Raw genomic sequence first — 124,800 nt, forward strand, 5'->3', positions numbered from 1 at the left:
TTTATCCATTGATCATCAGAAGTTTCTCAGGAAAGTAAGAAGCTGCAGAAAGAAACCAGGAGTGCGGAAGTTTATACTATCATATTGTATATATACTGTACATATTATTCTACCTCCTTCCTTAACAGATTGATCATGTCGCTTTATCCTCATCATTCTCACTTATTTACTGTATATAGCACCAGCAAGCTACTAATAGGAAAAAAATTATTTTTCATTATGGAATGCTAAAGGCACATGCAAACATGGACATAAAGCTGGACATAAAGCATGCATTAGTGTATGTAAAGCCAGCTCCTCTACATGAGATGCATTTTGGTCAGTTTGTGATGCCGCAGCCTAACACCACCGGCTGCAGCTTGGAAATAGAAGCAAATGCCTATTTCTCACCCACTGTAAATCCGCAGTCCCCAGTTTATCCTCTCTTTATATTTACAAGAGCTGTCTGCACTAAGCATGTTTGATTTCCTTTTGTTATTAGCCTGAGCCACCTCTTAGAGGACCAGTAAGTCTTTAATTTCCTCCAAGGCCGGCTGTACCGCACAGAGCAACGGAGCACATCCACTCTTAATACAATGTAAGACAAGGCAGCTGATTAACAGACCTGTCTTTGCTGGGGAACTAAGACTGTTGCAACATTGTTTAAAAAGTAACAACCAGGAGTTCATGCTCAACAGCAACTGTTTTTAAAAATAACTTGCCAACCAAAGCCCTGAACATTTTCTAATAAATCTATATTGGAAAGTTACTTAAAAGTATGTTTTTTTTTCTTAGGTACATTTTTATTTTGGGGTTGACTTGCCCTTTAATGCTTGCCTTAGATTTTACATGCAGGGCTCTAGTGTACCCTGCAGCCCCTTTTCCCTCCATTCCAGGTGCACAAAGAGCTGTGCCTTATGAAATAATGAAGGGCATTTTACATGCATTTTTGCTCTTGCTTCATAAAGGAGCCCTCGTGTTTTTTTACTCTGTTTCGCCAAGTTCAAAACAGCCCAAATTGCTCTGCTAATTTATTCTGTTGAGGACTGGGTAAATCTTGCCTAGTTGTACATTTCCCACCATGTCTCATAAAACTTGAGCAGAACTTGCAAAGAAATACTGTAGGTGGAAACTGGAGGAATGTGAAGGACTTTATCTCACCCATGTCATCATGTCATTGTTCCATGTGCCTGTAATGGACTTGGCAAGATCAGAAATTATCATTATTATCGCCTAATTACACTTTTTTTTTTTACAAATAAGCACAATTAAGTATTAATTTGCTCATCACAAGAGTGATTTAGCAATATTCTGTATGTAAGGAGAGCTGTTTTGGCCTGTGTTTAGGGGACCTACCCCTACTAGGTGACCTAGTGTGGTGTTTATACAAATGGCCTGTGCTCAAGACTGTGCATACTTTCTATACAGTTGTGGTGTTAGAGTTGCTTACTGTTGTGTAATGGCTGCATGATTCTGCTAATAAAGCACTGTTATACTCTACTCATCCTCGGCTACCAAAACATGACACCCAGCTTACAATATAAAGTCACACACTCTATGGTCAGTTTTATCAGGAGCCAATTAACCTGCCTATATGTTATTGGAGTGCAGAAAAAAACAGAGTACCCAGAAGAAACCCATGCAGACATGGAGAGAACATGTAAACTCCTTGCAGATTGAGCCCTGGCTTTACTGAACCTAGGCACCAACACAGCAATGCTATCCACTGAACCAACACATACCTCCCAACTGTCCCGTTTTTTTTAAGTTAAGTGTTATAAACACAGAACTAATAAAGCTGTTTCTGTGAGTACTGAATAAACCAACATTGCTTTTATTTTTCTGCCTTCTGATGGATTGCTCATTGAGTGCCTATTCCCAAGGTTGATTCATCTACAATTATAATTGTGTATTTATGGCCTCACGCAATATCCCCCTTTTAAGTTAGCAATGCCCAAACTTGGGGGCACCAGGGGGACTATATACGTGTATGCAAATAAAAGCAACTCACATAAAGTCACAAATAAATAGGAAATCCACCCTAAAACAGGTTTTGCCAAATTACAAAAAAAATCTAACTTTCCAGAACATCCATTACATTTTTCATTGGTTTAAAAGTGGTTTAAAGAACAGTTCAGCAGAAGTCAATTGTTTGAAGAGACCGGGAATAGGAACTGACTTCTGCTACATCTCTACAGAACCAAGGAACAGAAAGAAATAAACAAACTCTGTTTTCACCAGCAATGCCATTTGCAGGATGTGCTATGCACCATGCACCAGTTGCACCTTTGTTTGCACTTCCAGCACAGAACTTGAGCCGACCAGAAGTACATGGTCCAGTACAGGTACAGTGCCTGCAGGAGTTTCTTCTTACACCTCAAGAAAAGAGAGTGTTTATGAATACCCATATGCCAGCCATGGGCCTCCCCATATAGGGTTGGTGCAGCGTGCCCCAGTTTAGTAACGTGCCCTATATTGTAATCCATTCTGCATGTATCTGTATGACTTATATCTGTATATTGTGTTGATTCTGATGTCCAATTACTGGCCAAATGCATGCTGGCTATTAAGGTCCAACAATTACTTTAGGCAGGATATATCTCTGGGTAGAAAGGGCATTTACTTTTGGCATTTACACAGGGGACTCTATTAAATGATTTGCTAGTTGTTCTATTTACTGCATTCGTCCATGACGTCTTACCAGCTTTCCTCCAGCTGCTGCTCCATTGCAGCCATGTCTGTTGGTGGGATACTGGGATCTGTACCCGTATATACTCGAGTATAAGCCGTCCCAAGTATAAGCCGAGGTACCTAATTTTACCTCCAAAAACTGGGAAAGCTTAATGACTCGAGTATAAGCCTAGGGTGAGAAATGCAGCAGCTTCTGGTACGTTTCAATCAAAAAATTGAGGGTTTCTGCTCCTATTGGAGGTGCCAGCATCTCGTTTTTGGATGCCGGCGACCATTCTTGGACGCCGGCAAATATTCTTGGACGCCAGCGACTATTCTTAGGCACCGGCGACTATTCTTAGACGCCGGCGACCGTTTTTGGGCTTGACCCGAGTATAAGCCGAGGTAGAGTTTTTCAGCATATTTTGGGGGCTGAAAAACTCGGCTTATACTCGAGTATATACGGTAGTTCAGCGATGGTGGAAAGGCAGGTGCAGGTTGAAATTTCCTGATTGATTTGTGTTTTCCACTTCTTAGATGGGATTCTTAGCCCTTCTGTTGTGTTATCTACCCATTTAAAGGGGGTCACCTTTAAGTTAGCGTTATGTATATTATATAATGGCCAATTCTAAGCAACTTTTTAAATGGTCTTCATTTTTTTTTCTTTTTTATAGTTTATGAATTATTTGCCTTCTTCTTCTGACTCTTTCCAGCTTTCATATGGGGGTCACTGGCCCCATAATAAAAACAAATGTTCTGAATTATTGCTATCGCTACTTTTTATTGCTGCTCTTCTATTCATATTCCAGTCTATTATTCAAATCAATGGATGGTTGCTGGGGAAATTTGGATCCTATTAACCAGATTGCTGAAATTGCAAAGAGATCTGTTGCATGAAGAGCTAAATAAATCAAAAACCACAAATAATTTAATATGAAAACCAGTTATAAATTGTCTCAGTATATCACTCCCTGGGGCTCATTTATCAACTCTTGGCAAATTTGCCCATGGGCAGTTACCTATAGCAACCAATCATTGATTGGCTGTTAAAAGACAGCTGCAAGTAGAACAATGAATGCAGCAATCTAATTGGTTGCCCTGGGTTACTGCCCATGGGCAAATTTGCCCACTGTTGATAAATGACCCCCCTATCTTTAATTTAAAAGTGAACAACCCCTTTAAGGCTGTAGAACAGAAGTAGGACTTCCTTGTTGATATAGTGTATGGTTTACAGCAAGAGGGGGTTCAGTTATTTCATCTAAGAGCCAGGACCACCTGAGGGCCCTCTGGGCAAAAGATTGCTGGATTTTGCAGGTAAATAGTAGCTTCAAATAGGTTGTCTACAAGCAATATTATACATTGCGTATCCAAGGGGTCTCCAGTGTTTCCCAAGTTCACCCTCAACTAAATTATCCCTATGTTTCTTTATCCTTTCTTTTTAATCCTTCCTTTTTTCACATTCACTTCACTATCTTTCCTTTAATCCCATACTTTTACCTCCTCATCGTTTTGTTTTTGCTTGCTTAATTCCGCTCAGGGTTACTGACCCTTTAAAGCTGGCCACAAATAAAATATGTATACGGCACAGTGCTTTTCCATAAGCCACAAGGAATGCATTTGGTCTTTGTCCTTTGTGTTCTGTCTCTCTCTCTCTCTCTCTGTTTTGCTCTGTTCCATGCTGTCCCTTACCACCCTCTCTTTCCCTATAATAACCTCCTGATTGCCTAAGCACTTTGCTATATTACTGCAAGGGGGGTTATAATTTGATGGCCTCAGCAATGGTCATGTTAATCACCACTGACCCTGCACCCCCACCAGTCCCTCCTCTACTCCCTGCCCATTAATTGCACATCCAAAAATTGCTGTTTCTATTGCTGCTGTATTGCTGTCACGGTCAGCAATAAACCAGAGGGACATCACTCACGCAGTGTGCCGGCTGGTGGATACGAGTGCATTAAGGGAAAGAGTACGGGCAAGGGCGGGGCTTCTTATTGCTGAATGGAGATCTGGTCAAGGAATTACGTTTCACTGGATCTGATGGTCCAACCAAAGTTTTAAAGGGCAACTAATTAGATATTTAGTACCTTGAGCAGAGCTGCCCTACCATTTCCCAACCCTATTTTTGAATTGGGATCAAGGGCAAGTGCAGGTTTTTCACATTGAAACCTTTAACCAAAATCTCTTTTGGGTACTACAAAATATGTGCCTTTTATCTTCCATGTTTAGTCTACAAATGCCACTGCCATACAAGGCCAATGCAACAGTTCTTGAAGTGCGAGCAACTGTTACCCAACAGCTGCATTATAATAGCCCATTCCATATTTCTGTTCGGGGAGGGGGGGAGAGATTCAGACAGCCATGTTGGCCATGGGAAGTTCTCAACCCAGAAATTACTCATGGTGCCTTCTCTGATAGTGTTTTTCATAACATACATACCATCTTTGCATGCTTTACCTGCCCTAGAATGTAACTGGAATATCCAACTTCGCTGCTTGTGTGATACAGAATCATAACTGTAAACATCCTTGTTTTGAGAATTGCATTGCAGCAACAGCTGGGCAGTCAAAACATGTCCATTTTCAATAGTATGAGTGCTAAATGAGGGCCTTGCCTCTGCAAACTGAATGCACGATTAGACTCCATTAGACTCCATGGTTCTACAATGCCAGTCTCATTTTAGTATACCAAGAACCGATCTGATAGGGTGGTAGAGGGTCATGACTGCAATGTGGTGGTTGCAGTCCCCAATCCCCAATGACCACCAGTTAATCCGACATCCTCAATAAACCCAAATACTTCAATGCCTGCATGTAACATTTTGCACCTGCCCGTTCATATGAATGTTTGCTCCTTCTTTTGGTGTCCAGTCGGAAGACTTAAGCCTTCAAGTCTCTGATGCTAAAGCATTTATATAGAACTTCTCTTTAATATATTGGGTTTTATGTGCTATAGCAATGGAAGGCAGCTGATATATTAGATGCCCAAGCATGCTGGAACATGGGTAAACACCTGTGGTGGGAATATAGAAAATAGCTAAGCTGAATGCAGGTGGTGTTACCTACAGTCTCTTCATTCAATTCTCTCTCTTTCTCATGGTTTATACTTCTCCTTTGAATTTGTTCCATATCTCACAATACTTACGGCATACAGCCGCCACCCCCCTTCCAACTCCTTTCTTTCTTCCCCTACATTCCTTATCGTTCCTTTCTAAGCAGCACATTGAATGCCTGATATTATTCTCTCGGTGACTCCTCAGTTCCCTTCCCCCTCAATGTTACACGGACCCTATTTTTCTCAGAAGACACACATATTTCCTCTTTTTTATTTCTGTTTCAGCCTTCACTCCCTGCACTTCTTGTCTGACCCAGTTTCAGCCGACCATAACTGCCACGATCCTTCCTTTCTTGTTTCCACTATCATACACTGGTATGCTTTCGGCATCCTTCATTCTCAGCTCCCATGATGACCGTATGAATCTTTCCCTGAATTCCTCTAATGCCGGCAAAATTACCTTTCTGCCACTATGTGCCCCTTTCTTTAATAAAAAAATAAAAAATATTTCACATCATATTCCTAACCAGTAGTTCATTGTACTAAACTGTAGCCGCAAACAAGGTTCTTTGTTCTACATGACCACTGTAATATAACAGTAATATACCTACTTATATATAAAGATGTATAGGCATTGCATACATATTTCCATTGTGCATGCTCTGTATTAAGATGGGGGATAAAGTAATATATATCCATTTCAGAGCATGTTCCTATCACTACCTAGTGAGTGAAGGGGTATTTCCTTGAGGAAGAAGACAGCAACTAATCTTAGCATAGAACCTTATGGGAATGTCTAGTCAGTGCTGCCCAACCAGTGACTCACAAGCAACATGTTGCTCACCAACCCCTTGGATGTTGCTCCCAGTGACCTCAAAGCATGTGCTTAATTTTGAATTCCTGGTTCGGAGGCAAGTTGTGGTTGCATAAAAACAGATGTGCTGCCAAACAGAGCCTCCTGTAGGCCAGCAGGTCACATATTGGCTACCAAATGGCCAATTACTGCACTGATTTTGCACCCACAGGAATGTTTTGAATGCGGCTGATGGGTAAAAAAGGTTGGAATCCCCCCGTCTAGGTAATCCAGGTGACAGATGGAGCGGTATAAAAAGCAAAAATACAGTTTAGAATCTTCTCTTTATTCGTATACATGAAGGAGGGTGCATGTGTAGATCCAAAGCCTGGGGTAAACAGGGCTGATTAGAATCTGTGAGGGGTAGCTCTGAGAGTGAGGAGCAAGGGCCACACTCTTAGGTTGAGGTGCTGTAACCATATGGGGTAGACAGTATTAGGTAGCTGCCCAATCCCAAGAGGTGTAAGATAAGGACCCCAGCATAGACCTGCCAAGCTATGGGTATCACCGTAAATGTCTACTTTTAGTGGTTGCCAGAGGGCACTACCTTGTATTTTCATAGCCACCCACCAGCAGCCATTCACAGAACACACAAAGAGTTTGGGGCTTGGCAAATGATTGGAAAGGTCTGCAGCATGTAGCGGAGCTGGTTCTTATCAGAAGATAGCTTGGAGAGAGAAAGAGCATCCCTAAACCCCTTTTGCTAAATTAAAGACACTTTTTTATTATAATTCAAAGGGTAAATTCTGAGTTATTATATTTTCTTGTATTTCAAGGGGCAGTGTTCAACATAAGCCCAACAGATCCACTGGAGTTAGAAATGTTCTCTGCTCAGTGTTTTTAATAACTAATTGTATTTTCAGTTGAATAGTGTGCATGGAGAATTAACTCATTTTACACCGTGTCCCTCCCCATGGAATCTGTAGAGTTATGCATGGAGGAGAGAAAGGTCCTGTTCTCCATCCTAGTTAATTTCCCTCAGAATGATTAGATTTTTCTTATTTATTATGCCTGAAAGCACATGGAGCACAGAGAGGGGGAAAGGAGGAGCTCATTTAAAAAGTTAATTATCCATGGCTCAAAGAGAAAAGTTGGACTTGGAAGGAAAATGGTTCTAATAATTATCCTCCAACACTGACTCTGCAGAGACAGGGATTAGGTTAGTGGAAAAAACAGCCTCCTCAAAACAAAAGGGTTCATTTTTGAACAGATGCAACCATGTCAACCACAAAAGGGGGTGTCATGTGGGTGGGACATGGGCAATAGCTTGGAGACCTCTTACATGTTCTGCATTCACAATGTGCATGCAGACTCAGGCCTTAGGATCTGAGGCAATAAGCCAAGATGGGTTATTTAGAAAACCAGCAAGGAGGACATGTCTTGGATAAACCATGAAACCTGCTGTCTTAATAGATCCATTCTGGATCCAGACAACTCAGATGAAGAACCTTGTTGAAGCTGACTCTTACTAAAGCCAGCTCTCTAAACTCTTAACCATGTTCTTGTTGGTTAGACATTCCAAATGGATGTTCCAGCACTTAAAGTGATACTGACACTAAAAAACTACTCTTCAAAATATTAATTTGCATTAAAAGTTTCAATAGAAAAGTTTCAAGTTCTGGTGTCTGTATCTCTTTAACTTTAAATCTTGTTTAAAACAGTGATGTCCTCTTTTCCCAGAAATGTCTGTTTCAGTTAAAGGAAAACTAAAGCCTTACCAAAGAAGTAGCTAGAAATACATAATGTCTTCGGCTTCTGTTCCAGCCCAAGGCAACCACAGCCCTTTAGCAGTAAAGATCGGTATCTCCATAGATGCCCCAGTAGCTCCCCATCTTCTTTTTCTGCTGATTTACTGCACATGCTCTGTGCTACTGTCTGAGCTTAGGGACCCATTCACAATATACAGTACATAGAATAGAAATGTGACAATATAATGCTGTTTAGTAATTAATATATATAATTTCTACATGGCAGCACAGAAACCAGTGCAACTAGCATTACAATTTAATAATCAGCCTTGTAGTATCAGCTTATATTACAGGCCAACTTCATTTTCTACTTGATAATTAGTGACGACCCCTAAGCTTATCTTCTCAACAGCTGCTCAGAGCCCACTGAGCATGTGAGTGTCACAGACACTTTCCAAGAAGGTGACCCCCTGTGACAAGTTTGAAGTCCTGGATCATTTCTGCTATTGAGAAGCTGAAACTATAGGCTGGTGCAACAAGTTCAGTATATAAAACATGGCATTTTTAGCCATATTCATTTTTAGGGTTTAGTTCTCCTAAACTCCACTATCATTCCCCCTCCAAGGCCCGATTCTAAATCATGCCACTTTCACCTATGGAATATTTTTAAAATAGGACAATTTATCACAAAACATGCCACCAAAACTATTATTCTCTCTCTCATGCCAAATTTTGACTAATAAACCCATCTTTTGTACAGAATAGTATGGGGCATTCTGTAGTACACTCATGTTGAAAATCATCATGGGTCTAATGCCAATGTTGAAGCAGCCCACCGGGGCACTGGGAGAAAGAACCTGATGGGTTCTGGTTGGAATGCCATTGGCTGGTAATCTGAGGTGACAGTGGAGTAGTATGCTGCCAGCAGAGGATGGTAGTGGGCCGTTGACTGAGGTCTTCTGGTGGGCTCTGGGTATGCCAATCCAACACTGTCTCTTTTACGTTACGTGTTTAAACAAAAAGGCTAATTTACAAAACTAGACCAAATGCAACATATGGTCTGCTTGCGCAAGGCTTTCTTTTTATTCTCAGCAGTGGAAATGCTGACCCCAATTATATAAAACTTCTGCACCTTAAGAATAGCTTATGACAATATTTGGAACAGGCGCCTCTACACTCAGCATACTATAGGCATTTAGAGGACAGTCGAAGTAGTAATGCAGGACATAACAAACCCCTATCATATTTTGTACCCACAAGTTTTTAGCAGAACTCCAGTGTAATTGTTGTCGGCCAACCAGCAGAAATGTTTCTGCTGCAGAATGAACAAATAGTTGCAGTGAGTGCAGTAGTGAAATTTGGTGCTGCTTGAGCGTGTTACACAAGGGGCTGTACATACTCTTCTGTGAGCAAAAAGAAAGTGCTTGGGTGCCATGCTCCTATGCTTATTGCAAGGTAGGTGAAGTGTTGCCTTCCATTTTAGACCACGGAGCCCTGAGCTTCATTCACAAGACAAGATACTCACATTTTATTTATATTAATAGATGCTGTACACAGAAATAGCAAATATGTACAACAAGGCTGTTCTTTACTAATTTACAGGGTCTCTTTGTTTCTTCCAACATTATTTCATAAGCATCTTGTATTCTATACACGTTTCCCTGAGACAATCCCTTTAAAAGGAAAATGTTCTTTCCTACTCAATATAGCTCGGATGATCTCTCTGTCCATATAAATAATTGCATAAATCTCCAGTCTTTGTTGTGGTTCCAGTTATTTGAATTCATTGTTTTAACATGTCATGTCTGTTTTCTGTACCCTGTGTGCAACACTGAGACCCATGTTGTTGCCTTATACATAATAGATAATAACATCCAAAGAACTTAATATTCTGACCTCCTGAGGGATGCTCTGTCTTGGAGTCATTATTTCTCCCTGCGTCATTACCCGTACACTGACTCCCAGCCTGTAAGAGGGTGGACTGCGTAAGTGTGATCTCTCGGGACACCTTAAAATGGGGAAGGTTGTTATTTAATTTATTGTTATATTGTTATTTGTTCCAGTGTATTGTATTGTGTGTGTGTGTGTATATAATATATAAGGCCAAGGTACATGGAGAAACTTGCCTCAGGCAGCAGTGATGGCAAAAACCCACCCAACCCACTAATAACTTTTAAATGACAAAATTACATTTTTTAGATGGAAAAAGCACTGCCCATGCACCCCCACTTCACCCTGGTAGGAGCATAGTTTAAACTGTTTATGTAACATAGTAACATAGTAAGTTTAATGTCTAAAATAAGAATGAGGGAGAGGAAGAGCCTCTGCCATAATGACAGTAGTTAGTAGCAAAGGGTTGATTTAGGGAAATTAGGGACAGAGTATACCAAGAGCCTTGAAAAGAGCACAGCCCCATTCAAAGTTTTCCCAGAAAGAGAGACAGTGTACACATCCTGTGCCGGATTATTCTGGTGCTGTTTAATCTAGAGGTTTTAATGTGACCCCATTATAAGCCTGTAATCCTTATTTCCTGGCTATACCGGGATAGTATAGTATATATATAAATTCCAATACCATATAAAGGCACCGGGGCAGGGCTGCAGGACGACACACTTATATTATTCAAAGAAATCCAAGCGGAGTAGTTCTGAGCAGTTTAGCAGGCAAAACTGCTCCACTGTGGAATCCCTCCTCATACACTCATTACTATTTAACACACAAATGCCCAGTGAAATCCTACCTCCCTAATGTCTTACTATCATGTTTTTTGGTACACAAGGCATAAAGATTTGTGCTACAGTTTGTGGAGGTCAAAACACTTGCTACTCACTGTGGATCACTTCCCATTTACTTTCTTGTAACATCCATATATGCAAGGTCATATTTACCATACAGGTACCGGAGGGCAGCAGCTTTAGGGGGGCGACCCTCAGGTGCCTATGGGGTAAATGCAATTTGTTTTAAAAGACCCCTCCCAGATTGTGCTTGATATTTGGCTAAATCTGAGAGTAGGGAGTAGGGCTGGTACCTTCTGTGCCCCTCTGTGAATGGCACATGTCCAGTACAGAAGGCCCACCTGCCCATGCACCAATTGCAAGATGTTTAAAGGGCAAGTCAACCCCAAAATAAAAAATCGCCTAATATAAAATATAAGCAACTTTAAATTTATTAAAAATGTTCAGTGCTTCTTAAAGTTATTAGTAAAAACATTTGAGCATTTGCTTAACTCCTAGTTGTTACTTTTTAAACAAAGTCTGAATTCCCCAGCAAAGACAGATCTGTTAACCAGCTGCCTCATCTTACATTGTATCAACAGCCTGAGCCATCCTGGCAGAGAAAAGGAAGGGACAGACCAATGCTGCTTTCAGTAGCCATATATATATATATATATATATATATTTATATATTGTGGGGGTTCACTCGCTGGTAGGCTGCAAAAGAGGCAACTTCACACACCAGGATCGGTTTAAGGGCTTCCTGCCCGCGTTTATTTTCCAGCGGCTGCAGAAATTTCCCCTCGCAGGGGGAAGGTAACAGCAGTTCAACAGAAAAAATCCAACCTTCTGGTTCTTTGCTTTCTCTCCTGAAGCTGAGCAATAACAGCAGTTTGTCTCAGACACATTCAGCACTGCTGCTCAGCATCAGGTGTACTAAATAGGCCTAGGGCCTCTTGAAAACCTGGCCTACGGATTTGGGAATCCGCCCCACCCTACTCTTGCGGGTTTCCAGTAAGACCAGTCCCGGATCAACAATTACAAAAACCTTGCAGAGAGACATAGTGTTTCTCTGCTAAGAGCACTACTGGTCTCACCTCAGTAACAATATCTGAGAATCCGTGGCCCAACATACATACCATCAATCACTTTTCCCCAGAAAACTGGGGACCTTTTTGTCACCATACCACATATCCCCCCCCCTCTGCTCAAGCCCATAGGGCTGAGCACAGTATGCCACCAATGCATGTACCCTGGAGAGAGCATCTGCATTCCCTTGCATCTTTCCAGGTCTATGTTCTACTGAGAACTTGAAATTTTGAAGGGACAAGAACCATCTGGTGACCCTGGCGTTCTTTTCCCTATTTTGGGCCATCCATTTAAGTGGGGCATGGTCAGTGACAAGTTTGAACTGCCTCCCTAACAGATAGTATCTCAAGCTCTCCAGTGCCCACTTGATGGCCAGGCACTCTCTCTCTACAATGGCATACCTGCGTTCAAACGGGGTTAGCTTCCTGCTTAGGTATGCTACTGGGTGTTCTTCCCCATTCACTACTTGTGACAGAACAGCCCCTAACCCAACTTCAGAAGCATCAGTCTGTACAAGAAACTCTTTCTTGAAGTCAGGAGCTATCAGCACAGGGTATCTGCACAGGGATGCCTTCAAGTTTAGAAAGGCTTCCTCTGCCTCTGGGGTCCATGTAACTGTTCCAGCTTTACACCCTTTTGTGAGGTCAGTAAGCGGGGCTGCTAGGGTGGAAAAATTGGGGACAAACCTCCTGTAATATCCCACTATCCCAAGAAAGGCCCTCACTTGCTTCTTATATTTGGGCCGGGGCCACTCCTGAATTCCCTCAATTTTGGACACCTGTGGCTTGACTACCCGTCTTCCAATAACATACCCCAAATAGCGGGCCTCTTCTAACCCCATTGCACACTTTTTGGGATTTGCTGTCAGACCCGCCTTCCAGATAGAGTCAAGGACCGCTTGTACCCGGGGCAAATGACTTCCCAGTCTGGGCTAAAGATAACCACATCGTCCAGGTAAGCTGAAGCATATCCTCGATGTGGTTTGAGAATGCGGTCCATCATTCTCTGGAACGTTGCTGGGGCCCCATGTAAGCCAAACGGTAAGCGTTTATATTGCCACTGCCCCTCAGGAGTGGAAAACGCAGTCTTCTCTTTGGCCCCTTCAGTGAGGGGTACCTGCCAGTACCCCTTGGTAAGATCTAGGGTGGTAATGTAGCGGGCCTGCCCTAGCCTTTCTATCAATTCGTCAACCCGGGGCATTGGATATGCATCAAACTTGCTGACCTCATTTAACTTTCTGAAGTCATTGCAAAATCGGATGCTACCATCCGGTTTTGGGACAAGGACAATGGGGCTGGACCATTCACTATAGGACTCCTCAATTACATCCAGCTCCAACATCCTTCTAATCTCCTCTGTCACTGCCTGGCGTCGTGCCTCGGGTATCCTGTAAGGTTTAACATTGACTTTAACCCCAGGTCCAGTTATAATGTCATGTTTAATAATATCAGTAAGCCCAGGCTGGTCTGAGAATATTTGTCTATTCCGGATCAGAAACTCTTTCATCTCCTGCTTCTGACTGTTAGTGAGGGTCTCAGCCACTTTTACCTCAGGCACCTGTGGGATCTTTACCTCTACAACTGCAGGACAGGCGGACAGCGATTCCTTATCCTTCCAGGGCTTAATTAAGTTAACATGGTAGAGCTGCTCTTTTTTCCGCTTGTCTGGTTGGGACACCTTATAATTAACGTCCCCTACGCGTTCTATAATCTCGTAGGGGCCTTGCCATTTGGCCAGGAACTTACTTTCCACCGTAGGAACCAGGACTAACACCCTGTCCCCAGGATGGAAAGTTCGGACACGAGCCAATCTATTATATATGCGGCTTTGAGCTTGCTGGGCCTGAAGCATATGTTCTCTCACAAGGGGCATTACCTTTGCAAGACGGTCCTGCATGTCTGCAACATGCTCTACCACACTTTTGTGTGGGGTGGCTTCAGACTCCCATGTCTCCTTTGCCACATCCAACAGCCCTCGTGGGTGGCAGCCATACAACAACTCAAAGGGTGAAAACCCTGTAGAGGCCTGTGGGACTTCTCTAATGGCAAACATGAGATATGGAAGTAAACAATCCCAGCTCCTCCCATCTTTATCCACCACTTTTTTTAACATCCCCTTAAGGGTCTTGTTGAACCTTTCCACCAACCCGTCAGTTTGGGGATGATAGACAGATGTGCGTAACTGTTTTATTTGGAGAAACCTGCACAATTCCTTCATCACCCTAGACATGAAGGGAGTCCCCTGATCTGTAAGGATCTCTTTTGGAATTCCTGTGCGGGTGAACATGTGGAACAGCTCTCGAGCTATGGTCTTTGAAGAGGTGTTCCTTAAGGGGACAGCCTCTGGATACCGAGTGGCGTAGTCCATGACTACCAAAATATACTGATGCCCCCTAGCAGATTTTATTAGTGGCCCTACCAAGTCCATGGCAATACGATCAAATGGGATTTCGATTTCAGGTAAGGGAACTAATGGGCTGCGAAAATGGGGCATTGGGGCTGATTTCTGACACTCTGGGCATGATTCCCAATAGTTCTTTACATCTGGATGTACCCCCGGCCAAAAGTACCGCTGTAGCATTCGGTCTTTGGTTTTCTCATACGCTAGGTGGCCACCTAGTGGATGAGAATGGGCCAGATTGAGAACTGTTCTCCTATATGGCTGCGGGACCACTAGCTGTTCCACAATCTCTCCTTGAACCTTGTCCATATGGTAAAGCAAGTCATTTTGTACAGCAAGGTGGGGAAATACACAATCTACCCCAGGATTTTCGGGGTTCCCATTTTTAACCTTGACATTTTCCCAAGCTTTAGTGAGTGTCGGGTCCCTTAGCTGGGCAGTTCCGAAGTTATCCCGGGAGACCTCTAGCTCAGGCATGCTAGGTTCCTCAATGGTCTCCGCAGTTACCTCAGATTCACCAGCTAATACAGCTAAGGGAAACAACTCACTATCTTCCAACCCATCCTCGGTACCACTTACAATAACACCTGACATGGGTGGTTCTGTTTTCTCTCCCCCAGACACTCTATTGTCCTTAACAGTTTCTATAGAAGTATCCAGTTCAATAGGGTGGGGTGTCACCTCACCATGCTCAAAACTTTTCTCAGTCTCTGGAGCTTGCTCCTGGCACAGTTCACGAAATAAGGGAAAGTCTCTGCCCAAAATTACACCATGCAAGAGTATGGGAGACACTGCCACTTCATGGCACACAGTCCTTGCGGGGGTCACAAAAGTCACTAGGGGTGTGGGGTATTCCTTACAGTCCCCATGTACACACACCACTCCTACTTGACGCTGCGTTAAAGGACAGTCCTTTAGGAGCTGTGTGTTTACCAGTGTGACTAAGCTACCTGGGTCTAATAATGCATTCACAGTGCGCTTACCAATCTGGACGACACAAGTTGGATCCGCAACGAGACCTGGTCGAGCGAACAGAGACAACTTCCCCTCAGTTCCACACTCCATGGGTTCTGGATCAGCAGGGCAGTTGGCGGCAATATGTCCCCACTCTCTGCACCTCCAGCACTGGGGAGCTGTCTCCACGGGGTCTTCCTCTTGTCGAGTCTAGACCTGGATAACCAGGGTCCTCTGGGCTGGGCTTTTCCACTGTAGCAGACTTCTTGGATCGGTCCACTGCAGGAGTCCTCTTCGAGGTGGGCACCGCCCGCGTAGTGAAGTCCTCAGCGGCAAGGTATCGCTCCACCAGTTCCACCAACTGGTCTGCTGTATTTGGGTCGGCTTGGCTTACCCACCGGCGTAATTCAGGTGGAAGCGCTCTCCGATATCGGTCCATTGTGACCCTTTCCACAATCTGAGGCGCGGAAAGCAAGTCCGCCTGCAGCCAGCGTTTCGCAGGGTTAATGAGATCATACATCTGGGAGCGGGGTGATCCCTTAACCTTAAATTCCCAACTGTGGACACGCTGTGCCCTCACAGAGGTGGTTACTCCGAGTCTCCGCAGGATTTCAGACTTCAGCTTGTCATAGTCCCTTGCGTCCTCAGAGGACAGGTCATAAAAAGCTTTCTGGGAATCCCCCACTAGTAGTGGTGCAACAATCATTGCCCATTGCTCCCTCGACCAGGCTTGCTGCTCCGCTGTCCTCTCAAAGGTACAGAGGAAGGCCTCCACATCATCCTGCCCAGTCATTCTCCGCAGGAGGTGGCTGCCTGGGATGGAGCGTGGCACTCCGGGGACTAAGGCAGCATCCCCAGAGACCCTGGCTGTCAGTTGTTTTACCACCTCAATTTGCAGCTGCCGATCTTTCTCTGCAGCCTGCGCCAGTGCAGTGATCTGGGCCTCCAACAGACGATTTGCCTCCTGCTGGGTGGCGTTACACTGCTGCTGTAGCAACTGGCTCTCCTGGTGGGCCTTCTGTAAAGTTGCAGTGCACTGCAGCAAAGCCTTGAGGACATCCTCCATTTCACAACTTTTAAGTGCACTGTCTCTTTAAATCCCACTTATAAGCTATATACAGTCCGCACAATACCCACAGGAGACTTACTGTGGTTAGGCAACTTCCGTGTGTGGCAATCGCTGCCCGCATCCGAAACACCAATTGTGGGGGTTCACTCGCGGGTAGGCTGCAAAAGAGGCGACTTCACACACCAGGATCGGTTTAAGGGCTTCCTGCCCGCGTTTATTTTCCAGCGGCTGCAGAAATTTCCCCTCGCAGGGGGAAGGTAACCGAAAAACAGCAGTTCAACAGAAAAAATCCAACCTTCTGGTTCACAAAATAAATGCTTTGCTTTCTCTCCTGAAGCTGAGCAATAACAGCAGTTTGTCTCAGGCACATTCAGCACTGCTGCTCAGCATCAGGTGTACTAAATAGGCCTAGGGCCTCTTGAAAACCTGGCCTACGGATTTGGGAATCCGCCCCACCCTACTCTTTCGGGTTCCCAGTAAGACCAGTCCCGGATCAACAATTACAAAAACCTTGCAGAGAGACATAAGTGTTTCTCTGCTAAGAGCACTACTGGTCTCACCTCAGTAACAATATCTGAGAATCCGTGGCCCAACATACATTCCATCAATCACTTTTCCCCAGGAAACTGGGGACCTTTTTGTCACCATACCACAATATATATATATATATATATATATATATATATATATATATATATATATATATATATATATATATATATATATATATATATATATATATATACACAAACAACTTGAAAACCATAGAAACATTGTAATGAATGTATATTGCAAAGTTGCTTAGAATTATTTTTTCTTTTATTATTAAATTTATTTTTTGGATTGACATTCCCTTTAATGTACACACCCATTTATTGTACAGTTCTGAATACGTTGGAGCTTTAGAACTGTTAATCATAATAATCTAGGACAGGGAAGTATTCGCCCCTAATCTAATCTTAATTGGCCTTCAAGCTAGACCTTTAGATGCATCTGCAAAAGCAAGTAGACATCCTACCCAAATCTCACCCCAGCTGTTCTTGAGCCAGGAGGGGTACAGTAGAGTCCCATTGGGTCAGATACCCTGTGGAAAGCAGTTGGGTTTCGGTCAGGAAGTCTCTTATTCTCTGAATGTGCTTGTGGTCTACGGGTACTCACCTTTCTCACCCAGCTGATGTACCTTTCAAAGTGACATCCCATCTGGGTGCAGGTCTTCTAGTGTGAAAAGGTAGGAGGCATAATGGGGTGCAGGTTGGGTTTAATCAGCAGGTCCAGGTCGGCCATGTGTCTGCTAGACTACAGACCGACAATTTGGAAACCGCTGCCCTATAAGAATTAGGATTAGTTATTATCCTATTTTATATTTTTTTTTATATTTTTTCACAGATATAGGGAAACACTGTGTTATTATGGTCACCCTGCTGGGGAAATAGAATTCCCATACTGTTGCCAACACAAATGTGTACAGTACATGTGTGTATGCCACAAGCTGTAGTTCAGCAAGAGATATAACGCTGTAGGTTGTCAGTATGTTCTGAACTTTTTTAGTCTACAAAATCAGAGAATGGTTTTTTTTTTTAATTTTATTCTTAGAAACTGACTTATCAAACTGCTTACAAAAAAAAGGGAAAATTCCTTCTTGTCCCGACAGCTGGACTCTATAGGATAGTGACAGAGCGGAGAGAGTTTCATGCCTGCTACGATTGCCATATCTAGGCCAAAATCACTCTTTATCTCTCCAACTCTGCATGAGCCTTCCTGCCCAAGGGAAGATGGTATCTATAAGTCAAGCGAGATGTCTGTCCCTGATGAAGCCGATCCGTGCCCAGCGTGTCTGGGAAGTCCACGTCCACTCTTATACATATTTATGCATATTGTTAGTGTGTCGTAGCTGCTTGTCCCCTGTGGGAGCTCAGACCTTGTCAGAAGCGATTCAACCCATATATATTTATATAGATGTAATTGCAGCCAGAGAAATTGGCTTGATTTTATGGCTCAGATTAACTAGGCTGTTTTACATGAGGACTGTCTCCTGGGGTTATTCCTGCTGACATCTTATTTCTTAAAAGAGAAGTGTACATGTTCGTTCCATTATTTCCCTTTATCATGCAAAGGAGTGTGAGCCTATAACTTACTGTGTGCACAGAGTGTTGCCTCCCTATAAACTTGCATTTATACCTAGGGAACTGCAGGGCTGTTGGGCCGAGGCATTTATTTACTCTATGTGATGTTCCAGTATCTGAGACAAGCAATCTGGCAACTCCTTTAAAGGATAAGTAAACCTTTAAAATAAGTGAATGTAAAATTGATATGGGTGCTATTTTAATCACTTTTGTAATTGACATTCATTAGTTATTTTCTTTTAATTCCAAGATATTAAGGCAGTGGTCCCCAAACTTTTTTGCCCCAGGGACCAGTGGCACATTTTGTGCATGCCGCTTCAAATTCGGGTGCATCAGTGTCAAATTCGGTGCGCAAGTATCCGTGTCAAATTTGGTGCGTTCGTGTCAAATGCGAAATCGGCTCGGCGAGCCAGTTCAGGTATGTCCGCGGCCGGGGGTTGGGGACCCCTGTATTAAAGGACCAGTAACATCAATTTTTTTTTAATTTGTCAATATAGAAAAAAACTTTTAAGTTGCTAAGTCTTTATTAAGAAATAACTTACCGAAACTCCGCTTGCGCTCTTCTTCAGAAAAGGCGATCCGGTGATCCATCGTGTGGCGCTCGATTTCTCCTCCATGCCTTCCTTATAGGAGATAGCCAGGGAGGAGAAATCTAGCGCCGCATGATGGATCGTCGCCACATCGCCTTTTCTGGAGAGCGCAAGCGGATTTTCGGTAAGTTATTTCTTAATAAAGACTTAGAGATTTAAAAGCTTAATTTGTCTTTGTGTTTTTTTGTCGTTCTATACTAACGAATTAAAAAAAAATAATTGATGTTACTGGTCCTTTAAAGGATACATGTGTTGTTAAAGGAACAGTAACGTCAAAAAATAAAAGTGTTTTTAAGTAATGAAAATATAATGCAGTATTGCCCTGCACTGGTAAAACTGCTGTGTTTGCTTAAGAAACACTACTATTGTTTATATAAATAAGCTGCTGTGTAGCAATGGGGGCAGCCATTCAAAGGAGAAAAGGTTTAGGTTAAACAGCAGATAGCAAATAAGCTCTGTCTGTCTAATGGTGTTATCTGTTATCCATTAGTTAACCTGTGCCATATAGCCGTTTTTCAATTTCCGCCATTGCTCCACAGCAGCTTGTTTATATAAACTATAGTAGTGTTTCTGAAGCAAACAGATTAGTTTTACCAGTGCAGGGCAACAGTACATTATATTTTCATTATTTAAGCCACTTACATTTTTTGGTGTTACTGTTCCTTTAATATGAAAGAAATTTGTTACAACAGCGCCACCTGCTTGTCAATTTCCAACCAGTCTGACCACCAAGTAGTCAAGGAAGTTGTCAGGAGAAAGAAAGAGGCTGCTCTGATATTCTTCTGCTTAGGAAAGATTTGACAAAAAGGTTTCTAATTTTTTTCCTAAGCAGAAGAACATCAGAACAGTGTCCTTTTTTCTCCTGACAACTTCCTTGACTACTTGGTGGTCAGAATGGTCAGAAACTGACCATCACGTGGCTCTGGTGTAACAAAATTCGTTCATATTAACAGTACATGTATCCCGTAATATCTTGGAATTCTAAAGAAAATAAATAATGATGAATGTAAAATACAATTTTAATAGAACACAGCTACAATCAAGGTTTACTAATCCTTTAGGGGGGGGTTTTCACCTTTAAATTAAAATTTAGAATGATGTAGACATTTATATGCAGAGATACTTTGCAATTCCCTTCTTACTCTCCAGTTTGGAATTTAAACTGCCATCTGGTTGCTAGGGTCTTGCTTACCTTAAAGGAACGATAACACCAAAAAATGAAAGTTATTTAAAGGAATGACACTAGGAATTCAAGCACAGGATACACAGTAGATAACAGATAAGTTCTGAAGAATCCCATTGTATACTACAAAACTTTTATCTGTGTATTCTGTGACTTTTCTCCTTTTTCAGCTTTGAATGGCTGCCCCCATGACTACACAGCAGCTTATTTATATAAATTATAGAAGTGTTTCTGAAACAAACATTAGTCCATTATATTGTCATTATTTTTGACCACGCCAATTTTTGTGGCAACATCCCCTAATTACCATGTTCATTTTACAAAATTTGGCAAGTTTGAACATATTTCTGTGTTTTTTTCAGTTATTACAGTTTTGCTAATGAAGTTCATTTGCCCTATAAGCTGTGAGTCTAACGTCTCCCAAGGGACCTGTTATCTTATTTGGTTACTTATTTGCTTATCTCAAAACTGTTACAAAAGTATCTTATCGGCTGTTCTGGGCTCAATGGCAAAAGCCAATTAAGTTAGAAACATTGTTTCTTTTTCTGGCTGTTCAGTGCAGAGAAAATCTGGATTTTCCAGTACAAACGAGGGACTGTGGGTTGAGCTGTCAAAAGAGGGACTGTCCCTCTGAAAACAGGACAGTTGGGAGTAATGTAGTTGTACCAGTGCAGGGCAACAGGATATTATATTGTGATTATTTTAAAAAACTTTATTTTTTTGCTTTACTGCTCCTTTAACAGCCAGGCAGTGGTTGGAATGAGAGAGGACCTGAATAAAAAAATAAATAATAACATTGTAAGCTGATAGAGCAATCGTTTTTTCGTAGCCATGGTCAGTGACCCCCATTTGAAGGCTGAAAAGATGTAGAAGAGGAAGGCAAATAATTCTTAAAAATAACTAATGAAGACCAATTGCAAAGTTGCTAGGACCCTACTAGATAGATGACAAAATAATTCATGCGAGTGCCAGACCAGGCGGCATTTTCACTAGCGTGCTGACGGCTCTTTGAGAAACATTCCAAATCTACACAAGCAGCAGTGGAGGTTTCAGGCATTTCTCCAATGGAATCCATCGGGTCTGACATAATGCAGAACTATGCATTTTCACAATTATATCAGCTCCTTGTGTCTGTACCCAGGCCAATGTCTGTCAGAGTCCCTTGCCTCTTGTGTACAATACTTGCCTTTCTTAAAATCCTTTAAATATCCTTGTGAAAAGTGGAACTGCACCGATCCAGTTACAATGGTAAGTAGGACTATGGTAATATAAATATAAAGCCCTCTATAAAATGGACAAAAGATTAGGTTTTTTTTTAGTAGAATATTAGGTCATTCCACAGTGGCAGATTAATGAGTTGTGGGGCCCCTAGGCTACATCAACAGGCCCCCATTCTAGGCTACTGTAGCAGATCGAGAGCTCTCTACGCTGGGTCAGGCTTGAACAGTGTCGGACTGGGACACCAGGGGCCCACCCAAAAATCTTAGACCAGGGGCCCACCAAAAGACCTTAGATCAGGGGCCCACTCTAAGTACTATTATAATTCCTCTTCTCAAGCAACTCTATTTTGCTAGTCTCTTTTCGTTACATGCTATAATCTATTATTCCATCTATTTAGTCTCTTTGTTCTCATAGAAATAGGTAATGGCCAAGAAATATGCCAAATGTTTTGAAGCAGGAGGGCCCACTGACACCTTGGCCCACCGGCAGTTTTCCTGGTATCCCTGTGGGCCAGTCCGACACTGGGCTTGAAGTCCTCCAGTGTCATCACTGGATCTGCGTGAATTTGGGGTGCACTGATGAACTTTGCCTACTTTCTTCTCCCAGCAGGTGTGCCTACCCAGGCCCAGCAACATGAATAAAAATAAATATTAAAAGAAAAAAATGAGAAAAAAAGCTAGATCAGCCCCTGGTCACACCTAGGGGAGGCTGTGCATGAATCCACCCATGGTGTTTCATAGTTCCAGTTAAAGGGTGGGATGTTGAACTCTTTTTATTACTCCCCTAAACTTCAGGAATAAGCCACTTTCCATGAACTCATTAATAAGTGCACTGCTGGGCCCAGTGGTGAAACTAGAGTGTGCCAGACCCCCCTGCAAAAAAATCTTCAGAGGTACCCGGTGCACTCTGATCCCCATCCTCCCGCCAACTTCCCATTCTGCCTCTGCCCCACCCACATCCCACCTTTGGCCCACCCATGTCCCTCCCCAACTCCGCCCACTCCAGTCCGACTTGCTTTCCCCTTCCTCGCGGGTAAGAAAAATCAGCTGGGTAGGAGGATTTTCTTTATTAGCTATAGAGGAAGTAGACCCCACAGTTTGAGCCTCCCTGTTCCCCAGGCCCCCCTGCAACTGTGGAGTCTTCTTCCTCTATTTACAACACTGGCTGAGCCCTTATACCTCGTGGCCCCCAGCAGTCCAGGTTCGATTCCTCTCTACTTACTCCAATGGCTGTTGCTGCGCCACACTGATTGTGCTTCACTAAGGGAATGCTGTGAATGTTTCCTGCCAAGTCTCTAAACTTTTAAAGCTCATTGGTGCTTATGGCTAATTTACTCTGAAAGGTAATTCCCAACAGAGGGAACCTACGGGAACTGCTGACGATTCTAAAATAATCTGTATCACCATTTGTGCCCACCTCCTTGTTTTTTCTGTCTCGCTTTTCTCTTGTAACATTTTCTTCCTTTTTTCTAGTATTACAATAATCCAGTGCTGCTGTAATGAACAAACACATTTTAAACGAGGCATGTTGTTTGAAAAACAAAAATGTGCCAGTGCATTAAATATCTCCCAACATATGAAAAATGTAAAGAGGGACAAAATCAGCAGCGTAGCAAAATGTTTTTAACCACACCCATTTTATGGCCACACCCCCTAATTACTGTGTCCATTTTATAACATTTGGCAGGTTATGGAAAGTGTTAACAAATTTCTGAGAGTTTTAGGGCCATGTTTTATGTGTTATAACAGTTTTGCTAATGAAGCTGAAACTGCCCTTTAAAGGAGAACTAAACCCCCTACCCTCCATAGTACCAACTCCCTGCTTCTCCCCACACAGGAGTTAACACAAGTAAATACCCCTAAGACGGTAATTACCCTTTGTTGCAGAGTCAAAGCAGCGGAGCTCACGGGGGCCATCTTTACCTGCTTCGGTAATCTCAGCAAGGAAGCTCCGTATCGACGAATGCGCAGTTGGAGCATTTTAACCGGTTCTCTACAACTGTGCATGTGCTGAAAGTGACGAAAATTACAGAAAAGCTGGAAGAAGACCCGAAGATTACTGAAGCGGCTGAAGATGGCCCCCATGAGCTCCGCTGTGCTGGCTTTTCAGCAAGGGGTAATTACCGGCTTAGGGGTATTTACTTGTGTTAACTCCTGTGCTGGAGGGGGAGCAGGGAGGGGGGACTATGGAGGGTATGGGTTTTTATAAGAAAGGGGGTTTAGTTCTCCTTTAAGCTGAATCAGTTTCCCCAAGAGACTTGCTTATGTTAAATTGTTGCAATTGTTTCTTTGCGTGTCTTAAATTGTTACATATGTATGTATGTGCAGATGCACAGTGTTCTGGGCTCTCTACCAAAAAGCCTCTTATTTTAATTATTTTTCAGAAACTTTGTATCTATTTCTGCCGTCAGTGCAGAAGATCAAAGAGAAACTCGGGAGATTTCAGTAACCTGGGTTCTGTGGGCTTAGCTATCCCACAGAAAAAGGGACAGTTGCGAGGTATGGAATTACAGTATACTCTTTTAAGAATAAAAAGAAAGTAGTTTTTCTGGTTAATTTATTGGAAATTTCTGCATTAACTCTACTATTCTCACCCATCTGTTCCATCTTCTGTTGCCTTTTTTCCCCAGGCTGTGCAGGGGAGCTGGCGGCACTCAGTACACTGCACTGTAGGATAGAAACCAATCAGCAGCTAGGTTGACCTGATAGGGATCTGAAACCTGTCTTTGTTTGTGTGACTGCAGGGCTGTGATTGGCTATCCCCCTTCCTACTGTGCTTCTGGCAGAGAGCAACCCACGTTTGAAAAATGGACAGCGACTGTACCAGATCTATAGACAGCTCCAATAAAGGCGCCATTATTGAAGATAATATTATCTGTTAGCCTAAAGTAAAACCAGCACCATGTTGTTCTTTATTGCCTACAATATTAGGATGGGTTTTTTTTGCTATGCGATTTGTCTCCTTGAAAACAGCAAAACTGGTGTATGGCACTCTCTATCATTTAATATCTTGGCATAATACCATAGAATTAGGTTCACAGGGTTTATTTTTATCTGTGCTCGAGATCAAACAGGTCAAATGGCATTAGATTTCCCCAGTAAAGCCCCTCTTTACTTGCAGCTATTCAAATAAAGATTCTATAATACACTGTTCTTGCCCATGGTGATGGATCTGCTTGAATCAGACTACAGTTGTCCTATTATTTTGATCTTTTACCCATTGACATTATGTGAGAATAATTGGCTATGGCCCTTACTAACAACTACTTTATGGCAGAGAATAGAATTATTATTATTTATTATACATACCACTAATAATTGATTACTAGATCTTTTAGATATTTTAAGGGACGGCACACAATGGGGTAAAGCAACATACAGTATCTTATTTAAACCACTTTGTTTAGACCAGATGCAAATAAAAATACATGTAAGCGTCTTACACCGATATTGGTCAGGGATAGCTCTGATTTACACTCAAGGACCAGGACATCTACCTGTGGTTTATTGACAAGGGGTAAAGCTGTGGGTTCTTTGCTTTCAGACAGGTTTAAAGGTTTTTGCTTTTCATGTCCCAGTGCCCCCTGCCAGTGTGGGAACATTGTATCCTGGGAAGAGCTGTGCTTAGGGCTCAGTGCATGTCTCTCTATATCTGTTTCTCTGTGTTTTTCCATCTACAGCAGTGGTTCCAATCTATGGGGCAAAATAAGGTCCCCGTGCTGTATAGCTTGGGTCTTTCCTTTATGAAAGGAAATGTTGGCTACAGTACATACACCAGTAATTAAAAGGTCTATCTATCTATCTATCTATCTATCTATCTATCTATCTATCTATCTATCATCTATCTATCTATCTATCTATCTATCTATCTATCTATCTATCTATCTATCTATCTATCTATCTATCTATCATCTCTCTCTCTCTCTCTCTCTCTCTCTCTCTCTCTATCTATCTATCATCTCTCTCCCTCCCTCTCTCTCTCTCTCTCTCTCTCTCTCTCTCTCTCTCTCTCTATATATATATCAAAATGATCTATCTGCCTGTCTATCTGTCTGTCTGTTTATCTTTCCAGCTATCATATCCATCTATCATCTATTTCTCAGCCAGGAGCTGGTTACCAGGGTCGGCAAAAATGTCACTCCTGGTAACTGGTTAATGTGCTGAATATCCTGGCACATAAACACTGCAGGTCCTATTTTACATATAATAAAGGGCTGTTGTATAGCTACAGGAGTATGTGTAAGCGGTGAGCAGGATGTTACACACAGACATAAATGATTTATTACTCACGGAGGAACAAAAACAGTTCAATAGACAGATGAATATTGAATTGCACATTATACTCAAGAGGGGGGAGTAATCTAGTAAAGGCCCAAACAATATGTAGGAGGGTACGAGAAATAACTTTATAGTGGAGAAAATTGCTGAGCCAAGTGCATATAAAATCCCACTGCATCCCCCCCAGCTTCAAACCTGCAGAGTATTTCTCCATTAATCATTGTGCTGATAGAGACTTGCAGAGTGTCACTCCATTAACCTCCCTCTCAGCCTAAAAATACACAGAATGTCACTTTATTTGCTGATAACGCTGGAGAACACTGGTGTATTGCTAATGCTCAGGGCTCCTCTGCTAGAAACTGGGTGCTGGAACATTAATTACGGCTTCTCCATGTATTCCCAAAAGGTCTCTCCATTCATTGGTCCACACAGAAACTTTAGAGGAACAGCTCCACCTGCCCTGTATTTTTGGGGCCAAGAGCTACAGCTGTATGTAAAGGCAAAGTTAATATACTTCATTGTGCCCCTCACATTTATCTTTTTCTCTTTTTTATGATGACCTGCAGGATACAGTGTACAATTAGACAAAATATTGTTAGGAACATGTCCTATTCAGGCTCTCTAAATTAACTACTATACTAGCTATATTACAATAGCAGCTACAGTTTACTTTATAAATAATGGTCAACTAAGGGACCCCCCTACTGCAGAACATAAGGATTTGTCTGTAAGGGGTATATCTTGTCTGTGCATTAATGCCTTTGACTCCTTGAACATATGCATATGGCCAGGGGGTACTGGGAGATTGTGGGGTCCCTTCTTCTCTAGTGCCCCCTGCAGCCACGGAGACCTCACCCTATTGTTACCTCACTGCTGTGGCACACACATATAGAACACCTTTCCAATACGATTCACTGAACGTTAAGCAAATGTCATTAGCAGACTGATGAAAGGAAAAGTGACAGATCAGGTTGTGAAGCGACACGTGAAGATGACACATTGATGCAAAAGGAATTGGCAACATCACTTATGCACATCGAGATGTATTGTGGTTACGTTTAAAAAGTCACATAATGGTTCCTTAAAGGGCAGAGAAGAGAGGCAGAGAAGAAAAGAGGCAGACAAGAAGAAAAGCAGGACAGGACTGATTCAGAGGGGCACAGGCAATAAAGATGCAGCAAACCAAATGTTTAAATACAGGGATATTGCATAAATAGACACAAAATCCTAGTACAGGCCACAGGAACTGGTTATAGATATAGTGAGCTGGATCAGGTCAGAGGCATGGAGAGGTGTTACAGATTATGAACATATAACCCTATCTTGGAGTCAGCTGGAAAGACCTACTGGTAAATAAAGCAAACATATGCAGAAGTTGTCCTGTTTTACCAATATATGTTGAAATTGCTCATTAAATATGGCCTCATGCGGCCACAGGGTCTGCTTCCTCTGTAGTTACGCCCTGGGCCCTCTATGCCTGCCATAGAAATGGTTTAGGGAGCAATGTGCTAAGCCTAATTTAATACTGTGGTCCCATCAGTGATATCTAAGGAGACCTATCTCTAGCTACAGTCCTTTGTGGAGCACAAAACTGTCTTTCCTAGCATTTACTTACTATTTGTCAATTCTAGAACATAATCCTCACAAACCAAGGCCTTTATCTGAAAACTTTCACTAAAAGGGTTGTCCCTCTTGTCCAGAACTCTTTATTGGTCCATTTGACACCAGGATCTCCAGACATGTCCATCTGGGTAAGAAGATGGAGATCAAATATAAAGAACCACCCCTTTCTAATCATTTTCAAAGTGTGAAAGGAAGTGGTCACTAACTATATGGTCCAATAACATAGATATGTAAATAGGATAACTTTTATACAATTCTGTCTAGTAATTAGGGGAATTGTTCTAGTAGGGTATTTCCATCCATAGGAACTGTTAACAGGGAATGTTAAATCTATGAGCCCCTACAACTGGCATAGGTCTGAGGCATGAACATGCAGCACAAGTTACAGACAAGGAGCTGGATCAAGTCAGAGGCATGGGGAATTGGCAGAGGTTAGAGGTATAGAGAGGTGGCACAGGACACAGATAGAAAGCTGTACAGAGCTGGCACAGGGTGGTGGCACATAGCATGACATTTAATTGGATTTAACAATAAGTATCACATTCACACATTGTGAGATAGAAAGATGGTGTTCAGGCTTATTAAGAGATCAGAAATAGATAAAAATGACACATGAACTCAATATGATGACAAGTGATTAGCAGGATGTACCAGCAAAAGGTACCAGGTCACATTCATATGCAAATATGGGACACAGGTCACAATCAGACATAGCAAGATGACAGGACAAAAAACTGAGGGTAAGGAGGGTCACAAACAGACAGAAGTATGATGGGTCAAGATATAAGTGATGTGTTTTTTCCTCATAGGTTGATTGAGCTCAGTTGATGTCTCGAAAGACACAGTGTGGTGTCACAGGTCAACATCAGAATGTAACATGGATCATAATCAAACGGAGAGTATCTGGAAGTCTCACTCTCGGACCCAGAGAAGCTTCATGGGTCATAAAAAGACATATTAATTGACTCAAGGAGAGAGGAGAGACAGATCACCATATACACAAATGGTTGAAACACTGCACATCCAGACATAGAACTGACACATCAACATCAAATACAGAAAAGTTGTACCAGTCAGGGGGGAAACAAATCACAATTGGTTGTTGAAGTTCAACAAGTCACACTTGGACATGGAGAATTGTCATGGGTTGCAATCAGAAACAGTACAACAAGATCAAGGCTCCTTACAGGGAAGTGACAGGCCACATTCTGACACAACGACTTCTGTGTCCCCATAATAATGCCCATTCCCCACAGGAAGATGAGGATAAAGGAGAACACAAAATCCTATGAAAAACACTGTGATTCAGTCCATGGTGTGAATAGGCCCTTTGTGCCCGGAATAACAAGTGCTTCTGCTAATTCACCATTTCCCTGCCCCTGGCTCCAGAGGTTTGCCCTGCATTCGAGGACAGCGCAGAGCCACATGCCAGTTACATCACACTGATTATCCCATATAACCGCACTGCTGCCCACTGCAACCCACGCCAAAACATTTCTATTCCCAGCCTGTATTTGTCATTTCAATTCTCTTATCTGTTATTTTTTTTACATTCAGATAATATAATTATACAGCTCGAGTGGAGAGTAATCATACATGCATGGTGCACACTTTTTAAGCTTAATGCAATATTGCTGCTCTCATTTTTTTCAAATCTGATACATTTTATGGGGTAATTCCAAAGGCAGTCTTTGTCTTATACACACAAATTTCTATTATAATCATTTATAAATCATCAACCTATTCCACAGCGGGGTATGTAACAACTGGCACGCCATAAGTAACAAGGTCCCTGCTGTAAGAGGTTACATTCTATAAGGGAGTGGATAACTGAGACACAAGGCATTAAAGGGGTTCACATGTAAATGTCATAGACTGGCCAATTCTAAGCATTTTTTAAATTGGTCTTCATTATTTATTTTATATAGTTTTTGAAATGTTTGCCTTCTTCTTCTGACTCTTTCGAGATTTCAAATGGGGGTTGTAAGTCTACAAACGTATTATTATTATTATGTATCTTTCTATTCAGACCCTCTCCTATTCATATTCCAGTCTGTCATTCAAATCAAATGCATGGTTGCTAGGGTAATTTGGACCCAGCTTCCAGATTGCTGAACCTGCAAACTGTAGTGCTAAATAACTCAAAAAACGCAGATAAAAAAAAATTAAAACCAATTGCGAATTGCTTCAGAATATCACTCTCTACATCTTAAATCCCCAACCTTTTTCATCTTTAAGCCACATTTAAATGTAAAAAGAGTTGGGGAGCAACACAAGCAGGAACAATGTCCCAGGGGTGCCAAATAAGGGATTTGATTGAATATTTGGTAGCCCCATAATGGACTTGTAGCCTATAGGAATAATTTTTTGGCAATACACCTGTTTTTTTATGCATACTAAAGGTTAACTCAAAGGTGAACAACCCCTTTAAAGAACATAGCTGCATGGAGAACTTTATGTAGGAACAATATTGAGTACAGGGGGATAAAGACTTTATTAGGTGAACAAAGCTAGGTTGAGCAGGATGCAACGTGAGAAGACTCATGAGTAGGGATGGACACCCATAGACTTATATGCCGTCGTGCGTCAAAAACAATATAAAAAAGAGGCGCGTCAAAAAAATTTTTTGACGCCCACAGACTTCAATGGGCATCAGCGACATTTCGGGTCAAATTCACCCATCCCTACTCATGAGGATTTAAGTAGGGGAACTTGTAGAGGATAGCAGGACAGCATGTAGGCTTGGTGCAGGGGGTGAGCTTAAGGGTACATTTGAATGTGTGGTTTTGTGGAGTAATGACTGCCACAGGTAAGGAGCTGCTCTGGTGAAGGAATGGAGGAAAGGAGGAGATAGGCCTAAGAGAATTTGATTTCATAGTCTCTTATTTCCTCCTCACATACTCTCTTCTCATTCTTCCTTCTACCACTCTCTCTCTCTCCTTTCTCTCTCTTCTCTCTCACACTCCTCTTCTTACTAGCCTCCTTCCCTGCTTCATTCGATAACTCTCTCTTTTACTTTATCCCACTCTCCCACCACCTCCTTATTCTTACTCCATCTTTTCATTCATTTACTCACACGCTCACTCTCACAACCACTTATCATTCACACTCTTACATTTCCACCATCCAACACTCACTTTTGTATCTACTCTTACAATCTTTTTCCTTGCTCCTTCATTCCAATCCTCCTTATACCTACTCTATTTCCACTGACATTTACACCATATCACACATACTCTCCTATACTCTCCTTCTCTTCACTCGCTATCCCATACACTGCCACTGTCTTCTAATTACTTAGTTTCTTTCACTCCCTTCATTGTTTCTCGATCACACTCTCTTTTTCTCTGCTTTCTACTCCTCCTACAATCTTTCTCTGACAAATCATACACCTCTTACTTTCTGTAGTCATTCCCTCTCCTGCCATCAGTTTCATTCACTATCTTACCACTTTATGACTCTCATCTGAGTGCCAATTTCTTTATTTCTTTTTCTGTCAATACCCTGCACTTTTTCTGGCTATATTTGTTTCTATTATCTATTTTATCAATTCTCTTCAACTATCTCACAATTCCTCTTACACACAAACTCTCCTCCTCCTTTTCTTGTTCCCCCCTTTTGCTCACAACCCTCCCTCTCTCACAGTTGAGAAGCAGAATCTTTCGGCTCAGCATCTTGCTGTGGGATTTTTCTGCAATCAGCTCTTTCCCCTCTAAGGATGTCTGAAACAGGAGCCAGCACTAACACTGCTAGTTAGAAGTCTCGTTTGGTGGAGTTGGAGGACAACCAGGATTTCTCTGTAGGATTCCCCTGAACTGGACTAAATACCTTGGAAACATGAATGTGCTGACCCCAGTGGTACCCTGCAGCCTCTTCCTACTAGGTGAGTGCCAAAGCTTGGGATTTTATCACAGCTAATGAAAAGAAACTTACAACTTCAGTATTTACTGTATGAGAATTAGGGTCAGTTATTGGGCTCTTCAGTACAATTGGCTTTTTAAACAAACATCACTTGTACACTTAGGAAATAAATATACATGCTAATAAAATACGAGTGCAAGGCAACACCTTGCTGTGATTACTGTATGTACATCTCTCTGTAGCTGCAGTTCTATATCTATCTTTACAATGGGAAAAAAACTGCAAAAGTATCTGTCAAAAGCCATAACGAATGGCTACTACTTGACTAGAACACGGAATCCAGTTCTGCTCTGAGCTCTAGTTACTGTATAAAGAGTTTTGGTGTGTGTGCTGGAGCTTTATCCAATATGACTTAGCTGTGTGTATTTTAGTATAGAGGTCCCCTCTTTACTCTGAGTGATCTAAAAACTGGCTTTGCCCCCCCCCCCGCCTTTTTCAACTGCTTAAACCTAAGTATCCCTGCTGCTTGTCCCAGAGGATTGCTTACCAAATGCTGGCTCTATGATGTCATACTGCAATAGCATATCATTCATCATCCTCTCAGGCAGCTGTCATCATCGCCAATCTCATATATAGATATTTGTATACTGGGAAGATTTGGGACGAAAGTGAGCTATAGATTACAATTCATTTTTGAAAGCCAGGACGTCAACATTCTAATAATAATTATGGGAATAAATTAGACATTGCACCTGGAAAACAGTGTGGGAATTTGAAGAGACCTAATTAAGTGTAGCTAATGTAATGACGTGTTTCTATTTACTGAGGTCACTGAAAACATCTGAGGGGGCGCTAGTGAACACAAACTGAGCAAGATAAGCAAAAGTTTCTATGTAAAAGGAAGATTAATTGGTTTACGGAAAAATCTGAAGAGAGAGTGATACCAAGGAAACTTTGCAATGCAACGTTGGGATTTGCCGGTTCTGGGATAAATGAATGTAACAGACAATGACAGTACAGAGCCCATATAAAACAGGGAGGGATGCAGTTTTATTTACACTATACTGAAAGATAGATATCACGGATTGGAATACAAATAGCTGCATTATTGCACTGTATTCACAGATCACTGGTGTCCTTTGTATGGCTAGAGCTATCTATTTGGCGTCCATCGTGGGAAAGTATAGACACTTCAACCCAACAGATATACAGTAGACTACATGCAACCTTAACTTTTACTGCTTAAGGCTGCAGGTAATATATATCTGTTGGGTTCAATGGAGATAGAACTATCCTCCCACCATCCTTTGATAGCCAGAAGCTGTCAGGGGATTCTGATAGTTGCAGATCAAAAAACAGGATGGATCACAAATGAAAGAGTGTGATAGTTTGAGCTATCTGAGATTACGGCAATTTCTGAAATTTAGGCAATTTTAGGATATTGGAGCGCTGCCTTTTAAAAGGATTTTTATAGGATCCCCCTGCCCTCCACTAAACATACAGCATATAACCATATAGGATCTATTATTGGGACCTGTGGTTTTCCGGATAAGGAATCTTTCTGTAATTTTGGATCACCATACATAACGTCTACTAGAAATCGAAGAAAATCGGAAAGAAACCCAATAGGATTATTTTGCCACCAATATGGATTCATGCAGCTTGGTTACCATCAAACACAAACAACTGATTTATTATTAAAGGAAGAAAGGAAAAAAAGGAAATAATGTTTAAAAATTGGAATCATTGGCTTAAAATAGAGTCTATGTGAGACGGCCTTCCTGTAATTCTGAGCTTTCTGTATAACGGAGTTCTGGATAAGGGATCCTATACCTGTATTACCAAATGTAGATATGGGATCAGTTATCTTGAATTTTAGGGGCTAGGGTTTTCCATCTAAGGGGTCTCTTAAGGCTACTGAAACATTAAACACATATTGGTGTATTGCCATTAGCCACCAATATGGATTTATGCAGCTCAGTTACCTTCAAGTACAAGATACTGTTTTATTATTACAAAAAGGGTATTGCCATATTTTGGAGCTTTCCGGATAACGAGTTTCTGGATAACAGATCCCTCACCTTTCTGATATATCCAGGGTATCTTTTTCACCCCCATAGCTTATTGAATTTCACTATGTCTACAACCACAACATATAGTTAAATATAGGCAATACAATCTGTAAATGATATTGAGAAATAAATTCTACTGACAGTGTCAATTTCATATTACAACAGCCTGGGGCAATCCCATTTAAGTTCTTGTCTCCTTCTTTTTCTTCTTTTCAGAATTCTCTTCTTCTTTTCAGAATTCAGAGGAACGCTGGGAATTGAGTAAAAAATGTCATGATCCATAGAGTATATTTTACAGCTATTAAGTATTGTTGCTGGGGTTAAACCATTGTAATGTGATGAGTATTTTTGGTCATCCACGAGTGTGTATATTATTAACTCGTTCCCTTTCACTCTCGTACTTGTACTTGACCTTCCTAAGCAGCACATCCAGATGCTGCAGAATTATGTCTTTCAACACTTTCTAAGCCAAGTTCATTCATTTATATACAAAGTGACATTCAGGGATCCCTACACTCCTCAGTTTTCCATCCTGTTGTGCTTCTGTTACCTGTCTAAATTATGTATATAATTCCCAGTAACTGAGGTTTATATGGGGGGTCCCCTAAATCCCCAGGAGTGGGTAGGAGCTGATCCAGGCTCAAGGACAACTGGTGTCTTTGTAACTAAATCATAATTGTCCTTGATATTGCATATGGTTTGTATTGGAAACTAAGTGAATACTGTGTTGGGAACAGACTTATATGTTGAATTATGACATTGTGTCTTATATGTAGAGGATGCCTTAATTCATTCATGCATAGACAGTATCATACTCAAGACATTTGCTATACACTACCATGTCAAAGGCACAATCTATTTTTGAGCAATATATAACTAATTCTCAGCAAAGTGAGCAGCATGGAAGCACCCAGAATCATATATATATATATATATATATATATATATATATATATATATATATATATATATATATATATATACATACAGTAACTGTAACTAAGCATGTTCTGGTCTACACCTCTGCCATGTCAAAGGCACAATCTATTTTTGAGCAATGTATAACTAATTCTCAGCAAAGTGAGCAGCATGGAAGCACCCAGAATCATATATATATATATATATATATATATATATATATATATATATATATATATATATATATATATATATATATACAGTAACTGTAACTAAGCATGTTCTGGTCTACACCTCTGCCTTTCATACTTCATTATCTATTCGGGACAGGCATATAGTGATAGAGGTTGACTGATGCTCTTTGTAATATATTTGATATATGTGTTAAAACAGATCCGATTGATTTCTTTTTTTCTGGCAGGGCTAAAAAAATGCTTCTCCTTGAGGGGAAAAACATGTATTTATAAATATACTATCGCATTACTGTTTTTATTACATTACTCACACACCACTCAGCCATTGTCAGAATACAACAAGAAGGGTAGGTACGTGTGTTAGGGAATATTTATAATGCATTATGGCTTATGGCAAGGACGTAGAGCTGCTGGAAGACAACTTAGGGCTCAGCTAGATGGGCATTTTTGTCTGTGCCAACCTATCAAACTGTTTGTTCAGTTTGATATTGGTTTTTGGTGCTTGGAGCAGCAAGGGAGCATATTGTACAGTTATGGAAGTCATTATCCAGAAACCTGTTATTCAGAAAGCTCTGAATTTACGGAAAGACCATCTCCCATAGACTTCATTTTATCCAAATAATCCAAAATTTAAAAAATTTTCTTTTTCTCTGTAAAAAATAAAACAGTAGCTTGTACTTGATCCAAACTAAGATATAATCAATCCTTATTGGTAGCAAAACCAGCCTATTGGGTTTATTTAATGTTTACATGATTTTCTAGCAGACAAAGTATGAAGATCCAAATTACAGAAAGATCTATTATCTTGAAAGCCCCAGGTCCTGAGCAAAAATAATGCTAAGGGCAATAGGTCAGTTGTTAGTTCTGTATATGTATGGCTTTTTTTCAGTATATCAAGCAATTGTATTCCCTAGTTAAATTTTCTTGCCTTTGGGCCCCTATGATTCTGTGACCCAAGGTCAATTGCTCCATCTTTTCTATCCAAAAAAGAGATGGGGTGTTGAGATAAATTCAGAAGCTGGTTCTATCAATAGTTGGGTTCCTTCATTAAGTCTAGGCACAACAAATTGGTGGTTGCACCTACTTTGGTGCATAAGGTTTTGTGGAGCTCCACACTACGGCATGAGGGATCCTTGGGGTTAGCACCTGCTTTAAATAGCGGCAAACTTATGCCTGTGACCCATAATTGTGCCTTATTATGCTCAATTTGACAACTGGCAAATATATTTTCATTATTTATATAAGATATGCAACCAGATCGTAGCATGTGCAGTAATGCTGGGAAAGAAATATTGCATTGTTACAATCCTGATATTTTGCACTTTGCACTACTCCTGTAATAAATGAGCCCAACTGGGAAAACTTTTTTTTTTGGTGTTGGTGAGAAGTTGTCAAAAAAAAAAAAAAAAAGCCAGGGAGCCATCCTCTAGGAAAAGAAAGGGAGGGGGTCTTAAAATACAATAACACTTGTAGGGATTCACATATATACATTCCATCCCCCTGGGGGTCAGGGAAAGTCTTCATTTGGCTTGAGCTATTGAGAAGAGAAAGGCAAGCCTGTGTCTCCAAGCTCTCCAGCTCCGTCCAACGGATGACACGTTTGTTCATTACATGGTATGCAGGAGAGATGGATGAAACAGATACTCCCAAAGCATCCAGCTGGCTTTAGGATTACAATGGAAGACTTAAAGACAAGCAATGATAATTTGATTGAGGTGGTAACATTATTCTCATAAACCCATGGCCAGCGCTAAAGCCTTCATTGGCTTTTCCTGTAAATTGAATTTTCTAATTCTCTTTTATTTCTCCCCCTGATTATTTGTACAAATAAGTCAGTAAAATAGATCAATTAAAAAATGACCCACCAATATGCAGCCCCACCCCCACCAAGAAATATGTAGAGCATGGTAGAGTTCACAGGATCAGTTTTGGATTTGGGGGATTGCCTGAAACCCTACAAAGATTAAACCAACAGATACATTGGCAACTAATCAGATCTTTCCAGTCATTGTCTACCTTGTAGAAGACCATGGGCAGATTAATGCACAGGCTGCCTTAGGCTATAGCCTAGAAAATGCCCAGTATGACCAGGGGCCAATCTAGATTTTTAAAATCTTCTTTTCTTTTAATATTTAATTTTATTGCACTGCTGGATCAGGTCAGATGCACTTGCTGGGAGAAGAAGGCAGGCAAGGCTTATGTGTGAGTGCATCCAGATTTGTTCAGATCCAGTGATGTCACTGGTGTGCGCCAAACTTAAAGGGATACTGTCATGGGAAAAACATTTTTTTCCAAAATGAATCAGTTAATAGTGCTGCTCCAGCAGAATTCTGCACGGAAATCCATTTCTCAAAAGGGCAAACAGATTTTCTTATATTCAATTTTGAAATCTGACATGGGGCTAGACATATTGTCAATTTCCCAGCTGCCCCTAATCATGTGACTTGTGCTCTGATAAACTTCAATCACTCTTTACTGCTGTACTGCAAGTTGGAGTGATATCACCCCCCTCCCTTTTCCCCCCCAGCAGCCAAACAAAAGAACAATGGGAAGGTAACCAGATAACAGCTCCCTAACACAAGATAACAGCTGCTTGGTAGATCTAAGAACAACACTCAATAGTAAAAACCCATGTTCCACTGAGACACATTCAGTTACATTAAGAAGGAAAAACAGCAGCCTGCCAGAAAGCATTTCTCTCCTAAAGTGCAGGCACAAGTCACATGACATGGGGCAGCTGGGAAATTGACAAAATGTCTAGCCCCATGTCAGATTTCAAAATTGAATATAAAAAAATCTGTTTGCTCTTTTGAGAAATGAAATTCTGCTGGAGCAGCACTATTAACTTATGTGTTTTGAAAAAAATTTTTTTTCCCATGACAGTATCACTTTAACCTGGCGTAGAGAGCTTAGATGCACGTGTGCCTTGATCTGCACGAATTGGGATCCAGAGAAGCCTGGAAGGGGAGCCTGTGTAGATGTAGCCTAGCAGTCCCATATGTCATTAATCCACCACTGTAGAAGATTGATTAGAACTACAGTCAGACTGGCCCACCCAAATACCAGGAAAACTCCTGGTTGGCCAAATTGTCAGTGTCGCCTCCTGCTCAACCAACGATATCCTTTGTATGTCTATACCATGGCCATTGCCCATTTCTATATAAAAATAAAGAGGACAAATGAAGGGAGAAGTTACTAAGAGAATAAAGAAGATGAGTGAAGACAAAAGGTCACCAGACACCCCAGTCCAATACTGATCAAAACTTACAGCTAATTGGTTGCAAATGGCAACAGCACTGGAACATTGTAGCACCTAAGTGAAGGTGGCTATACATTGCTGATAAACGCTGTTTGGCCCCACAGCAGTTTATTAGGCTATATATGGGTCTCTCCTAAACCCTGATTGACTGACATCCTGCTAAAAAATCATCCTCATATCCATTGATCACATATCCTTTGGGCGAAGGCTGTCGTAGGTTCCTATGATCCGATTGTCCCAGATTGATCGGATCACTTCGATTTGGGCCAGTGCATTGGTAACCAAATAAGATAAAGATCCACAAATCTCCAAATGAGTGTATGTCAAGCTTTAGCAACTAAGCCCTTCTTGTAGACTGCATAGTCTTTTTGGCAGTGCCCTCTTTACCTTTTTGTATGTGATCTATATGTTCAGTGTGCACACTCAATAATTGCATGGCGTTGCAAACTATGTTGGCACTTGATGGCATGTGTTATTAGCAATAGTTAAAATAGAAGTGGCTGCAGCAGATGGGGACAGCCTAACTGTTTTGTTTGCAACACTAAACAGGCCAGTCTTTTGAGGGCTGTTCCCAGCCAATAAGGAATAATATGTGTGTGTTTAGATGTTGGACTTCTAACTCTTGTGATACTACAGAACTGGTGAGTCCAAAAAAAGGATCCATTTTCCTATTTCAACGATTTGTAGACAGGGTCCGTAATGTGGGTAGTCCCACACTCTAACATCAAGTTGTTATATGAAAAAGTGCAGGACTCCACATTGAATGATGGAAATTAATGAAACAATTCTTTGTCTCTGAGGGGCATAGTCGTCTGTTATTGCACAATTGCTGGGCTCACAGTTCCATGCTGGGCTCACAGTCATAGTGCTAGTTTGCATTTCAAAAACTACAAGGCAAAATAGACCCAAACGTTATTAGACCTTTTCTATATTTATTTCTGAACAGTTTTAATGATTATATTGGAGGAATTATCAAAAATCTACCTGTGCATGCACAAGCACCTATATAAATATATTAACGTAGCTGGTATGAATATAGAGTATGCAAAGGTCTCTCTCTCATTTTCTCTCCCCCCCATATCTAATTATGTAAGGAGATTTATATTTTATGCGTGTATGTATATGAAGAATATTCATGTAGGCTGGCGTGTACACTATTTTTTTGAATATAAAAACAATATCTAAATGGAACAGCCCAATTATGGATCTGGAAAATGCAATCTTTGGATTTTTCAGCTGTGAACACTATTTATTTCAACGAATAGGTTTCCCTTGAAAATCGCTGTAATCAAGTTATTATCCCTGCATTTTCAGAGCATGCTACATTCTATATGAACCCGGCACTTTGCAGATTTAATGAGTGTACAGTGAGAAAGATAAGCTCAGCCGTGTATAAACAGTGAATAATAGATACAGCTAGCACTGCCGATACAGCAGCATCAATAAAGAGAATATTAGAGGTGGATGTATAAGGAGTACTTGCAAGAACATAGGCATTTTAGGCTTATGCCAAATTGTGCTTAAAAATGGTGATAGTGAAGCACCAAATGAGACTGTGTAGCCTGTCATTTAGTGAAATAAAATCCACCTGTCTCCACCAGACCAATTTAACTTACTGACAGGTGGAAAAAGCCCTATGTGCCATTGGACATTGAATAAGGCTAAAAATGTTGTACATCATGTTTTGGGCTTCTATGTCAGTCCAATGCAACCACAGCCCTTTAGCAGTACAGATTATGCCTTTAAAGATGTCCACAATAGTTCTCCATCTTCTTTTTTACTGACGCACTGCGCATGCTTTGTGCTGCTGTCATTTACCTGAGTGTAAAGGCCCATACACAATATTCTGTAGACACATAAAATATATTCCATCAAACAAGGATGATTAAAACTCAGAGCAGAATGTAATAATCGTCCATATAGCATCAGCTTTATGACAGATGAACCTCATTTTCTGATTAGGAATTTTCCACAGTCCCTAAGCTTAGCTTCTCTACAGCGGCCCAGAGCACACTGAGCATGGGCAGTGTCACTGATACTCAAAGATGACCTAACAAGGTCCAAGATGGCGAGCTCCTGTTAATAGATTTGAAGGCCTGCATCACTACTGTTATGGTGCTGCTGAACATTTCTGCTTGTATAGTAAGTTAAAGATGCAAAGTACAGCATTCCTAGCTAAATAAATTTTAGGCTTAACTTCTCCTTTAAGTTCGGAAAAAGCTTTGGTGGAATACAGAGGAATGAGAAGGGGGCATGGGAATGGAGTTGGTGAGTAACATGATGGTGGAGTAAGCTTTAGAGTAGGATGTAGGGTGCAATATGGAGTTTGTCACTATTAACTATAAATGGGCCATTCCTGTTCTGTGTATCCTGTGCATGTAGAACGGCAGCTGCTTGCCCAGATGGCATTTGTCACTTTGAACAACATATACAATAGTGATTTATTTGATAGATGGTATATATATATATATAGATATATATATTGCTACAAGTACAGTATATTTGTAGATCCAGCCCAAGCTGCGGTGTTCAGCTCTGCTATTTATATGTATGTATAAAAGCTGTAGGACGTGTAAGCTCATTTGGGGCCAGCATCGTGGAGGTTTCTCAGCAAGGAGCCATTTAACTGGAGATTTAAATACTTACTTACTCACTTTAACGTGATTTTACAAAGGGATTCTTCTGAGAATGTCACCACCTCATGCATATGGGAACTTAGAATGAATGTAGAACTCATATTGAAAAAAAACCATATGGTTCATGACCGAAAAAAAAATATACATTGTTCCAAGACTGGGAGAGCAGAAAGGGATAGACAGACCATGATTTTGTAGTTACGTTTAGAAAACAAACCATTGAAAATTTGTAATTGGAGAGTTGTTTAGAACAACGTTTTCCTTCATCAGACACATGGGGGCAGATTTACTAAAGGGAAAAGTGGCTAATGCTAGCGACTTTTCGCCAGAAATCACATCAGCAGGGACATTGGCAATTCACAGGTGCAGACAACAGTTCTCTAGCGAAATAAACCATCGCTAGCGTTCGTTTGTACTCTAGCCAGGTGACTTTTCTCAAATTGCAAATTCACCAAAATGTAATTTTTACTGGACGTTCTTTTGCCAGAGTTGACTTCACCACCTCAGACCAGGTGAACTGCTAAAATGAAGCTAGATCTTCCTCAATCTTATGTCACTTACATCATATCCTGTCTGCCGAAAATGCATTAAAGTTGAAAAAATTCTGGCGCCTTTTCCTTTTTTAAGTGAGATTGCCTGCAAAGGTCCTAACTTCAACTTTTTGGGGTTAACATTTTTCCCCCAGACATTTGAGACCCGTGGAACATTCATTTTACAGTGGGCTCGTGTATGGCATAAGATTAACTCTTTTGTCTTTATTAAGGTTTCTTGGACATTTGTAATAAAAAGTTGCGACTTCAAGCATTTGCACCATCTCTAATAAAGACGTCCATACAACTTTAATGTACCCACCCTATATAAATTGACCTAAGCGTAAGCTCACTAGCGACTTTTTTGCAAGGCATCAGATGAAGTGCCAGAAAGAGGCATGAAACGCGTCAGGTGACCAAACATGTCATAGGGTAGGAGTACAACTGTAATGGATGCCTGTTTGTTGTTTTTAAACACCGAAATAAAGCTGGATTTTTGGTTTTATTATACACGTTTGAAATGGTTTTCTCAACTACCACCATGTCAGAGGGAAGCCTCAAGGGATGTGGATGTGCTATTCATGGGTCAGAAAGGAGCAGGGATTGCAGGAGTGGAGGTTTGGGGGCATAGGCATTTTTTAAATTGGGTCCCTTGGCTAATTGTTGGCAAAGCCCTTCACCAAACAATTAAAACCCCATGTGGAGGGGGCCCTGCTAACGTAGTAATATAGGGCCCCACTGATGGTGGCTCTGCTCATGTTTGTTAAACCCCTGTGTGTAGAATTGTGTTTAGGCAGCCACTTTAAATTGCAGTATTCTTAAATTTATATTGAAAAATAATGAATCATTTTACCCATGGGCTCCCTAAGGTCCCTGGGCTCCTGCTCAGTGTGGAGTCAAGAAAAGAGTGGAAACGCTATCCTATGTAGCACCTCAAACTTCATGTTATAGTTTTAGAGGACATTCAGCTACATGTGGCATACCCCCATAGCTGTAGGTACACCCCCATTCTTAGGAGAAATTTGCATAAAAGACGAAGACCTTTAAAGAGCACCTTCTACTTATTTAACCATCTGTAAAATTTGGTTATATTTTTAATTATGAAATAGACATGGCCCTGGAATTCAGAGGAACAAAAATATTTTCTAAATTTTCAGATTTTGCCTTCATGTTTAAAAATGTTTTACTATAAAAGCAGAATATCAGATAGTACTGGATAGGTATCCGATAGGAGAGGCATGGTAGATAAGCAGATGGTAGGGATGATGTTACAGGCAGGCAGAACAGGATCATGTCAAGCCTGGGAAGAACAATAGCATTTCATGTCAGCAGTCATTGTTTGTTTTGAAGAGATCAGCGACATGTTAAGCCTAGATCAAGATGATAGATTTGAAGGGAAGGCTGGCTTATGGGTTTTATTAGAGAAGATGGGATATCGTGGTCTGTAGATGACTTATATGCAGAGCCGTAAAAATGGCATGTAATCCCCCGAGAAATTGTCCCAACAAGCAGCCCAGAGATATTCCCACTATTAATAGGGAATGGCGAGGAGAAGACTGACTGCAAGCGGGAACAGCATTGTTATTATAGTCTCTGCCTGGCCAAGTTTTCATGTCTCGTCAAACACACTAAGGCTCAAAATCCTACAGTGTTCTAAAGACGCTAAAATCTCAGCCATAAAGCATAGTTTCCTGTGCAAACACAAATGGAATATCATTGTCTGAGCAATTTTATTTCCGTAACAATTTCAGTTTAATAACCACAACACAACTTTTTTAGGTTTTAAAGGAAAACTATACCCCCCCAACAATGTAGGTCTCTATACAAATACATTGCAAAAAACAGTTCATGTGTTTATGCAAAACAGTTCATGTGTTTCCTGCTTCATGTAAATGAACCATTTTCATAATAATATACTTTTCTAGTAGTATGTACCATTGGGTAAATAAATAGAAAGCAGCCATTTTAAAAAATAAGGGCCACCCCCTGGGATCATATGATTCACTGTGCACACAAACAAACCAACAAACCATACTTGTTACAGAGTCTTTTGCTTCCACACTTCTTCCTGTTACAGTTAGAGCTGCAGTATTTCTGGTCAGGTGATCTCTGAGGCAGCACACAGACCATCACGAAATGAGATGTAAAAGGACAATATTTACTTAAGTATATAATGCCAGTTATCTACAGGGCAGGTTTGAAAGTCCCATTGGGAGAAGACTACATCAATGTGCCACTGTCGTTGGGTCACCAGAAGCTACACTGCTTCAAAGGTCTGATTAGCTCAAGTTGTCCCTGCATCTGGCAGGCCAAATCAGATGTCAATATCACTAAACAAGCAGATTCCACTGTGTATGAGCAAGTTGACAATAGGGAAGAAACAGCGAGTGGGCAGTCCAAGTAGTTTTGTCTTGGGATGGCTCTAGAGTTGCCAGCCAGTTGGCTTTTGAATCAAACAGTCCAGTTTTTACATGGGTCATCCACTTTCAAGCTGCCCAATAGGGTTTCCTAGGTCTGAAACCTGGGCATAACTCCACCAGTATTTAGACTCTTGTTGAAAAAGGGGTGTCAGGAAAGAGCTGGAGATACTTGTCTCAGACTGTAGTAAAAAAACACTAGGGAAAATCAGAATGGTGTAATAATACAGGTCAGGTAAAAGTTTCTGCTGAGACCGATAAGTCTGTACAGATGGAAATGATAGCATTTTAACATAATTTTTTTTTTCCCTCCAGCTTGTTTTTATTATATCAGCAGTTTTAAACTGATGTACCAGGTGTGCCCCCTGTGGTTGTGTACTGGAGGTCACTAGACAGAATGGCAAAAGCTTAAGTAACTGATGCAGGAAGCGTCTACCGATGCTGCTCTGCTCAGTTCTATCTCTCCTGTCACTTATGGTTGGAAGAAGTGATTACCAGTGTCAGACAGGCCCACCGGGATACCAGGAAAACTCCCAGTGGGCCCAGGTGTCTGTGGGTCCTTTTGCTGCTAAACAGTTGGCCTATTTCATGGGCATTCCCTATTTCTTTGAGAACAGAGGCTAAATAGATGGAATAATAGATTATAGTATGCAAAGAATAGAGACTAGGAGAATAGAGGGTGAGTGAGTAGAAGAAGAATAATAGTACTGCGAGTGGGCCCCTTCTCTATGGTTCTTTGATGGGTCCATGGTTTAAGGTTTTTGGGTGGGCCCCTGGTGTCCCAGTTCCAACACTGGTGAGTACTTTGCTAAAGGATACCTACAATTAGTATATTGTTAAATGGTAAATCTGAAAATAGTTAGGAAAGAACTTTGTGGGAGAAACTGGTTGAGACCAGAGGGAAGAGAACACATTTCAAATGCACTTAAAGGAACAGTTCAGTGTGACAAAACAAACTGGGTAAATAGACAGGCTGTGCAAAATAAAAAACATTTCTAATATAGTTAGTTAGCCAAAAATGTAATGTATAAAGGCTGGAGTGACTGAATGTGTAACATAAATAGTCAGAACACTACTTCCTGCTTTTCAGCTCTGTAACTCGGAGTCAGTCAGCGACTTGAAGGGGAGCCACATGGTACATTTCTGTTCCGTGAGTTTCCAATTGATCCTCAGCATTCAGCTCAGATTCAAAAGCAACAGATATGACCTATGTGCCCCCCCTCAAGTCTCTGATTGGTTACTGCTCGGTAACCAGGGTAACCAGTCAGTGTAAACCAAGAGAGATAAAAAGCAGGAAGTAGTTTTCTGGCTATTATGTTAGACATCCAGTCACTCCAGCCTTTATACATTACATATTTGTCTAACTAACTATATTAGAAACATTTTTTATTTTGCACAGGCTATCTATTTACCCAGTTTTTATTTTTACACTGAACAATTCCTTTAAATGTGTATGGAGGGCTGAAGATGAATTTACCCCAGCCTTCTTCTGATGACATTGAAAAGATGATTTAGAAAGCTTCATGCCCTTATTAGCTGTCCAGTAACACTAAAATAGATAAAATCTGACTTTTGGTTGTTATAGAAACATTATTGCAGGCTAAAGAGGGAAATGGCAAATGTAGCTCAATTTAATTAAACGTAAGGCTATGTAATTAGTCTGCAGTGACATGCACGCTTCTTATTCATTAATTGGATAAGAGATGGAAAATCATGCAGGTATCATTGTGAATAGCAGGAGACAGCACTGTTAGTAATAGAGAGAGCTGATACAATCCTAGCATACACAGAATGGACAACAGATTGTATCAGTAAACAAAGTGAATAAAGAATTGAGTTTCAGGACTCAATTAAAAAAGATTAACGTAAATGGAAGTGGGTGCAGGGAGGGGTGACATTACTTAAGGTCATGGGGGGGGGATTAAACTATACAGAGACATTAGGGAAGTTGGATTTTGTGCACAAAGGAGAAGCACTTTTGATGTAACAAGATGAACATGTACAAATAAATACAAGATCAATATAACAATCTGCCTTGATAAAGCTTTTAAACGAAACGCGCGTTGGCGAGTCACTATTATCTCTGGTTTTTAACAAACTTTTTATCTATGGTTCATTACGAGTGGTTTGGGTTCATCCATTGTTGCTACGGTCAACTTTATATCTCCCAATTCTTCTTTCCATTCTAAGGGGCCAATGATTTGTGGCTTTTCAGGTCTAGCATAGCCTCAATTAAGATCAGGGCAAGTTAATTTACGAGGCCACAGTCTCGGTTACCCTGTCCTGCCTTCTCCTTTGTGGTGTCCCAGTCTTAGTAACTATTAGGCAGCTAGCTTTGGGACAGCTCCACCGTCTATTTTTTCATTATATCTTCTACTTTACTGCAAGACTGTAGCACTTTGTTTGGCCTTTTCCCAACTCCTGTATTATATTTGTATTTATATTTAAATATTTATGAATTGGCTTGGGAATTAATTGATTTGGGAAGTGATTGCTGCTGTTTATTCTGGTTACTAAAGTTATTGCTAAGGAAGGTCAGTTAGATCAGAAAGTGTGTGTACATGCACGGAGATAAGGAGGTGGACCAGACAGAGAACCAAATAAAAGGTACAAAATGAGCAATGAAGGAGTCCACTTCGCACCCCTCCTGAGACAAGGGTCAGCAGCAGGTGCAAGTCATTGAGTGGAGACAGGTGCATTGTTGGATATAAATGATGTCATGAGTTTCATGTTTCATGCAGTTGCCTACTGTTCTGTACATTCAGTGGCACTTAGCAGTGGACACTTTAACCCACTTCCTTAAGCAACTTGGTTAATTTGAAAGGGAACTGCAGAATATCGTTCCTTGAATGAGATAGAGCTGTGATTGATGAGAATCAGGTCAGTCCACTGCTTATCTCTAATAAAGACACAAACTGGGGAGGATCTTTTAAAGGAGAAGGAAAGGAAATTTACATTGCCAAAAGTTAGGCAAAATAAGTGATTATATTTACTTACCTGACACCGGTCTGGGGTTCTTCCAGTGAGCACTCCAGAGTGATCCTCTTTCTTCTTCTTCGGGTTTGCAAATTTCACAGGGCAGATAAATGTGCAGTAGAATGAAATAGCTGGGTTTTTTATTGAAGTTCAGCTTTTTACTTGCAAGAAGACCAAGGAAGCAGGAAGAGGATTGCTCCATGGTGCTCACTGGAAGAACCCTGGGCTGGTGCAGATTAATTCTGATAGGAACACTGGCCAGAGGTTTCAGGTAAGTAGATATAATCACTTGGGGGTGCCTAACTTTTGGCAGCCCCAATGTAATTTGCCTGTCCTTCTCCGTTAAAAGATCCTCCCATAGATCCCATGTTAATGTGTAGCCCATATTTACATTAGGTGCCAGTGCATAAGGGTGGGTGCCTAAACAATCAAACATGATACAGGTATAAGATATATTATCTAGAATGCTTGGGACCTGGGATTTTCTGTATTTTGGTTCACTGTACCTTAAATCTGCTAAAAATGGCATCAGTAAATTAAAGCCAATACGATTTTGGCCTCCTTGAATTAATTATACTGTATCTTAGTTGGGATCAAGTACAAAGATTATTTGCTAAAAATGTATTCTATGGGAGATGGCATTCCAATCATTTGGAGCTTTCCAGACAATGGGTCTCTGGATAAGGGATCCCTCACCTGTATCATGGTAGTACCAGGGCCTGAAGGAATCCGCCTATTGCTCAGTTTTAGCCACACTCTTATTTTAATCTTCTAATGTTAATATTTAAACACACTCCAGCACTGTAATTATAGGTCATTAAGTATCTGTGTCGTGGTATCTATGTTTCATTCTTGTTATCTTGTATTGGAGTGTGAAGTTGGTTTGGTCTAGTATTCCCCAACCAGTGATTCGTGAGCAACATGTTGTTCACCAATCCCTTGGATGTTGCTCTCAGTGGCGTCAAAGCAGGTGCTTATTTTTGAATTTCAGGCTTGGAGGCAAGTTTTAGTTGCATATAAACCTGATGTACTGCCAAACAGAGCCTCCTGTAGGCTGCCAGACCACATAGGGGCTACCGAATAGTCAATCAAAGCCTATAATTGCCACCCTCAGGAAATCTTTGCATACTTATGTTGCTCTCTAACTTTTAGAACACTTGGATGTGGCAAGGGTTAAAAAGGTTGGGGATCCCTGGTCTAGTAAGTAAGCTATGCTCTGTTAGTGCTGACATACCTATAGTATTTATATGTATGCCCTTAATTTGAATCCCAACTAGGTAAAACATAACTATATATATATATACAGTATACCCCATTGTGAATGGGACATATGGCATACCCTCCTACACAGAGAATCCATATGAAAGCAAATTGCCCATTGTTTTGCTCTGTATTCACATGTGCACGTTAAGGAGGGCTCTGTGTGCTGGATTTTTGTCCTGGTGCTACTTGCAAAGAGCAACATTCCCCGGGTGCAAGTGCTTCTTACATATGAGCACTAAGGGGCATGTTCTTGTGCCCTTAGTGCTGTAACAATTGCACTAAAATAACCCCCAATATATCATGTAAACTGGTATCCACTATGAATGTTAGGGTCCATGTACTATGCAAAATGCACAAGGAGGGCTAAGGGCCTCATCATCCTGGACCTTAAAGCTCCATGCATTTTTGATGTTATAAAGCACAGAGCTCATTGCTGTCTGGGACTCTTGCACCTTGCATATCTCAGGGCCCCCTAGTTTTTTACTTGCATTTTCTGAACGATAGGCAAGCTATGGACAGTGCAGCTCATCTGCCTACGTACTCCTTCTGTTTGCAGCTGATAGCAAGCTGGGCTGCAGACTAAGAAACACATTTTGTGCTCTATTTAAGGAGCACATCAGAACAGGGCAAGGTACGTTGTGCAAAAAGCAGGTTGCATTGTCTCCAGTTTTTGCTTTGTGCAGCATGCAAATGCATCATAAATTGTTATGCGAACACTGTTTGCAACCCCATTAGGGTAAGCTTAGCCTGCATTTGCAAAATCAGCGACCCTGCTGAAAAATGGAGTGTTTGAGATACACAGCAGACTTTATTCCTTGGAAATTCATAGAGATAAATGTTCCCGATGTGCAGAATAACTGAGTTGGTCTGTGGAAAATGGTCTGTGTCCATGTGTGTGCATGCAGCATTTCACTCGTCTAGCTGTACAACGCAGAATGTATTTCTCACTCTGCAGAAAATCATAGCAAGAGGTCTCCAAAGGATTTATTTATGCAGACAAAAGATTTCCTTATTCCCATGTGCAGAGTCTTCACTAGAAGGAACTGTGCAAACTCCTTAATGCAATCTAGTGTGTGTCAATTTGAGAAGTTATTTCTGAAGGTCACCTCTAAAGTCCCAATCATCCCCCTTCTTTATCTTGCACGTTGTCCCACATCTGTCCCCATGATGTGCCCATTCTCTCCATCAGAGCTCTGAGCCCCCACAGGATTTCATTAGGAACCAGTGCAAAAGCGCAGCAGCCAGGCTCGGCAAAAGTACTAATTTATAGAAGGTACACTCCATGGGAAAGATTCTGCTCAGAGTTCTGCTCAGCAGAAAGGAGGGCTCACTGAGCAGGGCTCTGCATGGCGTCGCAGAGCAAAGGGCAGAAACAGGCTGCCAAGATAATGGTCAGGAAAAGATTTGCGAAAAAGAAATGTAAGAAAAATCTTCAGATCATCCTTCTACTATCCATTCCACTTGCACAGCAGATCAGTGCTTGTATTAACAGAACTGCATTAACCCACATCTAACGAGAGATCAACATATCAATTCTTTACCACCAAAGAAGGGGGGTCAATAAACCATGCTCTCAGTGGTTGTTGGATTTTTTTTTTTTTGCCCCTTGGAGGTTCTGCCTTTAGTTGGATCTCCCCCTTATTTTATAACAAGGCTACAGGTCTAGGAAATGTTGGTATATCAGTTGTTAGTCAGCCATAGTCCCAACTATTTATATAACAGCAAATAAATGTTAATCCCAAATTTCACTGTAATTTACTTTCATGCTGGGCTTTCACGTGTATCTAGAAGAAGAGATAAACGTGGCAACACTTTCGTAGCTAGCAAGGTTACCCCCAACCAATAGTCTTCACCTCAATAACACTACCACGCTCCACAATGTTACCTTGCTCCTTGGAAGCCCCTTAACTGGACAATGCTATGGTACTTCCTATTTGCTGTGACCCCACTGTCCTTCCACCCCCTTTAACTATTTTATCCATTATAACAGAACTGGGCTTCAGAACTGTCCGCTCTCACCTAATATTTCAGACCACCCCCTCCAAGTACGCAGCCTTCATATTCCCATTGGGTCTGCTCACTTGGAGGGGGGCTCAAATATTAGATGAGAAAGGCCAGTTCTGAAGTCCAGTTAGTATCATGTGGGTAGTAGTACCTTCCTGTATACCCCTTAAAAAATAACAGGACAACAGCACAAATAAACTCTTTGTATACCTGCGGACTTGCTATAAGCTAAGTGGGTCTGAACCAATGGTGGATTTTAAGAGTTTCTAATGCTTATTGTCCTTAAATCTTGCTGATGATCTTCCTCCTGTCCCGATCTTTCTCCTTTTTTTGACCCCAATCATCCATCTACATACAGTAGTTTTATCCCAATTCCAGAGGAAATCACCTTATTTAAACCCCTAGATAAGGAGGGTCTGAACAAATGGTGGACCTGAACCACGAGGTTAGGTTTGACACCTGAAAGTATAAAAACCTCTGTACTATATTAACCCCCTATCATCACACTCTTCCTATTAAGACCTTTACACACATGTCCTTTCTTTATCATTATACTTTCTTTTCATTATCCCTTGTTTTTCCTCCTTTGTGACCCCAAGCTCTCCACGTTACCCAAATTCCAGAGGGCCTCCTCCTTAGATGTTCCACCACATTCCCTTTACCGATACATAGTTCCTCCATGCCAGATGATTCCATCCACCCCCTCCTCAATGCTGCAAACCCCTTCGCCCTCTTCCCAGGATAACTGATAAGGCAGTTTTACTAAGTGCTGTGCTGGGTTAACAAAAATGTAATTCAGTCCCCTCAGTGACTATAGAGCAAATGCCACTTCCATGGGGCTCAGATAAGGTCTGAAAAGGAAAAACTTAGGGAGGAGGGGATTGCTCAGAACAAACAGCAGTGTATTGGAAGAAAGAGAAGGGTCGCTACTGACGTAAATTTTTGCGCAGAGCAAAAAATATGTTTTTGGGCCCCAGCCTCAACTGAGCCCCTTGCCCTGATAAAACTTCCAATAATTTGATAATTGATGCTTATTGTCATTATGCTGATCTTCATTACCCAACATTATCTGACGTTAGCTTAGGATTCTGGGCGGTGTAGTTAAACAACAGATAGATGTCAGTGTATTGCATACTAAATATTATTTTCTCAGGATTGCCTTGGGCTCTGTCATAAAAGAAGGGGCCTTGAAGTGAGCTTGTGAACTTCTTTATCTGTAATAAGTGCGAAATGACTTAAAAGCGTCTCCAACCATCAATAGGAAGCGGTTGGTGAGATGAATTCAAGTGTCAGATTTGCCCAATTTGGATGTGAATGTGGGCAGTGTGTGAATAAATTGTTCCCTGACTGCTTTGTGCCAAGTCTGTCACCATTAGCAAGTGCAGATTAAAGAAAGGTGCCATGTTCGAGTAAAATTAGATGGAAAAATGTCAGAACTTCACACTTCCCTTTCAGTCTTCCCTCTAACAAGACACAAGGGAAGGTCACTCTATGATCCACCACAGGGATTTCAGGACAATTCCTTGCTTTTGACCCTGGAAAATATCTCTAAAACTATAACTAGAAAGCAGTTCTTAATGCTCCCAATTACTAACACAAAATGTAGCTTTGTGCAGTTACCCCAGAGTAACCTATCAAAAACTGACATTCATTGATTGATCTACACTAGATCATCTCTGTGTAAGTGCTAAACACGGGGCTTAGAAAGGAATTGTAATAATCATGCCCATTCTCCAGCAAGTCATTTACAATAAGGGCAATGAAGCGGTTGAGCTGCCAGGTACAATGAACAGTTTCAAGGACTAGATTCCTCTATAGCAATTTAGCAAGACCATAGCGTTGGTAACCTACAGTAGGTTAAATTTTAACAGTCAGCTCTTTATGTATGCGGTTCTGCTGTTAACAATGACATCAAAGCAGCCCTAGGAGGTTGAGGGACCCAGTGCAAGCTTTCTGGTGTGGCAACAGTTTGATGAAGGGCTTTAAAGTCCCCATGAACAATGTGAGGTACAGAATGGATTTGCTGGGATGAAAGTAGAAGAACCTGACTGGACTGCACAAGCTCCTGATCTCAATCCAACCAAACGGCTGTGGGAGGAATTGAAACTACATTGCGAACCAGGCCTGATTTCCAACATCTCAACCTTCTAATTATGAATGGAAAGGAATCCTACCAATAATGGCCCAAGGATTCTTAGAAGAGCAGGGGGAAAAGCTGTTTTGAAAGCAAAGAGTGCTCCAACTTCATAAAAATACCCTCAGTTCTATGATTCTTAAACTTAAACCAAGGGCATATTTTTGAATTGGTCCTGAGTACTTAATGGATAACTTTAGCCTTACAGTGTACACATAAACTTGATCTGCTTTTGCCCTATACATAATTTTAATGAACTGGGGCTTAAAGCTAGAGGGCTGGGCAGGTGAATAAATAATATGCAAAAAAGTGAGGTTGTACCTCCTTGGGTTTTCCTGGATATTATATGCCCTTTGGATGTCACATTTGGACCAGTAGGCTTGAAAACAAAAACAATTTAATTGGTTACTTTCATATGCATCTCTTTACCTTATCTGTCCAATTTTTGGGCCTTAGAGGTTTACATTATTTCTTTATCCATACAATTTAAGGTTTGTTGGGAACTGCTTATAAAATAGTTGCCAAAGACTAGTCCTGGACATGGAGCAATGACATCACTTGGGCTCTGGACTGGAGATTAAAACCATTACTGGTGTAACTGGTACAATTTTTATGTATAGTTTTTACAGCACCTCCAAATAATTGGTTCCAGTGAGATCTCTGTATAACAGGATCAAAGACCTTGACTTTCACTGCTGGTGCTTTGTCTAACTAATTGTTGTGTTCTTTCTTGATCCCAGCCTTCCTCCACTGTTCCATTGCTTTTAAAGCACTAAAAATAATCATTGTAAATACCCCGCAGTCTGTTAGGTTCTGGTCTCTTGGAATATGTTGCAAGACTTGTTTGGGATTCATCAAATCATGTTAAACTCTTTCCAGAATATTGACTAAACCCAAACATTAGTTAGTACATTTTAATTCCTATTATTAATTCTATTCTGCCTTGTTTGTAGGGGTTGTTTTTAACAGATACCATTCGACTGATTTATGCAAAATTTCAGAGATCTATTTCTTAAACACCTAAATTTCTCTCTTTTTTTCAGCTCAGGCTGCTCTTTCTTTCTCTCTGTCACCTCCTGTCACCTGGCCATCACATACGGACTGTGTCCATGCCAATGAGCTGTGTACGGCAGACCAATCCTGCAGCTCACGGTATAGAACATTACGTCAGTGTTTGGCTGGGAGAGATCGTGATGCTCTGCTGTCCAGTCAGGAATGCAAGAACGCCATGGAGGTGCTTCAGGAGAGTCCACTTTATCTGTGCCGCTGCCGCAGAGGCATGAAAAAAGAGTTACAGTGTCTTCAAGTCTACTGGGGCATCCATGCTGGTCTGACTGAAGGTAAGATCCTATGGGCTATATTTAGGGTTAGACTTGTTTGCCAAGATAAAAGATCTCTTGGTTCTTATAGGCCTCATCCTTGAACAAATCCAACTACAGCTTATAGAACGCCTATATTGTCTATCATTTTCTCATGCCTGAGCATGTTATGGAGACATTAAATGACCCAATTAAAAATAATTTGCACATGGCACATATAAAGGTAAATCGTATTTTGTCTGGAATATTATAATATGTTGGGAGAAGGTAGCGGGTCCAAAATCCAGTAGTCACTACCAGTTCATAGTGATCTAAAGGGCTGTGGATGCCAATATCTATCTTCTCTTCTAGGAGATGAGTTCTATGAAACGTCCCCATATGAGCCAGTCACTTCCCGTCTATCGGACATCTTTCGGCTGGCATCGATCAACTCAGGTAAGTAGTTATTACAGGAAGGCATGGTAAGATAAAATATAGGCAGGTAGAGAGTAACAAAGAAAGAAAGGAGACATTAAACCTATTACCTCTCCCTGTGTCCTGGCCCAGGCTCACATAGACCAGTTATATGTTGTTGAGGGCAGAAGACCAAGAATAACTAACTTGATGGATGGTGAGGATAGAGACCAGTAATAGCTCGGCACCCGAAGGAGAGAGGCATTCTAGTAATAGTCCATGTGGCTGTAACTTAGAACTGCAATGTGTAGGTTTGTATTCTGGGGTTAGAAGTAAATCACATATATAGTAGCTGGGTGTGCTGCCAGTGAGTAGCAAATGATATACTGATTTTATTATAATGCAATATGTCAGGGTGCATGCAGATGAAAATAAGCATGACATTCTGTGCTCCGCAGGTTCTGAACCTGTCTCTTCTAAACATAATGCCTGCCTGGACGCTGCCAAATTCTGTAATGTGAATGATGCATGTAAGCGGCTCCGTTCCACCTATATATCAACCTGCAACACAGGAGGAGAAGGCGAGAACTGTGCCCGACGCAAGTGTCACAGAGCCCTGAGGACTTTTATTGAGCGAATTCCAGCAGATCTCTCCTATCCCCTTCTATTTTGCCCTTGTCGAGACCAGCCCTGTGCAGAGCGACGGCGTCAGACTGCAGTGCCAGAATGCTCATTCAAGCGCCCAGAGATGCCCAACTGCATGGAAATTTGGTCAAACTGCAGGCAGGACCCTGTGTGCAGGTAACATATGCTCATTTGTATAGGTCACAGCTTCTGTGCCCTTTGCAATCACCTACCCTCACATTTATTTTCAGCTTAACAACACCCTATACACCATATTACTCCTGCCAGCTCAACCTAGGGCTTTATTATTATTATCATCATCATTATCCTTTATACATTGTCAACATACAGTATAATACAGTAATTTACACAGTACATTCAGCTTTTCACATCTGCCCCAGTGGAGTTTGAAGTCTAATTTCCCTAGGCATTCTAACAGGCACACCAAGGTCAATTTGCAGGAGCTAATTAATCTGCCTATATCTTTTTTGGACTTGTGGAAGAAAATCTAAATGCATGTGACCAAACCTGGTCAGAATTGAGCCCAGGACATGCTGGTGCTTTTCTGGGTTCAATTCTGGCCAGGTATTGTAGTGTGATTTCTTTATACAGTACAAGAAATGAGAATAGAGAGTCAGTGAAGATTAATGACAGACAGAAACAATATGGGGCATTTTACGGTTAGTTGTGTTGTAATTGCCAGCTCTGGCAACAATAGAGGGTACTTGTATATTATTAAAGAAGCAAAGAATGCACTGTTTGTATTGCCCATAGGGTTTTCTTTATTTTCAAGAATCCTTTTAGACCATTTAATTGCTTTTTCTGTACCAAACTCAAAAGGCTACTGTATAAGCTGCATTATCCATGTATCAGTATATTTCACAAAATCTTTATTGTGTACTGTACCCCATCTACAATAGCTTGTCCCTTTTAAAAATATTATTAGGCAGTCCCCATTCGATACCCTGAATTACTTTTATTCCCTTTATTCAATAAATGAACTTATCATTGGACAAAAATGTGCTGCCTTTTTCCCACTTGTGTGTTTAATTAACTCGCATCGACCCTTCTATCAGCTCACATTGCTCTACCCATTAACTCACACTGACCCTTTTATTATCTCACACTGACCTTTCAATTAATGCACATGGACCCTTCAATCAGCTCCCATGGACCCTTCTATCAGCTTGCAGTGTCCTATTAACTCACATTGACCCTGCTTCCAGAATGCTGAGATAAAACAGCAGAATGGTGTACCACTAGTACGCAGGCCATGATATTAAAGGACCAGTAACACCAGAAAGTCAAAATATACTTTATACACATATATCCCTTTATCTAGCATCTGCAGATTAAATTATTTCTTGGCAGCAAAATTCCAATTTGGTATAAAACTGGATAAAATTCTGCCAAAAAGACCAGTTTTGCACAAACTGCCCAGCATCTGACCATGTGCTTAGGTCCAAATAAGCTGATTTCATGAAACTGCCAGGGATCATGCAGATTTCAAATGGACATTTTGTTAAATCAAGCCAACCATTGATTGTATTGGGATGTGTATGTATGTATGTAAATGTATAATTGGTATTAGACAGAGGTAATTGCCATGTTTACAGACCTGGGTATATATTGTCCAGTTTGGTTTGCAGTGTGTGTAGCATACAGACCATGAATTTGCCTTGTCAATGGCCAAAAAGGTAGAGGCCTGGGAAGGGTAACCAACTCTTTGGTTTCAGTCTGCAGATGGGGAGGAGAGCAATTTGACCCTGTAAATTAAAGTCATTAGGGGCAATTTAAAGTCAGTGTGCAAAGTGCATAAAACTTCCATTTGATCTTGAATTGCTGTAGGTCTTGGTCATCCATTTCTGTACGAGACCTGCGGTTTCCCCCAATGAATACAGCACAGTAGCAATGTATTCATTTATTTTACATTTAAGAACAGTGAATCAGAATTATTCTGCCTAAATGGTATTTGATGGCAGTTTGATGGAAACAGTATATGTTTATAAACAATGTTAGGGCTCCTTAAGGCATCTCTTTCTCATAAAGCGCCAAAGTGATTTTTCACTGCCTTGAGGCGCTTCATTGGTTTCGGTCGGCCCAGGCAATTTATAAAGCTTCAAAGAGTTTCCAGATGTTGGAATGAAGTTGAAGCTGTCAAGTAACAATGGGAATGTTGTCAGAGTAGTGAAATGTCATTGGAATTCCATGACCTTAGTAGTGTTTCAACTGCTTTGACCAGAAGATTGCCAGGAATGACAGTATTGATGATTATTTCTATAGACATCAGGCTACAGGTGTAAAAGAATGATTGACGCGGTATATAATGGTTAATCAAGTTGAAAAAATCGGTGCTGTGTAACAACTACAGGGTGTGCTATATTCAAATATATATTCTTGTTTTTGTTACTGGCTCTTTAAACTGTCAGACCTGTCTGGCAGCATCTCAGACATTTTACCTGTCCAATTAAAGACATGGTTTTTCCTAATTCCGCTGTCATGTAACATTTCTGTAAGTCAGTCTCCGTAGTACTTAACCCCTGTTACTGAGCTCCCTACATGCTCACAATGACCTTGCTGTAGCCCAGTGTTTAATCCCTCGCAGGTTGCCCTTTTCTATTGTTTCCCCAAATGTATTACCTCTCCGAAGCTTTCCTCTGCACTCTGATCTATTCAGACAACACGTGTCTGTCTCTCACATCCCACTTTTCCTTTTCATCTCCCATGAGATACATAGTGCTGAATTGTGGGTATAACACTGCTGCCGGCCCTTGAATCAGCAACCTGAATAGAGGTGTTAATAGATCAGAATTAATCTCTGACACTTCTCCTCTGCTCCTCATTCTTCCTCTAGGTGCAGTCACGTGTATAGCAGGAGCTGTCTAGCACTTAGAAATAAGTGGAATAAAATAGAATCCAAGGTTATTCTCTGCTATTCTTTCTACTTCATCAGAAGTGTGTTATAATAAATTGTGTTAATTAAGCAACACTCATAGTTCTTCGCCCTTCCCGTTCTATAACATACAGATCTGAATGCAACCCCTCGAGTGTGTTATGCTCTTTCTTTATTCCCATGTCACCTATTTGTGAACAGACTGTGAGCTGTGTGGGGTGCCTTTCTCCTGAGTCTCTTAATAATTACCACTTGATCTTTGACATATTTGTATATTTTTCAATTTACTATTTTCCTATATTGCATTGTTTCCTTTGACTGAACTATGAGTGCATTGTTAGAGATGAACAGTCAGTGCTGGATATAGAAGTACAGCATACATACACAGTATATTGTAATTAAAAGGGATTCTTCTGGCTCTCGTTCAGTTATTTCACCCTTGACCTCCATTAAGATCAATTGCATACAGCGATCCCCAAACTTTAGATCTGGCACTCCTAGTTGGGCAGGGGGGGGCAGCTTGCAGATCAATAAGGGTGAAACTCGGGTAGAATGGCTGAATAAGAATCTTACAATATGATTTATAGTGAATACTTATTTTCTAGATATTATTGGGACTACTAATGCTGAATGGTTGTTACAGTAAAGTTTCCTTTTATTGTGATACCTAGTTTAGAACTAAATGGGGATCCTCTTAATTTTTGGACTGTGAAGGGGCGGGTTCAACTTAAAATGTCTGAAACCCCTCATCTATATTAACCAGCATATGTAACGCATATATTATCTTACCAAATGAGAGAGAAAAAAATTCTGTGTATGCAGATTATTACATCGTGAGCTCCCCTGATTTTGATGGATTCTGTTCTCAAGCTAGCCTATGTCACTAGTACCCTGGCCTTGACAGCAGAGCCAAATGCTTTTGACTGTAAGAGCAGTTCTTTATTTTTCTGAGCTGTGGGGCGACGTTCTCCCACCAGTACCTCCTTCTCACTCCTGAACTCACGGGTTACATGTTCTCATGAACAAGTCTATGAAAATTCTTTTGTTTGGGGTTCGGACTCTTTGTGAGTTCAGAATCAAGTAAACTTTATTGTTTATTATGATCTCCGATAACTGAATTTCCATGACTCAAATATATATATATACATGTTCATATTTGAGTATATATATATATATATATATATATATATATATATATATATATATATATATATATATATAATATTTATATAATTTATTTTTGGTGTCTTTACAGAATATAGTTGGATATTCATTCTAGCGTTCTCTTTAAATTCCTTCTGTTGTCACTAGGGATTCACCGAATCCACTATTTTGGAGAGATGTCGCCGAATACCGAACTGAATCCTAATTTGCATATGCAAATTAAGGTGGAAAGCGGAAAAACAATTTTATTCCCTTGTTTTATGACAAAAAGTCACGTGATTTTCCTCCCTGCCCCTAATTTGCATATGCAAATTAGGATTCGGATTCGGTTTGGCTGGGCAGAAGGATTCGGCCGAATCCGAATCCTGCTGGAAAAGGCCGAATCCTGGCTGAATCCCGAACCGAATCCTGGATTCCTTGCATCCCTAGTTGTCACAGTGGTCAATCATGTGCAAGAAAGGCCCTGGTGACATTAACAACACAAAAGATATATGAGCAATCTTATAATGGAAGCAAACTATCTCACACACTCAAGGTGCAATTCTAGCATATGAGATTTTTTTTGCATCATTAAACTTCAATATGTGCTCTGCTTTGGTGGCGGCGTCTCTCCTTCTCCTTAGGTACGTTAACTAAGCTGTGGTTGAAATTGCAGGTCAAGGCTATCAGATTTTATTACCAGCTGTCAAAGCTCTCCTCAGTCGCTGAGTGGGTGCGTTCGTGATAACTATGCAGCTTGCCTAGGGGCCTATGCAGGAATAATTGGTGAGTTCTCTCTTTTTCTGTTTCAACAATAATGTATGACTTAAATGTGTGCTTGGTTCTAAATGTATTACAATGACTCCATCCCTCTTCTTTTAGGATTTGACGTGGCCCTAAACTTCTTGGATTCCGACCCTCACTCCTTTTCCATCGGGCCCTGGTGTTCATGCAGTGGAAGTGGAGATCAGGAGACATGGTGTGAGAGATACCTCAAGGAGTTCACACAAAACCGCTGCTTGAGTGAGTGAGAGAACCTGTTTGCCTCCAACATAGAGAAGGCATTGTGATGAAGTTAGCACAGCAACAATGTCTGTTGGGAGTTTGTGTTAATAAAAATAGCAGAATTTTGACTTGGGTACAAGGGATGTGCAGTTAGGAAGGCTACAGGGAGGTTCTTCAATATGAGATGGCAGTCATTATTATATTGACCTGTGCCAGTATTTTGAAGATCTGAGAACATTAGACATTCAACATACAATAAATAGATTTTGTTGTTACGTGGTAAGAGGTTTGTTCTGTTTCAGTAACCCCATATACAATCTTTCTGGTGCCACTAAAGTAATTGTCAGTGGTTGATATGTGTTTGGGCAAAGTTATGCCCATGGATATGGTTGATAATAACCAGTTTCAATAAAGGGGCACACAGAGAACACCCCTAAAATAGGACTGTATAGATTTCAAGGCAGCCATGCACAGTATCTTTATCTTTAAGGCTAAATATGGTAAAGGTGGTTGTTGGTAAGTGACCTATGTTTTACATTCGCCCCTATTTATTGCAAGTAGAGCTTGTTCAACATCCATGTTGCTGTTGTTAAATTTGAATGGTGAATATTCTAAACGTCTAGGGGTCCTGAACCTTTTCTACTATGTTCATATGTGAAAAGTTTTGGGGAAGCACACAGGCATGAAAAAAAGGCCCTGACGGTTGCCAAGTAAGTGCTTTGCCTGACAATTGTGTAACCTCATGTGAACTGCCAGCTTTAGGGAACTCTTTTTGAAGTACAGTTGTATCCCCAGCCAGGATTAAAAAATGAGAACCTGCTTTAAAGCCACTAGGAGCAACATCAAAGAGGGCGGTGAGCAACATGTTGAGACACTTGTTAGAGATCAGTGGTCTAGATGCATACAGAGTGGTCTAGTCCCTACCTGTAACCACTTCTTAGTTGGTTACACACCATAAAAGTAGATAAATGTTTCTTGAGTAATTAGGGAATATGTGTGTTACTATTTCCTGAATAGCAGGCAATATAACCTGAAGACTCCAGTAAGTGAATGGCAGATACCTGAATTTGACTAACAATGAGAAAAAAAATGTAGCCTTTGAAAAACCAGGTCTCCAGACCTCCATTAAATGAAGGATGTGTAGAAAATGACTATTCTGCACTGGAGACAATGGAGCTATGCTAAATTCAATTTTCCTAACTATCTTGCACTACAGGGGAAATCTGCTCACCTTATCAGATCAGTCAGCTGATTCTACTGGGTCTACTCAATGGGAAAAAGACCAGAAACCATAATAAAATAATTTGTATTCTGTGGTGTACAAGAACAGAGCCAGTGTCAGAAAGAGATATATTGTATGACAGTTGCAAGTTCATCAGATGTTCAATAACTGTCTCTGGGCTCTCCCTCCCTCTTGGTTTTCCAAAGACTGAAATTCTGCGCCCTCAACCTGCTTTGTTAGCAAGATCATATACTGTATGTTTCCAATCCTTGCCAATATTTGCACAATCTCCACTGTATGTCTCTGTGTCAGTGTAGCATTGTAGGCATAAGTGTATGTGGTCAAGCCTGTCTACCCTGCTACAACTACTTATTAGTTTAAATAGAATGTCCGTCTCTTTTAATTATGTTAATATTAAGATTGAAAATACAGATCCATCAAGTTCAACTGTTTGTCTAAATGAAACCTGCCTAACTGCTAGGTGATCCAAAATAGGCTAAACATCTATCTGAAGCCCCTCCAACTTGCCTAATAGGGGGAGACAATTCCTTCCTGACTCCAAGATAGGCACTGGACCAGTCCCTGGATCATCTGGTACTATGAGCTATCTTCCATAACCTGTATTCCCTCCCTTGCTAGAAAGCCATACAACCCCCTTCTTAAAGCTATCTAATGTATCAGCCTATTAGACTGATTCAGGGAGAGAATGCCACAACTTAACAGCCCTCACTATAAAAAACCCTTTCCGAATATTGAGATGGAACCTCCTTTCTTCTGACTGGAATAGATGGCCTTGCATATGCTGGACGGACCTATTGATGAATAAAGCAACAAAGACTTTATTATATGGTCCCTATATATATATATATATATATATATATATATATATATATATATATATATATATATATATATATATATATATATATATATATATATATATATATATATATATATATATATTAACAGCCTAAACCAGGGCTAGAACTAGGGGTAGGCAGAAGGTGCATGTGTCTAGGGCACAACAGAATCAAATTTGTTTGACATGACCTATCCTTCATAAAGCCATGCTGATTCCTACTCATGCCAGTCACCAGAACATCATCTTGAATGACAATAGAGAATCTCATTTGCCTTTATTTTGCTTCCTTGGACATTTGTAATAATATATGGCCACTTCAAGCATTTGCACCAACATCACTAATAAAGACATATATATACGACCTATATGTACCCACCCTATTCAAATTGACCTAAGTATAAGTATACTAATGAAGTTTCGCTAGGCAGAAATGAACGCTAGGAAATGTTCTTGCTGACTAATTTTCCCTGGTGAAACTGCAGGACGTAACTTCGCATTTTGATGAATTAGCGTTTGCGCTGCAAATTGCCGTCGGACAAAGTGACGCAAAGTGTGGTGGAGCCTTCTCAGGCCCTTTATTGAATTTCCCCCCAAGTGTCCCTGCAGATACAATTATCTCTCACACCCTTCCCCGGGTATAAAACTAGTTATAAAATGAAGTGAACACTGACATCCACCTCATATCCATGGCCGTTATATATGTTTCGGATGATTGGCAATATAAATGTCATTCATCATTAAACCTCTGGGCCTTCTTTACCAACAGTTGGTACATTCATATTTTGTTCTTTTTAGCAGAAAAATTTAGTAAAAATATGTTTATCAGTAACACTTTCCCACCATCATTCTTGAATCATACACCCATCTATACACCTATGGGCATTTTAGTACTGGTGCCATCTCAGCAATACAACCTTATGGGTGGGTTACAGACACATTTATATATATATATATATACAGTATATATTGGTTTAGTACAGAGGTATTCTGCAGCCGGAAGCAGCCAGTTTCCTACTGAGTTCCCACTGGATGATTGATTGTCTGCAACTCTGAGATGATACAAATGGAAATGCAGTCCAGACCACAAGATTAGTCTGGCCATGTGGGTGCCCACCGCCGGTTATAGTCCAGGCACTCTTAGCCGTAATGGAATTAGAAACAAGGATAGACAGATCAACACAGAGAACCATGCTCATGTATGTGCCATATAAATAGTGACAAGTGGACCCTCTGCTGGGCAATTAAAACCAGATATTCAGATACCCTTAGATAAAATAAAGTTTACCCAATCTCAACTGTCAAGCTTGATACAGATATGTAATACATGTGTGTTTACCCATCCCAGACTGCAGCCTTTGCCAACATATACATGGGCTTACGTGTTTGTATCATCTGCATTCAATTAGTGAAGTTTTTACTCTTTAAACTCTAATGAAGTACTACCAAAAGTGGCCTTTATCATTGAAGATCAGAGGTAGAAGTTTTTAATGATTTTTCAGAATGATAAATGTTGGTGAGGTGCAGAGTCATTGTTTGCAGATATAACAGTGGGTGTGCAGTGATCATGGTTGAAGTATATATTCAGGGTTGTCTTTATTGTGGTAGGGCCTGATTAAAAATATTTATAGATCAGGTGCCAATGCACAACAATTCTCAGGACCAGTGGGAGTGAGGTGATGATGATGAACAGAGAGTGGGAAGGGGGCAACAAGTCAAGGGCAAGCAGAAGAAGTATATATATATCTAGCCCCCCACCCTATCATTGCACACTCTATCGTTGCCTCTTCTGTCTACCCCTAATCCCAGCCCTGTCCAGTAGTTTGGACAACAAATCCTGTCCTACTCTTGCCACATCTTGACATTTACAACTTCTGCTCTGCAGGGCCCCACACTACGCATGACCCAGGTAGCTGCCCATATTTGCACTTATTAAAGAAAGATCTTGGTGTAGGTATATTGCTCTTCTCTATACACCCCATTAAATATTTGTGAAACTCATCTCCCTGCACCTGTCTTGTCAACCAAGATAGATGGAAGTAAAGATGGCCATAGTGCAGATTAAACGACCGATCGCCATTGTAAGAAAAATGACGGGACAATCCGCACACAGTCTGAAAATCATATAAAATAATTTTTCATGCAACTTTATATTTGTGTCTTTGATTAAGATGGATGCTGGTCTGTCTGTGACACCAGAAATAATGGTATATCTGTTGTGTTAAAAAATGTGTACTTTGGAGACAGTGGATAGCGTCATGTAAGGAAAAACACATTTGTATACTGATACACTATAATGTTTTGCAGGAAATGCAATTCTGGCATTTGGGAATGGCACGGATGTAGTACATAGACAGAGTGTGACCAGCTCACCCCACACCACAATCACCCCAAAAGTGGAGGCAAGTAATGTTCTTCCAGATAATCAGAGTGACAGCAATATCATGCCCGAGGTTGACCATGGCATCTGCACATCCTTCAAGGTAAGAAGAAGGTAGCAGGATGGGTGGGTAAACTTCTAACTTCACTTATCATTAAAAATGAAAGCCCTTGGAATGAGGGGTGGGGGAGCTTGATGTAGGAGTCATAAGGATGGTAAGTGGATGACACTGGTTTTAATTTCTGCTGAGACGTGCAACGAAATTGGTTAGGACGGAAGACTTAAATTATGAGGGTAGACTGTCAAGCTTGGGGTTGTTTTCTCTGGAAAAAAGGCGCTTGCGAGGGGACATGATTACACTTTACAAGTACATTAGAGGACATTATAGACAAATGGCAGGGGCCCTTTTTACCCATAAAGAGGATCACCGTACCAGAGGCCACCCCTTTAGACTAGAAGAAAAGAACTTTCATTTGAAGCAACGTAGGGGGTTCTTCACAGTCAAGGACAGTGAGGTTGTGGAATGCACTGCCGGGTGATGTTGTGATGGCTGATTCAGTTACTGCCTTTAAGAATGGCTTGGATGATTTTTTGGACAGACATAATATCAAAGGCTATTGTGACACTAAGCTCTATAGTTAGTATAGGTATGGGTAGATAGAATTTAATTAAAAGTAGAGAGGGGTGTATGTATGGATGCTGGGTTTTCATTTGGAGGGGTTGAACTTGATGGACTTTGTCTTTTTTCAACCCAATTTAACTATGTAACTATGTAACTATGTAACTATGTAACTATGATTAATAGAATCTTTCCCACCAGAGGGTTATGGCTGTATAGTCTAAGGATGAGTTTGATGTGTGTTTTCCTTTCCTGCAGGAGGTAAAGAATAGCAGCTCTCCACAACTCATAATATGTGTCTCTGAGGTAAAGTATAAACAGGACTGTTGAACCTTCTTCTTGTAATTGGCTAGTGGTCTTCTTAGGTACCAAGTGTGTGTATAAAATCGGGTTTAGGTCAATATCAGAACAAAGGGCCTCTAGTTTGAAAATCCTCTTCTGCTTTGGAATTTCCCACTATTCAACAATTCAGTCACTAGGTTATAAAAATTCAAATAAACATACATTTTTGTTAAGTTGAGGTACAGGGAGCTGCCCCATTTTAGTTTTTATGGATTCCCATATTTTGTTTATTTGTGGCTGCTGATGGAGGGTCTATCTAACAACCAGTGTGAATATGGTCTCCTCTGAGGGCCATAACCAGCGTGGTTCCAGCAGCACCCAATTCATGATGATATTATAATATATTAGGGGTAATTTACACGCACAAGTGCAGTTGAGGCCATGCTAAATTGCCTACAGACATTGCAGGAAAACCCCCATTTACTAAATGTATGTGTACGCATCATTTTGACAACGAGTGCCATAAATGATGCCAACTGCGATGAATTTTTGACACATCTGCTGCAATGGCATCTCTCCCTTATGGTCGCAGTGCCACTGGAATTATTGGGAAAAACACTCCATTGTAGTGTTTGCATATAAAAGTGCAGTTTGCACTTGTGAGTCATAAAAGATGCCTGTTAACTGCTTTGGGGACTAAATATGATCATGATAGTTCTCGTTGGAGGCTGTGGCCGAGCCTTGCCTTTTACTTTACTTGTTAGAGGTTCATTATTGTATAATGCTTAAGTCATGAGTTGCACTGTGGGTATTTTATTTTCTTTTTGCAGTCCCAGCGCAACATGCCCAATTTGAGGACAGATGAGGAAAGCCACTCTGGGACACCGCAACTCCAAGCATCAGTTGTATTCATCAGTTTCACTCTTCTTTGCCATTTGTCTTTGTCCTAAAGCTTCCTGATGATTGGATATAATGTCCCTGTCAAAGGACTAAGCCCCCAATCTTTATTCATCAAAGGGCCTCTGTGAAATTGACGACACTCATAAGGCGAATGAGGAGCCACTTCTCTAGGAAAGAGGGGAGGGACAGAAACAAATCAGATGTAAAGTTTAATGTAGATTCACCAAATTTTGCTTGTTGGGAAATGTTTCCTAACTGACCAATGTACATATTGACAATTCAAATAATATGAATATGTGAACATCATGTATACGTACGTTGTTTGTAAATCGGACTGTAAGAGTACCAATGTAAAGAAAGGGAAAGGAGTAATTGATAGAGGAATTCTTTACACACCTTGTCTAGATGTATGTCTAATGGATAAATACTTTGCAGTTTTTATTGGTGCTGGGAAGTTATGGACCTTGTGTTGTTTTTGGCAAGACAAGTGTGTAAAGGTTCTTCAGGTTTATGGCAGGAGTGTGTAATGGGTTTTCACGTTTAAATAGAAAACATATATTTGGAGTGATGGTCCTTCTCTTTTGTAGGGGCATTGGAAAGGTGCTCTATATACATCTATGATTTGAGATAGGAGAGAGTGTGCTGGCATGATGTTCTGCTGGACAGGGCACAGTATAGTCATAAAGGACAAGCCAACTGGAAGAGAAATGTTATAGGAGAGATGAGAAAGTAAAGAAGAGAAATGACAAAAACTCTGGATGGAGATTGTTTATTAGGTGCCTCTTTCTGTGCATCTTTTGCTGTATATATCCCTAAATATTTATAATGTTTTCTGGAATTGCATTTTTCTTCATTTTATGAATTAAAATGTGTTGATCCTGTAGTCTCATTCATTCTTTACCCTCATAGGACAGTTAAGTACCTTGCTTACTACACAAAAACGAGCGGGAAGGGGCCCGGTTACAGCCTTCCCAGATCCATGGGTAAATACAGTGTTCCCTTTATTTCCTAAAACCAAGGCTCCTTCACCTTACATGCTATGCTCAACATTGAGGAAACATTTTGCCCAATGAGCCTTTACATTCTAGCCGTCGGGAAGGCAGTTCAGGGAGATTAGTCGCCCAAAGAAGAAATGATTTGCCTCTGGGCGACTAATCACCCGAAATAGCAGCGTGTGTCTCTGCCCTTGGGGGGGGGGGGTTAGAGGGATGAAAAAGGGTGGAGGAGTGTGTTTGCATGTAAAGCCTGAATTAATGCCATGCACTAAATAAATAACCATTGACGGCACTGGGGAGAGGGTGGAATCCCTATGGGTAGAGATTTCAACCAAGCAAAAGTTTACAAAGAAAAATATCATTGGTGTATGCTATAAACCACCTCATATAAGTGACGAGAATGAAGTCCAGCTACTTTTACAAATACAAGTGGCCTCACAACTAGGTCAAGTTATTACTATGGGTGACTTCAATTATCCAGACATTGACTGGGGTTGCCAAGCCAGAAGAAGCTAAAAGGTTTGTAAATATGCTGAATGACAACTTTTATTTCAGCTCGTTTAAGAACCAAATAGGAATAACTCTCTTTTGGATTTTGTAATAACTAATAATACCAAATTTATCTCTAGCATTTGTGTGGGTGAGCATTTAGGGAATAGTGATCATAACATTTTTCTCCTTTGAGATTTTATTGCAGAAGCAACTCTATAAGGGAGTAACTAAAACACTAAATTTCAGACGTGCAAACTTTGACAGTATAAGGGCATCTCTGCAACATATTAAGTGGGAAATGCTTTTCACAGGGTTAAACACAAAACAAAAATGGAACTTGATGAGAACAGAAAACAAAGAGATTCTGAACTGAGGAACCAGTTAATGAAGGTTTCCTTCTTAATAGTCCCAGTCCTAGTGATACAACTAATGTTGCATGGTTCACACATGAAGAAATTCAAAAGAGACTAGAACATGTTAAGATAAACAAAGGTCTGGGATTGTATTGTATTCATCCCAGGGTATTTAGAGAGTTTAGCACTGTGATTGCCAAACCTCTTTATTTAATCTTTTAAGATTAATTTAGGTCTGGCACGGTGCCAAGAGACTGACATATTGCTAATTGCAGCAAAAAGGGATCCTGTTCTCAGCCTCAAAACTATAGGCCAGTTAGTCTGACATCAATGATAGTAAAGCTTTTCTAACGGGATAAGGACTTCATAGCAAATCACAATACTATGAGTTTGTGCCACCATGGTTTTATGAGTAATAGATCTTGTCAGACTAATTTAATTTCTTTTTATGAGAAGGTGAGCAGGGACTTAATTTCTGGGAAGGCAGTGGATGTGATTTACTTAGAATTTGCTAAAGTATTTGATACAGTGCCACACAGAAGGTTACTTATACCCAGAAAAAAACAGCCATTTTGGAACACAAAACACTAACACATTTTTGTTGGATTGTGATTCTAAAAGTCTTGTTTTAAATATCAGCTCAACATTTTCTCAGGTAAAATACCTTAAGTTGTGGTTTTAACACCGTTACAACTGTGAGGACAAAAATACTACCTTAGAGCTGCCATAGCATTAAGGGGCCCATTCACTAAGTTCGAGTGAAGGAATAGAAGGAAAAAAAACTTCGAATTTCGAAGTGTTGTGTGGCTACTTCGACCATCGAATGTGTTACTTCGACTTCGAATCGAACGATTCAAACTAAAAATCGTTCGACTATTCGACCATTTGATAGTCGAAGTACTGTCTCCTTAAGAATAAACTTCGACCCCCTAGTTCGCCACCTAAAAGCTAACAAAGTCAATGTTAGCCTATGGGGAAGGTCCCCATAGGCTTTCCAAGTTTTTTTCTGATCGAAGTATAATCCTTCGATCGATGGATTAAAATCCTTCGAATTATTCGAAGGATTTAATCGTTTGATCGAACGAATTGCGCAAAATCCTTCGACTTTGATATTCGACGTTGAAGGATTTTAATTTGCCAGTCGAATATCGAGGGTTAATTAACCCTCGATATTCGACCCTTAATACATCTGCCCCTAAATGTAGTGCATAAACCGAAAAAAAATGTCAGGGCCACATCACTGTCCTGTCCGACAGGACATTCGACGTTGAAGGATATTAATTTGCCAGTCGAATATCGAGGGTTAATTCAACATCCGATATTCGACGTTGAAGGATTTTAATTTGCCAGTCGAATATCGAGGGTTAATTAACCCTCGATATTCGACCCTTAATACATCTGCCCCTAAATGTAGTGCATAAAACGAAAAAAAATGTCAGGGCCACATCACTGTCTTGTCCGAGGCCAAGTGACCTGTGATAGATGGCAAAATAAAGATATCTATTGACTAATACATTATCAATACTCCATTTGCTCCATGTATACTGAGTGACTCTGCAGAGCACAAATGGAGTATTGATCGGCCATTTGTATTATGTCAACGAAAAGGGACTATTGATAGGTTACAATTTGCCAGAGCAACAAATCTCTTGGTAATCAGTTCTGAGAACCTTATTTTGGCATCTGTTTTCAGCAAAGAACTGCATCTATGGAGAGCTTGTTTTCTTCTTATGTCTTAACTTCTAAAGCTCTTGCAGGTAAAGGAATGACTTTGAAGCTAAAGCATTGCAGGCTGCAACATCTGCACATTATGTGAGCTATATATGAAGGAGACAGATAAACATTCCAGTCTCTATATATAACGTGGGAAGAGATGCATTGTGTAGGAAAGGAAAATCAATATTCTTATTGGCCATCAAAATCCATCAGTTGTTGGTAGAGTTTTCATTGGAGAATGATTTACTTTTATCGCAATATTTCATAGAAAAAGCACACGCAAGCATTTGTATGTGTTCGAAAATGAAAAGCCTCTCTATGAAATCTTGGAACTCATCTATAGATGGTGGGAAATTGGGCTAATTGTAGCCCTTTTAATAAGAAGTTAAGCATTTCAGATGGTCTTTAGATGTTCTCCAGACCATGTTCCTCTGTTTTCCAGATCATGTTCTTCAGATGTTCTTCAGATCATGTTCTCCAGACCTGGCAAAATCCATTATTTTCTACAGGAGGCTTAAGATTTGGCTTTTGGCAAAATGATAGTGATAGTATAATTAAAAAAATCTAAATTTCAAAAAACTGCTAGGCAAGTAAAGCAATGTTATAGAAGTAATACAATTTCATTATTGTTTTAATGTAATACTAGTACCAATATAGTCAGTTTTCAGCATTTTTTTGCCAAACAAGCTTTATAAATGGTTAGTTCCTCAAATGAATTGTGCCTATGATTTAGTGCCCAGGCGCACAAAACGCGTCACGCATAATTGTTTTAGATGGATAAAGAAAATTAAGTTTTAACTGCATCCGACTGATGGAAGGTACTGTATGTGAAAAGCCACTTTTGATTTGATGCTATATGCTCCCACAAGCTATAGTTTTTGGGGCTTTTCACACCTGGACTACTCCTTGACTATGGTGAGCTTTTATTTGATTATGTGACTGTGTTACTTGCTTCCCTGAATATTTTATACAACAGGTCTGGGGATTTTTCACCTCTGCCAGTATTACTATTGGGTAAGAGTCTTTACTGATGTTCTACTCTTTGTACTCTCTGGCTGACCCTAGTTTTATTACTCTATTTCATTACTCTATAGCAGTATAAAGTTTAATTTTTAGAATTAAACAAGGAATTTCCCAGGGAAATAGATTGCTACCGTACCTTTATTCTGATACAGAGTAGTGATGGGCGAATTTTGCTTCGTAGAAAAATTCGCAAATTTCCCACGAAATTTGAGAAACTGCGTCCAAAATGTTTTGCAGTTGGCAAATTTTTGCAGGAGTTGTGCAAATTTATTCGCCAGCGGCAAAACGCAGAAACTTGCCGCGAATTTATTTGCTCATCACTAATACAGAGCTACTTATTGAATATAAAAAGTTCCATAGTTAGAGAATAGTCAAGAGCAAATACCCCCTATTCCCAATCCTAAAACTGTCCCAGCATATTGCTAAATACAGGAGAAGCGAGTGCCACATTTTAACGTATCTAAGTGGTTACTTGGGAAACAGCATTTATCTTGAACAGAAAAAAAAAGTAGTGAATTTGATGGCCAGAGAAATAACTGATGATATCAGAGAATGGAAAGTACATGGAAATAGCAAAATGTTACTGAGATCCCATTATTTCTTTATCACATTACTGACCTCGCTAACATTCTCAATAAGGAGGAACGTTTCAAGGATTTGTTTCTGGCATTTTGCTACCAACAAATTCTTCTGCCTCACGTTAAAAATAAAAAATCATATATTTTTGGGTCAGGAGATATTTCTTAAAATGTTCATAGAAAAAAAAGGTATTTGTCTTATGAATAAGCCAAAGTGCTTGAAAAAGTATGTTGAGTAAAAGTGGAACATTTTTATTTATTTATAGTAAAATTTTACTTTTGAGAATATTACACATATATATATATAGACTTTGGGAAGCTGATTTTTCAAAAAACTAAATATGGTTTATTGAATTAAAAAGAAATCTCAAATTTGCATCTATTTATTAAAAAAAGGAAAACTATTATATTAACATTGCAGTAAAACGTCAATAGATCTGCCCCTTAATGTTTCAGTCCCTGCCCAATACACGATGAATAATGTGAGTTATTCAGAAAGCTCCGAATTATGGGAAAGTTGTCTCCTATAGACTCCATTTTAATCAAATAATTCAAAATTTTAAAATAGATTTCCTTTTTCTCTGTATAAATAAAACCGTTCCACGATCTTTATCCCAAATAATATATAATCAATCCTTATTGGTGGGAAATTGGGTTAACTTAAATTATTTTCTAGCAATACCCCTTATTTGGAAAACTCCAGGTGTCGAGCATTCTGGATAACAGGTCTCATATCTGTACTGATGACAGAACACATGAAATTTGTAGCAAAACCCAAGCAAAGGCTTATACGTGTTCTGTGCTGTGCATCTCATAGGGAAAGAGTATCAACATGGTTCCCTTAATATAGCACATAAATATAGTGTTGTATGCAGAGTTTAGCAAGCAGTAATATATTATCCATTACATGCTGAAGTTTTAACGGTTATAGGAAGTAAAAATGCCCATACATTATGGGATGTTTTATTAAAGTACAGAGATGCCTGCAAATGCTGTGGGTTAATAACACTGTTGGTATTGCACTGATATTATTTTTTGAAAGAAATGTACTTGTTGGTCTGGGCCCCTGTGGAGAGTAATATTAGACTGTTAAGTTGCTACTCTTAGGGGTTGTTGGGTTGGAATGAAACCCAAGACCCCAAGACTGGGATATAACAGATACATTTTGCCCTAACTTAAGCAATCAGGATTCAGATGCTGGCATACATTAGGCAAAATAATACATTGGGCATTGAAAGTACTGTTCCTATCTATGCTGATGATACTAAATTGTGCAGAACTATAAGTTCCATGCAGGATGCTGCCACTTTGCAGAGAGATTTGACTAAACTGTAAAACTGGGCAGCAAACTGGAAAATAACAAGGTTATGCACTTTGGCAAAAATAATATAAATGCAAGTTATAGACTAAATAGCAGTGTGTTGGGAGTTTCCTTAAAGGGAAAGTCCACAAAAAAAATATAATGCTAAGCAACTCTCCAATATACATTCATTTCAAAATTTCAGTGCTTATTTGTAAAAACAATTGACATTGAAGCAGCATTGGCTTAACTCCCAGTTGTTACTTTTTAAACAATGTTGCAAAAGTCTTGGTTCCCCAGCAAGTCTGTTAATCAGCTGCTTTGTCTTACATTGTATCAACAGTCTTAGATATCAGGACAGAGAATAGAAAGGGACAGACAAACAATGCTTTCAATAACAATACATATACAAATAACTTAAAAACCATAGAAAATTTATAATGAATGTATATTGCAAAGTTGCTTAGAATAATGTTTTCTTGTACTAGGCAAATTATTATTTTAGGGTTGACTTGCCCTTAACTGAGAATTATCTAGTGGTTTATGTAGATAACAAGTTGTCTAATTCTGGGCAGTGTCATTCTGTGGCTACTAAAGCAAATACATTTCTGACTTGCATAAAAAATGGAATTAACTCAAAGGATGAAAACATAATTATGCCTCTATAGGTCCCTGATAAGGCCTCCAGTGTAGTATGCAGTTCAGTTTTGGGCTCCAGTCCTTAGGGTTGGGGCAGACAGGCAGAATCTGGGAGATTTAGTCGCCTGGCGACTAATTGCCTCTTCTGTGGGGCGACAATCACCCCGAACTTGCTTCCATCTGCCTTCCGCCTGCTCGAATAAAGAATCGCCTGCGCCAATGCACTCGCGGCGCTTCCTCGCGAGGCAACTTTGGGCGACTTCGGAAATTGAAGCGCTGTGAGTAACTCTGTAACTATGTAATACAGGCTCATTTATACTCAGAAAGCTTATTCCCGGGAGATGCTGCAAAAGGCACCTTGAAAGCCTGAGATTTGCAGCAGATTCATTACCTACTAGTCTTGCAATTAGCCCAGAGAAGTAACTATACCTTCTTATTAAGAAATACATTTTCCTAAAAGTACAGCTTTATTTTACAATTTATTACAGAGCCATTAGCCATATACTGATGTAGGGGTGTAACTACAGAGTAAGCAGACCCTGCAGCTGCAGAAGGGCCCAGAAGGTATAGGGGCCCCATGAGGCCATAAATTATGAGCAATTTCAACATATATTGGTAAAAAAAGGACAACCTCTGGTTTTGTTGGGCATTCATGGCCCTAGTTGGTTTTTACTATAGGCACACTAATGAGACATTGACCATACAGACCTATTATATACAGACTTATACAGATTTATGTCCGGGGTCAGTTGTAACTACAGAAGCAGTCATGAGACATTGACCATTCAGCCATACTACATACATATAATCATGACCCTGGTCAGTGGTTACTACAGATACAGCAATGAACAATAACCCAATGCAACTAATACTTCTGATGGCCAGCAGAGCTGCAGATGATCATGAAGACCTGAGATGGGGCTGTGAGGACCCCAGGCACCGTAGGAAGTCTGGGGCCTCAGTCTAAAGGGAAACTCATGTAATTCAGAAAGCTTTTAGGCAATAGCTCTGAATAGTCTACTACAGTGTTGAACTGAGATGCATGGGACCCACCAGAAAACCATATGCCCACTCCAAACTATTTTTTTCTCCTTTCCTTGTGCAATCTCTTAATTTCCCTAGTCTATTTTTCCTTCCATATATTTCATCTCTTTGATCCCATCAAGAATTAGGGAATTACCACGAAATAGTCAAATTTTTAAGCGCAGGAAGGCCCACTGACACCTGGGCCTGCCAAGAGTTTTCCTGGTGGGCCAGTAAGGCTGGCCATAGACGCAAAGATCCGATCATATGAATCCTCGGTTTGTACGAACGGCTGATCTGCTCTTTAACTATTTTATTTATACTGAAGGTTAGTGGCAGATCGGGAGATGGGGATATCCATTTGTTCGCCCGATATTGCAAGTAAATATGCACATCTATGGCCAGCTTAAGACACTGGTCTACTATTATGTTAGAAAATGAAAGCAAATATATGATTGGCTGCTACTAATACCTGCATTGGTGCACTTTAGCACTTTAGTAACATAACTTGAGGGGTTCGGGCCCTGGTGCGGGACGCGCAGCAAGGCCCCCCGCCCCCTCTGTACACCCGGAACCACCCGGGAATCAGCCCAGAACTGCCGGAATTCGTGCCGTGCGAGCTGCCGGGGAGCCCTGAGGGGGTGCGGCCCAATTGCACCCCCTGCTCACCCGGTATTTAATAAAAAAAAAAAAAGCCAATCCTTGTAATATTCTTCACTTTTTTTGTCATTTCACCCCTACACTCTTGAATGAGTTATTATCTTTGTTTTGTCAATAACTGTGTTAGTGGGAGTCTAAACATTTCCTGAAATAGTTTCCAATCTGCACAGTGTGGGTCCTCAGTGGGTCCCTAAAAGGATCTGGTGTCAGCAGTTCCTAGAAGCAACGAGGAGCAGACTAGTGGGTCAGTGCTAACAGGATTATGAAGGACCATAGGATGAATAGATATAATAATCCAGTTATAGTTCAATAAAAAAAAAAATGTCAATATGAGGACTCGTGACTCTCACCTTTCCTCTGGGTTGCTTCTGTTTGTGCCCACGTTACAATGCTTTTTGCATGTACTGACAATAAAACAATGGATCAGAGGTCACATGGCTCAGTAAATTCTGCTATTTCAGCTCAGCGCAGAGACTCTAACTAATCTATAGAAAGTGTAACATTGCCTTGTAGGTTCAAAGGGAAAGAGTGGCTAATTTACCAGCGAAGGGCAATATCAAGAGAAATGCAGTTCCCTAAGCAGTGATAGTACTAACCTACAATACACGAATGGTTTGATCGACATGCCTCCAGATGGGTGGTTCACACTTTTGGGGTCAAGATATATAGATATAGATATAGATATATAGAGAGAGAGAGAGAGAGAGAGAGAGAGAGAGAGATAGAGAGAGAGAGAGAGAGAGAGAGAGAGAGAGAGATTCTCCTCCAGTTTTAAGCTGGCCATAGATGCAAAGATCCGATCGTACGAGTCGGACTTTCCCATCTCCCGACCCGACTAACCATTCAAATCAAAGTCTTACCAGTCAGATTAGTTAAAGAACAGATCAGCAATGTTCTGCCCCTGACAGCAATCGTACGATATCTATGTCCAACCAAAGCTAGTGACTCCCACTGAAAATCGTACGATCGGCAATACACGCAGAGATATTATCGGCAGCCGACAGAAATTTTCTAATCTGTCCGATCGACCAAACGACCGATCTCCGCCGGATGAAAAATGACGGGACTCTCCACACACCGTCCGGAAATCATACGAATCCTCGATTCGTACGATCAGATCTTTGCGTCTATGGCCAGCTTTACCCTTTTTGGCCCTCAGACTGCCCGAACTGCCTCAGCGTGTCTTCCCATAGGCTATAATAAAAAGTCACCTGCGCTAAAGCATACGCGGTGCTGCGTTTTCCGTAGTCGCCCGAAGTTGCCTCACAGAGGAAACTTAGGGCGACTTCGGGAAACGCAGCGCCGCGTGTGCTTTAGCGCAGGCGACTTTTCATTATAGCATATGGGAAGACACGCTGAGGCAGTTCGGGGAGATTGTCTCCCAGAAGACGAGGCGATTAGTCGCCAGGCGACAAAATTTCCCTGAATCTCCTAGTGTGAACTAACCCTTAAGCGCATATCGGGTAGAGGGGGTAGGAGGGGGGGGCGTATCCCCCTGACAATGAGGCATAATGACTAAAATGCCAAGGGACTCTCCTCATCCCTTTGATGGCATTAAGAATCTACACATTTTGGGCGATAAAAGGGGATAAAGATTCATTGCCATTGCTTACACTGGGGGAGATGAGTATAAGATGTGATAGTGCCTACGGCTGACATGGGACAAACTGACACTAAGTAGCTTTGCAAACTCCTAGTCATGACAACACATTCTGCCCACGCCGGATCCTATTCTCTGTATCTGCTGTAATCATAACAAAGAGATGGGTAGGGGAGGGTGAGTATCCTCATCTCTAAGTGTATTGGTGCCCTCATACAAATCAAAGGCTGAGGATGATATATATATTCATAGCTAAATCAGAACTGGCAAGCTGAGTATCTATTATATAAAATGATAGAAATCAGTAGATACAAGACCCACACTATCCTCCTCTGTCCCTATGGGGGGGAAATTCACTAAGGTGCAGGCGTTAAATAAGTTTGAAACTTTGCCTATTTACTAATGGGCGCTGGCGAAAATACGCTAGCGAAGGAGATAGACTCTATCGCAACTTTGCACTCTAACGCCAGGCGAATTTTCACCAGGGCTAAAGATCGTTACTACGCAAATTCACTAAGAAGTTGATTTTACTGTCCGTTACCTCTTGCGCCAGACTTGCCTTCTCCACCTCAGACCTGGCGAAGTGCAATAGAGTAGATACGACTTCAAAAAATGCTGGCATCTTTTCCATTTTCATGGGTGATAGGCTACAAAAGGACGAAAAAAATGTTTCTGGGTACCCTGCTTCCCCCTTCTTTTCATAACATATGGCACATAAACTATACTCTGGGCATATGTCTCGGGCAATAAAACATCTCTATTTGCATTTATTAAGGCTCTCTGGGCTTGTGTAGTTTTATGTATTTGCTGTAACATATACGTCCATTCAAACTTTAAGTTCCCACCATATGCAAATTCCCCTTCGCTAGCGCAACTTCGATTTGCCTTGCAAATTTTCGCTAGCACAACTTCGCTACATTTCGCTTCACTGAGCGCAACTTCGCATTTTAGTGAATTTGCGGAGCGATGGCGAAAATCCGCCAGGCGAAGTGCGGCAAAGCCATCGCTGGCACAACTCCGCTGGTTAGTGAATTTGCCCCATAGACTCCATTTTATCCAGATAATCCACATTTTTAAAAATGATTTACTTTTTCGCTATAATAATAAAAGAGTACCTTGTACTTGATGGAAACTAAAATGTAATTAATCCTTATTGAAGCCAACCCCAGCCTATTGGGTTTATTTCATGTTTAAATGATTTCCTTGTAGACTTAAGGTATTATGGAAAGATCCGTTATCCGGAAAGCCCCAGGTCTCGAACATTATGGATAACAGGTCCCATAGCTGTAGTATATCATGTGTACTCCTATACTGTTGGCCCTTAAGGAACTATATATTTATTATATATTCAGACTCTGCCTCTGTATACTTCCATTGCCATTTTTAATTCATTGTTGAATTAATTTATTGTTGCAATATATATATGGAATTATTATATAGTGGTATTGATATGTGTATTGATGTACTTAAAATAAAATGTCAGTTGATACACACTGGGTTGTTTTATACTGTTCTTCATATTTGCAGTGGCACACGGGTGATTCTTCATTGTTTAGGTTCTTCTCCAGTGTCCTGTATTTAAGCTGTGCACTGCTCTCCCCACCTCCTTTCCTGGCCCCAGTCGCTGTTCCGACCTCCCTCCCTAGCCCCAGGGGGAGTTGGAGGGTGGTTGCGGCTGAGAAAGCCAGACGGGGCTTTGCTGTTGGGGGACCCCAGAGGCAGCATATCTGGTGGGGCCCAACGCTGTCTATGTGTTACATAGTTGCATAGTAAAGTTGGGTTGACCACTACCCATAAAGTTCATCCCCTCCAAATTAACCGCAGTGTACATATATACACACGTATCTATACACTCACATATATAACTTTTATATATATATATATATATATATATATATATATATATATATATATATATATATATATATATATATAGCAATATCTATACTAATGGTAGATTTTAATATCAGAGTAGCCTAGGATATTATGCTTGTCCACACAACATCACCTGACTTCATTACCCTTACCATGAAGAACTACCTGTGGATGTCACAATGTGGGACATCTGACTGATCAAATAATTCCATTATACAGAGTATATGAAAAAAATCAACTTTCCCAAGGTTGGTGGGACCCTAAAACTGTTTTTGTATGGGCCACTCATTTCTAGTTATACCACTGAAGATGCCTCTAAGCGTCTCATCATTTCCCACCATAACTGTCAGTTGGGAACTGTCAATCCCCTTCAAAGTGTCCTTTAAAAGTTTTACCTGTGCCAAACCTAGAATGGTTTCCCTCTTATGTAGTACAAAACCCTATACAACTCCATTTCTCCTTACATCTTCCCATCTGATCTCCAAATTCCAAACTTTCCTTTAACAATGTTCCCCTTCATATGGAGGGAGAACAGCAAATACAGGAGGAGGATGAAAGTATAGGAGGCACGTAGGCGAGAGACAAGGGGAGCAGGAACTGGAATATTCAGCATTGTCCGAGCACACACGACTAGATAGATGTGGGAAGTGATTGATCTAACCTGGCAAAGGAAGCAAATAGACATTTTATTCTTTTCTTACAGACATCTAAAAGGTTGAGTGAGGGAGAACTGATGAGACAAGACAGCATAACGTGCTGACACAGAGAAAAATGCAAAAAAAATGGTTGTAAATGAAAAGTAAGAGACAGCAAAAGGGAAAACACTCAGAGAAGAATAAAAAAAATGATGACATGCTGATGAAGGATTTTTAATACATTAACCCTTTAATGGCACACAACATTATAGCAGAACCCTGTGGTGGTCTGCGAGATTAGTACAGCATAGACCTAAGGAGCGAATGAAAGTTGAGATGCTCAATCATGAACAGTAGAGGGTGTGCACCCCCCAATAAGAGCTTGTTGGTGGAATAATGCTTGAGATGCATTAACTAAGTGAATAGTGGTGCCTTATTATTGGGTCAACGGCAGTGATTCCCTCTACTGCGCTCACTCAGAATGCCTTCAGGAAAATGGCCAGTTTAAATGGGAAAGGCATGTGCCTTGGGAGGTGAATACAAGAGTGTTTGAAAGAGTGTATTCTATTCTTCTAGTAATTCTAGTAATGATCAATCAATCAATGACAATCTACTAGTGTACGGCAACTTTAGAGAAATGTGATGATATACCTATGGCAACACATGCAAATACAGAATGGGCTCAGTTATACACTATTTTGCTTCAAATAAAAAAGTCCATTTGATATAATTGTTACAAAAATAACGCAATCCCCATTGTGTCTGAGCATCATCCTCCATACAAAGAAATAAACCTCTTCTTATGCAAATGCCTTATTTTCCATTCTCACAAAATGCAATGCCACAAAGCATCTTTCTCCCTCTTCTCACTATCTGCCAGATTAATCTACTTGCTTTGTGATTCCTTCTCTCTCTCTCTCACTAACATTGTTTATTTAAGATCTTGAATCCTCTCGTCTCTGCTATAGAGCCTTGACCCAATCTCTCTCAGTTGCATTGTCTCTCTGCTAAACCCTGGGGTTTACTAACAAAGGTGCTAAATTCTACCATGGCAGTTAAGGTGACCATATACTTTATAATAAAGATCTTTCCTGTGACCATAGGTTGTTAGTTTTCTCTACCAGCATTAAGAGCTAAATCATCTGATATACAGGTAGAAACAAAAGAATTCTCCCTCTATCTGACAATTCACAATTAACTTTTTGCTGATGTTTGGGCACTTTTTTGGGTGCCCGATAAAATTTTTCCACCTTGGCCAACCGATATCCAAGCCTTTTGTCAATATTGGTTGTGTCGTCTCCCACCATACGCACAATGTTTCGTACCATAATATCAGTGATTTTATTCTGATCTGCCTGGTATAAGTTAAAAAATTTTAATAATGAAAGATCTGATTGGTCGGTATGAGTAACTGAATTTGTGGAATTTAGAACCTTCACTATATGACCAAAAGTATAGCCAATATCTTGTTCTCAAACCAACGGGATTAATATAAAGTTGCTCCTCTCTTTGCTGCTCTACTCTTCTGGAAAGATTCCCACTAAGAGTTGAAACATTAAAGGTTGGACATTGATATTAGGGATCAGGCCTGGCTCACAAGTTCCAATTCATCACACAGGGGTTCAGTTGGTTTGAGGACAGGGCTCTGTGAAGTTCATTCAAGCTTTTCCACTTGGATCTCAGCAACCCCATTATGTAGAGATCTGACATGATTATTGGTCTATCTATCTATCTATCTATCTATCTATCTATCTATCTATCTATCTATCTATCTATCTATCTATCTATCTATCATCTATCTATCTATCTATCTATCTATCTATCTATCTATCTATCTATCTATCTATCTATCTATCCATCTACACATACATTCCAATAGAAATCTGATGACTTAACCCTTCACCTTCTAATGACCTGCAGAGCCCTTATCTGGGATACTGCAGGCTCGGCACTAATAAGTAGACCTCATTACAAAGCCGGAACTCAGACATATCAGCTGTCCTCTGTCACCACATCGCAGGCTGATCAAATTAGGTTCCTAATGAGCCACATCATAAAGGCATCTGGAGCACGATAATCAGGTTAGAGCGCAAGAGACAAGAGAAGTGAGACACCAAGGTCCTAACAAGAGCGAGAGACAGAGGCAAAGATGAAAAAGAGAGAGCATGCCTTCTATAGGATATCCTTATTCCCCCTTGTAATGGCAAACCCTTAACATCAAAGTGTTTAGAAGAAAAGGGGACTCATACTATATTATAGGCTCCTACAGTACAGTCTCTGTACTCACTGTACCCAGCAGGGCTGGCCTTAAGGTACATGGCACCATCTGCAAAATATACTTTTGGTGCCTCTCAACAAACAAACAGTCTACAACTTTTTATGAAGTACACAACTCCTCACTCTGTGCAAACACAGAAGCTGAGATTGAACCATATCCAGTATAAGTGCTTTGCATATTAAAGGTCTATTTAAAATGATTATTCAGGTATCATACTTACCTTCCTTTGTGTCATCAGAGAGGTTTTAAAACCCCAACGTTGCCCCTGGATACAGTCAAATAATGCACAGGTCCAAGGGAAGGAAATTGGACTACCATACAGCAGACCCCTGCGGTCTGGGCTCTTCAGTCCCCCCACCATCACAGGGTCTGCAGTTTAGTAGTTATACCACTGGCAAACCTGTATAGGAGAGCAAATAAATGTTCTTCCTAAATGTCCACCTAACTGGCCTTTATTCCCCCCAGCAACTGTTCCAGGTCTTCTTTGTGGGGGGGGGGCACAGCTATAACTCCTCCAAAAATATTCTCCCAATAACTTTTATTGTTCTTTATATGCCTTTTATATAATTTCCCCTAATGCTCTATTGCTCTGTGCAATCTTCCCTATAACTCCTCTTAAGTTGGCAATACATGAGCTGACAAAAGCTGTTGAGTTTGCCCTGCCAAAGGCCTGCCCTAGCAAGGCCTTTGGCAGGGCAAACTTTCTGTCTGTCGCCAACTCTCTGTCTGGCAGACGCACAAGCAATCAAAGCCAATCTGGTCTGGCATCAATTGTACATGCCCTTAGTTGGCCATCATAGCAGAAGACCTGGGTAAATAACATCTACTGGCCTGATAAGGTGGCCTCAAACCTCACAGATATATATTATGTATCAATCAGGTTCAACTGAACAGTATTGGGCAATGTTGTGCAGTTTTGAATAGTGGAAGGCATCCTGTGGAAGGGGCACTGTCCTTGTTTTTAAGACTTGAAAAATATATAAAATAGGATGAGGTTGCCATCTACAGTATATGAATATGCTATATTAGCTACCAAAAAATATAGAGAAAAACAAATATGAAAAATACAGTGTTTGAGTAGGACCCTACAGGGAATGGCATTGCGGTATTTGGAGCTTGGATTAAGGCTAAACAATCCCACACCTGTAGCTTTTTCAATCAAGTAAAAGGTTCTCTGTAATAGGCTGAGAGAGAATTGTGCGTCCATAAATCCTGATGCCAATGACAGTTATTTCTCCTGCTGTGATTGGTTGCACATGGACCCTGTCAATTACCCATGGAAGCAGATGATGAACATGAGAACAGAGAGGCTGCATTGCTTAATTTGGAAGTGATCTTGTCTAATTTCTTCCCACCAGACAATGCAGTTCAAACGCATCTGTGATAATTGATGAAGGCAAATCATCCAGCTATCTGTAAAATTGTGAAAATTTACAGTTAATGGAATTATCACCAACCTTGGCAGCCTCTTATACTGTATTATAAAAGCCGTGGCACTGCCTCCTATTATGCACCAGGTATAGAAACAATGTGATGAGGCAGGCAAGATCGGAATGGTTAGTGATGAAGGTAATAAATGGAATGGCGTTTGGCGGATGAGTCACGTTCTAAGAAACGTCTAGATTAATTATGTTTCCATCAGTGAAGGAACGTAGAACTACTATTCCCAGATTCCACTGACAGATGAAAAAGCCTCAAATCACCATGATGGGTGACCCTTACTGTCTGAAGGCAAGTTAGGATGAGATTTGCAAAAATGCCACCTTTCTCTCCTTAAGACACCTAGAACCCCAGCTTGAAGTCCAGCTAGGGTGATAAGTGGGTTGATGATGCATTTGCTATCCCAGATACCCTTGGAACTAAGGTTAACTGACTGATACACCAATGTTTATCTATATCGGTAACGTTCATTTGAGTGTTCCAGCAGTCAACAGTAGAGCGATCAAGCATCACTGCAGGAACCGTCTCATGGAATGTTCCTAAACCTTTTTCTTTTCATTGCTTCAGACATTTCACATTACTTGTAAAGACTGAAAGGTCTCAGACAGCTAAATTGGCAGCCATTGTTATATGGTGCTATTAACCTGCAAAGCCTGGTTCCCTGTTCCAAACTTGCATAAAATTGAATTGAGGCAAACACTCCAGATTTCAACTGTGGTTCAAACTCCTTCCATTAAAATATGTTATTGTTTAGTACACGTGCGTGTGCAAAGTACTTGTCTTGGAGTGCCCATTAGGATTTCCCAGGGATGCTGGAGGGGACATCAGCACATGCTTGTGCCACAAAATTTACTTTAAATCCCACTAATGCTGATATTTGTAGCCAGTTCATTGGTCCCACGCCTGCTGGTCACTCTGCCCATGTTGGGGGCTCTTTTGCTAATGTGTTCCTGTATTGACCCTTGCCTGACCAACCTGTTGCTAGAATATTGGACTATGTGCTGCATTAACCTGTGCTGTGCTGAGTCTTTGTCTTTCTTTTTGCCCTGTCTGCTGTACTGTACATTAATTATAGTGCCCGTTTGGTGCGAAATTTGTACCTATTTAAGGCCCATTCTGTTTCCCAGTGCCCGTGATAGAACTTTGTTTCGAAGTGGTTTCTGAGCCTAGTGCATCTGTTCCTGTTATTCTGTATCCTGTTTATCCGTGTTTGACCCTGCCTGTATCCTGACTATTCTGAACTCTGTATCCTGACCCTTGCCTGCCTACGACAACTCTTCCTGCTTAACCCCTTGATTGACAACCCGGTTTGACCCTTGCCTGCCTGACGATTCTGATATCCGCCTGCCTCGACTCTGCCTGTTTGACTATTCTCTTGCCTGCTCCATTTGTACCGTGACCTTCACCCCAAAAGACTCTGCTAACAGCCGTGCCCCTTTGCCAGCCAGAACACCTCGCCTTGCACCCCTCGTTAAGTCCAGGTGGCACCCAAGTACGCTGAGGGCTCCTCCCGAAGCCCAACGGTGGTCACACTACTGGTGAAGCCGAGCCAAGGCCAGGGTGCTTGGCATTTGTTCTGGTATCGGGTGCCGGTCGTGACAGTTGTACTCCAGCCTCCCTGTTTCTCAGCCAGCCTCCCTCTAGGTCTCTACTATAAATACAGTGGCCCCTGTAACTCCATTGTGGCCCCCTGGTTGTGGCACTACTGTGGTCACTGGTTATGGCAATAACATAAACCTATATTTTAGACTTGGTTTATAATACAAAATTAGTCTGACTGCATCTATTTACTTTTCATATCAATGGCCCCTTAACCTTTATCTCCCCAGTTGGATTTGATTAGTGGCTCCATGTATCTTCTCATTTGTCTCAAAGGCTGAGTTTGATAGACTTCTTTCAGGCTGACTAACTCCAGCATGTCACAATATCGATACATGGCTGGAATGGATGTGCTTGTCCTTTCTGGGAATATAAGTGGAGCCTAACTCTATAGTGCCTTATAACCCCACTTTATAATTTTGCTGGTATCTCCTTGTAGATGACCTGTATTACTTCAATCAATTGCCATTTTGTCTTTCTCTTGTGTTTTACCAGCATTTTTTGAATCATCCATCTGTGTCTCTCCCCCCTGTAATATATAACAGTGCTGGGAGGTGCACACTGCTCAGCCTTGCTTGTCTCATTAGATTTAGTTTATGAGAGGACTGCTCCCATATAATATTCCAGTCAATGCCCCAATCACAGATCAATGACTCTGTAGTACTAATGCTCGAAAGCTAACCATCAAATGAATCTCAGTAATTACCCGCATTAAATACACATCCTTTCTAGGACCACTCAAACCGCCCACCAGAGACCTATAGAGCATTAACCTTCTTTTTGCCAATTCCAGTAGTAACACAAGGGAGAAAGTGAACTTGCTATAGGGCCCCATCCCCAAAGGCAGGCTCCAGCAGATCCAGAGCAGGTGTATAGTGGGCCAAGGGGAGATCCATTCCTGAATGATAATTAATTACAATAGAAAGTATATTTGTGTAGGTAAAGAAATTGCTCTGCCCAAGGTATGAGAGATGGGGGTCCCTAAGAGAAGTGTGTTTAGAGACAATTCATCCCAGTGGTAAAGCTGGTGAATGACCTTCTTATTATCCCCTAATGCCTATGCCCTGGTTTAACCAGTCCCAAGTGCGGCATGAGAAAGTTTGGACTGTCCTCTTTACTCAGCAGTTTCATTTTCATCTGGAGCTAACGTATTATTATTATTATTAACATTTATTTATATAGCGCCAGCATATTTCACAGCACTGTAAAGTAAATGTGTTTATACAACGAAATCACATACATACATACATAGAACATATGGAGTTACATACATCACAACGAATACCGGTACAAAAGGTGAGGAAGGCCCTGTGCAAAGGAGCTTACAATCTAAAGGGAAGGGAATAAGACACAAGGTGTGGGAGTGGGCAGGATCAGAATTAAGTGAGTGAGAGATGTAGTACTATATGTGGTATTGCATTTGGTAGTTAAGCAGAGTGAGGGTGGGCTTCTCTAAAGAAGTGCATTTTAAGAGATATTTCGAAAGCAGAAAGGTTGGGAGAAAGTCGGACAGACTGTTGTGGAGAATTCCATAGGAGGTGTGCAGCCCTTGCAAAGTCTTGAATGCGAGCATGTGAGGAGGTAATGGGAGAAGAGTTGAGCAGCCGGTCAGTAGAGGAGCATAGCAAGTGGTTGGGTGAGTATTTAGAGATGAGATCAGCGATGTAGGGTAGGGCAGAGTTATGAAGTGCTTTGAATGTCAGGGTCATTAATGTGAATTTAATTCTGAAAGGTAGCGGAAGCCAGTGTAGGGATTGGCAGAGTGGCATGGCAGAGGAGGAGTGGTTGCTGAGGTGTATGAGCCTCGTGGCAGTGTTCATTATGGACTGGAGAGGTGACAGTCTCTGGTGGGGAAGGTCAATTATTAGAGAGTTACAGTAGTCTAGACGTTATTTGACGATAGAGTGAATATGAATTTTGATGGCATCTTGGGTGATAAATAATAGTATTTTGTATTTGTTCCTTAGGTGAAAGTCCAAACAGTGTAGTGTGGATTCGCACACCCTCCTTTCCAATGGATATAGATATTCCTGGTGCACGTGGGTGGAGGCTCGGCAACCTCCCAAAGCAACAGTGTAGTGCATTGCACTCCGCTTCAATAAATTATTGAAATTTTCACGCAGACCTGAGTGCCGTGAGGTTTTTCTACACCTTAGGTGAAAGTGACATGATTTAATAAGTGACTGGATATGAGGACAGGGCAGAATCTAGGATAACCCCAAGGCTCCGGGCCTGGGGAGATGGGGTGATAGTGGAATTGTTAGCTATGGTGGATACTTTCGGGATGTTAATGGTGTTAGTTGGAGGGAAGAGAAACATTTCCATTTTAGAGAGGTTTAATTTAAGGTACAGTAGCGTTGCGACATCCAAGTAGAGATAGCAGACAGGCAAGAGGAGACCGAGATATGAGTTCTGGGTTGAGATCAGGAGAGGAGAGATAGATCTGAGTGTCAATCAGCATAGAGGGGGTAGTGGAAACCATACGAGTTGATTCGTTTGCCGAGGGAAGAAGTATAGAGGGAGAATAATAAGGGGCCCAGGACACAGCCTTGAGGAACCTCAACAGAAAGAGAAAGGGGGAGAAGATGCTTCTCCATTGTAGGAGACCACTTACCCCTTGAAGTCCCTGGAGCTAATGTACCCCACATAATCTCCAGCAGGGCCTGATTTACATAGCGGACGCTCCTAGGCCCACTGCCGTTCATCGCCCCTGTCCTCTTCCCTTTATTCATGCAATTTTCCATCATCGGAACCGGAGAAATGTGGATTTGCGCACTGGAAATTTAAATATCTATTGACTCTCCTGTGCATCCCCAGTGTTTCTGAACCAATGTGGTTCAGAAACACTGCTGTGATGCTCCGTCTTTTTAAAACTACAACTCCCAAAATCCTTACCCACAAACATAACTTTGTGCCAGGTTTAAACGTCTGCCATGGATGTTTACACTAATCTGTGCAATGAAACCCTCACAGATCATCACTCTCAAGAAATCTCATGACAACGACATGTCCTCTCTGATGGACCAACGTCAGTCTCCATACACACACACACACACATACCTGCAGAGCATTTCCCTACTAGTCGCTGTCCTAAGAAAGGTTAGTTGATGTGCAGATCATCTCTTTATTCATTATCTGATACACAGCATCCTCAAAGCAGCCCCATTATCTTCTGCCCATATGTTTGATTCACATTGATATTAGAATATTGCTCCTCTACCCAACCTGTCATCTTTCCCATGACCCTCAAACATAATGATCACTGGCCCCTGTACTTTCATTGCCAAGGCATTGAACTAGGCTTAAGCCACTCGTTGCCACAACCCTGTTTTTAAAAGGTCAGTCCCGTCACCCTACTGCCATGTCATGTAGCGGAGGTGGCATTTAAAGGTCACTGGACAGCTCAGTGTATGAAAATGAAGGACAGCCTGTGACAAGGTGGGAATGTTCTGCTAAAGAATAATGTGACCTTATATGAGCTGCATGTGAAAAATGCTAAATGCTGAGTGGTATATAAATACAATGGTTTGTCACAAAATTTACACTTATATGCCCACGTTGCTCACAACATCATGCTACATTAGTTTTACTATCAGCACTGTGTCGATTTACAGAGGTCAGTGCCCTTTTTATTCAATGAGTGACACCACAAAAGTGAATGTTATTTCTATAGAAAATCTATGGGACGCTGGGGTGGGAGGTGCAAGACACTAGGGAGGCCTTTCAAGGTTGTTCACCTTGAAATTAACTTTTATTATAATGAGAGAGTGATATTCCAAGACAATTTGCAACTGGTTTTCATTTTTCATTATTTGTGGTTTTTTGTATAATTTAGCTTTTTATTTAGCCACTGGTTTGCTTGCTAGGATCCAAATAACTCAAGCAACCATGCATTGATTTGAATAAGAGACTGGAATATGAGTGGGAGATGCGTGAATAGAGAGGTAAGTAATAAAAAGCAGCAATAACAATAAATGTGGAGCCTTACAGAGCACCTTCCTTTAGATCGGGTCAGTGACCCCCATTTGAAATCTGAAAAGGGCCAGAAGAATAATTGAAAAACAATAACAAAAGACCAATTGAAAAGTTGCTTAGAATTAGCCATTCTTTAAAATACTAAAAGTTAACTTAAAGGTGCACCACACCTTTAATAATGGTTTATGGCTCCCCATGTGTGATGCCTTCTGTACCTAGCAGAATAAGCTAGTGCAAGGGGCAGCTTATAAAAAGGCACCCAAAAGCCTAGGCAGAGAAGCTTACTTCCCCAGTTACTTGGGGAATGCTACAACTGATTGGTTGCTGTGGGTAACTACATATTGTACAAACAAAGAAATAAGGGAATATCAGGGGAGGATGGTGACATTTCGGTTTCAGGAGGTTGCCTATAAATGGCTTTCCATTGTAGAACCTATAATTACATGTGAAGATACATTATTGGTCAAATGGAATGACATACCAACCTTAGGTCTGTACCAGTGTGTATATAGCCAAGCTGATCACTGTTCTTCCTGTCTGACTGTAGGCACTTGGCTTTAGTACTTGCTATTTCTTGTTCATTGTTTAGCATCCCTTAAGAGCCTTGTTACTGCATTGTGGCCTTTTTTTCAGTGCTTCCCCTCGATCAGGGCCTTGGCCGATAACTGTGCCCCCCACGGCTATTGGACAACGTCCAATATCCTCTGAGAGGCGAGTCTCATGCTGAAATGGTTATTCATTTGTAATAAAGACATGAACCCTTCACGTTCAGTCATTCATTTGCTGAGAATTTCCTTCCTGTCCACCCAGAAGGAGAAAATATTCAATAAAGCCTTTAAAAACGCAAACCGTTTGATGGAAATGTTATTTTCAGGCTCTGATGTAACAACTGGATTAACAATCTAGCAAACTAGCCATATATATATATATATATATATATATATATATATATATATATATATATATATATATATATATATATATATATATATATATATATATATATATATATACAGTATACACAAGAAATCCAATTTCCTTGCTATTATATATATACATAATATATATGTAAGTATATTTTATCAGAAGGACCGGCACTCCATATATCGTCGATCAAAACTTTTTTATTATAAATTCATATAGTAAGGTGGGCCAAAATGTTGGATATGCATTTACATTAAAAAAGTTTTATATATATGGAGTGCTGGTCCTTCTGATAAAATGTATACCACGATTTGACCCTGAACCCGCCATCAAGCAAGTCCAGTTGTAGTGTGTATACATAGTACTAATTAAATGTATGTATATATACTGTATCTATACTGGTGCACGCCAAAAATATTAACAATGCCTGGGTGCTGGTTACAAATAGATAAATATCAAAACCATCAAAAAATTAATAAATAAAAAAATGCAGGACTTTTATACAGCAAACAAAATCTCATTTATTTCAACGTTTGGGCTCACAACTGAAGCACTTCCTGGGGACGGCTTCATTGATGTGGTATAGAGCTTTACAAGGATATCCATAACCAGAAGGCAAGAAGGGTTAACAAGTGACCCTCAGGCAATCTATCACACGAATGGAAGCAATGACAGCAGCAGTGGGGTTAATGAGAGGCTCTGTGCAGAATATTAGTCAGGAACAATCAGGAAAGAAAACCTATGTTTTTTTTCCAGTGACATCACTATATGGGTTCAGTAGAGCTTGCACTCTTGTGGAAGGGTTAATGTGAAAATGCAGATTTGTGTTCTGGTATTGGAGTGAACGGGTGAAATTGTAATTAATGAAAAGACACTATGATTGAGGAGGGATTCTTAATGAAATTGTGGTAAAGATGGGGTTAATGGGGTGATGACCACTAAAATCTGCTGGGGGTGTATATTATAGACAGAGAGTTGGGGGGGCGGGGTTGAGGCTCTTACACATTGGCAGGGGAGTGCAGGAGTAGACACAGTCAATTATTTTGAAGGGGGCTGTACTCACACAGACACATGTATGGGCCAGTCGCAGGTGAAATGCAACATGTTGCGTCCCAACCTGCATCTAGCGCTTACATGTGTAAAAACTATTTTTATTGCTACTTTTTATTATTCGTCTTTCTAGTCTGTCCCTCTCCTATTCATATTCCAGTCCTTATTTGATTCACTGCATGGTTGCTAGGATAATTTGTACCCTAGCTACCGCATTGCTGAAATTGCAAACTGGAAAGCTGCTGAATAAAAAGCTAAATAACTAGAAAAAAACACAAATAATACAAAATGAAAACTAGCTACAAATGGTCTCAGAATATCACTCTCTACATCATGCAAAAAGTTCATTAAAAGATGAACAACCCTTTTAATCGTGCGGACCCTGCTAGGGCACTTGTAGGTCAGGTGATTACAGCTCGAAGTTCCTAAGAGGCCCTCAAGTTCACTGATGGGAATAACCCCATGTGCTGTCACTGATACAAAATATGGCAAACAAGGAGCAAATAATATGAAAAGGATTAATGTCAGGGGAATAACTACAGAGAAAGCAGACCCTGCAGTTGCAGGGGGCCCATGAGTGTAAGGGCCCCAGTGAGGCCCTAATTAATGAGCAATTTTAATATATCTTGCTAGGCTACTCCGGCTTATCAATATTTTGGGGCCCTAAATTGAATTTGCTGTGGGGCCCCGTAGCATCTAGTTACACCACTGGTTAATGTTACACATGTGTAGGGATTGGAGAAGAGCAGATTGCTGGCTTTGAAACTCAGAGCAATGGAAGGGTTAACTCAGCCTCCGTGTGTCAAGAATTTGGGCTAACAAGACTGTACTGACAGCACACAGGTTACTGCAATGGGGCTGCGGGTCTTGCTCTAATTCTATATCACAGAGAGCTAATGGGACCCAGACAGGCATGTGGAGGAGGGAGTGGGGTTACACAGAAGCTAATAGGCTCCGCTGACCGACAGGCACATTCATTAACTGCCATTTCTCTACTGCAAATCTAATGTGAGCAGGATCTGTACCTGAGAGATACCCCAGATGCTGCTGGTGCTCGGGCACATTGTGAAACCATAGTCAGCATCAGCACCAAACAGCAGCACCCGTAGCTCCTGCACAGGGAGGGGGCTCATTCTGCACCGCACTCACTTTCTCGACTTGTTTACTCCATGCCTTTGTGTATGTGCTGCTACTGACACTGCTGTTTGCTGCTATTGCAGGCATCACATGATTGTTAACGAGACAAACCATAGAAAAAAGCCTAACTTTTATTTGCACCTACAAACAAAGCACAATATTAATTGGGGGGGGGGGGGAGAGATTAATCCAACTGTGAAAATTCTTCCTGATTTTCCTTGTGATCACTCCTTATATTTCTTTTTGCATTGTCAAGTATTTGATAAATAGTCCAAAAATTATGAAACAGCGCTCCCTAAGAAGCTTGAGAGAAGACAGCAAGAAAAAATTAAATATATATAGTGCAGTAATTTTTTACTTTCTTTGTAACACATTTTGTGCTCCCCTTTCATTGTTTGCTCATTATTTCTCTTTAAATCCGCTTAAATTCATTGGTGAATAGTAAGATAGGATTAACTTCCCCTTGAAATCGCTCAAAATCACTTGTACACCAAAAGAGGGTTGCTTTCGTTAGCCGCTCAGGATCAAGCTAAGAAGCATCAGAAACGACAGTGGACAAACAACAGGTGAGAGATGTTTTGTTGAAAGCCATACACGTACCTGCTTATCTTAAATTGTTATAATTGCTTCTTTGCTTATCTTAAATTGTTACAAAAGTATCTAAGTGCACCTGCCACGTATTCTGGGCTTTCTGCCAAAAGCTAATTACGTTTTGGAAACTTTGAATCTCTTTCTGGCTGTTCAGTGCAGGAGATCAAAGAGAAAGTCGGGACATTTCAGTAAGAGCTGTCAAAATCGGGACTGTCCCATGAAAAACAGGACAGTTGGGAGGTATGTTATACACTAATAGTGTTGGGGATTCACAGCCCCATTGCAGAAAAAGGACAGAATGTGTTAAACTGGGATCATCACAATCACAAACTCTGCCCCCTAAGGAATTAATTGTGCTGCTTAATTTCCCCAGTCTTTAAAAGCGCATGTAAAGGCAAAAACATAAAATCCCATTTTTACTTTCTTTAATGAAAAAGAAACCAATCTCCAATATACTTTAATCAAAAAATGTCTACCGTTTTTATTAGAAACCTGACTGTATGCAGTGAAATTCTCCCTTCATTTACTGCTGTGGATAGGAATTGTCAGATGGTCCCTAACTGCTGAGCAGGGAAACAATTATACTTATGAACAGCAGGGGGAGCCCCCACCTTACTTCCCAGCCATGCAGAACTCAAGCAGCTTTGTTTATGACGATCCCTAAGCAGCCCAGACCACACTGAGTATGTGTACAGTCTTAGGGGCAAATTCACTAAGCGCCGAAGCGCCGAACGCTAGCGTTACTTCGCTAGCGTTTGGCATTTTCGTTACTGCGCAAATTCACTAACGAACGCTGGCGTAGTTTCGCTAGTGTTACTTCGCACCCTTACGCCTGGCGAAGTTTCGCTAGTGACTTAACTACGCAAATTCACTAACGCGCGCAGTGTACTGAACGCTACCTTTTACGCTAGACTTCCTTCGCCACCTCAGACCAGGCAAAGCGCAATAGAGTAGATAGTGATTGCTTCAAAAAAAGTCAAAATTTTTTCTAAGTCCCAAAAAACGCAGGCGTGTTTTCTACATTATGGGTGATAGGCTGAAAAAGATTGAAAAAATTTTTGGGGCTCCCCTCCTTCCCCCCTACATTTCCTGACTCATGGCAACTTACCTAGATAGTGGGCACATGTGTAGGGCAAAATAAAAATTTTATTTGATGTTTTGAAGCTTTTCTAGCCATTTGTAATGCTGATACGTATTCCTCCATTGAAATTTGAATTTGGCGGCGTATGCAAATTAGCCTTCGCTAGCGTAACTTCGCTTTACTTAGCGAATCAACACTAGCGCAACATCGCAACCTAACGCTACCCCTGAGCGCAACTTCGGATTTAGGTGAATTTGCGAAGCGCTGGTGAAACTACGCCTGGCGAAGTGTGGCGAAGTGCGGCGAAGTTACGCCTGGCGCAACTACGAATCTTAGTGAATTCGCCCCTTAGTCTTGCAAAGATGTTTAACAAAGTTACAAGTTGATGAACCCCTGTAGCCAACTTTGAAAGCATAAATTATTTGTTCAATTAGGCTTGTGGTGCAGTAAGTTCATGATTATATTTAGTATACCAAATACAACATTTCTAGCCTTATTCTATTTTAGACTTTACATGCCCCTTAAATGGTAAGCTTGCTCAAGTCTGATGGAAATTCAATGCAATGGAATTAAGGCATTTGCCTTTAACATGAACTCACATGTACTGAATATAAATTAATGTTTATTTCTTATACAGTTGATAGGTAGTAGATTTTATGTAAATGTATTGATTTTTATGCTAATGTATGAGTTTTGTGTAAGTGTGTGTAGAAGAAATATGCCGCTGATAACCTGTGCAAATATAGATGGATTGTGCTTTACTGCACATTGTTTCTGCAGAACTCCATCCCTTCAGTGCAGATCATAGTTCTGTGCAGATCGTGCTCTGTGCCTTTTATATATTTAAAGGAGAAAGGAAAGGCAATTTATACTTGGGGTTCCAAAAGTTAGGCACCCCCAATTGATTATATTTACTTACATGAAACCCCGGGCCAGTGTTCCTATCAGCAGAAATATGCACTGGTCCAGGGGTTATTAGAGCGAGCGCCATGGATTGACCCTCTTCCTGCTTCTTCTTTCTTCAAATTTCTCGGGGCAGACGCATGCACAGTAGAACGAAATAGCTGACTTATTCGTTAAAGTTTGTTAAAGTTTTTTGTTATACTGTGCATGCACACCCGTGAGAAGAAGAAGCAGAAAGAGGATCACTCCGTGGTGCTCGCTAGAAGAACCCCGGCCAGTGTCAGGTAGGTAAATATAATCACTTGGGGGTGCCTAACTTTTTTGCTAACTGGATTCCGTCAACTGAAAATTAATTTTGTTAGAAAAGGAAAATCTTGTGATGTTGCTTTGCTTAGAAGAAGTTAGTGACTAAAGAAGAGTCATCTGATGTTTTTTATAAGCAAAGCAACATGACTAGACCTTCTTTTTCTCACAATATAAAATGTCAGCCGTCTGCAGTCAGTTGGCTATACTATATATATACCCATTTTTCCAGATGTCAGCACAAAGAAAATTTATATTACTTTGTCCGAAAATTTAGCCCACTAATATCCTTTTAGTGTCTTAGAAGGTGGAGGAGTCCACAGAGGTTTTCATATTTGATGATTAGTGGACAAACAATTCAAACCCAGTAGTACATTAACAGCACCAGTCACCGCAAGCTCCTGACTTATTTCCCATGACAGCTAGCCGTCCTACTGGAGAGGCAGCCGCAAGCCTAATTGTATGCAAGGTCTGGTCTGGATGAAGAATTATGCGCAGGATGTTAATAAAAGTGCAATCAATATCAGGAGCCATGGAAGACGGCGGAGCTGGAATGCCCATCTGGGAAATATGGACCAGCAACATGAAAATCCAATTCCTGTAAAAGTAACAGATATACGGAGAGAGTGGGGCACAGAGGACGCAGCAAGTAGGCAGCACTTGCATATTCCTTCATTAAACAGGTACAAATTCCCTGGAGTAATAGGGGCTCTTAGGGGCCAATTTACAAAGGAAATGTAAAACAAATTTGCCACCAATTAAACATGTCCTGAACCGTATGTGGCCAATATTCTTCCCAGAAGTTGGATGCCTAGCACAAGTACTGGGAAATGATTGCTCTATAAAGTTGTAGAATTCTTCAGCTGCTCATTTGTGCTCATATTTCAAGAAAAAATCCTTGTGGAACATTTTATTCACTTTACATGTCACCAGTGCCACCTAGTGGTCCTATTTGGTAATGCCGTGGCCTGCTTATGAGAAACCCAGGTTCCTTCAAGCACAAAGTTTGCACCCTGTTACCCTTCATGTTTCTGTGTGATGCTTTGGTGCACATAGTAAGTTAGGTTGAAAAAAGACACACGTCCATCAACGTCAATCTTTTACGTCGATATATAACCTGCCTGCTATCTGCTATCTTCCATATCCCTGTATTCCCTCACTTGCTAAAAAGCTATCCAACCCCTTCTTAAAGCTATCTAATGTATCAGCCATCTAGACTGATTCATGGAGAGAATTCCACATCTTCACAGCTTTCACAGTAAAAAAAACCCGCCGAATATTTAGGCGGAACCTCTTTTCTTCTAATCGGAATGGGTGACCTTGTGTCAGCTGGAAAGACCAACTGGTAAATAAAGCATTAGAGAGATTATTATATGATCCCCTTATATATTTATACATAGTTATCATATCACCTCTTAAGCGCCTCAGATGTGAAAGTAGCCCAGCAGGTGTAATTGTGCATGTAGCCATCGCGTCTCACCGTGTCTCTCCCTGCCCTTTTTCTTCTCATCACTTCTCAGCAAATACACATATAAAAATAAAAGCAATATCTATCTCTTGCTGATTTCTGCACCGGTCTCACCATCTGTTGAAACAATATAGCAGAAGTCAGCTGATTAACAGTCCAAATTTGGAGATTTCTGCTACATCGGTTTAAGGGTGGTTCACCTTTAAGTTACATTTTAGTATGTTATAAATTGGCTAATTCTAAGTAACTTTTCAATTGGCCTTCATTTTCTTTTTTGCAATTTTTTTAATGATTTCTTCTGACTGGCCCCATCTAAGAAAACAAATGAGCTGTATTTATTGTTATTGCTACTTTTATTACTCATCTTACTAGTCAGGCCTCTCCTATTCGAATTCCAGCTGCTTATTCAAATCAATGCATGGTTACTCGGGTAATTTGGACCCTAGCAACTAGACTGCTGAAATTGCAAACTGGAGAGCTGCTGAGTAAAAAGCCAAATAACTCAAAAACTACAAATAATAAAACATTAAAACCAATTGCAAATTCTCTCAGAATACCACTCTCTAAGTCATACTAAAAGTTAACTCAAAGGTTAACAATTCCTTTAACAATCGCAGCTCATGACCTTCCCTGTGTTACTGCTTAGAATTGACCAGAGAAATGGTTGTATGAAGCTTCTCTGCTTACTAACTTAATTTTCGGTAGCCAGTCAACAAATTAACAGAAGGAAGCGCCACCAGAGGCTGCGGGTCTGTTAAATTAATTTGGCTGCCAAATAAATCAGTCAGTCCTTTGTCTTAAAGAGAGGCGCCAGTGCTGCTCAGTAGAGATCATGTCCATGCAGGGATCGCATGGAGACGACGCTGCCATAGATTAGCCCAAATCTGCAGGAATCTGATTAGAGAAAGTCATTGCACATCGCTTATTACTCAAAGCAGGAGAATGAAAACTAATTAGTGGTGGCAACTCTATGGGAGCTTGTTATGCAAATGGTTAGCTGTTCCATTCCTACCAGCTTCCCCTGCAGATCTTCTAATGAGCAGAACAGTTTCATCCTTTCAGATATTCACTGCATACAACTCCCAGCAACACTGACAAATACTGGGAGTGGCAGTCCAGTTAGATATGGAGGCTAACAGGTATCCAGAAGCTTGGGTGACTGGAGATGATTCCACATCCACTCACAGTCCAAAACAGACAGATCTTTGTGAGGGGACCTATGAAAATTGGGTATAAATGCAGATGCATTCTGCTTCCTACAGTGTCTGCTTCCTTGGGAAAATATACCATTTGCATATAGTGCATTTTTCAGGTGTGAGGGTCACTTTAGTGTGTAGATTGCATAACCAAATTAAATACTCATCAGATACTTTGTGGGAAACTAGCAAGGTTATGCACAAAGAAACCTTTTCCTAGTTAACCCTTAGCCACCAACCATCAGTTATGGCTCCTCACTAAAATACTGACTAGAGCCTATGAAATTCCAGTGGCTGATTAGTAATGAGTTATAATTAAACTCTTATTACAATGTTAATTTAATGAATTTCAAACAACCACACCATCTGCTGGTTAATTTGGCTGAAAACTAATTTTGGCAGAATAGGAAAGTCATGGCAGCAACTAATGGGTTATTCTCCCTATCATGAGAATGGACAGGCCAATCATAGAAGACCTTAAGAACCCTCTTCATCCCCCCCATACACTGTCTTAGGCCACGTACATGGAAAGGAGGACAAGCATCTGTTAAATTGGAAAAGGAAAGAACTTCTTCTTCCTTTCGGGGAGGCAAAACTACTAGATTATTCTGAGGATCTGACAGCCAAACCCCAGGAAGTAGGAGGTCGCTTGAAAGATTTTGCTGGGGTTTGGGCTGGGTCAATTCGAGACAACTGGGTGTGCACAGTGGTGAGCAGGGGATATTTGATAGAATTCGATCAAAGACCTCAGACTCTGCATTATGTTCCTTCAACCATTCCTTCTAATCCATCATTATATCCAGAAGCTACTGATTCAGAGGTCAATTCTACCTGTACCAGAAGAAGAGAGATTTCAAGGCTTCTATTCACCTCTCTTTCTTGTGTTAAAGGCCTCAGGAGAGTACAGACCGATCCTGTATTTAATAGAACTCAACAGATTCATCAGTCCTCAACATTTCAAGATGGAGTCACTCTCAACGATTATCCAGATGGTGCATTTGGGAGATTGGATGATCTCTATCGATCTTCTGGATGTTTATTTGCACATCCCGATTGCACAACAACATCACAAGTTTCTGAGCTTCGCAACTCAGCAGGGTCATTTCCAGTTTGTCTGTCTGCCCTTCGGTCTGTCCACTTCTCCCAGAGTATTTTCAAAGATTCTCTTGGCGTTAGTTGCCCTAGTAAGGGAGCAGGGCATCAGAATTTATCATTATTTTGACAACCTCCTCCTTCTAGCATCCTCCCAGGAGCAATTGCTGACCATATCAGGTCAGGTCCTACAAACCTTGCAGCAATTCAGCTGGCTGGTGCATTATCAGAAGAGCAGCTTATCACCAAGTCAGCAGCTGATCTATCTGGGAGCTCACCTCGATACCCAGAGGAATTGAGTGTCGCGTCCCGAGCTGAAGATGAACAAGATACCGCAAGCAGTAGCAGAGGCTCTTGCACAGGAATGTTTGTCAGCAAGACAGTGGCTGTGCCTGTTAGGTCTACTCACGTCTTCCTTTCAGATGGTGAGATGGAGCTGTTGGGATACGAGAGCCATTCAGTATTTCTTCCTACAGAAGTAGAATCGTTGATCCATGAACCAGAAGATTATGATTCCCGAGGGACTCCGGGAACAGGTGGAATGGTGGCTAGTGACAGAGAATCTGCAGAAAGTGTTGCCATCAAGGAGCCAGCCTGGAATTTGGTGACCAAAGATGCAAGTACAGTAGTATGGGGAGCACATCACCTACCGTTCAGTGTACAGGGGAGATGGAGCTCTATCGAGTCAAAAGGCTTGTCCGATATTCTGGAACTGAGAGCAGTGAGGAATGCTCTTCTGACCTTTCAAGATCACCTGAGGGGCAAGGGTGTAAAGATAAGAATAGACAATTCTACAGCAGTAGCTTACATAAGAAAGCAAGGAGATTTGTGGATCATCACGAGTGGGAGCTGGACCAAGAAGTGTTCTTGTGGATAACGTCGAAGTTTGGAGAGCCGTGGGTGGACATCATGGCCTCCCCTTGGAACACCAAGCTTCCCTGCTTCTATTCCTGGAGACCACATCACAAAGCTCTGGGATGGGATGCTCTCTCAATAACATGGAAATTTCCGCTGAGATACATATTTCCACCAATTCCATTGATTCATGCAGTGCTAAAGAAGATCTGTCAGAAGAGAGTCAAGGTGATTGCAGTCATTCCATATTGGCCACGGAGGCCGTGGTTTCTAATTTAGCGGTAGTGTCTCCCCTGAAACTTCCGTGTTGACTAGGTCTGTTGAGGCAGGGCTCCATTCTGCATCCAGATCCTTGGAGCTTGAATTTAATGGCTTGGAAATTGAACGGTCAAGGTTACTGAAAGAAGGAATTGCTCTACCGGTAGTTTCTATACTCTTGAAGGCCAGGAGGTCTTCTACTAATGCTACATATCATCGCATTTGGGAAAAGTTTATTCAGCTTGCTGCAAGGGAATCTGTGGATCCATTTTCCCCACCAATCAGCAGTATTTTATCTTTTCTTCTAAACTGGATTTGAGAAGGGATTGAGCTTGAGTGCACTAAAGGTGCAAATTTTTGCTCTTACAGCCCTCACATTCATTGGGCAAAACAAGAATTAATAATTCAGTTTTTCAAAGCAGTCTTAAAGTTAAGACCCCCGAACAGGAGACTGTCTGCTCCTTGGTGCCTTCCTCTAGTGCTACATGGTTTATCAAGGGCTCCGTTTGAACCCATGGAACAGGTTTCTGATTATTTTGTGACTCTCAAGACTGCTTTTCTTATAGTTCTGGAATCTGCAAGCAGAGTTTCAGATTTATAGGCTTTATCAGCTTGTCCGCCTTTCACAGTTTGTGACACAGAAAGAGCTATTCTGAGACCTCTTCCTTCAGTACTCCCAAAGGTGGCCTCTCAGTTCCATCTTAATAGGGAGATTATCTTACCAGCATCGAGGAATAGATACTCCTCATCTTCTGGATCCAGTAAGAAGCTTGAGGATATATCTGGATAGATCTGCTTCTTGGAGGAGTTCAGAGAAACTCTTTGTCATCCCAGCTGGAATAAGGAAGGGTCAGCCGGCTACAAGGGCAACTTTGGCCAGATGGTTAGTTTCAGTTATTAAGAGAGCCTATGTAGAGCAAAAGATGGAGATTCCAGTGGGTATCACAGCACATTATGTTAGGGCAGTGGCTACGTCCTGGGCAGCAGATAAGAAGGTTCCTACTGACATCATTTGCAGGACAGCCAGTTGGCGATCAACACAACCTTCCTAAAACATTACAAGTTAGAAGTTAATTTTTTAGACTCTATTCAGTTCGCTTCAGTTCAGTAAAATTTTGAATTGCAGATGGTGTTATGTGGTTCTTTGTCCCGCCCTGTTAGCTTTTTATTTCCCATTAGTTGCTGCCATGAGGGAACCCAGGAATAAGGAGAATTCCTATCATACTTACCGTAATTCTCTTTTCCTGGAGTTCCTCCGTGGCAGCTACCAACCTTTGAACAAAGACAGAGAATTACGGTAAGTATGATAGGAATTCTCCTTTATTGTTGCTCTGATTAGAACAGACCAGAGAAACACAAGATGACTCTTCTCTGCTCACTAACTTTACTTTCTAAGGAGAGCAACAACCCTACTGGCTGAAATGACCAGCAGGTGGGAATGTTGTATCATATTCATTATATTAATTTAAAATGGTTAATATCTGGGAAACAAGACAAAATGTAAATAGTGCTTAGAAGAGGGCTCAGATCAATTTTATATTCATTTTGGTTGAAAGGGATGACGTGGCAGCCTCAGCAGCACTAAGAAGAGTTAAGAAGAGTGCCATGCAGTTGGAATAGTGAAAGCAAATGCCTAGTGGGTTGCAATGGGTTATTTCAGGCAGCCCATGCCCCTGTGAGTTGGTAAGCAAGTAAGAGCAGTAGGTAAGGATCACGACACTCTATCTCACCTACATGCCTATTAGCACTGATGGGTTACCAGGGTTTGTGTTTGAGAAATAAAAATAGAAATAGTCTAAAAATAACAAACAGAGCATTCAAGACATTTATTGTTTCGTGGGGGTGAGATGGAAACTCTGACAATGAAGAAGGAGAGAGGAATGATCCAGAAGAGAGAGGCAAGAGCTGGAACAACAATAGGAATGCACTTATTATGTTGGAAAAAGACAAATATTCATCAGGTTCAACCATTAAACTGGCAGCTTTCCCACTTCCCATTGGTGCAGAAAAAGGAATGAGATCAAAAGCATCATAAAAAACATGGAATTGGAGCTGAATGGCCCTTATGCTCACAGATGCCCAGCAGAGACTGCCGTGTACAGTATCCCATGGGAATGGCCAGTTACAGGCAGGATTTAATTCAGTGGGATGAAATGTGTCTCTGAATCCAATGCCACATCTTCCCATTGATGTCTACTGAGTTTTCATATGTCAGACATAGAGATAAGTCTATCATGCAGTGGAATGTGCCGCACACATGTTATTCATTCTGCACCAATATACTGACACTGAGCATCCAGCAGGACCCTTTCAAGTCCTTCTTTACTCAGCCACCTAGTTTGTGGTCTCTACTGTAATGCCCTGAATCCATCTTTGCAGAGCCCAGTGCAGATTTAAGGTCTGAGAATGTATTATCTCTGCCCAGCCAGCAGAGGGGGCATGTGCTTAAAGCAGATAAACTGGGAGGTTCCAGTGCATTTAACACTTCATTTTGGAATGAGTCAAAACCCATTAGTTCCTTGTGTTTACCAGTAGTTAGGTTTGAGCAACAAAGTATCTGAAGCCTTTTAAATAAACATTGGTGGCCAGGGGCCTATAGAGGATTAAAATAATACATTGGTGCAAGACCAGCTGGGATTGACCTCTCCCAATTATGAGCTGTACTACCTTGCCTCCCAGGCTTCCCATGCAGCCAGTTGGAAAGTGTTTGACGCAGACAACCCAGCATCCATAATAGAGGCACTATTTCTCACTTCTGTGGAAAGCCTGCATAATGCTTTATATAGGACTCAAAAAGATATTGGCCCTTTACTACCTGTTATGGATGCCACTAAGAGAGCCTGGGACGCAATGGTGCAGCTCACTAAGGCTAACACCACACTATCTCCAGATGCACCTTTATGGGGTAACAGTAATTACTCACACTTAGCTGCATTTTTAGAAGTGGGAATTTGGACTAAGTTAGGGCTAAAGAGGTTGTCCCAAGTATACACTGATGGGAGTCTTCACACACTGGCTACATTTCGTCAGACCCTCTCTCTGCCTGATTTATCCGAATTCAGATACAACCAAATCAGCCATCTTTGCTCAACACAATTTCCAACTCCTCCTCTGCAGCTACAGTACACGGGGTTAGAAGAATTAGTTTCTCAGCCCACCAAGACGAAACTCCTCTCCAATACCTACAAACACTTAATTTCCAATAGATATGATCCCCGACCCAGAGTGAAATATAAGTGGGAGAGCAGCGGGGTTGTTGTGGACCCAGATGATTGGGAAGAAATCATAGACAATCTTTATATTCCTTTGGTGAGTGTTAGAGACAAACTTATACAATTCCGGATCATACACCAAACATACCTCACTCCGCAGAAACTGTATACTATGGGGAGGGTGGCTTCACCCGGCTGTCCAAGATGTGCTTCTATTGCCAATTTTCTGCATTTAATGTGGGAGTGTCCAGTGATATTCAGATATTGGAGGGCAATTGTGAACTTTATGGCTACGGAACTGGAACTTCCCCAAATACTTAGCCCTGCTACCTGTCTTCTGGGTCTCCTGGACTCCGTGATACCCAGAGTAAATACTAGATGTCTGATGAGGCTGCTCCTCTTTTACGCAAAAAAAGTGGTTGCCCTGCACTGGATGGGCCCAATGCCACCGACATTGAGAAGATGGATTGGACTAATCAATTCGCAATTGGAACTGTACAAACTCACGTATCTAGCCCGAGGATGCCCAAAGAAATTTGAAAGTATATGGAAACCTTGGCTCGAGTCGCCAGCCACATCAACTAACCAATGAACACCAATTTACAGCCATACTTCCCCCCCTTCCCCCTTCTTTTCCTTTTCTATCTAGCTTCTCTTCCCTCTATCTTCTTTAAGTTGTAAAATTCAATAAAAATTAATCTTTAAAAAAAAAAAATAATACATTGGTGGCCAGGGGTTTAATAACATTTTTTAAAAAAACACATTGGTGTTCAGTGGAACTTATGTTAGGTTCTTCCTTCTTCTTCCTTGTTCTCAGCAATGACAACTTCTTCCTTTTCCTTCGGGCTCCTTTTGTGGCTTCAGGTCTTCAGGACATCAGGTCTTTGGGACTCCAGGCTTTCAGGACTTCAGGTTTTCGGTATTTCAGGTTTTTGGGACTTGGGGTCTTTGGGACTTCGGGGTCTTTGAGACTTCAGATTTCCGGGTCTTCAGGAATTTGGGTCCTGGTCGCTTCAGGACATTGTGTTCAGCACACACACTGTCAAGGGGGGCCCATGTAGTTCGGAAAGAGCAGCACAGACAGACCCTCCTTTAGGCCCGGTACAACTGTACCCCCTGTGCCCCCCTCTACCTGAGTTCACTAATCTCTGGTTGGCTGGGCACAGATTTGAGGGCAGACCTGAAAACTTATAGAAGAAGGAGAGCCTTGGACTTTTATATGACATTGAGGTAAAAATTGGCCTATTGGGGATGATAAGAAGATTTACGATGTGTTTATAAAAAAATGTGTTAGTCCTGAAGTTTAGGGGAGCTTTAATATGGACACCCCATCCCATAGCAAAGAATGGGAAATGCCCTTCCCCATGGCAGAATCACTGGCGTGAGCGAGTTTAGGATAATTGAGCGTCATTATCCACTTATTTATATTTATTGGCTTCCTGTTCTCTCTCTCATCTCCATATCTATCGTGACTCCTCACTGCAATTGAGCGCTCATCTTGTCACCAAAATTAACATAATAGTTCATCTCTTTTTCTGGCTGCTTCGTTCGTCATAGCCAGGTTGTCATAAGGAGTTACCATAGCAACAGCCTATGGCACCATCGGCATTAATTCAATGCTCTGTTGTTATCCAGGAATCAGAAAAAGCCAGAAAACATCTTATACCCACAATATGGCCCACACACTGGCAGATTAAAGGGAAAGCTCACCTTAGAAATAAACTTTTTTGTTGTGCTATAGATGGACCGTCCTGAGCAGAATTTCAGCTGATCTTCAGGTTATAGTTTTTATTGTTTTTATCTTTTATTTATCTTCTTATTCTGCTTCTTTCTGGCCTGCAACTGGAAATTCTATCTGGCTGATGGGGTCAATTTTATTATTTTTTTCTTTAAAATTAATAATTTTTTTTCTTTCAAACAAATATCAATCTTCAAAACTTCCAAACCCAACAGCTCCTTTGCACCGTTGAGTTAACTTTTATTATCTTATAGAATGGCTTATTCTAAGCAACTTTTCAGTTTCAGCCTGCATTTTTCTTTTTTTTTATAGTTTTTTACTTATTTGCCTTCTTTTTCTGAATCTTTCCAGCTTTCAAATGGGGGTCACTGACCCCATCTAAAAACAAATGCTCTGTAAATCCACACATTTATTGTGATTGCTACTTTTCATTACTCATCTTTCTATTCAAGCCTCTCCTATTCATATCTCTTATTCATATCAATGTGTAAGTTGGGAACTTAGCAACCGGATGCTGATATTTCAAACTGGAGAGCTGCTGAATAAAAAAAAAAAACCTCAAAAACCACAAATAATAAAAAAATGAAAACCAATTGCAAATTGTCTCGGAATATCAGTCTCTATATCATACTAACAGTTAAATTAAAAGTGACCAGCCCCATTAAAGATATTTACTTTTTGCCCAGCCCCTGGTTTAGGTACAGGTAGCAACAGCATAAGTCGGCCGCCCTGCTCGTACAGGTGGTTCAGTCTGTCCAGGGTTGACAGAAAAAAAATATTTAAAGGGTCATTTACAATGTGCAGTGCAGGTGTAAACTTTTATGGCACCCTCCTGTGCACTTCTTTGAATTGCTTCAAGTATCTGTGCTCAAAATGAAGTACAGAGAACAGCACGTGCCACATGAATACATTGCAGTATTCAGCAGCGTTGTATTCACAAAAGGTGGGTAGACATGGGTGTAGGCCTTCCCGACCTTAGGCCTGCTGGACATCATAAAGGAAGTTTGGGAAAGGGACTAAGAACTTCACATAGTGTCAGGTAACTTCTCTAGGTGTGAGATAGACAATGTGCACTGGAAAGAGCAGAGGAGAATGTAAGTGGTAAAGACCTAGGCTAGAGTGTAAAGTTCTTTTGAGGCACCCTTGAGGCATGCACCCTCCGGCGCTTAGTCATAGGTGAGATACACCTATGACTAAGCGCCGGAGGGTGCGAAACGCGTAAGGTGGGCCTGGGGGGACTGAATGTAACCAAATTTTTAATGATAATTTAAATAAAGAAAATTTTTTACGGAAAAGCAAGCCTTTGGGACAGCTATCTTTTGGATACAAGGAATTTTGATATATGTGTCGCCTGTGAACTGGGGCGAGTACCTAGGGCTTCACCAAATCTAAATCAGAGGTGGATTCCCAATTTTGATATATAGCATGCAATGACCTCCCATGAATATTTAGTTTACAAAGTAAAGTACCCTCTTTTATTGATTGTGTTCTTCAGTAAATCCACTGTAACACTATTTTGGGCTATGATAGCTCATGTCCAGCTAAAGTAGTAGAGCATGGGTTACAAGTGACTCCAACACACAAGGCTGGGACTTTGCTAGGTGGAAGGTATGAAGGAAAGATGTAATTGAACTACAACTCACTTAGCCTACTGTGCATAAAAATAAAATAATGATGCCAGAAGGTTCTTGCAGCAAAAAAAACAGAACTGGTTTATTGTCCAAGACAATGATAAACAGGGTTAATACTCACAAATCCACAGAGGCAGTGCAGCACAGGATAGTAAATGTAGGGCAGAGACACAATGCAATACCATGTGGAGACAACCAGGGAAGTTTAAGGTACACCTCTAGGATTTCAATACCCCTTTTGTGATCCAGATCCCATGCAGAGAAGAGGGAAGACTATACCCGAATCCCTCTTCAAAACTGCAATCCCTTAATTTAGGCAAATCAGAGCCAAGGGGAGAGCTACTCTCTGCTATCAATCCTTGTTGGAGCACAGGCTGCTTGTTCTATCTGATCTCACTATCTTAATTTCCTAGAAAGTGCTATAAAATGGAATAACCTGCCACTGATAAGTGCCTCGATCTCCTACTTTAACATTAGGTAGGGTCCCTCTAGGGCAGCACAGCTTTACTGGGACCCTGTTGATCCTAGGCTCCCTGGAACACACCAAGCTGGGCCAGCAACTGAAGGCCATAGAGGAAGATCCACTCCTAACCAAACACTTGTAAGACTATAGAAAACTGAGCATCATAACATGTGAGCAGACAAAGAATGGCAACGTTTGAGCATCACGGGACCCTTTGAAGAGACTTGATAAAGGAGACTTTAAAGAGACTTGATATAGGAGACTTTGAAGAGACTTGATAAAGGGTCCTGTGAGGCCCAAAACGTTGCCACTCTTTGTCTGAACATATGGTTTGAGCCAATAAAATCACCTTGTGTGATATAGTAAATTGAGCAGCATCATTACTCTAACTAGTAGCTTTACCCCATTATTTAGTCTGGATGAGACTCAGGGGGTGAGCCCTTGTAACGGTGTGTAGGTATGATGCAATATACTGTAATCAGTAGTATTGTTAAAGAATGGGTGCCAGTGGTTCTTATAACTTAACTATAGAACTTGTTTATTGAAAAACACAATCCATATAGGAGTTCAATGAGAGATAAGCAGAAACATAGAACATCAGTGGATAGGCATACACTCACAGCACCAATGGTCAGTATAAATCCCTGTAGGATAAGAGAAGGTGCACAGCATAAACAGAAGTACTCCCAGCTTTCAGCACTTCCCTAAATGGAGCTCCAAGGATGTCTCTATAGACCCTAGTTCTAACACTTAGTCCCTACTCTGGGCAAAGTACCTGGGATCCTAATCCAATTAAACACTCCTTGGTGGAGCCTTAGCTGCTCGGCTAAATAGCCCCAACTATATAGCACTCCTAGAGTGACCTATGAAAGTGAGTAGCCTATCACTAGCTAGACCTGACATGTTTTCAAGTGCAACTGTTCCTGCCTGCTCAAGTAAGGGGACAGTCAAAATGTGCCCTGAGCACACGTGTGTTCAACTTATATGTTAAACTCTCATCTAGTGACTAAAGTGGGGAAAGCTGGGGGTCATGCTTTGATCCAGGAAGAGGAGTCTAGCTCCTGTATAAACTAAGGGGCCCTTCTGTGGCCAAACTTTAGGGGAATGCAATATACATAGGGAATACATTTATTAGTCCCCTAAACACTATATTAAAGTGTGGCAGATATAGAGAAAGAATGACCCTTGTAGTTGCACCACCCCACAATGTATGCCAGAAGTGGAAGTGTGATCGTTGACTGAGGTTAAGTCACGTATCCATAAAACCAAACCTCTACATTCCTTCCCTGAACTAATGACCCTAAGTCCCTCTTGATCTTGTTTTTATGGTATTAATTCCTGGGCATATTTAAGTTTTAAGTATGCTCACATAGTGGGAACTTCTAGCAGACATTGTGGGGTGGTGCAACTACAAGGGTCATTCTTTCTCTATATCTGTCTTTGATTATCGTGTATTTGACCTTGCACACCATTTATTTGTTTTCATTGGTGGGAGGTGCGCTCTAACCCACACGTTCTTAAGGACATACTAAAGCTATTGGTTGCTACACTGCTTTTACCTTAGAAGAGCCAGTGTTGCCCGGGGATTTTGGAGAGAGAGTTATACTCCATCTTTGAGATCCCTATCCTCCATTTATCTGCAGGGCCCAGCTGAAAAGAGAAGTTGCATGTAGCCATGTGCGATCTTAGAGAGAACGGTATGCTGGTGATGAAAGAGAATAAGTTGAAGAGGGAAATGGAGAAGAAAGCATAGTGCTCAGCCATACTGATGTAATTGCAAGGATAATCTGAGTCCCCATTTAAAAGGCAGGAAAACAAATACCTGGAAATGAGGAATGATGTACTTAATGGCATTGAGAAATAGAAATGGACCTGACAGGTATTTCAAGAGACATAAACATAGACACACATTAAAGCAATATAGAGGCAAGAGCTAAGGGTGCTTTACTGTTTATTGAATGGCATTGGCAGCACAGAACTTAGAAAATGTTGTCATGTTCTAGGGCAGGAGTGCCCATACTTTACTAATGAGAGGTGTACTTTTAATCATGATTTCCCATTATGATCTACATCCATAAAATCAATGTTAGCATTCTGGTCCATGGAAAATATTACTTATATATTGATTAATGAGAAAATGTATATTGCTATATTTAACAAAAACGATTTCTTATGTAACCTTAACATAATAAATATCTGCATGAAAAGTATGAAATAGGAGGGTGATTTAGACAAGCTGTTTGTTGACAGTGTCTTGAGATCTACTGATCATCAGCTAAAGGTCTACTGGTAGATCCCAATCTACCTTTTGGGCACCCCTGGTCTAGGGACAGAGCAAGACCTGCACAAAGACCATCCTAAGCATCGGACACATATATGTATATACAGTAATAAGCGCTGCACAAACTCATCTGACATGGCAATGCTGTCCATCCCTCTCCATGCATTTGGCCTATCTATGGGACTTGTAGGCAGATGGGGTTGTAAAATTTGGTGGGCTGTTGGTCAGCAGTTTGACAGTCCTGTTATTTACTAATTGAGGAACTATGAATTGCTTAAAGGAACAGTTCAGTGTGACAAAACAAACTGGGTAAATAGACAGGCTGTGCAAAATAAAAAACATTTCTAATATAGTTAGTTAGCCAAAAATGTAATGTATAAAGGCTGGTGACTGGATGACTGGATGTCTAACATAAATAGTCAGAACACTACTTCCTGCTTTTCAGCTCTATAACTGTGGCCCCCCTTCAGTCAGCGACTTGAAGGGGGGCCACATGGTACATTTCTGTTCAGTGAATTTGCAACTGATCCTCAGCATTCAGCTCAGATTCAAAAGCAACAGATATGACCCATGTGCCCCCCCTCAAGTCTCTGATTGGTCACTGCCTGGTAACCAGGGTAACCAGTCAGTGTAAACCAACAGAGCTGAAAAGCAGGAAGTAGTGTTCTGGCTATTATGTTAGACATCCAGTCACTCCAGCCTTTATATGTTACATATTTGGCTAACTAACTATATTAGAAACATTTTTTATTTTGCACAGGCTATCTATTTACCCAGTTTTTATTTTTACACTGAACAATTCCTTTAAGACACATATGTATGGACTGAAATGAAGGTGAACACCAAAACTTACATTTACTACTAAATTACTACTGTGTGTGCTCTGGCATATCAAATAAGATTTTGTGTACATGTTTATATTAAAGGCAAAGATAAGGTGCATAGGAAATGCACAGGGCATTGTGCAAGGGTAGGTGCAGGAACTGCAGAGGAACTAGTGGGTATCTGTTTTCACAAATGGCTCCTTGAGTGTTTATATGGGTGTGACTGGAAAGGATCTGTGACTGGTTATGTAACATTCATTATTTTCAATTATTATTTCTAATGATTCATTTACACTTCTAATTGGGAGAAGGAAGCAATAAACCATGGCAACTAGAAATAAGTGTTAGTATATGCCAATAGCAAATAGGTATTGTGTGTGACTGGTAGTCATGTGTCCATATGTAGCTGTGGGTGTGTATCAGTGACAGAGAGCTGTGTGTGTGTGTATCAGTGTCAGAGAGCTGTGTGTGTTTATCAGTGATAGACAGCTGTATGTATGTGTGTCAGTGAAAGAGAGCTGTGTGTGTGTATTAGAGACAAATAGCTGTGTGTGTATCAGTGACAGAGAGCTGTGTGTGTGTGTGTATTAGAGACAAATAGCTGTGTGTGTGTGTATCAGTGACAGAGAGCTCTGTGTGTGTCAGTGACAGAGAGCTGTATGTGTGTATAAGAGACAAATAGCTGTGTGTGATTCAGTGTCAGAGAGCTGTGTGTGTGTGTTAGAAACAAATAGCTGTGTATGTGTATCAGTGACAGAGAGCTCTGTATGTGTATCAGTGACAGAGAGCTGTGTGTGTGTATTAGAGACAAATAGCTGTGTATGTATCAGTGACAGAGAGCTGTGTGTGTGTATTGAGACAAATAGCTGTGTCTGTATCAGTGACAGAGAGCTGTGTGTGTGTATTAGAGACAAATAGCTGTGTCTGTATCAGTGACAGAGAGATGTGTGTGTGTGTATTAGAGACAAATAGCTGTGTGTGTATCAGTGACAGAGAGCTGTGTGTCTCATACTCACACCCCAGCCTTGCCATTTGGTCCAGGAAGAAACTATGTTTAAGTAATGGGTCTTTTGATAACCTTTTCTATTGAACCTTCTGTCTGTCGGGCATTGTTGTTAAATGTTGTGTGAGTTTTGCTGCACATTGTGTATGTGGGGTTACTGGGAGGCAGGAGAGTGTCATAGAAAGAGTCAAGTGCGAGGGAGAAAGCTGCTGGGCTGAGTGTGTGAAGGGGGAGAATAGAAGAAAAGTGTGTGGGTGTCAGAGCTTGATGTAAATTCTGCCTTTCCTTCAAGCCAATGAGAGGAGAGATCCAGCACCTGCTCCTGCCTGCTCAGTGTTTGCCAATTTGGCCACCAGACGTTGGTGCCAGTGCAGAAGTGAATGCTGTAAAGTGAACATCAGGCCTGTCACTGATGCCACACACATGGGAGCAGGTAAGGGCAGAGGACAAAGAATCTGCTTTAAAGGTGGGGAGTGATGCTCTGCATAGAGCAGGGAGAATTATTTGTTAAAGGGGCTTACTATCTGTGGGGGGGGGGGTAGGAAATTCTAAATGAGCTGGTAAGATTTATCAGATATATAGATTAAAAATACCAAAATAAAAATAATGTTTTGTAATGACAGGTAAGAAATGGGAGGTTGGGATGGGGGGCTTTCTGCCCAGTTTAAGTGCAATGCCAAGGCTTTGCAAAAAAGGGGTTAATAAAAGGTCTGCTCTTTGGAATGACAAGAGCTATAAATGCTGTGCTTTTTAAGCTCTGGCAAAAGGGGGTTAATAAGACAGTATTCTGTATATGCTGGTATTACAGATAAATGGGTTAATACCAAAAGCTATTGACTGGGTAGGGGTTAATCTGGGAAAATAATAAAGCAATTATTTGCAAGGCTATTGTTTCCAGAGGGGCTGGGAGACCAATCATTTACAGCATTGCTCTGCAAAAGGTGCTGCAGGTCTCTGGCTGGCAAGTTAAGAAAGAAGCTACAGGTTTATCGCAAAGGCAAGAAGGTTCTTGTCAGTGATAGGAGTCAGGCAAACAGGCTGTCCAACATGGAATAACTTTACTGAGTGCCACTTTAGAGGTAAATGGGTAAACATGATGCTCTGCTGGTTGCAGAAAGCATGATTGAATGGAAGGGTTAATGGAATGCTAGTTTTATTTGAGTTATACAGTTCATTTTAACTGAAAAGGTTTTTTTATATATATACAAGTTATGTTTTGTGTCAACCTCATATTGGTTGTGTCACACGGCGGTGGTACCTTATTTGGGGTACCTTCTAGTGATCTAGATATGTTGGATTCAAATATCCATTGGGAAAATTTTAAAGTGCAGCATTATAAATGTGATCTCTTATAGATGGTGTAATCATTCTTATAGAGATATATTGGGGTGATCATCTCTGGTGAACATGCTGGAGTGCTTTACTTTTGTCATGGAAGTGTGTTCTAGAAAGTGTTGGAATGATCTTTTACATTTATGTGGGCTTTTATAAATATGGATGGATTTTGCTCTAGACTTTGTTGGCATTCTGGTATATATGTGTAGGGGTGCTGTTCTAGAATATGCTACAACACTCTTATAAGTAGTTTGGACAATCAGCTTTGCATCTGGGTCTTACAAATGGGTTGGGAGGCTCATTTAGTATGTGATGGGGTAGTTCAGTAAATGGTTTGGAGTGGTTTCTCAGTGTACCTGCCTCCTGTACTAGTAGTGAGTACAATGTTCACCTTTAAGTATATCAAATTGTCTTATTAATGTTTTGTTCCACTGATAATTTAACAATGTAACTACATTGTTCACCTTCAAGTATCATGATATTTTCTTATTAATGTTTTGTTCCACTAATAATTTTAAACTATGACTACATTGTTCACCTTCAAGTATCTTGATATTATTTTTTATTAATGTTTTGTTCCTCTGGTAATTTAACAAGGTGGCTACAATGTTCACCTTTAAGTATCTTGAAATGTTCCTATTTATGCTTTGTTTAACTGATAATTTAACAAGGTGACTACACCGTTCACCTTTCACTATGCGAAAATGTTCTTATTAATGTTTTGTTCCACTGGTAATTTAATAAGGTGACTACAATGTTCACCGCTTAAATGTTATCATTAATGCTTTGTTTCACTGATAATTTAAAAAGATGACTACAATATTCACTTTTACGTATGCTGATATTTTCCTATTAATGTTTTGTTCCACTGATAATTTAATGAAAGGTTTCCTTATATAAGGATGCTAGACAGGTTACTTGTTTACAAAAAGCTGTACTCTTGTGGGTTTATAAATGATACCACTCTCTAGGCATGATTCAGGGTTACTTAGCTTATTACAGGAGCTTTAAAATGGAAGTACGATTTGATAAGATGATATTTGCTTCGAATTGCATTGCATATTTAGGAGCTTGCTTTTATACATGTATAGGTATGTTGTTAGAAAAAGTATATCAGTTTTTTTTAAGAAATGTATCAGGTAGTTTTAAAATCATTTTAGAATTCTGTCCTGTTTTTTTGTAACACTTTGCTTAAAATTCTTTTATAAATGTATCACTTTGTTGTTAAGAGATTGATCTTGTGTAATAAAGGTTCTAAGGTGCCATCAGAGAATGATTAGAATGCTCTTTTAAATCTTGAGATTTGCTTAAAATTCTTATATAAATGTAGTAGCTTTGCTTAGAATTCTGTTTATTCAGGAAGCAGATTTGCTTCCAGATTAAAACTATTGGGCTGACATTAGAAATTTGTCTGGAATTTCCTTATGTGGCATTCTATTACACGTAGTGCTGTTAAATATCCAAAACATGTATTGGAGTGCTTTTAGAGATTCTTATTGATTTGAACTGATTGCATTGATTTTTACATAAATATACAGTAATAGTTTATATTAAATGTGTTGGGGTGCTGTTAGTGATATGTTATTTATCTTTACATATTTATACATAGAGATGTACTTAGAGTCTCTAGATAAATGTATTGAGATGCTGTTGTTTATAATTCTCCGATAAATGTATTTGGGTGATATTAGAGATTTGAGAATGATTGTATAAATATATTGGACTGCTGTTATAGTGATAGTGAGTTTTGTAACGGTATTTACTTTAAATCTGCTATAAAATATCGGGGTGCTGGTAGATATATGCTACAGAGCATATGGATTTGGCTATTGGTGTGCTGGGGAATACATGGCTTAGAAGTCTGGTACACAGTTACCGTAATAGATGTACTGGGTGCATTAATAAGGATTACATTAGGGGGCCGATTCACCAAGGGTCGAATATCGAGGGTTAATTAACCCTCGATATTCGACTGGGAATTAAAATCCTTCAACTTCAAATATTGAAGTCGAAGGATTTAGCGCAAATAGTTCGATTAAATCCTTCGAATCGTTCGGTTTGAAGGATTTAAATCCAAAGATCGAAGGAATATCCTTCGATCAAAAAAACTTAGGAAAGCCTATGGGGACCATCCCCATAGGCTAACATTGAGTTCGGTAGCTTTTATATGGCGAACTAGGGGGTCGAAGTTTTTTCTTAAAGAGACAGTACTTTGACTATCGAATGGTCGAATAATCCTACGATTTTTAGTTTGAATCCTTCGATTCGAAGTCGAAGTCGTAGTCGAAGGTCGAAGTAGCCCATTCGATGGTCAAAGTAGCCCAAAAAACACTTGGAAATTCGAAGTTTTTTTTACTTCGAATCCTTCACTCGAAGTTAGTGAATCGGCCCCTTAAAGTCTGTAGAGTATGAGTGCTGCTCAAAGAACATGGAGTGTAATTATGCACTGAGTTCTCTATTAACTGTACTTGTACTGGTTATTCTGCCTTCTTCTAAATTGGTTATTAATTTCCCTTAAGATGTTCCAATAAGGTTTCCTATAATGGCAAGAGTAATTTTGGTGAGGTTGGTGGCATCTAGATGTACTTCTAAATATGCATCAGTCCTCTTAAAGAACTGTTGGGGCTCTGTGATATGTGGCTGGTGAAGAGTTAACACACAGTTGGGGTTCTGCTAATATGAAGGGGCATCTTAATCTGTGCCGGTGGATTAAACCATTTTAGGATGTATTTGAAAAGGTTTGAGGAGCCGTTTCCACAGCTAAATCAGCGTGCACTGATAATTAGCAGGGAGGGGGAGATGTTGATGGAAAGCACATGGGTATATTTTGTTATAACTGATGGTTAATACAGATGTACAAGGTGCTGGGGTATTCCTATAGCTCTACTGGGGTGTATTTATCAGTATATAGTGAGGCTCTCAGTGCTGTAGCTCTTGTATATAAGTTGGTGCCTTATGCAGTAAATTATTGTTTGACTGTAATATGTTCTTCTGTGGCTGATCCAACCTGACTCATGCAGCACAGAGTGTGCGTGGGAGGGACCATTACCTCTAGGACTACACAGCTAGAAAATCAGGGACACTGTCAGTTCTAGAGCTACACAGAAGAGTGTGTGGGAGCACAGTGGATGTCTATGGCAGAGAACGTGGCTCCCTCTAGGACTGGCATACCTCAGCACAGAGCAGCAGACCTGGGGGGGGGGCTTTGATACCTCAAGGACTGAAATTACAAAAGTTAACCCGTTGCCCACAGTTACACCAAACCTTTTGTGCTACACATTGAAGGAGGTGTGAGACTTTTATTACCATGGGAACTGAGTGTATTTTGAAAGGAACACTTTGTACAATAAGTAGCCATTTTTATTCTTCCAATTGTGACTGATCGCAATATAATCACTTGATGTCATTCTTGCACGATTAACCACTCAAGTGTTGCAACTGCATCATGCATTGTGTAAGGAGTGTCACAAGCACTCAAATTGTGGTTTTTGACATGGTTCCAGAATATAATGATGTATTATAGCTCTTCCTTCTTATATCACTTGACTCATTTGACAGCCATTTTTGTGACTTTATTAACACTCTGATGGGGGAGAACATTCACTAATGTCGCAAAAAATGATCACATCGAGTTTCTAGTACAAACCGTCATTTTGTACCCAACCTGCAGTCACGTCCTGCAGATAGTAATTGCAAGGGTTGTTTGCAGCATGCAGCCCTCTTGACAATCAACTGGTGACAGTATGGGATACTCCAGTTGCTAATGGACTGAAGAGAAAGAGAGAGAGTGGACCTCAAATCCTAATTCTGTATTGGGTCCCCCCAACATCTTATTCTTTCACTATCCCTTTGAGGAATACTTGATTCAATATTTACATTTTTTACTGGTTAAAAGATGGAAACAGGAATGCTAGCTACAGTTGAGCAACAATTTCAAAGTTAAGTATAGCTGAAATGTAGTCCTTCAGCACCAATGTCACAAAGCACCGATTTAATGTTGCTTCTAGTTTAAGTTGTGTTAGGAAGTTCAGTGGGTGAGTACTTGCAACATACCTGGCCATGTTGTTCTTCAACAAAATGATATGTCACCATTAAGGTGTAAGGGATTGTGTTGATAAAGCAAAACCACGTTAACTTTGTCAGTGATTACTCCTCAGATAGATCAATTTCTTCTACTTGAAAGCGTTGTAACTTGTTCCTATAGACTTTTAATTTTATCTTCTCCTTTCTTTTAGGTTCTCTCTCAGGGGGCCAGGGCCCTCGGATATGACCCCTGATCTAACTCTCTTCTTTCTGGATTCTTGTTCTTCTGACCCCTGCTTCTATCTATACTAAACCATGGGTAGTGTGGGCAGTCTTCTATCTGGGCATGGGTTCAATCACAAGCAAGGGAGAGGTTCCCAACATCGTGGGAGAAAACCACCCCACCTGAAAAAGCTGAGCCGCTGTTCAGATGGCATTCTAAGGTTTGGCTTCTCCCAGGAGTCAGGGCATGCCAAGGGTGGAGGATCCAAGATGGGGCGAAGTGAAGATTTCTTCTACATCAAAGTCAGTCAGAAATCCCATGTGGGTCCTAGGCAAGAGTACCATGGAGCAGTGACAAACACAGAGCCAGAACCTCAGTCTAGTCAAGAGTACTCAGGTCCACCAAATAAAACATGTAACCCACCCAGCATGATCCACTTTCCCAACCGTCTAGAACTGGTGAGTGTGAGGCTGGAGAAAACTAAAATGATTACTTTATTATTTTTAAAGGCAGTTTTAGCAATTGATCCCCAAAGCAGTGAATGGAGCAATGGTTACATGGGTAAATTGTAGGTAGTAAGTAGAAGAGGTATGTTTTACATGAGAGATTGAGAATGAAACCTGGATTCATATTTGAGTAGAGATTGAAAATTTATGAACTTTAGATGTGTGCGATGGACAAAATAATGGGTTGATATATGAAAGGTAATGTTAAAATGGGAACTGAAAATTTATTTGAATTATTGCAGTGGGTAAAGGTGAAATAGTCATTATATGCCAGGAATAGATGTAGAACGGCAAGAGAAAGTCAACACAGAAAATGTAACACTCACCAAAGCAGTAGATTGGTTGATAAGATACAGAATATAAGAACAGGGGTATTGTATTATCTTAGCAAATCTTTGACATTGATTAATTAAATATAATGCCCCTGACCTGGGGCTACTGTTGAGAAATAGAATTCAATGGGATGTTTTTACTTCTGCAGTAAAAAGACTTTTGATTCTCCTGTACCATATTGTAAAGGTTAGTGAGGAAAAACTAAAAATAACGTAAGAAGAATAGCTTTAAAGAGAAAAAAGAAGGCAACAGGAATGAACTTTGGGAGATTTTAGTTCATGCAAGTAAGAAAATGGTTGACTTAAAAATGATAAAACACATCAGTTGCAAACAAAAGGCATATTTTTTGTGTGTATTAACTGTCCTTCTCTTAAACAGGAGATGAATGCCCTACGTCCTACACCACTGAAACCTGGAATGCGCAGGAATTCAGCTGTCACATGCTATCCAGCTGCAGAGAGTGGACCACAGTTATCTCTCTATTATCGTTCAGATCGTTCTCGGGAAGCTGAGAGTCGGGCTGGACACTGTATGGGAGGCATGTCTGAATCAGGCAGGAACTCCATGTCCAGCCTTCCTACCCACCCCAATAAGCTAGGCACTGCATGCCAGTTGGATGCTCTTCTAATGCCAACAGGACGCTTTGGGGGCAGCGCCCACAATATCACCCAAAGCTCGAGGAGCAACATGCTCAGTCTCAGAGCTATGTCCTTGTCAGATGGTGGAAATGCCAACAAGATTCTAAGTGTGCCACCAAAATCAGGCTTAAGATCTCCTCCATCTTGTGATGATCTAGCAAGGGTTGAACCTGTTGAGAACAAAGAAGAAGGACACAGAGGAGGTGTCACTAGGTCCAGGCAGAGTTCTCAGAGGGGCCAGAGAGGTCAGCATGTCCTTCAAATTCAGGTAACACAGGAGAGGGAGGCCAAGGAAAGCAAGATGCGGAATTATGAAAAAGAGAGAAAGATGTCCATAAGTCCATCGATGGATGAGACACAATGGGAGGTGAGGAAGTAAATCTGACTCAGTAAAGAAAGCTAATGCAGAAAGAAATGAAAGGAGTGAATCTTTGCTTCAAAGTAAAAAGAAAGGCACAAAAAATTGCATGTACTGTAGATGGAACTAGGTGGACCTTCAAGTGAGCTTATCAAAAAAACAAACTGACCCTATATGAAAAGGCATCTTGTTTGATATTAATATAAAATCCTGCCACACCAGAAATCATGCCCTGTTTCTGCTGTTGGTGAGCTCACTTTCCATTGGTCTGGAGCATAGGTGCAGTGCATGAGGTGATAAAATGTGGTTGGTTTACACCACTTTCCCTGATCTAAAGAGATTAACGCAGCTTGTTCAGTCTAGTAAAATACCCTCCCCCCCCCATGACCATTAGTATTAAGGACAGCCCTGGAGCAGAACATATAAACAATCACATTCATAATCTGTGTAAAGGTGGCCATAGACACACCAATAATATCGTACAATTTTTTTTCCGTACAATATTAGTTGCGTGTATGGTGGGAGATGAGCCGGCCAATATCAGCAGAAGACTTGGATATTGGTCGACTCATCAATCAGGCTGCCCGGAGAATTTTGATTGGGCACCTTTGAAGGCATGCGAACATGCCATATTAGTGCTGAATCATCAGATACAGGTGGTATTCTATTGTTTCTACCTCTATACAGTATATGACGATTCAGCTCTACACGTATGTATCGAAATAAATAAGCTTTCCTGGAAATTGTTACATCTATGGCCATCTGAATCAGTGAGCAGGTAGATTGGGATGATAGTGTAGATTTATTGTGGGCCTAAGGCAAATGAGAAAATGAACCAAGGTTGAAAACAAACTAAACATGACTGTTAAATTGTCTATCATTCTCTGTACAGAGCAGAAAAAAATATAATACACTTATAGTGTGTGTACAGGCTGTAGGTTAATGAAAACCCAAAATGGTTTAGAAGTTAACCACTCATTTGCCTTATTTTAATCACTATATTTAATTGTAACTAAAGGGCACATCTTTGAGTTGCAATCAATAGTTTAATAATAATCAAATAAAAATGCCTAATCTGGGAAAAGACAGAAGTCTTTACTTAAATAGTCACCAGTGAATTCAACCATAGCAACCAAGAACTTTGCTTTCATTTTCTTATGTGTGCTAAGCTGGTCAAAACTATTTGCTGATTGGTTGATATTGATAACTGGACTAGTGCAGCTCAGAACCTATTTTAGTAAATCAGAGAGACCCCCGAGAGTCAAAGAGCATAAAATTCCATGTTTTTGCCCACACAGGCATTGCAGAAACCCGGGGAGATTGCATCCCTCCGTCAGCAGCTCCGGGATACTCAAGAAGAGTCATCGCTCCGTGCCAGTGAGATTCTGAGCCTAAAGGCACAGCTCCGGGAAACTAAGGGTAGGGCAGAGGCTCAAGAGCAGAGGGCCAGAGAAGCAGAGGATAGGCTTCGCATTATGGAGGAAGACAGGGAGGAGAGGGAGCAGGCCCAAAGTGAAGCCGAGTTGGACACACTGCGGACCGAGCTTGAAGCTGAGCGGCAGAACAATGAGCAGATGACGGATGTGTTCCAGCGTGAGCGCAAGACATGGCTGGAAGAGAGGGAGAAGGTCATCCATTATCAACGTCAACTCCAGCAGAGCTACCTGCACATGTTTCAGAGATGCCAAGCCCTGGAACAGAGGCTTCGAGCCCTGACTGGTGGAGAAGATCTTGATGATGGGCCTATTCTAACATTGCCAGATATGGAGCTTACATTCCAGGACATACTAGCCACAGAGATTTGACCAGAAAGAGGAAAGGGAGGGTGATTGTGAAGGCAAGTGAGTGAGTGAATGAGTGAGTGAGTACCTGTGAATAACAGTGTGGACTGATTCTGTAAGTATGAGTGAAAGTACTTACGATATACATTTTCCCAGGGCAGTAGCTTCTTTTGCTCCTACTTTCATTTTGTGGTCAAATTGGACCATACTAATTATTAATAAAAATGGCAAAATAAAATGCAAAAAAAAAGTAATGAGATTATTTCACCTGTCAAGTGTACGTAAGCAGGTGTATTTTTATGGACCGGTTTTGACATAATAGTTGAGATGGATAAAAAATAAAACCACAAAGAAGTGTGAAAGGGACCCTACGCCGACCATGCATGTAGGCAAATAAGAATGCTTGTATACGCCGTTGCTGAATGAAATAGGAGTGCCCTCATGTGTGGCAGGTGCTCAGGCTATAGTTATTACATATGAAAGCAGATCAAGCTTTCCTCCATTTTTTATAATAATGTGACTACCAGATGCCCCTCAACATGGCAGCAATACAAGCACCAGAAGGACAGCGCAGATTTGCAATTTTACCCCCAACTTTTGCAGATGAGGTTTATAAGGACAAGAGCAGGCCCGTTAGTGCTCATTAAACAAGCCTTGTTCTTGCTTTGTCTTGTAGCCCGTGACTCCTGCGGCCTATTTCTGCATTTTGCTCACTGGGTTGTGACTAGAAAACGACCCCTAAAATGTCCATAATCTGCATACCATTGGTCTAATAAATTGCCAGGAAAGAGTGAATGGGATGAGAACATTTCATATAGACTCAAAATTAATTCAAATGCTCAAACTCTAACAGATTTAATATTAAATGGACAAAATAACTGCAATTCATAGCTTGCAAATGGAGTCTGTTTTTTTTTTCAGATTAATGCAACTGCTAGTGAGTTGGGACAAAAGAACAATGCATTGGTCTATTGACAGCTTGATATTCTCATCATTAGAATAAGTGGTACCTGGAAAACGAACAACAGAACCAGCAGGGAAGTTACTGATCTGGGATAGTGTTAATGAGTGGGCATTGAGTGTATCACAAAATGTGTATTGTGTGGTTCCTGTATGTATGTGTACAGTGTGCATTCTGTGCATTGTATATTGGTATGTGAGTATACACTCAGCCAGGCTTGTGTGCATACAGAGCCCTTCCTCTTACCCCACCTTGTGACACTGTTTACTGAGCATCTGTGCAAATCACCACAATACCACAACCTGATCCATATGTTGTGGAGTTTGTGCCGCACGCAATAACCGTATGTTCTGTGCACCATTCAGGATTGGAAGCTGCTGTAAGCACCGCAGAATTATTGCAGATGTCTATCAGGGTAGGAGTCAGTGGTATAGTGCTTTGCCCGAGCCGGTTGTGCATGGGTTAACAGAACAACACTGCTGGTCTCATGGCGGGGAACATGATGCCTGAATAACACTGCTGGTGTCTGGCAGAGAGTGTTAATGGAATGGTCTCTGGCACCATATGTGTCAGCCCTATTACTGGTAGATGGAGCAAAGCCTGTACATGTTATAACTGCAGTCGTCAGGTGACCATTTTGATGCTAAGCCATTGTCTTTGGGAGGGACCCCAAAACTTCCCACTTCCAGTCGTTGCTACTTTAGACTGTAGATTATAGATGAGTGTTTTCAAAGGCGGGGTGCATTTTGCAGCCTGGAAGCTGCTAAAAGGCAAAAAAAAAAAAACAATCTGAGATTTGATGTTTATATTCATTTAAATAAAGAAATATTCTGAGTATCATTTATGTATGTTTGTGTATGTACTGGAGCACACATACCATGGCACACAATAACCTTAGAGGAAGGGTTTAATAAAGCCTATTGCTTTTGGTGAGCTGTGCCATATGGCATGGAAGAAGGCACTGAATATATTCTCTATTCAGAGACCGGAGATATATCATAAGTCTAACGCCCCAGGAAATACAAGTTCTTTTCCTCTATATTATGCTGAAGTAAATGTCTTCCTGATATCCAGCTGCGGAGGCTGCACGCTGATAACTTCCCCCCACAAAATGATGAGAACTATTTATTACTGAGTACGATCTTTCCATTCTGCAGCTTTACGCACAATAGAAGAGCTGGCAAGTCTCGGAAATGAGTACAATGTTACTGAATGCATCAGGAAAGCTTCAGCAGCAGTAATAAAACAGGAAAGAAATGCACCTGCAGTACAGATAGTCATAGGATTTGTTGTAATTGATTATAATAGCCATAGAGTGCACAGTGTCAGGCAGTAACTGCAAAAGCCATAATTCTAATCTAGCATTTCTACAAGGAATTAAACATAATTGTGCCACTTTCTAAATGATTTTTTTGAAGTTGGATTCAGAATAATGGGAAATTCAATGGAATGAAAGTATGGCCATCGGCAGCTTCACAATATGAGAAGAGATAGAGTGGCAGGTGTAGCGATACTGGCGGATTTCATAGAATAACATCAACAATGCCAAAGGCTTCAGATATACACCTTATCCTTGGCTCAACAGAATTAATTGTTAACCTTGATGGGTCATTAAATGAAAATAACTAAATTCAGTTGATGACGAGATGTAATTGAACTGCAGACTGGAACATACTAAAGGATTGAGGGGAGAGGAAGCTCAAGGATACTACTGGTTTAAAAGCAGGTGCTTTTCAAGTTAAAGTGATCCAGGTACCATAAACTAGACATGATAGCAATCACTATTGAGCTGAACATAGTTCATTGGGGGGACATTGGGTGCTACACACACCGCTAGAATCCAGTTATTATAGTAGTCATTTACTACGACCAGGGGAAGATGAATAAGAGCGAGAATGGGAAGGAGGCTGGGAGATGGAGTGGGATGCCTATAGGCCTCCTCCTGTCTCTCATGAATCCATCTCTGTCAAATGCAGCAATTCTGCAACAGAGGAAGGCAAAATTCAAAAAAAAAAATGTTGTGTAGTTTTTTTGTACTTTGCACGCTTCATTGGAAGGTGTAAGTGCCAGGTGGTTTACATTATGTAAATGACAGACAACACCGATAGGTATCAGACAGTTGCCATAGGCCCAAGGAAGAGAGGACTAATTATACTGTGGAACTTGCAATGCTGAATACAGAATGGGTTGGATTCGATCTCTAGTACTGAATAAATAATACCATCAATATAATATTAAGGCTCGGAAAACTGGAATTCCAGTGTTTTGGTAAGATTTGGCTACATACTTTGTAGGTGCTCTTGGAGGGGGGGGGGGTTGGCTTTGCTGCCTGAAGCTGCACCACCTTCCTCTCTCATACTCTATCAAATGGAGCAGGACTTTCTAATCAAGAAGAGCTGAAATTCCAGCTACAAAAAAAAAGTTGAAGTTCAACTCTTGTTCCCCTTTTTATTCAGCAGCTTTTACTTTTGCATTTCCATTTTTAGCAATCTGGAAGCTAGGGTTCAAATTACCCTAGCAACCATGCATTGATTTAAATAAGAGACAGGAATATGAATAGGAGTGGTCCTGAATAGAAAGAGGAGTAATAAAAAGGTAAATAAAAAGTAGCAATAACAATAAATTTGTAGCCTTACAGATCAGTTGCTTTTTAGAAGGGGTCAACGCCGCCCATTTGAAAACTGTCAGAAAAAAGGCAAATAATGAAAAAACTATAAAAAATAAAGAATGAAAACCAATTAAAAAGTTGCATAATGGGCCATTCTTTGACATACTAAAAGTTACCTTAAAGGCGAGCCACCCCTTTAATGTTACCAGTGGTCCAGTCCCTTTTCTTGTGTATTTGCCCCTTCTGTTCTCCTATTTTTTATCTTCCTTCTCATCAGCTGATTTTGCCTCCCATTCCATCAGACAGTATTCATTTCTATTATAGCCATTTTCCCATTTCTTTTTGCTCAGCCTTTTGGCTACTTTCTGTTGCCTCTATCTCTTTGCATTTTTGTTATGAACTTATCTCATCTTCCACTTTCAGTTTCCTTGTGTAAATATGTACATTCAGTGTCGGACTGGCCCACTGGGATACCAGGAAAACTCCCGGTGGGCCCAGGTGTCAGTGGGCCTTCATGCTGTTAAACATTTGGCCTATATGGTCATGGTCATTCCCTATTTCTATGATGCTAAATAGAAACAATAATAGTTAGCATGTAAAGAATAGAGATTAAAAGAATAGAGGTTGAGTGAGGAAAGGAAGAATAATAGTACTGAGAGTGGGACCCTGGTCTAAGGTTTTTTGGTGGGCCCCTGGTCTAAGGTTCTTGGGTGGGTCCCTGGTGTCCTAGTCCAACATTGTGTACATTTGGAGATGGAGAGACTGCAGCATCCAAACTTTTGAAATGTGATTTAGTATTTTAATGTGCTGCATTGTCTCTCGACACTCCCATCACTCTATAGAGATAGAGCCCTTTGTGCTAAAGGCAGTTCTCTGTAGGTTTGTCTTGTCAAGACACACATTCAAGTTCAGTTCTGAGCTCACTGCAAACCTGTTCAGCCTCCCAACCCCAGAGATCAGCCCACACAGAACAGATGAAGATGCTAATAAGGTCTAATTGCTATTCACAGGCAAATTCATATGGCGCTAATTACTAAGCAAAGAGACAGAGTGACATCTAAGGGAATGCCAGGAACACACTAATGCTGTATGCACACAGTTACACAAACACAGAAGCCTCACAATCACTGCCATAACACAATGGTACACAAACATGAAGAGCCACAGATACACAGGCACCAACACAACTGCTCCAAGCTCCAGCATTTCCACTCCTACCTTCACAAATACAGCTACACAACCAGCCATGACACAGAGAAACTAACAAAACTGTTCAGATACAGCAGATTTATGCATACCTATACAAATAAACTGACAAACACACAATGACACAGGCACAAGTGGTAAATGACACAGCAAATACACACATACAGCAAATACAAAAGTAGCTTTAAGCTAACTATTCTAATAACACAGCTACACAAGTAGACACTAGCAGAATTGCACGCATTTATAATGTCAAAGTTATGCAACTACAAATATCACAGTTACACAGCACATTGCAACAAGTTTATACATACCTACACACATCCAGGTTTTACCAGTTATACCACTGCCCATAGTGCAAGGCCATCAATGTGGCTAGCTGCCTTAAGGTGTCCATACATGGAGAGATCCGGTCGTTTGGCGATGTCGCCAAACGACCGGATCTCTCTCCGATATGCCCACCTTGAGGTGGGCAATATCGGGCTGATCCGATTGTGGGCCCTAGGGCTCAATGATCGGATCCTAACGAACAGGAATGGGACAGGATTTTTAGTCCCATCCGATCGAGATCTGGCCGACTTTCGGCCAGATCTCGATCGGGGAAGCCCGTCAGGGGGCTCCATACACGGGCCACTAAGCTGCCGACTCGGTCTGTCGACAGCTTTTATCGGCCCGTGTATGGCCACCTTTACCGACGGTTGCCTGACCAGAACAAGGATGGACCACCTCATTTATGACCTGGCCTAAAGGCACAAACCAGATGACCCTTTTCGCCCAATCACCCCATGGGCCAAGTGGTTGGAGATCATGTAAAAAGGAGCCACAAACAGTATGGCTGCGTCCTTATTGTTCTGCTGTTCATGCACACAAAAGACACAGCAGGCAGTGATGAGGATCCGTGGTTCTTCCACCTCATACTATGAACTGGATGACATGATGCATCGGCAGATGAACCAGGTGAATGTAAATTCCACCAGCTTCCATAGAAATGTAAATCTACAGGTTACCTTATTCAGGGATTCAGCAGATGTGAGCCAATGGGCAATGACAAAGTGGTATGGAGGATTAAGAAACATACTTTGCACCTTAACTAAATTGGCAGAAAACAAGGAGCACAGGAAAATGTGCCTAATAAATACCTACTAAATACCTACACATTTTGTCCATATTAGGAATTTTTAATGAAGGAATCTCTGATCTGTTTAGAAGAGAAGCAGACCAATCAAATGCCGTATGTCTTCATTTGAGCT

General features: G+C 40.9%; 2 protein-coding genes across 3 annotated transcripts; both read left to right on the plus strand.

Annotated features, from left to right (window-relative positions):
* Positions 1–30,774: 30,774 nt before the first annotated feature.
* On the plus strand, positions 30,775–66,270 carry gfra2.S (GDNF family receptor alpha 2 S homeolog). Its single transcript, XM_041588102.1, has 9 exons — positions 30,775–31,367; positions 52,792–53,088; positions 53,419–53,502; positions 53,919–54,261; positions 58,797–58,906; positions 59,003–59,143; positions 63,514–63,689; positions 64,464–64,511; positions 65,318–66,270. Exons 1-9 carry the CDS (start codon positions 31,322–31,324, stop codon positions 65,435–65,437), a joined length of 1,365 nt encoding a protein of 454 aa, XP_041444036.1. The 5' UTR covers positions 30,775–31,321; the 3' UTR covers positions 65,438–66,270.
* A 24,957-nt stretch (positions 66,271–91,227) lies between these two features.
* lzts1.S (leucine zipper, putative tumor suppressor 1 S homeolog) lies at positions 91,228–120,573 on the plus strand. Of its 2 annotated transcripts, none has more exons than XM_018255053.2 (4): positions 91,228–91,245; positions 115,149–115,617; positions 116,377–117,003; positions 118,293–120,573. In XM_018255053.2, exons 2-4 carry the CDS (start codon positions 115,252–115,254, stop codon positions 118,797–118,799), a joined length of 1,500 nt encoding a protein of 499 aa, XP_018110542.1. In that variant the 5' UTR covers positions 91,228–91,245; positions 115,149–115,251; the 3' UTR covers positions 118,800–120,573. The 2 variants fall into 2 exon arrangements, with proteins under 2 accessions (XP_018110542.1, XP_041444037.1); XM_041588103.1 differs by lacking the exon at positions 91,228–91,245 and adding an exon at positions 109,559–110,011.
* Positions 120,574–124,800: the final 4,227 nt, after the last annotated feature.

The sequence above is a fragment of the Xenopus laevis genome, chromosome 3S (genome assembly GCF_017654675.1).
Source record: "Xenopus laevis strain J_2021 chromosome 3S, Xenopus_laevis_v10.1, whole genome shotgun sequence".
In the NCBI taxonomy this organism is placed as follows: Eukaryota; Metazoa; Chordata; class Amphibia; order Anura; family Pipidae; genus Xenopus; species Xenopus laevis.

What these genes read in the sequence shown, in the direction of transcription:
- gfra2.S (XM_041588102.1), top strand. Translation starts at nt 31,322, where the DNA reads ATGAATGTGCTGACCCCAGTGGTACCCTGCAGCCTCTTCCTACTAG. An exon ending in GCATCTGCACATCCTTCAAG is followed by an intron (nt 63,690 to 64,463) that starts GTAAGAAGAAGG and finishes CCTTTCCTGCAG; the next exon opens with GAGGTAAAGAATAGCAGCTC. An exon ending in TCATAATATGTGTCTCTGAG is followed by an intron (nt 64,512 to 65,317) that starts GTAAAGTATAAA and finishes TTCTTTTTGCAG; the next exon opens with TCCCAGCGCAACATGCCCAA.
- lzts1.S (XM_018255053.2), top strand. Translation starts at nt 115,252, where the DNA reads ATGGGTAGTGTGGGCAGTCTTCTATCTGGGCATGGGTTCAATCACAAG. An exon ending in TTCCCAACCGTCTAGAACTG is followed by an intron (nt 115,618 to 116,376) that starts GTGAGTGTGAGG and finishes TCTCTTAAACAG; the next exon opens with GAGATGAATGCCCTACGTCC. An exon ending in TGGATGAGACACAATGGGAG is followed by an intron (nt 117,004 to 118,292) that starts GTGAGGAAGTAA and finishes TTGCCCACACAG; the next exon opens with GCATTGCAGAAACCCGGGGA.